At 45.6% G+C, this 144,179-nt stretch overlaps 2 protein-coding genes and 1 long non-coding RNA gene across 6 annotated transcripts in view; 1 reads left to right on the top strand and 2 right to left on the bottom strand.

Moving 5' to 3' along the window:
• The window catches only part of BARX1 (BARX homeobox 1), a 3,639-nt gene extending 1,762 nt beyond the window's left edge, over positions 1–1,877 (bottom strand). The window contains exon 1 of the mRNA XM_058565359.1: positions 1,507–1,877. Coding sequence (XP_058421342.1) covers positions 1,507–1,732 — 226 coding nt within the window. The 5' untranslated portion in view covers positions 1,733–1,877. The remainder of the gene's footprint in view (positions 1–1,506) is intronic.
• Positions 1,878–32,878: 31,001 nt separating this feature from the next.
• On the bottom strand, positions 32,879–41,404 carry LOC131420217 (uncharacterized). 2 transcript variants are annotated; one of them, XR_009223505.1, is made up of 3 exons: positions 40,566–41,404; positions 39,119–39,271; positions 32,879–34,045 (listed from the first exon to the last, which is right to left on the bottom strand). It is a non-coding gene; the product is annotated as an uncharacterized LOC131420217 (long non-coding RNA). The 2 variants fall into 2 exon arrangements; XR_009223504.1 differs by having other exon boundaries at positions 32,879–33,647.
• Positions 41,405–52,211: 10,807 nt separating this feature from the next.
• PTPDC1 (protein tyrosine phosphatase domain containing 1) lies at positions 52,212–119,422 on the top strand. 3 transcript variants are annotated; one of them, XM_058566073.1, is made up of 10 exons: positions 52,212–52,250; positions 78,272–78,359; positions 104,089–104,260; positions 106,395–106,475; positions 106,718–106,836; positions 107,772–107,909; positions 110,240–111,495; positions 114,774–114,888; positions 116,802–116,912; positions 118,850–118,934. In XM_058566073.1, exons 2-9 carry the CDS (start codon positions 78,278–78,280, stop codon positions 116,909–116,911), a joined length of 2,073 nt encoding a protein of 690 aa, XP_058422056.1. In that variant the 5' UTR covers positions 52,212–52,250; positions 78,272–78,277; the 3' UTR covers position 116,912; positions 118,850–118,934. The 3 variants fall into 3 exon arrangements, with proteins under 3 accessions (XP_058422056.1, XP_058422053.1, XP_058422055.1); XM_058566070.1 differs by having other exon boundaries at positions 52,213–52,250; positions 114,703–114,888; positions 118,850–119,422; XM_058566072.1 differs by lacking the exon at positions 114,774–114,888 and having other exon boundaries at positions 52,213–52,250; positions 118,850–119,422.
• The last annotated feature ends 24,757 nt before the right edge of the window (positions 119,423–144,179 follow it).

Below are 144,179 nucleotides of genomic sequence, written 5' to 3'. Positions count from 1 at the left end.
ACCAGTGTCCCCGGAGTCGGGAAGGGGAGACTTCCCCCACCCCAGGCTCTTTCCGGCGTTCCCCAGGCCCCAGCGCCTCTGGGATTTCGGGATTCTCAATGAACAAAGTGTCAGTTCCCAGACGCACAGAGTGTGTCTTTCACAGAAAAGGGAAATCAAGAAGAAATGGCAGCAAGTTAGGAAAACGAGGGTTTGCCCCAACCAAATCGGCATTGTGCGTCCCGAAGAAAGAATATGCGTGGAGCGCGCCCAACACTCTTCGGCGCCGGCACAGCAGCCACGCGGCGGCCCGGCGTCAGCGGTAGTGGAGTAGGGGCTTCCCGGAAATTCCAGAGCACCCCGAATTGGGAAAATGCGCTTCCTGTTTTCTCTGTTTAGACTCTTCCCCGAGAACATGTTTCCATTTTCACTGATCCTAAAATGATTTTTTTTTTTGCCCGCTTCAAACGAATTATTAACCACAGTGCAGCTGGAAGAAAAAGAGAGCGGAGAGGCTGCATCAGACCTGGACTTAAAAGGAACCAACTGGCCCTGCTGCCCCCCCGGGCGGGCAGAGCACCGGCTGGAAGGTCCCGGGGCGGAGGAAGGCAGCTTGCAGGGCTGAGGTCCGGTCGAACGTCGGAGGCCTCCCTTCCCGGCCAGACATGTCACTGCGGGCGGGCGCTGGGGTCGGCAAGGCCGGCAAGATGCGGGTAAATGTGAAGAGGGCGCCGGGAGCGGTGAAGGGATCCTTGGTGGGAGATGGGACAGGGACGGCAGACCGACGCCACCGACAGATGAGAGAGACCGAAAGGCCAGAAGATGGAGGGTGGAGAGGGCACCGGTAGGGCAGACAGACCCCACCACGGAAGGAAGAGAACCGGCGGGGGCAGAAAGGGCCAGAGTCGCGGCCCAGCTCCCCCGAAGCGCAGCCGACCTGGAGCAGGAGGGCCAGTTGGGCAGCGGCTCACGGCCAGGCCTCCTGTCCCCAGGCAAGGCCCAGAGGACGGCACTGCGGCAGAGGCTGGACGGGCGCCTGCCTGAGACCCCGGGGTCCCGGGGACTCTGAGCCGGCTTGGGCGACCATCAGCCCCCAGCACAGCGCTCCGGAGACACGGGCCTCTTCCCCAAAGATCCGGCTTCTTCGCCTCGGGCGGCCGCGGCCACTCCCGGCCAGCCCTCTGCGGTGAAGGCCCAGGCGCCCGCGGCCTGAGGTCCTTTTGCCGCAGTCTGACTTGAGCGGTCTGCTCCTGCGCCGCGTCGGGGATGCGGCTCGGGTCCCCGGGCCCGGACTCCTCCAGGCTGGAGGCCACAGGGCCGCAGTGAGGGAGAGAAGAACGCCCTCCCGGCCTCCCGGCCCGCGGGCACGAGGCCTGGTTTCTGCGCGGCCCACGCCTGCCCCTCGGCTCCCGGCCGGAGCGCGCGGAGGGGACGGCCCGGGGCCTGCGCGCCCGGAGCTGCGTCCTCGAGGCGCCGCGGCTCGCTCCCTCCCGCCGAGCCCGGCCCGCGCCCCGGCCCCGCACGTACCCAGGTGGCTGTGGAAGGGCCGCGCCGCCAGCAGCGCCTGCACGCCGAACTTGAGCAACTCGCCCGCGGCGGCGGCGGCGGCGGCGGCGGGCGCGGCGCCCTTGGGCCCGGGCGGCTCGGTAAGGATCTCCTCGATCATGAAGCTGCGGTAGCGGTGCGGCCGGTGGTCGGCGCAGCCCTCGGGCGGCCCGAAGCGCGCGGCGCCTGGCTCCCCCGGCCGCTGCATCGCGGCGCCCGCGGCTCGGCGGCGGCGGCGACTCGGGCGCGGGGCCCGCGCGGGGCTCTAGGCCGGCCCGCAGCTCCGGGCGGCGCGCGGGCGCCGGCTCATGCCCCCTCCCCCGCCGGCCGGCCGGGCGGAGGCGCAGGGCGCGGGCGGGGCGCGCGGGGCTCGGCCGGTCGGACCCGGGACTGCGCCCCCGCCCCGCGCCGCCGCGCCTCTTGCCCGGCCAGCCCCGCGTCACCGCCCCGCCCCGCCCCGCCCGGCCGCCCCGCCCCGCGCCGCCGCCCCCCACCCCCAGGCCGAGCCCGAGGGAGGGACCAAGAAGGGAGGGAGGCGGGAGGGAGGGGGCCGCGAGAGGGGCTGGCCGACCCAGACCGAGGGAGACCCGGCGGAGCGCACGCCCAGGAAGGAGAGAGCCGCAGAGCTCGGAGACGAGACCCCCAGAGCTGGGAGCAGAGGGATCGAGAGAGAGGTGAGAAAGGGACCGGAGCGAGACAGTGAGGACCAAACCAGATGCGAGACAGAGAGGTGACGGTGCCAGGACGCCGAGACGTTCGCGGAGAGACCGCCAGAGGCACGGGAGCCAGCGTGCCGCGAGGTGCCGTGCCAGAGGGCACAGAGGCAGGCAAACAGAGAGAGGGGACAGCCAGGAAAGCGAGCGGCCTGGGCGGGTGTTAGGGAGCCCCGAAGAGGTGAGGAGGGGGAGAGGCAGAGGAAAGGGGTGGCGTGCGCAGCCTCCGGGCCAGGGCGCAAGGCCCACACGGGCAGGGGTGCAGCTCCGAGAGCAGTGGCCACACCTGTGCACTCACTCCCACCTCAGTTTACCAAGCACGGCCTCGTTTCTCCCGAGTTGCGCTGGGAGAAAATGTTCTCCGGCCGGGATTTGCTACTATTGCCAAGTGATACGTGGACACATCCTCCTTGGCAATCGCGGAGGCTGTGGGGTGGGTTGTCTCTCTAGTTAGGGGAAGAGATGGATGACGAGAAAGAAATGCTGGGGCTTCACAGCATCAGAGAAAACCTGTACTGGGCGGAGCTGGACGAGGGGCCACAGGGTGCCCTAGGAGTCTGGGGACAAACTCTGGCGTGACCTGGCTCCTCTCTGAGCCTTAAAGGCCCCCATGTGATTGAGGAAGGCCTGGGCCTTTGCCAGATCCTTCTCTTCATTGTTGAGGCGGTGGGGTGAACAGTCCCAAACCTCAACTGCCGGCTGTCTCTCCCTGCCCGGCTACTGCCCCTTTCTGGACTTCCATCTCTGACCCATCCCTAGGAGATGTGGACACTTGGTCCGGGGAAGCTGTGAGGACTGAGTGGGGGTCCTGCCCCCACCCCCCTGCAGGGTCTGTAGGGGAGGGGCACAGGGTTCATCCAGGCAAGGAGGGGGAGTGACCATGGAGGTGGATGGGTGTCCTCAGGAGGCTGCGGAGGGTGCCTGCCCCACCCCTCAGGTGTCCCCTACCTGGGGTCCTGGACCACTTCTTCCTGTGAGAGCTCTGCCCCGGGGCCTCAGTGGTCAGATCTGGGAAACAAGGCCAACCACACCCACGGCCCTGCCCTGCCTCAGGTCGCTGCAGTTTCTCTAGATCCAGCTGCTGGCGGTGAGGCATGGAGGCCCCCTAGGCCCTGGCACCTGCCCCAGAGCTGGTGCAGACTAGGAGATGGCCCAGACTCTGTCCACAGGGACCAGGAGAATGTTTTACCGGAGGCTCTGGCAAGACCCTGGCCCTAAGAACCCAGCTGCCTCTCCCCTCAGGTGTTGAGTGACTTTCTGCCCCTTCTGAAGCTCCCAGCCATCATCAGACCTGAAAGGTGGCCTCCAGGTGCTCCAGGTGTGGGTGGTCCTGTGAGTGACAGGCTCTTCGGAAGGGGACAGTGTGGGACGCACTAAAGTGATAGTGTCCCACACAGAGGAGGCCTCCCTCCCAGTGAGAGGTGGAGAGATGGGTGGGTGGTGCCATGCCCCCTTGGTTGGCCCAGCAGCCACCAGGCCAACAGAGAAACGCCAGTGTCTCTTGGGGCCCTGGGCAGCCCAGCTGGGACCCCTCCGGACTTGCAGGTGAAGAAAACCCCTCCCTACATGGGTGCTTGGGTGTCACCCAGGCCAGCCACCTGCCGCCTCAGATGGGGAAACTGAGACCCAGCAAGAGGAAGGCACAGGCCCAGGGACCACAGTGAACACAGTTGGTTTTCTGTTGCTCCCTGTCCACAAGGCATGGGGCCCATCTTCTCTCACCTCCCCTCAACCCCAGTAGGGCCCACCAGCTTCCTCCTCCTCCTTGCTGCCACATCTTCCCAAGGGCACAGCCTGGGGTGGTTTCCTTGGCGGGTGTGGCCCAGCCCCCGGCACACCATCCCTGGCACACCATCCCTGCACCGCCTGTTTGGGGCCCTGACTAACCCACCCCCTTCAAACCATCTCTGTCTGGTGCAACTGCTGCCCTGAGGGTCTCAGGTCCTCTAGATGGGAGCTAGCCTTGATCAGAAGACTTGGGATCACACGGATCAGCCCTCACCAAACCCATTTTGCCCCCAGTCTGCCCTGGGGGATAAGAGGTCGGTTCAGGATGGAGGGCTCACCTCTAGGTTTGGGGGAGTCAGTAGACTGGCGCAATTCAGCCCCCACCCCACTTCACAGGTGCTGAGGCAGCAGAGTGCCCCCCAGCTCCGTGGACACCCGCCGGGGCTGTCTCCCGACGCCTGAGCGCTGTCGGCCGCGGGAAGGAGGCCCCGGGCTCTTTGGGGAATGCCCTGTGCCGCGGGAGTATTCCGATGCTTTGGCTGGCTCGAAGGGCCCAGAAAGCCCGACCCCTGCCCTGTCACCCCCCAAGGCCCTCTCCTTGGTGGGTAGGCCTCTGATCTCCCCCCTGCGGGCGCGGTCTCCCCGGGGCGCGGTCCCAAAGCAGATGTGCAGATAAACCCCTTTTAGGCGAAAAAATGCGCACAGACAGCGGCGGGGCCTCCTCTGCCGGGAAATGCGGCGTCGTTGGCCGGCAAAGGGTCCCCAGAGAGTGGGTTCCTCCTCCCCGTCGGGAACGGAGGCCCTGGGAGGGGAAGCGCCCTGGGCGGAGGGGCGTCCGGGCGCCAGCGCCCCAGCCCCCAGCCCCTACCCCAGGGGCGCAGCCGCCCGGCGACGCCTCAGACCCGCGGGGCCTCCCGCCGCCGCCGCCGCGCAAATCCCGGAAACGGCCCGCTCGCGGCGGGCGCAGTGGAAAAGGTGACCTCACGCCCCGGGCCAGCCGCCCTCTCCCGCGGCCGGGCGTCGGGGGGCTTCGGGCGGCAGGGGGTCCCGGCGCCGCCCCGACGCTAGTGGCGCCCCCCCAGCGCTGCTCTGCCCCTCAGACCCCACAGCCGCAGTGGCGGAGCGAAGCTGGGGAGGGGGTCACTTCCCTTCCTAACTGAGCCCCCTCAGCCCTCCCGGGCGCGCAGGTCCAGACCCCTTTCCCTCCAGCCCAACTCTTCTCCTCCCCCCGCGTCTCCGGGAGGGGGCATCTGGAGCTGGTTAGGCGATGGGGTCCCGACCATTGTGCAGGTGGGGAAGCTGAGTCTGAAATGGGCAGGCCTGGCCAAGGTCTGCGGCCAGGGTCTAGGTGCTTCTGCATTGCCGGGAGGGCCCTGGGCCCGGCTCCCCGACCACCCCCACCGACCCCAGCCCGTTTCCGTGCGTCTCGACGTCTCCCACCTGCAGTGGATATGTATCCTACTCCGCAAAATGGAGTCCGGGGCGGGAATGGAGGGGAGGCTTATTCTGAGCCGGTCAGCTCACCTCCGAGTGCTACGGTCCTGCCTGCGGAGCGTCCCACACCCTCCCCGCAGTCTACAGAACGGGAAACCGCGCCCGGACGGGCCGGCCGGCCTCCTCCCCAGGACGCGCGGCGGCGACAGCGCCCGGAACCAAGCGCATCCTCCCTCTCTTTCTTAAGCCTTCGGTCCCGATCCACCCCAGCCCCGGGCCGCCTGGCGGTGGGGCGCCGGCTCGGTCTCGGGTGGGCAGCGCCGGGCGGAGGCTGCCGGGACCCGGCCAGGAACGACCGTCCGGCCTGCGCCCGCGCCCTCTCGTGCTTCTGGTGCGCGGATCCGAGACTGGTGACGTCTGTCCTTCTTCAAAACAGAAAGTTTTGGGGTTAAACTACCCGTCTTCAGGGCCGCAGCCACGTCGCCGGGGACCGCGCAGGCACTTTCTCGTTGGAGAAGCGGGTCTCCGTGCGCTTTGTTCATGAAAATTTCCAAGTCAAGTGTGGGCTTTTCGTTTTGAATCATTTCAAACCCTGTGAGCTCAGGGGTCAAATCGGGTTTCGGGACAGCGCCTTAAGACACACTCTCCCCTCTGCCCTTCAAATCCCCCTCCTCCGGTAATTTACAGACTTGTTCCTTTGGGATTGACTTTATTTTTGTTTTGTAGCTACTTTTATAATGTGTGATTTTCTTGAGAAGTGAGTTTTAAAAGGCAGATTCGTAGGCAGGTAGTAACTCCGTGACCTAGCGAGGACTTGGTTCTCGGTGGCCGGGGGACCAGGGCGACTCTGCTGGACGTGGCGCAGACCCCAGCGCTCCGGGCGGCGCTCCGGGCACCCCTCCGGCCCCTGGGCGGCCCGGCCTCCACTTCACGCCCACCCTCGGCCGGAGGCGGCTCTGCAGCGACCTTGGGTCCGAGTCCTGCGAACCAGCGGCGCTCGAGGCCACACCCAGGGCCGGGGCTTGCGGCCGCCGGTATCTCAACTCCACAGGGCCCGCGGCTCGCGGACGGCGAGGCCGGGTGTGGGCGGCCCGGGGGACCCCGCGGAGCCGTCGAGAACGTGCCCTGCGCCAGGGACACGCGCGCCAGGCCCGGAGGTGGGTGTGACCCCAGTCCGGCTCGGGGCGCTGCAGCCTTTGGGGACAGCGGGGTGCGTGCTGGCCGCCCATCCCGGCAGGTGCCAGGTCGCCCCGTCACCCCCCCCCCACCCCCCGCCCCGAAGCCGCGGGACTGTAAGGAGAAGTCCCAGGCGAGCCGGTCCCTCCAGCCCGGCGCTAGGCGCCTGGAAACCGCTGCGTGTTGTTTTTCTCTCTTTTTTCTTTTCTTCCGTCTTTGCTCTCCTTTCTCGCTTGCCTTCCTCCCTCCTTCTCTCCCTCCATTTACCCTCTTTCTTTCTTCCTCTATTTCTTAAGTCGTCCTCCTCCTTCCCCGCTCCTCCTTGCTCTGTGGCTCTCTGGTCTCCTCTCTCCTTCCCTGCTGCGCCCTCTCGCCCTTTCCCGCTACCTTTAGTCAGAGGACCCCCAAGCCAGTCTGTCCTCCGGATAATAAGGGGAGGGGGCGCGCGCTCACCGGGGCCCCCAGGTGCCAGTGCAGAGCCCTTGGAGGTTCTGTGGCCTGTGTAGTGGGCCAGGGTCTCCTCCCAGCCCTGCCCGCCAGCCGGGTGAGGGAAGCGCAGTGCCGCCTCCAGGAAGTCTTCCAGCAGCAGGTGGAGGCCAGGTCGCGCGCCACGGTCAGACAGGGACCCAAGCTTGCGTCTGTGCTCCCTGACTCTGAAGCCCCTTCTCCTCCTGAGCATGTGAGGGAGAGGGAGGGACCTGCAGGGGACAGAGGGAGGCCACAGCCGCCCCACTTCTCAGACGCCAGGCGGGGACCAGCCTCTGGTCCCCCGGCTCCAGGCCAGACCTCCTCCTCCCGCTGGTCTGAGTAGAGGATGGTGGCCAGAGCCTGGTGACTGTCCACGGGCACTGGGCTTTCCCGCCCCCCCATCACACTATGCTCCTGCACCCTTGTGTCCCTGTGCCCAGATGCCATGCAGAGCCCACAGGGGACCCCGTGATGAGACCAGGACCCCTGGCTACTGCCCTTGAGCAAGCCCATTCTCTGCCCCAGGCCTGTTTCCCCAGATGAGAAAACAGTAGGGCGTGGACTGGGTGAATCCTTCTCCTTGCCAGTTTTAACAGCCTAGATCAGGGGTCACAAAACTTTTTCTGTAAAAGGCCAGATAAGTAGATATTTTAGGCATTGCCGGCTGTACAGGTCTGTTGCAGCCACTCCACTCTGCTGACAGATGTGAGAGCAGCCAGAGATACCGTGTCATGACGCGTGTGGCTGTGTTCCCATCACACTTGTGTGTGCACACGAAAACGTACATTTCATATAATTCTCACGTCACGAAATATTCTTATTTCTATTTGTTTCAACCATTTAAAAATGTAAAAGCCATTCTCGGTTTAGAGGCTGTACAAAATCAGTCAGTGGCTGTAGTTTGCCAATTCCTAGTCTAGATTCAGTTCTTCTGATTGCACAAATGTATGCACATCCATATTAAAGGTGTTACTTTATCTAAAAAAAATTGTTTTAGTTTTTTTCCCACAAAAGCAACCATTAATTTTACAGTATTGGGGCCTTAGAAACATAAACCATCTACTCCCATTTCTGAATTCTTAGCAGTTTAAAATCTCCCAGATGCTAGCATTACACCCAGACACTGGCCTGGATGCTTTACAATTGTTGTCTCATTTAATCCCACACTAGTCTTTGGAGTAGGGATTGTTCACCCCACTTTCCAGCTCCTTGCACACCTTTGATGATGGGGCACTCACTCCCTTCAGTGGCAGCCCTAACAGACTCTGAGGGCTGACTCCTCTGGAGAACCCTGGCTGCTGAGAGCCCAGTGACCTGGCCGGCAGCCCCGGAAGGATGAAGGCCACTGTGGGTGTGAGTGCTCCATCCAGGGCCCGTCCTTTCCCATCTCCCCTCAATTCCATCTAAATCCCCTCCAGCTGTTGAAATGAGGACGGACAAGGGGGCCATGGCGTTGACTTTCTGGGACTTTCCCAAGCCCTGAGCCTTTGCAGGCCTGTGCAGCTGCCATGTGACAAATCTTGCAAGGAATAAGGGAAGGGGAAGAGTATGACAGAAAAATAGCTATTATAAATGTGTTACTTGCTAAAAGTGTTTCCAGGAAATCTTGCTCTTGTGGAGGCCTCACCCCTGCATCTGCATCTCCAATGGCTCTTGCGCCCTCTGCTGGTCAGATTGAGTGCTAAACCAGCTCACTGGGATGGTCTTTTCTCTTTAAAAGGAAAAGCAGCCCAGAACTTTCTCTCCCCTTTGTGTACCAGACACTTGCTGGATGCTGAGAAAATAAAGAAAAAGGCATTTTATCTGTCCTCAAGGAGTGTGGTTTAACCGTGGGGAGAGACAGACAGACGTGCTCACAACTGATAGCAAGGATGGTGGGGGGGCGGTGTGTGGACGGCTTCCCAGACCTGCTGACCCAACCTCGAGGGATAAGGAGCTTCCAGAGGCAGACATGGTGAGCTCACGGCTTCTGGAGGGTGTTAATGTTCCCATCAGCGGGCTGGCAGCGCCCAGATGGTTTTGCATTCGATAGTTCCCACAGCAACTTGTCCTCAGCCAGGGAGTTACAATCATAGGCTCTCCTGGTGCCTAGGGACAGCTATTGGAGACCCTGGGGAAGGGCTGGAGACCTCTCTTGTGCCCACATAACCAGAACTGTGATTTACAGACTTCATAATTCCCAGGGGTGTCATCGACTGTGCTGTGAATGGCACTTGTTGCTTGTGCAGCGCACAACCCACACGACTGTGTCCAGCAGCCCTGCCAATTATTTGTTTCCTTCTGTTCTCATAGAACCAAATGGGGTTGAAGAGGCTGTCATTACGTTCTATCGCATTCTGTGTGCCCCCTTCCCAGATGATAAGCTACATATAGAAACAAGGGAAGAAAACCTATCATATCTGCACACTTCATGTTAAAAGTCTACCTTACTGAGAAATTTACTGCCTTGCTGTTTTATGCGTCTGTTACAGATTACAGCAAAATTCACCTCTGGAAGTTTTGAGTGAAGGCAGTGTGGCAGGCTGAATTCTAAGATCGCCCCCTGGTGGACGTGTCCTGTATGACCCCTCCCCTTGAAAGTGGGTGGACTGGTAGTGTGATAGGCTATCACTGCCCTGATCCTGTCACCTTATATGGCAAAAGGGATCTTGCTAATGTAATTAAGGTCCCCCACTGGTTGGTGTGGAGTTGACCAAAAGGGAGATTATCCCAGATCTGACCTAACTAGACTAGCCCTTTCAGAGGGACTGGGGTTCTCCTGCAGGCCTCAAAGTCGGCTGCCACGTTGGGAGGGGGCCTATGGAGGGGCCACGGGGCCAGGACCCTGGGGCGGCCTCAAGGAGCTGAGAGCAAGAAAATAGATTCTGCCGACAGCCTGAGTGGGCTCCAGAGTGGATCCATCCTCAGCTGGGCCTCCTGATGAGACTGCAGCCCAGCCAATGCCCTGACTGCCACTTTGTGAGACCCCACGCAGGGGACCCAGCTGAGAAAGGAGGGTGACCTTGTGAGGCCCAGCTGCGTGCGTATTCGCAAAGCCCTCAGACGTGCTTCACCCCGAGAGCTAGGCCAGGGTGTTGTGAAGCAGACTAGACTGGAGTCTGGGAGCCCTCTGAGACGCTGGGCCTTCCCGACACCGCCAACAGCCCTGCCTTCAGGGACTTTCTGACCTGCGTGCGTCCCAGTGGGGCTGCCCAGCTCTGAGACCCGAAGCCCCCCTGCCCTCTGCCACTTGCTTCTCTCATCCCCCCGGCAGGAGGAAGTGACCGGCCCAGCGGGTGGGTGTGAGTGAAAGAAGTGAGCAACTGAAGCACGGGAAGGCTCTGACTGCGCCGGGGCCTGCCGCTCTCTCGGTGCCACAGCTGCTTGCCACGGAAAGAGCCCTGAGCCTCCAGGGGTGGGAAGCACCAGGCCAGCCTCCCGCAGAGATTCACCAAGATCCCTCCTGGCTGACCGACTGCCTGCCCTGGGCAGGCGCCCTGTACAAGGTGGGGACAGCGGCTCCCAAGCCACATGCCAGGAGTCGTGTCCGACAGTCAGGGCCCAGCTCAGCGCCCGCTTCCCCACCAGGCAACCCAGTGAATGGGGCCACCAGGCCCCAGCCCGACAGCTGAGGGCCAGCCGAGCGCCTGGGTGGGCACGGTGGGCAAGGGCTTCCAGGCCTCTGTGCTCTGCAGGGAGCCCACGGGCAGCCTGGGAAGGCCGAGGGCGGTGCCCAGGAGAGACAGAGGCAGGAGGAAGCCCTGGTGGTTCTTCTGGAAGTTTACAGTTCCAGAGCCGGAAGCTGGGCGAGCCGTCCCAGGATTGGAGACGACAGCCTAATCCCCTCTCCAGGCGCTGCCGCCCTCCCAGTGCAGCCCAGCTGGGGGCCCGACCCAGGCTCCTGACCCAAGACGCCCTCGCCCTTGAGCTGGGCAGGGGCTTTGTTCCAGAAAAATGCTCCCGCAGGGTGGAGGTCAAGCCGGATGTCCTTCCTCAGGCCTGTGTCGCTGGGGCAGTGCCGGTTCCTGTGATCTCCAGCATCTGGTGAGATCGCTGGTTGGGAGGGCCTCAGATGCCACCTCTGTCCCGGCCCCAGGGATCCCGCACCCCTCCTCAGTGTCCAGCCCCGTCCCCTCCGCGGAGCCCTGCCCTCCAGCCCTGTGGTCTCCAGTCAGTCCGCTTGCTCCCCCCTGCCCTGAGGGAGAAGGTTCCAGGGCCGGACTCTCCAGGCTGCACCCCCGCCCAGCCGGGCGCCCTCTCTCCTGGGGCCCCTCTGTCTCCAGGCAGAACCTCCTGTAAGTGCCATGCGGTTTGGCGAGCAGCGCCCCTGTCACTTGAGAGGCGGCTCCGTGATGTCAGTGCAGTCACTCTGCCCCGGGGCCTCTGTTCCTGGCATAACAGAAGCTCGCGGCCTTCCTCAGGGGGTGTGGGGCGAGAAGGGGCGCCTGGCCCAGAGCAGGGGCGGCATCAACGGAGTCCCTGCCGCCCCGCGCAGGGCTGTCTCGTGTCAGCACGCAGCCATGGGGACCTCTCCACCGCAGCCTCTGTACAGTGTCCTTCCACTCGGGCTCTAGCCCCCCTGGACCCTCGGTCCAGTCTCCATCCCTCCTGGAGCCTTCGTGGACCTCCCCACCCTCACGCCTCATACTCCCCCATCCTCTGTCTCTTTCCAGACTCCACTCTCCAGCCTCATCACTGGCGGAGCCACTGCTACATGTTCCCCACTTTCCTGATGGGGAAACTGAGGCCCAGGCAGGAGGGCCTCACTCCAGGCCACACAAGTGGTGGCAGAGTTGGAGGACAAATCCGTCAAGACAGTGGCCGTAACGAAAGCCTCCCTCACCTTGGAGGCCAGCGCGGCTGGGGTTCGTCCCGCCTCCTGCTGCGAGTCCGTCACTCAGCGTCCAGCCCACAGAGCAGCTCCCCGGGGGACCCCCGGCCATGGCGCAGTGGGAAGAGGGGGCTCCCAAGAGTCTCGCATTGGTCACTTCCCTAACAACTCGGCTGAAGCCAGGACAGTCCTGCACACACCCAGAAGTGCCCCAGAAGTGGGGCCAGCACAGCGCAAAGCCCGGGGTCCCCCTCCAGGCTGCCCGCCTCTGCGGGACCCCAGGCCTGGCTCCCCCTGTGAGTTGGGGCGCGGCATGGGAGGGGTCTCCAGGCGCCTCCTAGCCTGACGTTCCGTGACAAAACCAACTCACGCCGTGTGGCTCTTCCGCTCACAGCTCCCTGATGGCACCGGCTCCGGCCCTCCTGGCCACAGGACTGTGGGCAAGCGGCCTGGCTTTCCTGGGTGTCCTTCGGGGATGGCAGCCGCCTCCCGCTCAGGGGGTCCTGTGAGGATGAAAGGGGGCGCTGTCAAGATGCTGAGCAGAGGCCGGGTCAGAGTAAGTCGAGTAAGCTCACAGAGTCGGGTGCCCAGGGAGTCCTTGCTGGCGGTAACTGTTTGAGTGTCTGCCACCACACGCACCAGCCCCAAGGGGTTAGGTGGTATTGTCCCCATTTTTCTGTTGGGGAAACTGAGGCTCAGAGGCATCGCAGAAATTGCTCAAGGCAGCCAGTAAAGGCACAGCCAAGATTGGAACGCTGTGCTGGAAGGTCTGCAGGCGTCTGCCCTGGCTGGAGGCACTCGGTGGCCAGGCGGTTCTCTATGCCAATGCCCAGAGTGAGGGATGGAGCGTGCAGCCCTGAGAGGCCCGGGCAGAGGCCGGGAGGACACACTGGAGCTGCATGTGCATCTCAGAGCAGCCTTAGAGGCCCGAGTGCAGAGGCGCTGCGGGCGGTTCTAGGGGACCGTGGGGGCCCGGCCTCCTCCCGCCCCGCGGCCTCTCCACACGGGCGTTCACTCTTCTTGTAGAAGTGCAGTCCAGGCCGCAGCCGTGCAGCAGGCCGCAGGCAGAGCCGCCACTGGATCCCGGCTGTAGGAGGCCCTCCCCCGCTGCCTGGAGTCCCTGCCCACCTCCCTCTCACGGCCCCCCGCCCCCAGCTGCCCTGCGCAGGCCCAGCCTTGAGTTTCAGATCTTGGGGTGAAGCCAGGCGCCTTCCCAGGACAGGCAGGGAGAGGAGATGCAGATGCCCCTACTGGACCGATGACTCAGGGTGACCCTCTACCCCCCCTCGGGCTCAGCTTTCTCCCAGGACTTCGGGCAGTTTCATTTGCTGAGAGGCCAGGGAGCCGCGGGGCAGGCGCCTTCCCAGAGGGTGTGATGAGCCCAGGGTGGCCCGGGACAGCCGCGCTGGGTGTGGAAGTTCCAAGGAGAGGAAGAGGGGGCTGTGGGAGGCGCCCCCGGCTCCAGCCCAGCCTCACGCTGACCCAGCGGTGCTTACGGAAGGCCTTCGAGGCGCCGAGCCTGTGCTGAGCGCCAGTGCGCGTGCGATGACCACACGGGATGACCACGCGGGCTGCCGCCCTCTGCTGGGTCCTCCTGGAGCAACGACTTAGCTCCCACCGGTCGCTTCCCGAGCCGGTCCTCTGGGGGGACAGAACTCCAGGGAAGGGGGTGTTTGTCTGTGTGTTGCGCGTTTGTTTGGTTTATCTCTGCCATCAGGCCTTTGAGATCCTTGAGCATAAGACTCACCACCCCCCCACCCCCCGACCCCAGCTGAGAACTTTGTGTTTTCTAGGGAGACTGGAGAAAGTTCTGATGTTTAAAAATGCTGAAGAGGAGGATTCTAGAACACTGCCTGCGAGTTTCCTGTGGCTGCCGGGAGACAGCACTTCGGGCCGGGTGGCTCAGAACAGGCACCTGTGCTCTCACAGTTCTGGAGGCTCGAAGTCCAAAATCAAGGTATGGGCGGGGCCGGGCTCCCTCTGCAGGCCCCAGGGAGGGTCCTTCCTCCTCTCCTCCAGCTTCTGGTAGCTGCCAGCCATCTTTGGCCTGTGGCTGCATTGCTCCCATCTCTGCCTATGTGGGCGTGGTGGTCTTCCCCGCGTGTCTGTGTCTCCAAGTCTCCTTCATTACAAGGCCCCCGGTCATTGGATCAGGGTCCACCCTAATCCACCTGACCTCACCTAATTACATCTGCAAAGACCCTATTTCCCAATAAAGTGATATTCACAGGTTCCAGGAAGTTAGGACTTTAACACATCTCTTTGGGGGACACAAGTCACCCTACAACACTGCCCACGTAGCATCTGTACAAACTACATAAAGACACCCCCTCGTGCAGGTTGGCACGGCCGCAGCAGCAGAGGACAGGCTGGGTTTGAGCCCCTCACTTGCCCTTGTGCAGTGAACAACCTGCACAACTGTAAGCAGCAGCCCTGTGCTGGGGCCTCTCATTTCCAACCCAGGGAAAAGGTCCAGACTGGAATCTCAACTCCAACCTGGGCCGAAGGTGCTGTGAAGCCCAGGGAGGGGCCGAGGCAGGGTCTGCAGCGGGCAAGGCTATAAGAGGAACATTATCTGCAGAGAATTTAAGAATAATAACAAAGCCGACTAAAAGTCCATCTGCTTTTTATCATCACCATGCACCCACTATTCTGAACAATGTCAGTCGTGAAACACTCCTGCCGCCACGTCTCCTGCTGGTGTAGGTTCTAAACAGCTGCTGTTATCACCAAGTTTTCTTAACAGACGTGGGAGCTCAGGTTAGCATACGCAGCTCACCTTCTCACAGACACTGGTCTACACGGAGGTCGTTCAGAGACTGGGGCATGCACTGGGCCTGACGTGAGCATCTGTCCTGCGTTTGCGAGGTTTTGGGACCATGGGCCGTCAGGGCCCCGTGGGGTCACACACCGCTGAGACCCACAGAAGAGCTGGTATCCGTCCTGAAAGCTGAGCAACTGTGAAGATGAGGACCGGCCCAGAGACCCCCAGATCTGCGGTTCTCCCAGACCCCCGGGACTTTTATTGGGGTTTACGCCTTACTACAGTGGACAGAAAGCCCGTGTAAGGAGTGACAGGCCTGTCACCGTCCTGAATGCGGTGACGGTCACCCACGTGTGGTAAAATGGTGACGAACAGCCTAGACGTACCAACATCAGCCTCTTGCTTTTTGTGTGTGTGTGTGTGTGTGTGTGTGTGAGAGGAAGATCGGCCCTGAGCTAACATCTGCCAATCCTCCTCTTTTTTCTTGAGGAAGACTGGCCCTGAGCTAACATCTGGGCCCATCTTCCTCCACTTTATATGGGACGCCCCCACAGCATGGCTTGCCAAGCGGTGCGTCGGTGCGCACCTGGGATCTGAAACTGCGAACCCCGGGCCGCCGCAGCGGAGCGCGCGCACTTAACCGCTAAGCCACCGGGCCGGCCCCTGCCTCCTGCTTTTGATCTTGATAAACTCTAGTTAATTAACCTGAGATGTCACGACGGGGGCGGGGCAGGGGTACAGGCGGATCTCTCTACTGCCTTTCTCCTTCCTTTGAATCTATAATATAGTTCAAAATAAAAAGTTAAAAAGATAACAGTGGGCAAGAATCATCCCAGAAACCAAACACAGAAAAGAGGGACACGGTGCAAGTCGTGAGGTGTGGGTTCTCTGTGAGCACCAAGTTATTTTGTACGTGAAATGTTTTACTGAATGTGAATATCCTTGAAATACACATTTAATATTCTTTTAAGATTATGCCACTTATTTAATTTTTATTTAATTGTTAAGCCATAGCAGACCAATATGTAGGTTGCAAGTTGTCCCCCTTCAAAAAGTACACTAATGTAAGTTAAAAGTGTTAATCCATTAGTGTTTCCTATTTTGTACCATAACAATTTTTTTTTTACTGGCATGAAGTTCAATGAAAGTTTGCTGTCTGAGTTGCTTTTTTGCTGCTGTGATGATCATGATTCATGTCACTTCATGATTATGATTCATGTCACTTCGTGATTATGACTGGAGGGTACCAAATGACGATCCACTCCGCTGGGCCCACCGCCCCTGCCAACGGGCAGCATCGTCTTCTCCCAGCCCCGGGGGCTGAGCGAGGCTGTGCCAGGGCCCTCCGCTCGGACCTGTCTGCACGTGTCAGGCTCAGTCGCTGTGGGGTTGACACAGGTGCTCCTGTGGTCCTGAATCAAGGGCAGGCCAACTCTGCGTTTGGTTCTTAGGAGGGAAACACGTTTTAGGAAGCTGTGCCCCCAAAGACTAAAATTGCACAGTCCAGGTGTGATTATAAACACCCTTTAGGGGTACCTCTTGGTCCTTTGGGACCCACAACACATGGGTGCCTGGGGAGAAGCCACAGCAGCCCCAGAAAGGCCTTGCCGCCTGGGTCAGGCCGGTGGGTGGGGTCCCTGGAGCTGGCGGGCAGGTGCCGGGCTCTTGGTGTTCCCTTCGTGGCCTCACGTGTCAAGGGGCCACTGACACCCGTCCCCGAGCTGCTGTGAGGAGCTGGCACTTCGTGGGTGGGCGTGCCCGTCTCCCTGTGTTGTCACCACCGCACAGGTCGCTGCTCTCTGCCACCCTCACACAGCCCTCGGGCGCTGGCCTTGTAGACACAGCAGTGCCACTTTGCCTGTTGGCCTCGGTTTCCCCATCTGTGACGAGAAGGCTGGAGTCGATGGTTCTCTAGTCTCCTGTCAGCTCTGACGTCATTTTCATCTCAGCTCTTTGTTGTCGAGGACCTATTTCTCCATGTGGCTGCTCCATCATGAGCTCACTTGCCCCCCAGCCATCCTAGGGGTAGGCACGGTCATCTCCTCTTTATGGTGAGGGAACGGAGGCTCAGCGAGTCTGCTCACTTGCCTGGTTGACTCGGTAGTGAGCAGCGGAGCTGGAATTTGAACCAGAATGCTTTCTCAAAGCCCGCTAACCGCTAAGCCACACTGCCTCCATTGCAGGCAGGGACAAACCTGAAGGTCCCAGGACCCCTCCGCCCCTCTGGACAATTGTCCACTGGTGAAACGGAATGCCTCCTGTGGTGGTGAGCTCCCTGTCACGGGAGGTGTGCAAGCAGAGACAAGTTGATTTGTGAGGAAAGTTGTAGAGGGTCAGACAGAGGATTGGTTCAGACCTGCAGGTCTCAGAGGCAGCATCTTATTAGTATGTTGTTTCCAGTTTTGAGAGGTGCCCCAAATAATTTGTTCTTAGTGATTTGTGAATAATTTATGTAATTAAATTTATAGTTTGTATTTTAATATGAATGAGGGAAAATTCAAGGTTACCCCTGGAACACCATCCTCAATCCCTTGCCTTCCGATATGCTTTCCTGAGTGGGAGGGGAGGGTGGAGTCACAGCCCTGAGCTCCTTAGAGTCACAGGAGCAGGTCCACTGGGAACCTCATCTCCGCCGTGTGCCCAACCAACACCATTACCCTCAGGCGGCCCTAAGTGTCCCTCCAGTCTGGATAGGCCAGCTCCCTGATCCCACACGAGCTTCCCCCAGCACCACAGCCTGGGGCGGCAATCGCCAGGAACACTGGCCAGACGCCCAGTCAGTCTCCGGCGTCCTGACAGCCCTGGGAAGCCCCTGGCAGAGGCTCCCCTTGGCCCCTTCTCTCTGGGGTGTCTCATCACCCCGGGCCTGGTGTTCTCCGGCAAAGATCTTACCTGGGTCCACCACCTTTCCTCAGCCCCTTCCCACGTTTCCCGGCCAGTGTCCTTCCCCTCCTGCGTCTAATCCTACACGCCTTGCCTTAGCAGTAGTTTTGAATGTATGACCTGTCTCTAATGGTCACAGTGTGGACGCTTGCTTTAACAGATAAACCCCAAGTGTTCTGTGGCTTAGCCCACCAGCAGTTTCTGTTTCATTCACGTGCTTGTCCGACGTGGATGGTCCTGGTGTGTGGATGGTGTTTCTCCACGCAGTGACACAGGATCCAGGCTCCTTCCATCTCGCAGCTCCCTCATCCTCTGGGGCCTCGGGGGCCTCTATGTCTAGGTGGGCTGAATTGTGTCCCTTGTGACACTTGATGTCTCTGGCCAGCCTTTAGTCTGTTTCAATGAGTGTTCCGTGCGCCCCTGAACACAATGTATGTAATGCTGTAGGGTGAGTGTGTCAGCTTAGTCAAGCTGGTCCGCAGTGCTGTTCAAGCGTTCAATATCCCTACTGATTGTTTTGGTCAATTTGTTCTGTCAATTACTCTCAGAGACAAATGTTTAAATCTCCAACTGTGGATGAGGATTTGTTTATTCTCCTTTTTGTTCTATCAGTTTTGTGTCATGTATTTTGAAGCTCTGCTATTAAATGCACACCCATTTAAGATTGAGTCTTTTTGAAGAATCAACTCCCTTATCATTGTGGATCGTCCTTCATTATCTCTGTTCATGTTCCTTGTTCTGATTGTAATTAGTCTTTGGGTCATGAACATGATATAGTCTACACAGAAATCGAAATATAATGATGTACACCCCCCCAAAAATATTTCTTGTTCTGAAATCTACTTTGTCTGATATCAACATAGCCACTCTAGATTTCGTTTGATTAGAGTTTGCATTGTATGTCTTTTACATTTTAAAACTTTCAGCCTATCTTTATTTTTTTAATTGAGATATAATTGACATATAACATTATATTAGTTTTAGGTGTACAACATAATGATTCGATATTTTGTTTATATTGCAAAATAATCACCACAATGAGTTTAGTTAACATCATTCCCCACACATAGTTATAAATTATTTTTCCTTGTGATGAGAACTTATAAGATTTACTTTCTTAGCAACTTGCAAATATACAGTAGAGTATTGTTAACTGTAGTCACCTTGCTGTACATTGCATCCCCGGGACTTCTTTATCTTATAACTGGAGGTTTGTATCTTTTGACCCCTTCATTCCTTTTGCCCACCCCTCACCCCATGCCTCTGGCAACCACCAATCTGTTCTCTATATCTATGAGTTCAGGGTTTTTTTTGTTTTGTTTTGTTTGATTCCACATATAAGTGAGATCATACATATTTGTCTTTCTCTATTTGACTTATTTCACTCAGCATAATGCCCTCAACGTCCATCCTTGTTGTCACAAATGGCAAGATTTCATTCTTTTTTATGGCTGGATAATAGTCCATTGTATGCATACCACATTTTCTTTGTCCATTTATCCATCAATGGACGCTTAGGTTGTTTCCATATCTTGGCTATTGTAAATAATGCTGCAATGATCATGGGGGTGCACATATCTTTTTGAATTAGTGTTTTTGTTTTCTTCAGATAAATACCCAGAGTGGAATTGCTGGATCTTATGGTAGTTTTATTTTTAATTCTTTTAGAAACTTCCATACTGTTTTCCATAGTGGCTGCACCAATTTACACTCCCACCAACAGTGCACAAGGGTTCCCTTTTCTCCACATCCTCACCAACACTTGTTATTTCTTGTCTTTTTGATGACAGCCATCCTGACAAGTGTGAGGTGATATCTCATTGTGGTTTTGATTTGTCTTTCCCTGATGATTAGTGATGTTGAGCACCTTTTCATATACCTGTTGGCCATCTGTAGGTTTTCTCTGGAAAAATGTCTGTTCAGATTGTCTGCCCATTTTTTAATCTGATTATTTGTTTTTCTGCTGAGTTGTATGAGTTCTTTACATATTTTGGATATTATCCTCTTATCAGATATATGATCTGCAAATATTTTCTCCCCTTGAGTAGGTTGCCTTTTCATTTTGTTGATAGTTTCCTTTGTTATACAGCGGCTTTTTAGTTTGATGTAGTCCCACTTATTTATTTTTGCTTTTGTTGATTTTGCTTTTGGTATCAAATCCAAAAAAATCATTGCCAAGACCAGTGTCAAGGAGCTTACCACTTATGTTTTCTTCTAGGAGTTTTACGGTTTCGGGTCGTGGCGTTGAAGTCTTTAATCCGTTTTGAGTTGATTTTGTGTGTGGTGTAAGATCATGTCCACTTTCATTCTTTTGCATGTGGCTGTCCAGTTTGTCCAACACAATTTATTGAAGGGACTGTCCTTTCCCCATTGTATGTTCTTGGCTCCTTTGTCGTAAATTAATTGACCACATATGCGTGGGTTTATTTCTGGGCTCTCTGTTCTGTTCGATTGATCTATATGTCTGTTTTTATGCCACTACCATACTGTTTTGATTACTATAGCTTTGTAATGTAGTTTGAAATCAGGAAGCATGATGCCTCCAGCTTTGTTCTTTCTCAAGATTGCTTTGGCTCTTTGGGGTCTTTTGTGGTTTCATACAAATTTTAGGATTGTTTGTTCTATTTCTGTGAAAAATACCATTGTGATTTTGATAGGAATTGCATTGAATTTGTAGATTGCTTTGGGGAGTATGGACAGTTTAACAATATTGATTCTTCCAATCCATGAGCACGGAATATCTTTCTGTTTGTATCATCTTCACTTTCTTTCATCAATATCCTATAGTTTTCAGTGTACAGATCTTCCATCTCCTTGGTTAAATTTATTCCTAAATATTTTATTCTTTTTGATGCTATTGTAAATGGGATTTTCTTAATTTCTCTTTCTGACAGTTCATTATTAGTGTATAGAAATGCAACTGATTTTTGTATGTTGATTTTATATCCTGCAACTTTACTGAATTTATTAGTTCTAACAGTTTTTGAGTGGAGTCTTTAGGGTTTTCTATATATAATATCATGTCATCTGCAAATAGTGACAGTTTTACTTTTTCCTTTCCAGTTTGGATGTTTTTATTTCCTTACTTGCCTGATTGCTCTAGCTTGGAGCCTATCTGTATGTTTATATTTAAACCAACTTCTTATAGACCTTATGGGTCTTGCTTTTTTGTCTGACTATCTATGCCTTTTAATATGAGTGTTTAAATAATTTACATTTAATGTAATTATCCATATGGCTGGATTTGAGTCTACCGTATTGATAATTTTTTGTTTGTTCTTTGTTGCTTTTTTTACCTCTTTTAGGGTGAATACTTCTTATGATTTCATTTTGTCTCTATGCTTGTCTTATTAGCTAAATCTTTTTTATTTGTTTTATTAGTTGCTCTAGGGTTTACACTGATCACAAACTGTATCAAATATTATTATATTATTTCATATGTAAAAATATGAATCCTACAATAGTAAACTTTCATTTCCTTCCCCACCACACTTTGTGCTATTGTTGTCACACATTTTAATTCTATGTATGTTATAAACTCCAAAATACATTCTTGTTTTTTGCTTTAAAAAGTCAATTATCTTTTTAAAGGATTTAAAAAATGGAAAATGTATTTCAAATTCATCCACATGTTTACCATTTTAGATGCTCTTCATTTCTTTTATGTAGAAACACAATTTCCCCTTGGCACCATTGTCTTTATTCTTGAAGCATGTCCTTCAACATTTCTTTTAGTACAGGTCTGCTAGTGATAAATTACCTCAGCTTTTGTTTATCGTCTTTTTTGAAAGATGTTTTCACTGAGTGTAGAATTCTGGGTTGATGTCTTTTTCTTTCAGCCCTTAAACTGTTGTTTTCTTGTCTTCTGGCCTCTGCACTGTTTCTGAACAGAAGTCTAGTGTCATTTGTACCTTTGTTCCTGTAATGTGCCTCTTCTTCTCTAGCTGCTGTATAAGATTTTCTCTTTAGCGTTGGTTTTCAGAAATTTGATTATGAGGTACCTTGGTGTGGTTTTCTTTACATTTCTTCTATTTGGGGTTTGTTGAGCTTCATAGATATTTGGGTTTGCAATTTTCCTCAAATTTCAAAATTTTCAAGTATCAGTTCTTCAAATATTTTTCTTCCTTTCCTCTCCTTCTGGGACTCCAGTTACAAGTCTATCAGACCACTTTATATTGTCGCTTGGCTCACTAAAATTCTGTTCTTTGTTTCAGTATTTTTTTCTCTGTATGTTTTATTTTGGATGGTTTCTACTGCTATAGTTACCAGTTCACTGATCTTTTTTTCTGCAGAATCTAATTTGCTTTTGATCCCATCCAATGTATTTTTCATTTCAGTATCACATTTTTCATCTCTATAACTTCCATTTGAGTCTTTTTTATATCTTCCATTTCTTTCCTCATTATGGTCACATTTTCTTTTATAGCCTTGAGCATAGTTATAAGTTATGGTTATAAGATTTTTAATGGTTGTTTTAATATCTTTGTCTATTAACTCCATTATCTCTGTCATTTCTCAGTCTGTTTCTATTGATTGACTTTTCTCTTGATCGTGGGTCATGTTTTCTTGCTTCTCTGCATGCCTGGTAATTTTGATTGAGTGCTGGATATTCTAAGTTTTACAGGCTGTTCAGTGCTGGATACGGTTATATTATTTTACAGAGCGTTGCATTTTGTTCTGGCTCAGTTAAGTTACTTGCAGATCAATTTGATCTTTTTGAGGTTTGATCTTAAGATTTATTATAAGGATTTCAGGACAGCTCTTATTCTGGGGATAATTTAGCCCTACTATTTGGCATGGTCCTTGCGAACACGCTACCCAATGCCCCAGGCGTTACAAGGCCTGTGGGGACACAAACTATTCCCAGCCCTATCTAAACTCCAGGAACTGTCCTGTCTACTGCCTTCTGGGATTTCTTCCCTTGGTCTGAAAGAGTTTCCTCCCAATATGCACAAGTACTCTGACAAAGATTCAGTGGGATTCCTCTGTGGATGTCTGTAACAGCAGCATTCTCTTCTATCTTCTGTCCTGAAATTTCTAACCCTCTTGACATCCCAGAACCCAGTGCGGGTCTGCTGAACTCAGCGAGACTTCCCAGTGCTGTTAGGTTTCCCCGTCCTGTTCCGCACTGCTCCTCCGCAGTTGACTCCAAGCGGTAAGTGGGGGTAATTCACATTCCCTTCAGCTTCTCAGTCCTGTGCTGCCTGTTTTCCGTTGCCTGAAATTGCTGTTTGAGATATCTTGTCTCATTTTCTATTTTTTTATGGCCAGAAGGCAATTCCCACAGCATTTAATCCTTCATGGACAGAAGTAGAAGTCATCCATAGAGTTCTTGATTTCAGTTATTATAGTTTTCAATTCTAGGATTTCCATTTGATTGTTTTTAATAGTTTCCAGTTCTCTGAAAAAAAACCTCTATTTTCTCACTGGACGTATTGAAGATATGAAATCCAAAATGTAATTATTTTAAAGTCCCTGTCTGATAATCCCAGTATCTTGGCCCTCTGTGGATCTGTCTTTGGACTTACTTTTTTCTCTTAATTTTTGGTCAATGATTGTCTTTTTGTATGCCTGCCTATATTTAGTTGGGTGCCAGACACTTGTGGTTTAAAAGTTATGGAGATAATTTGAAACTTAGGATTCCTTCTCATACAGAGAGATTTACTTCCGCTTCTGGCAGGCCGTTAGTGAGGGACAAACCACCTCACTCAGACAAGAGACTGAGCTGCCTTAAGCTGGCTTTTGGTCCTTGTGAGAGCTGATCTGCTTCCTCTCTGCCCTTTCTCTTAGGGTGTAACTCTTCATGGAGCCCACTCAGAGCCCAGGCGTTGGCCAGGCCTCTCCTCCTTGGCCAGCTTTGAATGACGATTGCTGTCCCCAGGCCCACGGAACCACCGATAGTCTCGAGGAGCCTCCCAGCCTCTCTGCAGCAGCAGCGTTTGTTACTGGCACATATCTTGAGGAGAAAATGTACCGGATGGCAGGGCTTCCTGTCTCTCTGCAATGCTGTCGAAAGACGTGTACTTAGATTTTGTCCAGCTTTTCTAGTTGTTCTTGGTGTGAGGGTCAGTGTGAAACAAGCTGGTTCACCGTTATGGGAAATAAAACTCAGCCCTAATTTCTTTTTAGTAATATTTTTGAGGCCAAGAGGGCAGAGGTTCTGTCCAATGATGAAATCTACTCAGCTGAAAACTTCCCTGTAGTCAAGACTAACTCTAATTCCCTGAACACTGAGAGAGTAAAGATAGACAGAACTCTCCCCAGACAGCTAGGCTAGATATACCCCTAATGAAGCCAGGCCATGGGATCCTTGAACTAAAACGATTTCAAGCAGAAGATATTTACCACGAGACATGTGCAAATACCTTATTGAAAAAGGGTGTGGTCCACTATGGAGTTCCTAAGCTTGGGAACAATGGTTTTCATATTAACATCCAAGAAAGATCACTATCATGGCAGTTGCTGGCATATCCAGGCTCCAGAAATGGACTTTTCTAAGGATATATCACAATAGTCTTCCGCCCAGATCCTTCTGTAAACTCCAGACCCCTCTTCTCCATTGCCTCCAGCATCGTACGCCTGGATGGCACCTCAGACTCAAGGGTCCAACTTACCATCTTTCCCCCAACTCCCTGTTTTTTAGAGGAGAATTTCTGGAAGGACACAGATGAAACTATTGTAATAGGGGCAACACCTGGGGAGTCTGGCAGTGGACTTGGAGAGGAACAGAAGATAGACAGCTTGTGCTTTTTATCTTTTATTCTACGCTCTTGAAAAAAATTTAAACTATGAATGGGTATCACCCTTAAAATAAAACAAACCTGCCTCTCCCGGCTCCTTCTCACGGCCATTATGGCGGCCCCCTGAGCCCTCCCAGGTGCCTGTTCCCACCGCATCTGATCCACTTGACACCAGACCCTCTTCTCAACATCCCCCCAATCATGCACAAACCCCTTTCATGCTGCAGGCAAAGACCCCACTCTTCCTGTGGGGGGCAGATACACGGGTGGGGCTGGCGAGGTACCATGTGATGCACATGCCGAAACAAGATGAGAAGTTCACTCCGTATTCAGAACTGGGGAAACATTTCTCCGAAAAAGGAAGATGAATCTGGGCCAAGGGAGAGCCAGCTTCCACGCAGGGGGATGTTCCAGGCCCAGGGCACTGACTGGGCAATCCCAAAGAGGGCAGTAGGTCATGCAATGGCTGCTTTCCTAACAAAATCTATACCCAGAATATGTGTCTACTCCAGTGAGGTCAAACCTCTACCATATCTCCATATTAGAACAGGTCCAACATAATTGATTACAATCAATTAACCAACCCTGTGACTATGGAGCCTTATCAGGGCCTTAGTCTTGGTTTCTTCTGCTGGCAGATTAGTCACTCAGCAATGGCATCAGCCAGTTCAGCCTTTGGACGGGTAGTCCATGTTGCTGAGCCCATGCATAGCCTCCATCCCTGCCACATCCCCTCCAGGCCTCCATCCCCGCCACATTCCCTCCAGGCCTCCGTCCCCATCACAATCCCCTCCAGGCCTCTGTCCCTGACACATCCCCTCCAGGCCTCCGTCCCTGACACATCCCCTCCAGGCCTCCATCCCCATCACAATCCCCTCCAGGCCTCCGTCCCCGCCACATCCCCTCCAGACCTCCATCCCTGCCACCATGACAACTTTGTTTGTGGACCCATTGGTTGAGCACTGAGGTAGCTTGGGAGAGAGCAGTTTAGATCTGTGCTTCTGGCATTCTCTCTCTCTGCCTTTCTTTCTTTTTCTTTCTTTTTTTTTTTTTTTTTTTTTTTTTTTTTTGTGAGGAGATCAGCCCTGTGCTAACATCCGCCAATCCTCCTCTTTTTTTTTTTGCTGAGGAAGACGGCCCTGGGCTAACATCTGTGCGCATCTTCCTCCACTTTATATGGGACGCCGCCACAGCATGGCCTGCCAAGCAGTGCGTCGGTGCGCGCCCGGGATCCGAACCAGCGAACCCCGGGCCGCCGCAGCGGAGCGCGCGCACTTAACCGCTTGCGCCACCGGGCGGGCCCTCTTTCTTTTTTTTTTGTGAGGAGGACTAGCCCTGAGCTAACATCCGATGCCAATCCTCCTCTTTTTTTTTTTTTTTTTGCTGAGGAAGATTGGCCCTGGGCTAACATCCATGCCCATCTTCCTCTACTTTATATGGGATGCCACCACAGCATGGCCTGATGAGCGGTGCATCAGTGCACACCCAGGATCCGAACCTGCAAACCCTGGGCTGCCAAAACGGAGCACGCACACTTAACCACTGCACCACTGTGCCAGCCTCTGCTCTCCCTTTCTGATAATAAAATTTACTGATCAAATTTCTTCCCACTGGGATAATTTTCCTTTACACTGTCCTTCAGGGTCACCCTTGAGTGGGGTTACAGAGTGCAGCTGTTCATTTTTGGGTGGTAACCAGACTCAAGTTCTTCCTTAGTCAATGGGTTGTAAGGAACACTATGGGACGTCGTAAGGAACACCATGGGACGTTGTAAGGAACATTATGGGAGTTCAAAGGCATATATTGAGGAGAGGAGGCAATGCAATATCAGTTGATGTTGAAGGAGTCTGAGCCATCTGCTCATGCCACTTACTTGTACCTTCCAGACCTGCCCAAGCTGGGTTTCTTATCTACTATCTCCACTGATGACAGATTGCTGCTGTGTGTGCTAAGTCCCATGACTAGGTGGGTCAGACAACACCAAGTTCATGATGGAAAGCTCAAGCTACATGGTCACCTGATGCTCCATGGTTAGGCATTCAGCTATAAAAGAGAATAATTATCTGCAGAAGAGGGCACAGATTTACTCCCAAATCCTAGAATTCAAACCAATGGGATTCTCCTTGCCAGAGGCTCCTACAGCAATTGTATTTTCCACAGATGCTTCCACTCTCACGGGTCATTGGATCATGAGGACCAAGTAGAGAGCAGCTTGCCCTACAGCCTGAACTTACTGGAGAGCCTTCTCTTATTCTGGTCCCCACTCAAAACTAGCAGCCTGTCGTGTGGCTGTGTAGATAGGTCCAAGTAGCATACTCAAATGTGACATATATTGCCTCCAAAAATCCCAAAAGACCTACCAAGCGTGGTGCCTCATTTTGGGGGTAGCTAGTGAAGGTGCAGCAACTTGTCTTACCAGGGAAGGGATGTCTCACCATGCTTCAGACCACTGAATTCCCAGAAATTTCACTGAGGTGGTGGGCCCCTCTCAGCACCCGAATTTTTGTGGCATTTCTCTCTCACCCTCTGGTTTGTATCTAAAGCACTTGCTACTTCCATAGTGTCACCAACAGAGCAAGTGTGACGTTTTGTGGAATGTTGAGACCATCAAGCTGGCTTCAGACCACATTACGACAGAGGGCAGGAGAATTAACGGGGCTCTGCGCCAACACTGTGAAGGCTCACTGCTGCCTGCCAGGGAACAGCAAGCCGCTTCTGGCTCTCTCACAAATCAGTATAGAGGGAAATGCATTGACCGGGTCAGTAGCTGCAACCAAGTGCTGGAGGCCACGTTGCTTTGCCCAGTAAAGGCAAAAAAAAAGCTGGGACAGCTGAAATTGGATCACCACCTGATCAAGTTTACGACAGCCCACAGCCATTCTTCAAGGTGCACCTGGCTTCTCACAGGCTAACCTGGTGGGCTAAATGGGAGGTATTAGGCATTACTGCCCCTGCCTCTTTCAAGGTTTGAAGGTGGCTTTGGTTCTTGAGTTCCCCAGGGATGCAGCACGGCTTCTAGTTGACTGTCCTGGTCGGGAGGGGAGGGCCAGTGCTACCACTTAGCCTTTGCTACCAGAATGGCCTTCATACCGTGGGTCGGAGAACCCATGTGGGGAATGGACCAGGGTGGGTCTGTGCACCAGCCAGGCCCAGGTGAGACGTAGACGCCAATGATTGCCTTTCCAGTCTTACTCGTTGGCCACAGTGGCATTTTGAGTCCCTAGGAATTAGTGTCAATTTAGAGCCAGCTCCCAGTCACTTCAGTCAGCGGCCCCAGGTCCCTTAGGAGCAGTGTGTGTGAGCTTGCAGCAGTGGTGCACAGTCTTTCTCACGGGAACCCAGCCTGCCCTTCCCTCACGGGGTTTGGAGCCTGTGAGCTGACAGGTCTGGAAACTGGATAGAGGCCATGATTCCACTGTGGCACCTCAAGCCAGGGTTTCAGCTACCAGACCTAGAATCTTTCCTTTTGTATAGATGAGGCACCACTCCAGTAGGCTGCCTTCTGTTCCATACCCAGGCCACTCATGTTCCTCGATGTCTTAGTGAAGGGAGCGTCTCTCATGTTCCTCGATGTCTTAGTGAAGGGAGCGTCTCCTGGGTCCACTCGTGGAGTGTAGTTGGGGGTAGGTGTGCGGGTTGCACGTGATAAACCCAGTCCTGCATTTCTGTCTCCCTCAGCCTTGGATTCCCTCCTTCACGTCACACCAGGACGCACTGACATGTCAGTCTCATTAAGCGTAGGCCCCTGCTGGGTCCACATTTGGTCAACAAACCAGGTAAGTTGTTAAAGCCGCCTCCAGTTAATACGTTAAATCCAGACTCTCTAGAAAGTGCAGCCATATCAACAGATTCAGTCTGATCTGGGGTTCTGTTCTATCCTCCTTGGTCTAACACCCTTAGAGTCCATCTCCACGTGGTCCCCAGGTTTTGGATGTATATCAGTGAAGTCCTGAAAACCTGTCGGTGTCTGAGCTCTCACAGACAGCCCTGGGGTCACAGCGTGTATGTGTCCCAGAGGCCGTGCTGAGATCTGACCTTTCTTGTGGGTCTAGAGGCAACAGGAAGTGGTTCTAGACTCCCTTTTTGAGGCGTCTGCCCCAGGTGAAGTGATCACGGGGTTTAAAGCAGAAGCTGTTTCCTCAGACACCAGAAGGCCAGCCACCTCCCCAGTGAGGGAGGCTCAGAGTGATTTGGGGGTTCAATAGTGTTGTTTTCACCTTGGTCCAACCAGACTTCTCTGTTTGGAGTTTCCAGATCCCATTCTTTCCTGATCAGTACCCTAAGGTTCACGTGAGAAACTTGACAACACCGTGAATTCAACCGTTGCAATTCAGCAGCCTGCACAACTCAGTTTGTGCTTGATTTCCATCGGCATCAGCCCTGTAGCTGCAAGAACTGAGGCTCTGCGGGGGCTGCCATGGACGTTCTCTGGTTCTCAGAGATGGCTTGAGCTGAGAGTCAACACATCTGAGCTGCTCATTTTCTCTCTGTAAGAGCTTCAGTGCCCCCAAAAGGACCCGCCCCGCCCACAGCCTTTGCAGGCACCATTGCTGCCCTAATGGTCACACACAGCAGCCACTTGGTTTACCATCCAGGCTGTGATGCCGCGGGGTCATGGTTACCAGCCACCTGCCTCCCATGGGCAGGAGCTCAGCGTCGTACGTGAGCCCGAGGGTGTGACTACACCAAGCCCCAGATTCCATTTTGACACGTCTGTTTCCTGGGACCAGTCCCAGAACCAATTCTATATCAGTTTGGATCCAAGCAAGAGACAGAAAGCACACACTAATTTAAACAGGGGAAGTTGAGTATAATGAATTACTAAGCTTGATCAGGGAGTAACTCTAAAGATGTAGAGAACTCTAAAGGGAACCCTGGGGCTCGACAAACAAGCTGTGGGACATCGCAGGGAAAACACATGTGACACATATGTTCTTGCAAGAACATACAAAGAAGAACAAACTTGGAAGGGGCCCCACTTCCCCAAGCGTGCCGTTCAGACGTCATTGTTGGAGGTGTGGTCGCAGCCCACTGGGCAGCACAGGATTCTCCTGGTTGCCCGGTCAGAGCTGGTCTGGGGTCCCTGGGACACGACATTCTGAGGTTGCCTGCTCACTGACGGGACAGCACACATCTCAGGTACACGGGGTCCCTGTTGGGAGGGTGTAGCCATGTGGCCACCGGGTCTGTGCCAGCGCAGTGAGGTTACGAGGGACACGCACTCTGGGGGTGTGGCTGGGACGGAGCCTCACTGGGTGTTTCCAAGGGTGCAGCAGAAGCAAGAAAAAGAGGACACAGCACGTGGGTGCCCAAGGGGGGCCTCCTCCTATGCTGGCCCTCTAGTGCCGTCTGCTGACAGTGCCGGGCCCGGGCTCCCCGCAGAGGAGGAATGCTGATGGAAACTAGGCCGTCATCACAGGGGAGGTGCTCTGGGGCACGTCTGGAGCTCAGAGGCGATAAACTGATCCGGCACGTGCCCCAGCGTGGAGATGACCCCAGTGTTTATCAGCAGGTGAATGAATCAACAAACCAGTGCATTTGGACGATGGAAACCACCACTCAGCAGTAAAAAGTAAGGAACTGCTGACACACAACGTGGGTGCATCGCAAAGGCATTTTGCTGCCAAAGCAGCGAGACACCAAAAGGCACTCACCACGTGACTCTGTTACGGGAAAGACTCACAGGCCAACAGGCAGTGGCTCCAGCAAGGAGGCTTCACTGCAATGGGGCCTGCAGAACTTTGAGGGCTGATGGGAATGCTCTCTGCTTTGATCGTCCTGGTGGTCACATGGATGTGTGTTTTCCAAAACTCATAGAGCTCTACACTAAAATGAGAGCATATTATTCATGTAAATTATGCCACAAGAAAGCTAATTTTTAAAAGTTAATGGAAAACCATGGCCTCTCAATAGATGCAGGACCATTAAGAATTCAAACATTCAAATATTGAAGGTCTGGGTCACCACTGGGGCTAGGATCCAAGCAGTGGAGGGCCTGGCTGATGGCAAAGACGGGCAGTGAAGGAACACTGCAAGTAGGGACTGCGGCTTCAAGACCAGTGGTTAAATGAGAACTGGACAAGCTGTGCACGTGTTCTTGTTGGCTGTCCTTCTGGGATGTGTGTGTGTGTGTGTGTGTGTGTGTGTGTGTGTGCAAACCAGGTTTCCCTCCTCCTCTTCCCAACTGTTTACTCAGCAGCTTTGGCAGTGTGGGGGATCAGAACTGGCCATCCCAAAATGTGTCTCTTTGGCTTGATTATTAAAAACAGAAGACTCTGAAAGAAACTTTAACCTCCTGCCTCCACTGCCTGAAAGAATTTACAATAGAAGGGCCTGTTCCAGGAAGGAGCTAATACCATAGGATAACTGTAATGTAATGTAAAATGAGTCTCTCGGTCACATTGTCTATAGTTGGCCCATGTGCATTTCCAACTCCACGTGAAGTGCCTTCCTCCCACTTGAACCACTTCCACCCCCAAACCACTACCCCAACACCCTCCTTTGTCTTGAGCTAAAAATAGTATTTAAGGTGGCGACCTCAGCCATTGTGGCGAGTTGCTCAGTTTTCCTGGGTCTCTCCCATGTATAAATGTTATAAAGCTGTGTTTGATTTTCTCCTGTTATTCTGTCTCATGTCAATTTAATTCTTAGGCCAACCAGAAGGACCTAGAGTGGGTAGAGGACTTGCCTTCCTTCCCTACAGTAGTGATTCATCTCCATCACGTTCTGGGTCACAGAATTTCCAGGTAGGACTAATTGAGTCAGAAAAGGAATGATCATCCAGACATAGTTACAGGGAGCAATGGGACTTTGTGTGTCCCCTTTTGGGGATGAAAATGAAAGCGTCCCCCACTAAAGTACAGTTGCATCATGTTGCAAAAGCACGAAGTTTCTGTCATCTTTGCTGAGCATGATTTTAGCTCTAGGGAGGGAGGTGGGGAGCGATGCTGAGCACTACAGGGGCAGGCTGCGCAGGTTACTTCTATTGCCGCTGAGCTCCACACCTGCCTTTTTGTCCTTTACTTTCTGCTGCTGGAGCCGAGCGTCTGAAATCTGCATTTCCTAGATTCGCTGGACAGCTGGCTTCTGGTCCCCATAAGGGAGGCAGTGGCGGGAGATAGGAACTTAGGGAGAGAAGCTTCATGCTCTTTCTCTGACAGCACGTGGTTGCTCTGTGGGTGGGTGGGGCATCACTGCTCCCCAGGGTGGCTCCATACCCCAGCACCCCAGCACTGGCAGCACCAGAGCCAGTGGTGGCTTGTGGGCTCCTGGGCATCACACCTTCCTGTCTGCACTTCCAGCCCTTCTAACTCATTTGTAACCAATTCCCTGTATAAAGTCTTCTCTGTTTAAATACCTAGCTTGGTTTCCATTTTCTTAACTGGGCTGTGACCAATACGGTGATCTACAGCATCAAAACTCCTGGTCTGACATAGCATAGTAAGCACAACAGCCGTTCCCAGGGCCAGGGGGAGACAGGGAAGAATTTGACACTGTTTAAAATATTTGTTTGACATTTACTTAGAGGAAAGGCTGAGTGCTCTAAACAAATACAGGAAGGGCCCAGCAGGAGGAAAGGCTCTGGGGGCAGTCTCAGCCTCTCCCCCACCTCCAGAGAATTCATTTCTGGCCCCAAATTTGCAGCTCCCTCTCAGCAAAACAAAAGGCCTGCAATTAGGGCCCCCGCCTGTCTCAGAAGGCTGCATCCTGGTGCAGGCGCTGGAACCCTCTTTCCAGGCTCTTTTTACGTGTTCCTTCCCTTTTCCCGCTATTCCCCTGAGGGCAGGTCTGGAAAAGACTATTGTCTGTCCGACCTGCTACTGTTTTCAGTGATGTTCAGCTGGCCCGCCTGGCTAAAAGGAAGCTTGGTTTCTTTCCAAAAGCACTGGGAGGCCTGAGCGCTCTGGTGGTCCTGTAGGGGGTGGCTTGTGCCTGCATGTCCCCTGCCCACCACTCCTGGCCCCCAAGGACCCCACATATCTGTCAGGCCATGACATAGGAGGTGCCCAGAAGTCAGGAGTGACTGTTCACCAGGTCTTTACAACCTGAATTCTGGCTTCTACCTGACCCCCGTCCCGTGCCCTTGGCCATCTCTCCCAGGCTCACAGTGCAGCTCATGATGCCCATCACAACTGCAGAAGGCTTCCACTGTCCCCTGTGCTCCCTGAACTTCACCCTCGGCTTCCTCCACCATTTCCTTGAGCTGCCTGGAGACTGGCTTCCTGACATCCAGCGTAACAGCCTTCCTTTGTCTCTTTGCAGCAAGTCCAGAATGATCACTCCAACACCTTCTACCCAAACGATGGGTTAAAATGGTTCCCTAGAATGTGAAGTAAGTGGCAGAGAAAAGGCCAAAGCAGAGTAAGCAGTGTGTTTTCCAGAACACATGTAACTCCAGATGGCACTGAGAATACTCGTTAGCCAAGAGCATTTATAGTGCAGCGCACTGAGCCGAAGGCCCCAGGGTGGATGGGCAGCCTCCCTCCCCAGCTCTCATCAGCCGAGAGCACAGAGTGCTCTGTGTGTGTGCATTTGTGTGCATGCGTGTGTGTGTGTGTGTATAGTAATTATATACAAGTTTTAGGAAAAGCGTTTCCCAGACCAATGGTATCAATGAATCAGCACATTGAAACAGGAAATGTGTATGTCCCATTTATAAAAAAATACTGATCTGGTCAAGATGGCAGATTGAAAACGTACATGTTCAATTTCCTTATCTCCCAGAATTTCAACCAAAATAGAGGTGTCGACGTTTATAAACACTTACAACCCAAACAGCAGAGAGAACAGGAGGGAGAAACATCAGAGGAGAGAGTTCAGCACGTTCACTGCAGATCAAGTGAGGAGAGAAATCTGTCCACGTTGCGAACAGGGGAGAAAGTCCCAGGCCAGACCCAGCGGCTGCCGGCAGGTGGACCACACAAAACGCGCTCTACTCCCTCCTCCTGACGCTCCTGCATTGCACCAGGGTGGTGTTGGCATCTCAGTGTTAGTGAATGTAGTTTGTTGTTGGGCCCAGGCTTTAGTCATTCAGGCAAACAGACTATTGCTGGAGCTGAGCGTTTAATCCAGGATCTCAGGTCCCGGCATGCCACATCGATACGATTTTCTCAATTCAACATTATATTACATCCTCCTTGGACTAACATCTTTAGAATCTTTCCCCACACAGATGTTCCTGGTCCCTGCTGATATAAATTAGCAAACTTCTTCTGTTCTCTTCACGTATCTGCTATGTCCATCTGGGTCAGATTTAGCGCTTATCCCACTGGGGTCGGCCTCTAGTTGTGGGTCTGGAAGCAATGAGGGTGGTGGGGTGGGTCTTGAGGAGATAAGCATCACTCTGCAGGTAAGGTTATTACACAGCCTCCAGGCAAGGGAAGGGTCTTCTCCTCAGACCACATCAGCTGAAACACAGGTAAAGAGTTAGCCTCGTGCCTGGTGCACAGCAAGTGTTGTGCGTATTTACTCTACTGTTTTATTAGTTGAATCAGCCGTGGTGAGTAATGGGTTGCTGGGAACTGCACCAGTCCGTCCTCCCCTCCAGCCTAGTATGAGCGCAGAAGGAGGCGGAGCTGTGATGCCCAGCTCCTCAAGGCTGGGGAAGGGACTGTGGGAGGTGGCGAGGGGGGTAGGGAGATAGGACGCAACAACCGTGTCCAAGCCTTCTGTGCATCGGAATCACCCGGGGAAATGAGAGCAGACTTGGACTTCCTCCGCAGACCTCTAAATCAGAATTGTCAAGAGGAGAGGGCGCAATATTGGTACTTCTATAAACTCTCCGCATGAGTGATACAGCAGGTCCCTAGACAGAGGAAGTGAAGCCCATTAGCAAGAGGACTGAACACAGGGTGCGAGTCCTCATGGAAAGCCTTTGGCGTGGCTGCCCACCACAAGCCAGTGTGACAGAGCTGCTGCTGAGATGTAGGAGACGAGAAGGTGGAGGCCCCAACTGCATTTGCTGAGGGATTTGACAGAGAGAGGCAGGAGGGGACAGCACTGAGGCTTACAGGAAGGCAGGGTCAGAGGACAATGATTCTAAGAGGGCAGAGCCCTGCACATTTTTGTAGTGTAAGGAGAAGAAGCCAGAGGAAGAGACTGACAACGCAGGAGAGAGGTAAGAAGTTAGAAAGTGGGGTCCTGAGGAGGGGGAGTGAGATTTGGAGCAGGTGGAGGTAGCTTTTGGAGAGAAAGACCAGCACTTCTTTCTCCGGGAGTGAAGGTAAGAGTTAGAGATGCAGGTAAACCAGGAAGCAGGCTGTGGAAAATTGTGTGTGATGGCTTATTTTGCTCAAAGCACTTCTGAGAGAGGAAAAGATGGAAGTAAGGCAGTTCATCTTTTGGCTTTCTTATGTAAAACAAGGGACACTCAGGTTTCACCCTCCTCCTTAACCTTAAACTCAGTTTTCTCTTCTGTTAAATGAGTATAACAGTCCCTACCTCAGAGGGCTGCTGTGAGGGTTACATAGGATCAGACATATGAAGAACTAGTGTCTAGTCACCTCAGAACTGCTACTGCAACTGTCCTCTCCATTAAGACCTGTTTAAGATGACAGGAATATATCTTCTAAGATCTTCTTCAAAAGTCTACAGAAAGGACTTCTGGTTCTGGACAAGACGGAGTAGACTCACTTCTCCCTATGCCTCCCACTAAGCACAGCTAAAAATCCTGGACATTACGTATAAAACAAACATGAGAATAATCTGAAAGGTGGAGAAGGAGGATCGACTAGGTACCTTGAGACCTGAGGAACAACATGATGGTGAGTTTCCTGGGTCTTCTTTTCGCCTCCCACATCCAAGACTTGGAGTGAAGAAGCTGGAAATTCACAAATGCCAATGGGCACAGACAACAAAGCCCGACAAAAGCCTGTTCTCTCCAGCCAAAGGACCTGGAAAAGGACAGCCTAGCAAGAAAGGAAACTTTTAGACTATAAAGAAGAACGAAATAGAAATCTTAGAACTAGAAGATACAAATAAAAAGACTCCACTCAAACATCATAGAAAAGACTGAAGCTCTATCCCCACCTACAAAGAGGTAGAGGGGAGCCCCGACTCCCACCCTCACCCACCTGGCTGTAACAAGGCAGCCCCTCCCACCCACTGGGATGGTGTCAGAGAAGCAGAATAGGGAGCTGGGGCTTTTACCCCCATCCAGTGGTAATGAGCCACTCCCATACCACGTCAGTGCGGGCCAAATGGGAGCATAGACTCCACACCTGCACTGAAGTAATGAGGACCCCCTCCCTGGGGGCTCAGTGGAGCCAAGTGGGGAACCTAGACTTTCACCCCCACTTGGCAGTACCAAGGTGGTGCCTTCCTTCCCTCATCAGTGCAGTGACAGAGGAGCCTGCTGGAACAAAGGATTTAAATCAGAACAGGGTCTCGTAACATAATACTCAACATGTTCAGAATGTAACAGAAAATCACTAGTTAAAGCAAGAACCAGGAAAATCTCAACTTGATTGAGAAAAGACAATAGAAGCCAACACTGAGAGGACAGAGATGCTGAAATTATCTGGTAAGGATTTTAAAACAGCCATCATAAAAATGCTTTGATGAGCAAATATGAACACGCTTGAAACAAACGAAAAAATAGAAAGTCTCAGCGAAGAAACAGCAGATGTAAAGAAGAGTCAGATGAAAATTTAAGAACTGAAAAACACAAACAAAAAACTCAACGGATGGGCACCATGTAAAATGGGAGGAGAGGACAGCGAAGAGTCAATGAGGTTGAAGGCAGGAGGGAAATGAGCCAATCTGAGCAACAGAGGGAAAACAGACTGAAAGAAACAAACAGAGCTCCTGGGGGCTGTGGAGCTATAACAGAAACCTCACATGTGTCATCGGAGTCTCAAAAGGAGAGGAGAAAGAAGGTGGGGCTGAAACGTTTTCAAAGAAATAATGACTGAATATTTCCCAAACTTAGCAAGACACATAAACCTACAGATTCAAGAAGTTGAGTGAACTTCACGCGGGCTGAACCCAGTGACACCCATACCAAGACACATCACAGTCAAAGTCCTGAAAACTAAAGAAGAAATCTCAGAAGCAGCGAGAGAAATGACACCTTATCTGTAGAGGAAACAATTCAAATGACCAGATTTCTCATCAGAAACCATGGTGGCCAGATGGAAGTGACACAGCACACTTCATGTAGTGAAAGAAAAGAACTTTGAACCCAGAATTCTACATCCAGTGAAAATATCCCTTAGGAATAAAGGGAAAATCAAGACACTCTTAGAGGAAGGAAAACTAAAATTGGTCATCAGCAGACATACCCTAAAAGAGGTTCTTGAGACTGAAATGCTAGTAGGAACTTTAGAACATCAGGAAGGAAGAAAGAAAAATAGAGTAGAGTGTGGGTAGACCCGTAGATCTCTTCTCAAGTTCTCTAATCACGTTGACAGCTGAAGCAGATGCATGTTTCCTGGAGTCTGCATGGAACAAGGAGCATGAGTGAGACGCATGCCCCATCCTTGAGGAGGTCAGAGGATCAATGGAATAGTTTTTGTTTGTAAGATGCTTAGGGCAGCACCTCATATATTATCAAGCAATGTATAATTGTTTGTTAACTAAATACAATAAATGTAAGAAGACACAGCAAAAGTCACAGAAGGACACCCACTAGCAAAGAAGACCTTAAACCCTCCTTTCTTCTCGCATAAACGTGGCAGCAAAGCAGAGGGAGGCAGAGATCCACCAGCTCTTCTACTCGAGTCCTAGGCTGAACCGTCTGCTTAGTGTCCCCGAGTTAAGGTGATCACAGAGACCTTGGGCGGCGATGAGTCCGTCCTGGTCTCCATTGCCCCATAGGCTTCTGCGTGGCCCACTCAGTCAGAACTCTAAGATCTGTTTTCAGAGAAAAATTCTCTCCCCATGTTCTGTTCTGAACACACACTTTGACCCAAGCTCCCAGCCACAGGACCTGGGACATGGGGGAAAAGGCTCTCCTCACACTGCCCTTACCAACCTCTTTCATCTGACTATTAACATTAATTAGGTAATGAATTAATCAACAAAGGCACTGGTTAATTGGCTTTCATTTCTTCCAGAAATGTCAGGAGAAATGATTTTTCAGAGCTTAAAATGCATTCCCCAGCCAGAAATGCTGGGCTTCATCAGCATCTGTCCTGCTAGGCCAGATCAGAGTGACCCAGGGCAGGGGGCAGGCAGGAAGGAAGACTGTTCTTACGGACTTTGCTGGCAGCAGTCTGTCACATTCTCCGCTGTCTCTGATTCTGTTTCGCAGGGTACAGGGGAAAGAGCCCTGCACCAGAAGACCTGGTTATGGTCCCAGTTCTGTCACTTATTAGCTGTGTGACCTTGGACAAGTGAACTCCCTGAGCCTTGTCTATAAAATGGGTACAAATCTACCTGATCTAGCCTTTGAAAAGAATTAAATGAGTATGTATGTAAAAACACGGTAAACAGCAACGTACTGCAATCACACATTCCTTTTCCTAGGATGGGCACCTGCCTCAGGCTGGAGCATAGGGAGAAGTGTAGGAAGAAATAACTGAGCTGAATCACGAAGGAGGACAGGAGGGGACACATCCAGGCCAAGAGGCAGCATGGCACAGGGGAGGGAGGACTGGGCGTATCTGAAAAACAGCCCCAAATTTGCTCAGCCGGATTTAAGGATGAGGGAATGGTTGGGAGGAGAGTGATGCTGACAATGTGTAGGCAGGGAAGGTTGGGAGCATGGTGCATATCACCCTAAGGAGTCTGGACGTTTGAAGGATGAGGGAAACACACGGGTCTTTGAAGAGTGGTGGAATGACCGGATGTGTGGTGTAGAAAGCTCCCTGGGAGGGCAGAACTGAGGCGGGACTGGAAGCCGTCAGACTAGGCTGAGTGGTCACTCAGGAGGCAGGTACAGCAGCCCCGGCCAGGAACGTCGAGGATCCCAGTGAGGGCAGTCCCACCTCCCGTGGAGAGAGCATATTGACCAAGTGGTCCTGAGGAGGTGGAGTCCACACGACAACAGCCGTGAGCAGGGAGGTAAAGGAAGGCTGGCGGATGCCTCCTGCTCTCTGCTCTGAGCCGGTGGATGAAAGGCGGCTCCACTCACTCAGCCAGAAGGAGGAGCAGTTTGGGGGAAAGAGAGAGGATCCAGCTTCAGGATGCTGAGTTGGAGGTCCCTGTGGGATAAGCAGGTAGAAGTGTCTAATAGACTGTTAAGCATAGGTTCTGGAACACTGGAGGAAGAGTGGGATGGAGATAAACGAAAGACACTCCTCGTGCGTTGCTGGGGTCACTGACTTACCTGGTATGGAAGATAGTCTGGGTCCAGTGCTCCTCAAACTCCCCACCCTCATTCCTCTTTTAAAAAAAAAACCAAACTGAGAACCCCAATATTAAAAACACATTTTAAAGGTTCTTTAGACAGAGTAAATCTTTATCCTGTATGGTTCAATTTGAGAATTCTTAGATGCATAGTGATCTGTCCACAGAATACTGGGGCCAAGGCATGTGTTTCGGGATGGGGAATCCTCAGTGGCCTGGCTGGTGTCACAACACTCACAGTCAGGGGTTTCCGTCCACATCAACCTACACCTGGCTTGTCTGGTTAAGCCCATTGCTTTTGGTTCTTGTCTGCATTAGAAACAGATTCATTTCTTGTCATCAGCTTACACGATAATACTTTATAACTTTAAATCGGTGATTTGACTATTCCAGACATATAGATGAAAAATAAAAAATGCAGTTGTCGAGATATTTCCAAATCTCAACCAAAAATTGACATCCTTTATTGGTTTTCCAAGCCCCTACACTAGAGACCAAGATACTTAAAATGGCCCAGAAGGCCCTGCCTGATGCTGCCCACCTGCTTTTCAGCCCCAGCACATGCCCTCTTCCCCCCGCCCCTCCTCACCTGCCATGCTGCCTTCTTTCCATTTCTGGGAGGCACCAGGCCTTATTTTCACTAACTGCTTCTTTATAACAACTGCAAATAAACTGACATCCAATTCAAGATCAAGGGCAGAAATGGGGTCACTTCCTTTCTCTTGGGTCTTGGTTTCATCATCTGTAAAACAAGAAGGTTGAACTTGATTGGGGTTACACACCAAGAATGGGATCACTGGAGTCCCAGGAGCCATTGGTGATGTGAACGGGGATCAGCAAACTAATAAAATGGAACTTTTGCCCACGAAAAGTCTACAAAAGGAATACACATGTACTGACTACGTGCTGGGCTCGTGTCTCCTCGCGGCCACTTGATGAAAGAGGTGCTGTCATATCGACTTCATCACTCCCATTTCCAGAGGAGGAAACAGTCCATGGAGAAGTGAGATGGCTTTCCTAAGGCAGAGCTGGGGTTTTCAGGCTAAATAACACCAAAACCGAGTTTCTTTGCTTTTAAATGGAATTATATCAACTTAATAATGTAACCAGGTTATCCAGTTAACGGGGGAGGAAAAGGAGAAAGAAGTGTATTCTTGTTTGACAGACACCTTTTGAGACATGACTCATAAGGGGAGGCAGATAATCATATGTATCCTTCTCGATAAAGTTGGGAACCAATAGAATAATTGTTTTCTAAAGCAGGGACCTTTCAGCTTAAAAAAAATACTAGGATTCTAAGAAAACCTGTTGACACACAGTGTATGCATTGATAATTAGCTGCCACAAGGTGGCACAATTCTCAGTAAACGCAATGAGCTTGGTTGAAGTCTGAAATCTCAGTTTTCCACCTACAGCATCCCTTTTCTTTTAGAAATTCAGCCTTGATTTTTCTACTTAATAAAGACTAGCTTACATGAATGTGTTTATTCCTTTGGCCTGGAATCCCTCCCACCCTTCTCTCTCTCCTTCTCCTTGATAACTCACATTCACCTTTAGTTATCACCTAAAATATTATTTCCCTAGAGAATCTCACCTCCCTGGACTAGGTTAGTCCCCTGAGAACAGACTCCCGGAGCATCCTGCCCTTGGCTATCATAATACTTAAGCTCTTGAAATCAAGGAACCACATTGATCTTGTTTGTAGCTCAAACCTAGAAGCCAGCCCAGTGTCTGAGTCATAGTAGGCACTCAAGAGTTAACATTTGTTCAGTGAGTAAGTTAATGTAGACTAAATAGTAGAGAAATAGATAAGCTCTAAGGTTCCCTCCAGACTGCAACTTAAAAGATTTCAGGGGAAAAAATCTTCCCACCAAAAGAAACAAAAGATTAACCAACCAAATTTCCATCTTGTCTGGTCTTTTAGCTCTGTACAATGGTGGGAGGAGATTAGCTGTGCCTAGAAACTACTTTAATAAATCTTCAGTTACTGTCACACTATTATCCATAACCATTGTGGAATTTCACCACCAACTCACAAAGCAGTCATCCAGGGTAGTAACAACGGAGTCTGCGTGCTGACGAGAACAGCTCGCGTAGAGGGGCCTTCCTCCGAGCTGTCTTCTGGTGGCTGAACGACTTTCTTCAGGAACAAGGGCTGGCGATGTGTCTTCTCCTGGGGAAGTGCTCTCCCCCTTGGCTCTGGGCTTTGAGGCTTCTCTGGTTTCGTGTGTGCAGAAAGCCTGAGCACAATCCATCAGGGAGGTTTCAATACTATCTCTGCTCCTTGTTTATTTGTGTGCGAATTCAATTTATCTCAAGTTAAATTTAACTCAGCGCTGAGCATCTGGTGTGTGCAAGAAACTGTGCTGAACGCTTTAGGGGATGTTAAGATGTGAAAGTTAGGACTCCTGTCCTCGAGGCGTCTACAGGTCAGTGATTCTGTTTTCAGCACAGTCATTTTATAACCCACCAGTAAGTTTATATTTTGGACAAATGATTCTTAATCCTCAGGAAAGCCTAATGGGATCTTGTGTCGGGTGGGAGCAGGGGGAGGTGGTGAGGTCATTGAAAAGGGCAGATTCAATATGTGCTATTGATTTGATAATTCTAACTATGGAAAGTAAAACTCAACAGAACTATCCTTCGTAGGGGATGTGCACAAGATTAAAGGATGAATAAGTATTGCCTATGTGGATTTAAAATTAGAGGTGATATCAGACCCGGAATGCTTAACAGGTTGAGCACAGGAGTGTCCTAACCCCCTCTACCTTCCCCACGACGGAATGCCCACCTGGGCTTTAGGATCAGCAAGCGCGATCCTCACTTCCACATGGGCTGTAGCCTCTATTTGTGATACTCCAGCCCCGCTGGCCTGCGAAACCCCTCACCTTCAAACCCCAGCCTGAGCTCACAGATGCATCTGATGAAGCCTCCCTCCCCCTCTGGAAATTCAGATCACTTTGTCGTCACGGCTTGTTCATGTGGACACCACCCTCAGACTGTCGGGCAGGAGCCGAGCCTTGTTCCTACAGCACCTGCGGCCCCTGGCTCGGTGCTCCAGGTCACTGGAGGGCACCCATCCCTCCTTGTGCCCTGGATGTCTGCCGCAGAGGAGAGGGGCCTCAGGAGTCAGATGTGCTTTCTCGTCCCTCCACGTCCACAGCTGTGGCCCTAAAATATAGATTCCTTTTCATGGGAAACTGTCCTAGAAGATCCCAAGAGGCCATCAGATGCCTAGAAACATTATTAATTGTATACTATTTTCAATTTGTATATTTTCTCAAGATTCAGGTGCTTTCCCGTGCATTGTTTCCTTTCGGTACTTGGAAAAGTACCATTTTAAGAATCGTAGAATCATCTGGAAGGACCTTAAAGATCACATCTAACTCTCTTTCAAACAAAAATTAAGAGCAGAAAAGTTAAGGGGCCGTCCTGGTGACGCAAGCGGTTAACAGCACGCGCTCTGCTGCGGCGGCCTGGGGTTCGCCGGTTCTGATCCGGGGTGTGCACTGACGCACTGCTTGTCAAGCCATGCTGTGGCGGCATCCCATATAAAGTGGAGGAAGATGGGCATGGATGTTAGCCCAGGGCCAGTCTTCCTCAGCAAAAAAAGAGGAGGATTGGCAGATGTTAGCTCAGGGCCGATCTTCCTCACACACACACACAAAAAAAAGACCAGAGAAGTTAAAATTTGCTCCAAGTCCCAAGATTTAGCAAGAAAAGCAAGATATATTAGTTTTCTGTTGCTGCAAAACAAATTACCACAAACTGAGTGGCTTAAGATAACACCCATTTATTAGCTCACAGTTCTGCGGGTCAGAGGCCTAGCCAGGCACGGCTGGCTCCCGCTCATGGTCTCACAGGGCTGGAAGGAAAGTGTCCATCGGGCTGAGTCTCCATCTGGAGGCTCTTGGGAGGGACCCCTCCCCAGCTCATCTTGTTGGCAGGACTCAGTGGCTTTCAGGTACAGGACCCAAGGCCCCGCCTCCCTGCTGGCTGCTGGCTCTCGGCTCCCAGAAGCCACTCTCAGGTCCTTTCCATGTGACTGCCTCCACCTTCAGGACAAAAACAGTGCGTCAAATCTTTCTCACACTTCAAATCTCTGACCGCTGCTGCTGCTACCTGCTACAGAAAATTCTCTGCTTTTAAAGGTCTCGGTGACCAGGTGAGGCCCACCAAGATCCTCTCTCTTTTTCTTAACATCAGCTGTGCCAGGTAACATAAGCTAATTAGGGAAGTAAAACCCGGCAGAGTCCTCCCGAGGATTGTATAGGATGTGTACATGGAGGTGCGGGGGTGGGAAATCTTGAAGACAAGTAGGACCCTGCCTACACACCAGGGTCTGGGAATCAGAGACACAGGTTTGATACTAGCTTCACCATCTTTGCAATTGGGCACATCATGCAACGTGACTGAGCCCCGGTTCCTTCATCTGTAGGATGAGGATAATAAATGCCCCACAGGGTTTTTACTGTAAGGGCTAATGAAAGATGGATATGAAATTGGTTTTAAGGTATAAGGCGCTACCTGGCAGGGTCTAGTTGAAGTATGTCCAGGTGTGTGGGACCACTAGCATCAAAGCTCCTTAAAATTAGGAGAGGTTGTCTCTTCTGACCTGCCACAGCGCAGGTGAGTGTGACTTTTAATCAAATGAGACGGAAGTGTAGAGCACCAAGAAACGGAGAGGAGCTACAGGGTTTGAAACGGAGAGGAGCTACAGGGTTTGAAACGGCCGTTTCTTCCTCCTCGAGACAACGCTAAGCTGCATGTGGATGTATCTGGACTGGTCTAGCCCTCGGCTGAAGCTGGGCCTCCTTCAAGCGACTGGACAGTCCGGGACCCCAGGTTGGCACGGCCCACCTGGTAGAGTCGGGTCTAACTCAGAAGGATCGTCTATAGACTGGAGCGAGGCACTGGGGACACAACCAGGCAAGTATTTCGGCAGGCAAGACAGCCTGTCTACTCCTCCCAGCCCTAGAACATTCCTTAGGGCAGAAATTGTGAGTTACGATAACATCTAATCATAACTCTCTTAATACAGAACACCGGGGGGCAAGACTCTTGTCTGAAAGAAACGCTGAAAGCCAGCCAGCACCCACCTCTGCAGGAGCCCTACTTTCTCCTCCTTTAGTGTGGCTTATTTTCTGAGAAAGTGTGCCCAGACTGTGAGGTAACTTGCTGAGGAATGATGGTTACACATATGAACCCTGTTTCCCCTTCAGCAGAAGAAATCACTATAGGATGGTCTCCCTCAACCCTTTCCACTAAATACACAGACCAGAGCACAAACTCTGCACATAACACATATTGCAAAAAGTATTTGCTGAATGAATGAACAAATAACAATAATACTAGCAAACAGGAAGCTGGAACCCAGATTTCCTATCCCCCATCCACCACTCTTTCTAGTACATGCTGTTTCCCACTGTTTTGGCCTGGTGGCTGCCTTTCGAGCAGAGTTAATAAGCAGGTGTCAAGGCTCTAGCTCAATCTGAATGTGCCAGCTCCCAGAGCCACTGGAACTTCCCAGCCAGCCTGTCCAGTTAAAGCCGTCCCTAGAAATAGCCATGCAGCTGAAGAAGTGAGCAGCACGTGGGCCATCTGTTGTCTGCCTTCTCTGGGGAGCTGAGCTGAAGGAATTTGGATGGTTAATGAGCTCTCTGGCTCCTGTGGTCTTGGACAATCCGTGGGTGTGGGCCTTGTCCACTGGGGAAGATAGACACCCATATGAAATGCCTTGGGTGTGCACAGGCCTTCTCCATGCTTAGAGCTGTCTTGCCACAGTGATGTGTGAACTTTTTAGAGGCCATGAAAGGACAGTGGAAAACTACCTGGGCTTTGTAATCAGACAGTTGAGGATTTAAACCTTGATTCTTCCGCTTAATCGGATAACTTTGGTTCCTCTCTGAGCTTCTGTTTCTTCACGTGGAAAATGGGAACAATGATAACATTTATGCCTTATGGGGCTATCATGAAGATTAAATGATCAAGTTTGCAGAGAAACCACTTAGTATAGAAATTGGCAGCCCATAATGGGCAGCTGTGATTGGTGGTGTGAAACTAAACTCCCTCTGGAACACCTTTACATTTATTTCTTCAAATCATCCAACTATCATTCCAGGAACATTCACTAAGGGGCTAACAACACGCGGTCACTGTGCTAAGAGAAGGGGGAAGGGTCAGGGAAGGGGACAGGGAGAGGAGGAACATTACCGAGAACCCACACTGAGCAGGCCCTGTGCTAAGTGCTCAGAACCACAGGCTAGTCGGCCACAGCATTTGAGTTGACTACCTGCTTTCGCGTCTTCCTCTCACACATTCATTCACCTAAGAGACATCAAGGCTCCTGTGGCTTTCTAGTCACCAGGATTTCTTTTTGAACTAGTCTTCTCTGCATCTCCCTGGGGCAGAAGAGTGGACCTGAGAGACTTGCTTTACCCTCTACCAGCCGGAGCTCAGTCCCAGCCCCCACTGCTCCCTGACCATCTGGTTTTCCACTTGCAGTGACAAATAACTCCACTCTCTCAACAGAAGCCTCAGCGTCTTGGCCTCAACATTATTGCTTTTCAAAGTAATTGTGCTGTGGCAAGACCACCCGTCCTCTTAATTAAGGGCTTTTGCAGTTTGGTCCTTGTCCCAGGTCCTCCTGGTCACTCATGTTAACTTATTCCCTGTTGTCAATTTCATCACTAAGTATGTCCTCTTATATAATGTTATTACAGCACAAGTAATACTTCCATAAAATTTCAGGGAAAAGTGGATACTATTGGAAATAAAAGTACTCAGAGAAGCACATGGTGAAGAAAACATTCCACAGAGCTGATGTGTTCTCTATTTCCCACAAATCTACAGCCACAACTGACTCATTTTTAAAACTGCTCTAGAGTTGTCCATCTAGAACAACTCAAGAAAAAACAAACACTTGTCATGGTCATGGTTGTCACTAAACCAATCAATCAATCTCATAGCACAATAATTCCAGAACAATTAAAATTTGAATGTAAGATGAAACCATAAGAATTTTAGAACCAAAAATGCATGAACATTTTTGCACTTCTGAGGTGGGAAAGGCATTTTTAAGCATAACAGCAAAGGCAAAAAAGCATTAAGAGAATGACCAACAGAAAAAAGTTTAAAACTTTTATATGGCCAACAATTCCCCAAAAGATTAACAAACATAAATAAATTAGGAAAGAGATTTTCAGTCCACAAACAAAGAGCACTTAACATACAAAATTCTTTCACAACTGCAAAATGGGCAAAAGTCATGAAATTCACAAAAGAAAATGTCCAATAAATATACAAAAGTGTTTGACCTTGCCAAAGTAATACAAATTAAAACAATGAGATATAAATTTTCACCATTAGATTGGCAAAGATTACATTTATGGATAATACAAGTATGTGCACAAACCAACACTCTCACACATTCTTAGTGCAAGTATATAATGGGCTTTGTGTTCTGGATGGTTATTTTTAATATGTAAAAAAAAAAAAAGATTTAAAAAGTGCATACCATTTGACTCAGAGATTCCACTTCTGGGCATTATCCTAAGGAAGTAACTGGAGAAGTCACAAAGGTGTATTGTAGCATTGTTTATAATAAAGAACAATTTGAAACAACCTCATATTTACAGAGGATAGTTTAATTGTGTTATATCCATACAGTGGGATATTATGCTACCATTAAAAATAATTATCTCTCCTTTGGTGGCTTTGAAGAAGCTGCCACGTTGTGAGAGGATCTATGGAGAGGACCATGTGGCAAAGAATTGAGGGTGGCCTCCAGGAGCTGAGAGCAGCCCACTGCTGACACTCAGCAAGAAAACAGGAACCTCCATCTAGAGCTGCAAGGAGATGAATCCTGCCAATAACCTGAGTGAGCTTGGAAGCAGACCTACCCCAGTCAAGCCTCTGATGAGACTGCAGCCTGGCCAACACCTGGATCGCAGCCTGGCAACCAAAACTGAGATGATACATATGTGTTGTTTTAAGCCCCTAAGTTTGTGGTAATTTGTTAGCTATGTTAAGCAAAAAATAGGTTATGAAATAGTATGTGATATGATCTTATTTAAAATTACACTTATGTTTGAATAAATATTCATAGAAAAATGTCTTCGGCAATATAAACCACTGTGCATTCCTCATACTTTTCTGCTTTTCTCAAAATTTACTTTTTTTAATGAACATGTATTTTATAATTGAAGATAGATGTATTCCCATTTTTAAAGGAAAAAATCCATATTCTAAACCTTGGGAGGAGAGTTTATCTGTCCTGGTGTCACTTCTGTGTCATGATGATGCAACTTTTTTTTTTTTTTTGTGAGGAAGATTGGCCCTGGGCTCACATCCATGCCCATCTCCCTCTACTTTATATGTGGGACACCTGCCACAGCATGGCTTGATAAGCAGTACATAAGTCCACACCAGGGACCCAAACCTGTGAACCCTGGGCCTCCAAAGTGGAACGCAAGAACTTAACCACTATGCCACTGGGCCAGCCCCCCAGTATTTCTTTTTTTGCCTGGAAACATATTGACATTCATTTATTTAAAGATAATGTAACACATTTGTGTTAATTAAACTAATCTGCAGATATGATTAAACACGGATGCCCGTCTTATACTAAGGGATAACATGAAAAAAATTGCAATCAGAGCTTTTGCACTGCTAAAAATGGCTCATATTAAATTGAGAAAATTGCATTATGGCTTATTTCAAACACAATTGCAAATGATTATAAGGAAACAAAATCACCACTTGGATAACTGCTATGCCAGAGCATTCATTCTACCCAATAATGGGACATTGGAGCTAGACTAACAGGGCAAATGCTTCAATGAGAGCATCACCGACTGTTCAAGAGATTGTCCATTTTTCTCCATTATAGTAGATGGATACAGAGAGATGGTCAAGCAGTCAGTGGCTAAGCCATATTACTGAGGAGAACATATTTGGAGATGATGCCATGGGATAAACTGTTTTAATATTAACTAAAGAATGCATTTGGTGGAAGCTTAGAAATATGGCTTAAAGATTCATAATTATATCAAGATTTTCTCTTGATAAGGCTCTAACTCATAAAGCAATCTACTGAGTTAGGTCTAATCAATCGTTAATATTCAGAAATTCAAATCTGGGAAGCAAAAAAGAGTGGGGATTAAAATACACAGAAATGCTAAAAAACTATCATTTTAATGTAACCTAACTTGCAACCTTTTTATGCTTTAAGAAAAAACATTATTTTAAAAGTATCACCAGAAACACAATATCACTCATCAAAAATAAGTTGAAAAGAGTTTTCTTGGAAGTGGCCCTCCTGGAACTCAAGAACAAAGCTCTGTTTTTATTCTATACCACCACGATGTTGTCTTCTCTCAACATAATTGTTCTTTATTGTGAGCACATTAGAGATCCCTTGTTCCAAAGTTAATATCAATTCTTCTAGGGCAGGTTTCCTATAGCAGGAATAATTAAGAAGCTTCACTGATTGATCAAAGAAGTCATTTTCAGATAAACTATGAAGCTGCTAGAGAGATGAAAAATCACATTTCATCTGTATTAAGTAGTTTGGAAAGTATTCCATACGTGGGAGTCTTTCCACAAAGATACTGTTACTCTGGGGTGGCAGTGAAAGGAGAGAAATTATATGTTAGCATGTGAGTTCCATTCAACTTTCACCATCAGAAAAGGTGTGTACTCTAAAGTTCACAATTTTATTCACTAAGAAGGAATGTCACAGACTCAAAGGAATAAACTTAATTGATATCTAATTTCTCCAATCATTTTTTCTTCCCTTATCAGTATTTTGATTAGAAAGCCAGTATTATTTGGTGAGAGACATAAAAGTGCTTAGAATCAGGGTTTATATGTAGTAACTTACTCTTTCATTTTTTAAAATTACACACCTCTGATTTCAAGGGATCAAAAATGAAGTGCGCCAACTCTAGGCTAGCTTCTGCACACACATCAGAGTATCCCTGGGGGGGTGGAGGATAAAGTGAGATCTGACCATCCCTCCCTCACCAGGCCATTGAATGGCTTCTCTGAGTGGTAGATAATGTGAGCCGGTATTCACCATTTCTGTTCCCTTCTCTTTCTGGCTGGAGATGTGGAGACTACACTGCCCACACTCTCCTGAAGCTACGCTCTTAGTGTAAATTAGAATTATGAGATTTGGAGGTGGAAGTGAGGCAAGGGTCCTCTGCTTTCCCCTTCAGCTCTTTCTACTAGGAAGCAAAGTCTCGGAAATGCTAGGTTTTCCTGTCCAGATCTCCAGTATCCCTTCTCCATCCTCTGGGATTAGAGGCTACTTCAGCAGCTGCAGCATCAGCACCTACTATCAGTTCTGGCTTCCCATCCCTGGATCACAGCTACCGGGTGTGTCTTGAAATCACAATGCTAGTGGAGGTCTTAAAGGTAGAAGCTCTCCTAGGCAGTCAGTTCTGTTTCGACTGGATGGGAGGATGCAACAGTTTAATTTTTTTAATTTTTTTTTATTTGTGAGGTAGATTAGCCCTGAGCTAACACCCGATGCTGATCCTCCTCTTTTTGCCGAGGAAGATGGGTCCTGGGCTAACAGCCATGCCCATCTTCCTCTATTTTATATGGGACGCTGCCACAGCATGGCTTGACAAGCAGTGCATCGGTGCATGCCCGGGATCCAAACCTGTGAACCCCGGGCTGCCAAAGCAGAACGTGTGCACTTAACCACTACGCCACCGGGCCAGCCCTGATGCAACAGTTTTAAGCCCTTAGAAATTCAGAAATCTAAACAATTCATGTATAATATAAATAACACTAGTCATTTTTCCACTGGGGAACCTTGTTGTTATTGAGTTAGCATTCCAAGAAAGTTAAATGAACATGGAATCAGAGTAAAACTGGATAGGGTTTTGCACATAATACTCAAAAAAATTTTTGGTGGAATATCCCATCCAAGTTGTCATAGAGAAATTATGTCTACATAGTCCAGATTATCCATAACAGTGCTGATTTAAAATACTAGGTATTTAAGTTTTGGTTAGAAAATACGATCACAATAACCACAGACTACATCCTTCCAATGACTAAAATACAGTCTTTATACCCAGTTCTGCCATGTGAAAATGAACTAACGGGACTCCAGGTTATTGGGTTTGCTAAAGAAAACATCACACACATAACCTCTATCCTTAGCTGTGCTCTCCATCTGATCTCCTCATCTCTTCACGGATCCAAAGGCAACCCTCTCATCCACTCTCCAGTGGGAATGTTTAAACACTCGTAACTCATCTACTACTTTCCCTCTCACTTTTGGTAGATGATCCGATCGGCTTAGCTTGAGTCAATTGCCCATCCCTTGGCTGGGGGAGCAGAGGGTGTCTAAATCAAGAATGCCACCAAGACTGCAGATAAAGCAGCTCCCCCCAACGCAAGGAGGGCAACGCAAGGAGGGAATGGATACTGGTGGCCACAGGACGCAAACTCCTCAGCATGCGTATATGACCCATGGTGACAAGGCACTGCCTGACTCATCAGTCTGCTCTCCTATCCCCTCTCTTCACACCCAGCAGTCACATATGCTATACCCTTTTTATCATCTACATGTTTGTACAACCATTCCCTACATTTAGCTTGGTCCTCTCTGGCTCAATTTTCAAGACCCTGTTCAGTTACCATCTCTTTAAAACGTCTTCTCTGACAACCCCCTTTCTCCCTCGCCTCCCCTCCAGGTTGCGTGCCCTTCTCATGTGTTTCCACACCACCTGTAGTTATCTTGATGTGTTCAAATTGTCTGTGTTCTTGTCTTTCTCTCCACTGACTGTGGGCTCCCTAAAGGCAGGGCAATGTCTAACTTAACTCACTAATCATTGATGTTTAATGCAGCAGCAAGTACTCAACAGGCACTAAAGCTAATTGAATGCATAAAACTAGTCCCATTACTTATTAATAAACCCTAGTATGGGCACTCTTCTCCCTTGGACAGTACTGAGAAATAGCAAGTTCAACCTTTCCAATTCTTAGACTCTACTGTTTACCAAAAACATTTGTTTTTACAATATCACTAGACTGGTGGTTTGACATGACAATATTTTTACATTGGTATATTACGTGAGGCCTGCTTCCAGAGCTGCAGGGAAGTGGCCTTATCATCTTGTTTGTGGATTCTTGTCAGCTTTAGACAGAGTGGCCCTTGCTGACTTAGTAAACACAAAATTATAGTCCTTAGGCCACATGCTTATAATACTGTGTAGTAACTTGTACCAGACCATTGGGTCTAGCCAAGAACCCCTCTGCATCCTAGTTTGTCACCACTTATCTTCCAGTATCCATCAGCATCATGAGGCTGGTAATGCCTGCCTTGCAGGGTTGTTGAGAACATGAAAAATGTGTGTAAAGCGTCTGGCTCAGGGTCAGCCACAGAGTATGTCTTTATCTACTAAGTTGTTCATCACACCCAGGGAAAAGGACTTATTTCTACGGAGCTGTGTGATTCAGGACTACTTGCAAAGGTTAAAACAAAAAAAACAACAAAAACAGGATGTAGCAGAGACCGCTAGTTGTCTATCCAAAGGCATTCTTCCCTTCTTTTCTGGAAGAGGATCTTATTGAGGGCAAAAATGTGCTTTGACGACATTTCTCAGCTCCGTGAGCCACGTTCCTAAGTCCACAAGCTGTGGGTAGAAACTGTTGGGTGGGGCTCGTGGAAACGCCTCTCCTAAAATAAGGACCTGAGGGCTGGAGCTCCAACAATCATTTTGGCCCAAGTGTGTGGATGGAAGCCAAGCTGTAAGGATAAAACCAAGTTTGCATCCTTGTAGTACCCATTCAACACTTTAAGCAAGAAAAGACTTAACGGGTTTAGGATGCTAGAATTCGGGGGTTTCCATTGCATGCAGGCGAACCCTGCCAGCCCACGTGTTAACGGAGCAGGCGTGGGGCTGCTGCCGGGCCTGCTCTGAGCCCCGCATTCCGTCCCTGAGAGTCCTTGGCCACCCTGGAACCAGCTGGGGCCGGGTGGCCAGGAGGAGCGCGATGTCAGCACCAGGAGAGCGGGCGGGGAACAGGCACCAGCGCCTGCCCTGGGGGCGACGCTGGCCACACCCCGCGACGGTCGGCCTCCCTCCCACTGAATTCTGGGCGCCCCGGGAGCGAAGCCGGAGTCAGAGCCCGACGTGGGTTCCCCGCAGTCGGGTGGAAGCGGGCCCGCGAGCCCCTGAGCACGCGGTCCCTCACTGCTCCGCCGCCCCCTCGTCACACACCACCCCCCGCAGCCCCGCCGCCCCCTCAACACGCGGCCCCTCACTGCTCCGCCGCCCCCTCAACACGCGGCCCCTCACTGCTCCGCCGCCCCCTCAGCACGAGGCCCTTCCCTGCTCCCCCACCCCTCAGCACGCACCACCCCCGCGGCGCCGCCGCCCCCTCAGCACGCACCACCCCCGCGGCCCCGCCGCCCCCTCAGCACGCACCGCCCTCGCGGCCCCGCCGCCCCCTCAGCACGCACCACCCTCGCGGCCCTGCGGCCCCCTCACCCGCGCCCGCCGTCGGCTTTGAAAGCCTCGGGAGCCGCCATCGGCGTCACGGGCCGCCTCGGGCTGCCATTGGCCGGAGCGCGTCACGTGCTGTGGCGCGCGGCGGCGATTGGAGCGGCACGGCCGCCGGGGGGCGTGGCGGGGCGTGGCGGGGGCGCGCCGCAGGCAGCCGAGGGAGCGGCGCCGCAGCCAGGAGCGGCGGGTGGGGTGAGTGAAGGGTGAGCGTGGCGGCGTAGGCGGGTGGCGGCTAGGCCGTGAGGGGCGGCGGGCGTCCGTCCTGAGGGGTGTGCTGGAACCCGGGGCCTTCGGGGCGCCCCGGCGAAGCTGGGTCTGTGGGGTCCGCCGGGACGGGCGGGGGCGCGCGGCCCGCCGTTGATGCCGCCGCGCCTTGGGGTGTGGTTCTGCCGCGGCGGGCGGGGCGCGGCCGGGTCCTCTGGAGAAGGGGCTGTCGGCGTTGTGGTGCGGGGGCTCCTGTCCTTGGACGTGGGACCTGGTTCACAGTGAAGGCTGCACGCGGGGACCGGGCGGGACGGGACCGCCGGCCGGACGGCGGCGTGTGGCTCTGACGTGGAACCGAGTCTGCCCCAGTTTGGTGTGACCGTGACCTCGTCACCTGTGTCAGGACGTGCGACCTCAACGCGGGCGACCGCTCTGCTCGTGGGGGCGAGAGGCCGTAGTAGGACGGCGGCGGCCGTGCCGCGGGCGCCGGACGTGAGCGGAGGCCGTGTCTGTGGCTGCACAGCGTCGTGGGGCGGCGGTGAGGACGGAAGAGTAGAGGTCGGCTCCTGGGGGAGCGGGGAGGAGAAGGTGAGAAGACGGGCGAGGGAGGCGCGCGTTCCCGGGGGCGCCGTCTGCGGTAGAGGCCCGCACGGACGGCGTTCACAGACCCACAGCTCGGAGGACCCGAGAGGTCATCCCGCTGGTGTAAAAGATTGGTGACAACACATATACACAAATAACTTTACTTGGGCTCCACAGCAAGTAAGTGTCATCCTTTTTCCATAGGAGAAAATCGAGGCGCAGAGGGTTTGGGGCACTTGCAGTCACAACTGTGGAATGGAAGAGCTGGGATTAAACCCAAATCCGTGTGGCTCCACCACCAGGCGCTCATCCTGTCGTCTGTCAGCCTCCAGTCCAGTCGTGTCCAAACCTCTTTGTGCACAACAATTCCACCTTGTGACTTTTTTAAAATGCAGATTCCCAGCCCCCCCACTCCAGAAATGTAGATTCAGGATCTGGGACCCGGCCTGGGAATCCACACTGTAACAACTTTCTAGGTGGTTCCATTTTGGTGATTCAGGAACATTTTGAAAACAACTATTCTAGTGTAATTTCCCACCCCGTCCCCCTGTCTTCATTGGGTTGTACTCAAAATTTCTCTTTCTGAGCAGAGATTCCATCTCCTCTCTCAGACAGGTGACCGACCAAGCTTTGGGAGGAAACCCTTTGTTGGGAGAAGCCAAGGTTTATGAGATAGCACCTTGCACTGTTGACCAGCTCTCAGTTTGAAAAAGTGCTGACAATTTTGCTTTGCCTTTTTTTTTTGTAGCGCTTCCTTCAGTGCTATTCTGGCCCTCCTAAAAAACCAGGCTCAAGGCATTTACTTTAAAGTTAATAATAAACAAATTTGAAAACACCATGGAAAAAAAGTTTAAAAACCACAGTTCACCCATAACGCCGCCAGTCTAACAGAATTATTTTCATGTTCTGTTGTATTGTTCTACTATTAATGATCTCTTTGTTGTTAATCACATAGGTTGTTCAGGTTCACAAAATGTAGAAAATTTTTCCGAGAGATGGGCTGCAACTTCAGAATTCCAATTGGAAATCTGAAAATTATCCTGAAGATGAACCTTTAATCACAGTTTTGTTAAAGGCATATCTCATTCTTTTTCAAAACTAAAAATACCTCAAAAGCTGAAGATTTTCTTTAGTTCTAAAATAAGTGGTATAGTGGGTGTGAAAATGTATACATTGAAATGTTTTTTTTAGTGGCTTTATCTATTCTTTCCTATGTCATTTCAACCACACCAAAAGATACATTTAATTTACTTTTATTTCTTGTTCTAAAAATTATGTTGGATAATCAAAACATTTCTTTGCTAATATTAACTGTATCATTTAATGCACTTAATGTGTTGTTACTGAAAAATTATAATTATTTTTTCTGTCCTGTGGAGGCAACATGAGGTAGAGGAAATAAAGTGGGTTTTGATTTAAGGAAGAACTGGTGTTCAAATCCCAGTTCCAAGACTTTCTTGACCTTGGGCCAGTGACTTCCTCTCTGATTCTCATTTGCTCATCTTTAAGATGGGAACAGTGCCTCCAGGGTTTTATCTAAGCAGATATAAAGCCCTAGTTGAGTACTAAGTACAACTGTTTTTCTACTTTTAGTTCTCTTTTTCTTCACTGTTTTTAGAGCAAATTTGTTAGTTCCAATCATGCTGTAATATTCAAGGTCATTTTCATTTCCAAAAAAGATGCAATTTTTTTTGGAGTATCTATGTGTGAGGCATAAAAAAAATCCGTAAAAATAATGAGCCACCTTTATAATTTTTTTGAGAAATCTAAGGACACAGACTATCTAGCGCTTTATCATGTTTTGCTCTCTATGACCAGAATCATCCATTTGTTAATTCAGTAAATATTTATGAACACTTACTAGTGCCAGGCACTATGTTAGATGTAGGGGATATACCAGTGAAGACAACAGACAGGGTCCCTGGTCTTACAGAAATTATACAGGAAAAAGACAATAAGCAAAGAAAACAAGGTAATTACAGATTGTGATAAATGATTGAACAATAAAGCTATAAAGTCTCTGAATGTTAACATGGTGAGGAAATGTGTTCCTCACTGAGTAATTTGTAACAAAATATTGGTTAGAAGATTCTCTTAAATTCTTAAGTCTCAAGATTGTCAAAGTACTTAGTGTATCAGAAAATGGGGAACTTAAGGAAAATGAATGAGCACAGTTAAAGATTCAGGTCTGAAATACTTTTTGCAACAGATCCAAGAGATGTAATTTACATTTGTTCCATAAAAAGGTCAATGCTGTGATAGTTCTTTGGCTTAACTTCTAAGAAGTCATAATCTTATTTTTCTTGGAAATCATTCCTTTCAATAGCAATTAGTCTGGGCACCTAGTTTGGTAGAGAATTGTGTCCAAAAAAAATCTTTCTCTGTGGTTTCTGTAAAATTTATTGTTCCTTAAGTCCATGGAAATTTTAACACAAACAATAAGTATGGACTGACCATTAAAATAGGTGTCTGAGGGAACAATTGGCCAAGTAACCTTAAACGTAACTTAGAAGTTACCTATCTTTTTTTTTTCTAGTTGGTCAAACAGGATCAATCTGATCATAGCAAATTGAACAGATTGGATTGTTAAAGAAACTGAATTTTGCAAGTGACTAGTTGCAATGATGAAAATTTGGTACTCCCTAAGTACTTACACTTGCATGAAAAAAATAACTTAAAAATGTGAACAGGGATTCTGCTTCAGCATTTTCTCAGTTTGTTATTAATCGTCTTTTCTGGGCCATCTAGTTAAGTGTTTGGACATTACTTTTTTGTCGTGGTTTAAAACCTAACATTTGTCCTCTTGGTTGGTAAACCTTATGATTTTAATCCATAACATTTTGAGCAGCAGGTTCTATCACAAGACCATCCCCTAGCCTCGTTCTAGCTGCTACGAAAGACGACTACTTCTTTTTGTTCTTTTTCTGTGGGCATGAATAAGGATCCATCTCTGGATCAGACTTTCCTGTCTGGATGCTGCAGTGTTTATAGCACAAGGAACTGGACATTGCCGGAGGAGAGTGGTTAGGAGAAGACCCACAAATAGTTACTTGAGGGAAACAAAGGCATGTGTTTTTGGTCTCTGAGTCACTTCTATTCACTACAGTTCAAGCAGCATCATTTCTTCTTCTGCACATTTGATCTGGTAATTTGTGGCATTTTATCTTTCAAAAAGAAAGTTCACTGGCCCTATATATGAACTCAGGACTTTATTTCATCAAAAAATTTTGAGCACTTAACTGTGTGCCAGCCATTGTAATGGTTTAAATGGATCTATTATAATAGATTCAGTGGTGAATTCCTGTATGTTAAGAAGGGCCATGTGATCTTAGCTGCTCATGGAAACATTTTCTCGTTTAGAATCATGCCTTTGCAAAGTCAATCTTGATATGTTACTTTTATAGCTTATGAAGACTAATTCAACTCTAGGTGGAAAAAGTTCTAGAGAATTTACATTTTCTCCATTTTTAAAAATCTTTTTTAGGAATTAAATTGCCCACTGGTTTAATTAGAGTTGACTGTGTTTTTATTTTATTCTATTCCCAATACTCTTTCCCAAGAAGTATACCTATATATATTGTCTTGTTAAAATAACTTTTTCTTACAAAGGTAATATGTATTCAGTGTCAAACTTGGAAAATATTGATAATCAGGAAATAAAATATACCGTGTTAATATTTTGGCATATAGTCTTCCAATCTTATGTCTATGTACATGTTTTACTTATGTATTTCTTTTATAAAAATGAAATCATACTCTGCATTCTATTTTATAGCTTGTATTTTTTTTATCTAGTATTATATGGTAAATAAATTTGCTTTTTACTCACATGATTCCAATTCTGATGTTTTATTGCTAGAATAGGGACCAGAAGAATCCATGTATTAAATTACTCTACAGGATAAATTCAGAAACCCAAACCACCAACCCGGGAAAAAAATCCACTTCTCTGCTCCTTTCCTTCCTTAATTCTGGTCCTTGTTCTCATCCGCTGCCCATCGTCCCACCCCCACCCACAGGAGGGTCTTGTTGAGGGAGTCTCTGAAGGAAGATTTATCTAGTTATGTTACACATAGTTAACACTTTAAGTTCTCTTCTTTTCAAACCTTTTCAGCCAGTCCTTCAAAGTTTTTGTTTACTTTTTTTTGCTAGAGGCAAAGCATCGAGAGCGGAATTGGGAGGATTTCCAGTAATATGGGAAAATAAAATCATATGCTGTAACTCTTTCTCAGAATTATAAGGCAGGAGGTACCTAAATAAAAATATGTTTAAAGTTGAGTAATATTCAAGTTTTAAATTTTTGAGTTCCAAAGAAAATAGCCTAATTTTTTATTTTATTTTATTGAGGTCATAATAGTTTATAACATTGTGACAATTTCAGTTGTCAGTCCACCATATATATGTGCTCCTTTACCCCTTATGCCCACCTCCCAACCTCCTTCCCCTCTGGTAACCACTAATCTGTTCTGTTTGTCCATGTGTTTGTTTATCTTCCACATACGAGCGAAATCATACGGTCTTTGTCTTTCTCTGTCTGGCTTATTTTGCTTAACGTAATAACCTCAAGGTCCATCCATGTTGTTGCAAATGGGGTGATTTTGTCTTTTTTATGGCTGAGTAGTATATATGCACCACGTCGTCTTTATCCATTCATCAGGCGATGGGCACTTGGGTTGCTTCCCCGACTTGGCTATTGTAAATAATGCTGCAATGAACATAGGGGTGCATAAGTGTCTTTGAATTGTTGATTTCACGTTTTTTGGATAAATACCCAGTAGTGGGATACCTGGGTCGTATGGTATTTCGATTTTTGATTTTTTGAGAAATCTCCGTACTGCTTTCCGTAGAGGCTGCACCAGTTTGCATTCCCACCAGCAGTGATTGAGGGTTCCCTTTTCTCCACATCCTCTCCAACATTTGTTGTTTTTTGTCTTGGTGATTATAGCCATTCTAACAGGAGTAAGGAGATATCTCATTGTAGTTTTGGTTTGTGTTTCCCTGATGATTAGTGATGTTGAACATCTTTTCATGTGCCTGTTGGCTATCTGTATATCTTCCTTGGAAAACTGTCTGTTCATATCCTCTGCCCATTTTTTGATTGAGTTGTTTGTTTGTTGTTGAGTTGTATAAGTTCTTTATATATTTTGGAGATTAACCTGTTGTCAGATACATGATTTGGAAATATTTTCTCCCAGTTGGTGGGTTGTCTTTTCTTTTTGTTGCTGGTTTCCTTTGCCTTGCAAAAGCTCTTTAGTCTGATGATGTCCCACTTGTTTATTTTTTCTTTTGTTTCCCTTGCTTAGTAGACATGGTATTCCAAAAGATCCTTCTAAGACCACTGTAAAAGAGTGTACTGCCTATATTTTCTTCTAGGATTTTTATGAAAACAGCCCAATTTTTAAATTCCATTTTGCCTTTTGTATATTACCTCAAACTTTCTAGCACTTTTGTTATATCTACTGCTAATGTGCGAATACATTTTGACTATAAAATTATCCCTGTTTTGAAATACACAATATTTTTATTTTCATTCTCAATGTCTTTATAGTCTATGAGAAATTATATATAAAAATGACTCGGCACAGATTAAATTTATATTAGATATTAAAAACAATGATAAGAATGTGTTTTAAAATGTAGCATGAAAGTAAATATTTAAAAATGTATGTAATGGTAACCAGTGCAACTATAGAATCTTTCGAAAATAGCATTCTTATTCCTATAAAAGTAAAACATTAAGTATAAAAATTTAGAAAATAAGAAACAAAAGAAAAAAGAACATTTTCAGTCCCACCACTGTTAATATTCCATTAGTTTACTAATCTGATTTGCCTTTTTTCTTTCTTAATCTGTGGTGGATTCTGTTCATAGTGGTCATGTAAAATGATAGCTCTCCTGTGAGTGCTTTGACCCTCTTTATTTGAATTGAATATGTATACATTATCTATTTTGAGCCTGTTCTGTGAATGGATGGGCTTATTCCTATTTTAAGGTCAAAATCTTTTATCTACCCTGTTTATAAACCACAGCAGATTTTGACTTCCTTGGATGTCTGCAGACATCTGGCCCATCGTGTGTCTTTAGGGAAAGGTATGAGTACACTAACTTTTTAAGTTTGTTTTAGTCATCTGAGTAATAACAAAATAAGAAATAATATAAGTAATAATGGAAAATATAGAAATGTATAAAGGAAAAAGTTAACCATACTTCTGTTATCAGCCTTGTGTACAGTTTTTCTGTTTGACTTATTTTAATAGAAATTTTTTACCATTCTAAGTCAATTTTTAGTATTTTAATATGTTGCTGAAATAACGTGCTGCAGCTAATGCCAGCCCCTGTCTTTCGCAGCTCCTCCACCTGTAGTCTCCTGCAGGCCAGGTTCTTCCTAGATGCTGACCATCCTGACTTGAATACTTTATTATAATATTCACTGACATCGTTTCTCTTATTTCTTGACGACTTCTTACATTTTTGTCCTTGTGTCGGTGGTCTGCCTGAACAAGTTCACCTTCACCATGTCGAGCGAACGTTATTATTGAACTGCTTTCTCTTCCTTTCTTCCCCGTAGCTGAGTTCATTTTCTCAGCCCCCATGCTGACTAATCTCCACATTTCCTCCATTCTATAAGCCTGTTTCGCAGAGGTCCTAGCGTGCGTCTGGCTTAGCCTGCTGAATTTTGTCTGTAAAAGGCTGTACATAATCAATTGACTAGTTCATTGTTTTCTTTCCTTTGAGCAAAAGCCCACTGAAAACAGAGATGATAAGCAGGGCCACAGGGGAGGTTTTCTTCTGTCTGTGGTTCGTTGCGTGTGTTTCCTGGTGCACGTGGGAAAAGTATTGTCATTTAGATAATTTTCTTCCCTTCCGTCTTATGCAAATGATTAGATATTTCAAAATAGGGAAAACAGAATTCTAATGATACGTGGATTTTTAAAGTGTGAATGCCCTTAATGGTCTAAATTGGAAAAGAGATTGTGGAATAATTATGCTTTTGGCTTATACCTTCCAAAATCTTGTTTTCTAATTGGTTATTATCTGGATTAGTGGTAGACCTCCTTGATTGACAAATCAAGCTTCCATGTTCCTCACATTCATGAAGACAGAAATAAAATTGAATTACTTTTCTTTATATTAAATTTTAGACTTTTAAGTTTTATACAGTTTAAAACTAACTTTTCTAGGTGATTATAACAATAGAATATAAGTAATATCTTTTTGTCACATAAATGGTGAAATTGGTAGGTTTCAGCAGTGTGAATCCTGCTGTATTGGGCATTTGGGGAAGAGATCTTAATATATATTAATGACTTACTCTGTGCCAGACGTTGAGCCCAAGTCAGCCTGTATCTGCCCCTCATTCCTAAGCCTGTCCCTCGGGTCGTACTGAACGACTCTGACTCCTTGTCCACACAACAGTCCTTTCAGTATTTGGATTCCTTGCTCTCTGGGTGTATGCTTTCATCCTTTTCCCAGACGACTACCTTTTAAAGGTCAGGGACTCTTATTTGTGCTTGTGTTCTCCCATGCCTCTCATCATTTTTGGTACCTAGTAGGGGCTCAGATATTTATTATATTGAATTGGGCTGTTGTTCATCTGAGTCCCTAACCATCCTGGCCTCTTCCCCTCTGGGCAAACTCCAGTTTGTCCCTTTTAAGCTATGTTCCTGGTATATTCTGTCCTCCTACTTTGAAAAAAATAGAGCTGCACAGTAACACAATTTTATATGATTGAAAGTTGGAAAAATAAGAGATGACCTAATTTTATTATTATTGAGCATGTCAAAGTGTTCTGTTGCCAGACTTTTATCTCTGAAAATTGCATTACTTATTTTGTTGCTCACTTTCTTCCAGCTTTTGCCATTGGGAGCTCTTTCAGTTAGCTTTTGTATCCTTTTGACATCTTCCCAGCGGTCTGTGTTTTGAGCACTTCCCTACTTCCTGGCACTACAGGATGCTCCAGGCTCATCTGGTATATTCCGTACTCCAGCCCTAAAGTCAGCCATTTCAACAAGGATCCCTGGATCCTTTTACTGGAGAATGGTATTAGAAATCAGCATTTGCTCTGATGTGCTCATCACTACTGGAGTGTCATTGCTTTTAGGCCCTGTCAGTGACCAGAGCGAGGAAATAAATGTATATGTATTAACCTGTGTATGCATACATATTTATTATTTCTGCTTTTACTTACCAGTTTCTATGTTAAGCTAAACAAGAGTTCCTACTGATGTCTCAGACTCTAATTCAGAACTACAAGATTCCTTCTAGCCTTTCACCCTTACCTGTCTGCAACTTCCCATTCCAGCAGTGAGAAACCTTGCTCCTGCCATTCACCATCTTTTTACTTATTTTTTCACTCGCAGTATGCATGTACAGCAGTATCAGAATTGTTAACTGCTACCTCCATGAGAAACAACGTTACTAACTACAGTGCTTATGTACAGTTCCTTTTATTTTGTCTCACAGTTTCCAGTCATTTCCAAAGTTACTTGGATCCCTTTCTTCCCATTCCCTCCAGTGAGGTTATGTCATACATTTGTAATACAATTAAATTCTTTTGTCATAGTCTGCATTCCGTGCTGGGAGCCCCCCTCCACTCTCCTAGTTGATTTTTTAAAATTTTCTTTTTAAAATATTACATTAAGTTTCCTTCTTTGTGCTATAAAGTACCTGAGGTTTTGATAGATGGATAACATCATGTTTCTGTCACTGTAGGACTAGACAAAATAGTTTCATGGCCCTAAAAAATTGTGCTTTACCTAGTCACCCCTCTGCCCTTTCCAAACCTCTTGCCAAAACTGATCTGTTTTCTGTCTTTTCCAGAAAGTCTCATAAATGGAATCCTACAGTATGTAGCCTTCTCAGACTGGATTCTTTCACTTAACGTAATGCATTTAAGATTTATCCATGTCGTTGCGTAGATTAATGACTCTTTCCGTTTGATCACAGAACGGTATTCATAGTATGATTGTAACATCTTGGCTGTTTCTGGGTATTGGCAATTACGAATAAAGCTGCTGTAAAGATTCACATACACATGTTGTGTGCACATAAGTTTTCAGATCAGTTGGGTAAATACCTGGGAACGCAATTTCTGGGTCCGATGCTAAGACTGTGTTTAGCTAAGAAACTGCCAAACTGTCTTCTAAAGTGTCCATACCATTTTGTATTCATTCCCACCAGCAATGAAGGAGAGTTCCTGTTGCTCCCCATCCTTGTCAGCGCTTGATATTACTAAAGTTTTTTTTTTTTTTTTTAGCCATGCTAATAGATGTGTAACGGTATATCATTGTGGTTTTAATTTCCATTTCCCTATACTGAGCATCTTTTCATGTACTTATTTGCATCTGTATATCTTCAGTGAGGTGTCTGTTCAGATCTTTTGCCCTTTTTTTTTTTTATTTCAGTAGAAACTAAAAAATATAGTATCGAGATTTTATTTTTTTAAATTATTTTTGTGTGTGTGAGGAAGATTAGCCGTGAGCTAACATCTGATGCCAATCTTCCTCTTTTTTGCTGAGGAAGATTGGCCCTGTGCTAACATCTGTGCCCATCTTCCTCTACTTCATATGGGACGCCGCCACAGCATGGCTTGACAAGCGGTGTGTCAGTGCATGCCCGGGATCCGAGTCTGTGAACCTTGGGCCACCGACATGAAGTGCGCGAACTTAACCACTACGCCACCGGGCCTCCCCTTTCTGGGTCCATTTTTATTAAGCCTTTATTTATTTATTTTTTTAGTTGTTATTTTAATAGTTTATAACATTGTGAAATTTTGGGTTGTACATTTTTGTTTGTCCATCACCACATGGACTTTATTTTTTTAGAGCAGTTTTAAGTTCACAACAAAATTGAGAGGAAGGTACAGAGATTTCCCGTATATACCCTGCCCCCACACATGTCTAGTCTCCCCCATTATCAACATCACTCACCAGAATCATACTTTTTTTTTTTACCAAGGATGAACCTACATTGATGTATCATAATCACCTAAAGTCTATAGTTTACGTTAGGGTTCACTCTTGGTGTTGTACTATCTATAGATTTGGACAAATTTATAATGATGTATATCCATCATTATAATATCACACAGGGTGTCTTCACTGCCCTGAAAATCCTCTGTGCTCTGCCTATTCATTCCTCCCTCCCTCCCCCAGCCCCAGCAACCACTGATCTTTTTATTGTCTCTGTAGTTTTGCCTTTTCCGGAATGTCATCTAGTTGGAATCATGCTTTTCAGATTGGCTTCTTTCACTTAGTGATATGTGTTTAAGATTCATCCATATTTTTTCATGGCTTGATAGCTCATATCTTTTTAGTGCTGAATAAATTCCATTATCTGAATGTACCACAGTTTATCAGTTCACCTATTGAAGGGCATCTTAGTTGCTTCCAAGTTTTATGAATAAAGCTGCACATCTGTGTGTAGTTTTTGTGTGGAAATAGTTTTCAGCTCCTTTGGGAAAATACCAAGGAATGCAATTGCTGGATCGTATAGTAAGAGTATGTTCAGTTTTGCAAAAAACCACCAAACTACCTTCCAAAGTGACTGTACTATTTTGCATTCCCACCAGCAACTCATGAGAGTTTCTGTTGTTCCACATCCTCACCAGCAGTTGGTGTTGTCAGTGTTTCAGATTTTTGCCATTCTAATAAGTGTGTAGTGGTATCTCATTGTTTTAATTTGCATTTCCCTGATGCTAAGTGATGTGGAGCATCTTTTCATGTGGTTATTTACCATCTGTATGTAGTCTTTGGTAAGGTGTCTGTTAAGGTCTTTGGCTGATTTTTAAATTAGATTGTTTATTCTCTTATTGTTGAATTTTAAGAGTTTTTTGTATATTTTGAATAACAGTTCATTGTCAGATGTGTGTTTTGCAAATATTTTCTCCCAGTGTGTGGCTTGTCTTCTGATTCTCTTGACATTGTTTTTTGCAGAGCAGAAGTTTTTAATTTTAATTAAGTCCAGCTTATTATTTCTTTCATGGATCCTGTCTTTGGTGTAATATCTAAAAAGGCATGACCATACCCAAGGTCATTTAGGTTTCTGTCTATGTTATCCGGTAGGAATTTTATAATTTAGCATTTTACATTTAGGTCTATCATTTATTTTGACTTAATTTTTGTGCAAGTGTAAGGTATGTGTCTAGATTCTTTTTTTTTTTGCACATGGATTTCCAGTTGTACCAGCACCACTTGTTGAAGAGATTGTCTTTTCTCCATTGTATTGCCTTTGCTCTTTTGTCAAAGATCAGTTGACTATATTTATGTAAGTTTATTTCTGGGCTCTCTATTCTGTTCCATTGATCTACATGTCTGTTCTTTGGCCAATACCACACTGTCTTGATCACTGTAGCTTTATAGTAAGCTTTGAAGTCAGGTAGTGTCAGTCCTCCAGCTGTTCCTCTCCTTCAATATCATATTGGCTATTCTTGGTCTTTTGCCTCTCCATGTAATCTTTAGAATCAGTTTGTTGATGTCCGTAAAATAACTTGCTGGTATTTTGGCTGGGATTGTGTTGAATCTGTAGATCAAATTGGGAAGAACTGACATCTTGACAGTATTGAATCTTCCTATCCATGAACATAGAATATCTCTCCATTTATTTAGTTCTTCTTTGATTTTGTTCTTCGGAGTTTTGTAGTTTTCCTCATATAGATCTTATGTATATTTTGTTGTTCTTATCATTTTTTAATCCATTCTGCCAGTCTCTGATTTTTGATTGGAGCATGTAATCCATTTACATTTAATGTAATTACTGATAAATTAGGATTTATGCCTGCCATTTTCCTACTTGTTTTTATGTGTCTTATGTCTTCTGCGTTCCTTTATTCCTTGATTCTTGCCTTTTTTTGTTAGAGATTTTTCATTATGCCTTTTCAGTTCTCTTTTCTTTTCTATATATTTGGAGGGTTTTTTTAGTGCTTACCCTGGGATTACAGTTAGCATCTTAACTTAAAACAGTCTTGTTCACATTAATACTAGTTTAATTTCAGTAGGATACAAAAAATTTTCTCCAATATACCTCCATTCCCTTCTCCCTCTTTTGCACTATTATTGTCATACAATTCAAATTACATCTTTATACATCATATCAACTCATTTTTAAAATTATTGCTTTATGCAGGTGTCTTTTAAAGTGAGTCAAGAAAAAATTATATTTATATGTATTTTCATAATACCGATTTAGTTAGCTTTAGTTAGCTTTGTTTTTTTTTCGTGCTATTTTTGTGTGTTGATTCTAGTTACCCTTTGGTGTCTTTTATTTCAGTCTGCATGACTCCCTTTTGATATTTCTTGTAGGGCAGGTCTGCTAGCAACAAATTCTATCGGGTTTTTTTTTTTTTCCTGATTGTTTTAAATCTGGAGATGTCTTAATTTCTCCTTTATTTTTCAAGGAGAGGTTAGCTGGATGTAGAATTCTTGGTTGACCATCTGTTTCTTTCAACACTTTGAAGATGGTTGGATCTTTGGATCTCATTGCCTTCCATCTTTTCTGATGAGAGTCAACTATCTGTTCTGTAGGAGAGGTACATACCTCCCCTGTAGTACCCTCTTCATGGTCATATTCTGGGCTACAACTTCCTAAGCTCAGTTTTAGTTGCCTGTTCTATATGCTTTCTTTCTTCCAAAAGCTTACTGAGGTAACTAGTCCACTGATAGCCTCCACATGCTCCTTGCTCTGTGGGCTTATTCTTTTTAAAATTTCTTTTCACCAGGGCCTTAGGAGGGAAGGGGAAGCTACAATATGAGCTTAGTCCACTACTTAAACCAGTCGTTCTGTGAATCTTGCTATAGAAGGTCTGATCTAAGCCTGTGAAGTTCCAGGAGCCACACACCTGCCTATGTTTTAAGTCACCCAAGTGCTTGAAATATGTTTCACAGAATAGCTTTTTCTTAGAGAAATAGTTCAGGAATTAAAGAGGTAGAAAATCTTGTTATTCTTTCTAGTCTATAAATAAATGGGAATAATGAAGTGAGTAACAAACTGCTTTACCCAGTATTTTAAGGTTTTCATGTTGAACTAGCTGAAATTGATTGAAAAAAATTTCTGAACCGTATGTCACAAAATATGTATTTAAAGGTGAACGTAATTATATATCCACAATATTTATATATTTATTGAAAGGAATATTTAGATAATGAACATCTGTTGGTTAGGAATCCAAATTATGGTGTCCAAAATGATGTGGTATCTGGTGCTTGACCAAAAGTGGGTGATGTGGCAAGTCTTTCTTCTTGGTGCTACCACCTGCATAGCAGTGCTCTGATTCCAGGTTATGTGTTTTGAGTTAGAATTTTGGTAGGAACATTAGTACCCAGGTCTCACCCAGGAATATGAGGCTCTTTCTAGATCTGGGCGACGAGGTGGGCCTTCTTAATGTATTTCGAGATTTTGTGAAGATTGCCTCAGGAGCTGTAAAAAGAAGCATTTATTGTTTGACAGCTAAACAGAACCCAGGAGACACACCTTCACAATAACCTATATGAATACCTGCTGTTGAGTAAATGCAGACTGCTTACATAATGCAATGCAGTGGTTCTCAAAGTGTCAGCATCACTGGAAACTAAAATGCAGATTCTCAGCCCCACCCAGACCTACTGAGTGAAAATTCTGGGGGTGGGGCCCAGTAGTCTGGGTTTTTAAGAAGGCCGTCTAGGTGGTTCTCATGAGTGTTGAATTAGGAATTGTTGACCTCTTGATGAGTTTGGAAGTATTTGTGGTGGTGACTTGAATGTGAGGTTGGTTCAGACCTGTAGGAATAATTAGCCAGGTGTGGCTGATTGTGGGAAAATGTTAGGGAATATGGAAACCTTGCTTGTGAAAACCAGCTTCACCTTTTGTTGACATTTTACCCATCTGTCTTATCATAATGTGTTTTCTGAAGAATCTGAACCTAACAGCCTATTTCTTTAAATGATGAAATAACGAAGATCCTGCTGTAGTGTTTTTCTCTGATCTGTGACAAGTCTCCTGAGAGCCAGGGACCCTCCCTAAGGTGTATTTAAGGTGTGAGATCACAGAAGCCAGTGAAGTTCATAGCAAACTGCTAGACATAACGTATATTCAAGGCAGCCTTAGTTCTTTCTCTGAGGACTTACCTTGTTAGAAAGGCTGGAGGAGTCTGAAAAAAAGAAAAAATGTTTTCTAAATGTTGCCTACCTGCGGGCAGGGGTGATTAGAGGAGACAAGACATTTTATATAGTTCTGTCTGTCTTTTTTTTTGAGGTTGCAGATTCAGAGGTGAGGACATTTTCTGTTTAAAAGAAGCCTGTTCTGTTTACATAAGGAGTGCTTTAATTCTTTGAGGATAAAATACTACTGTGGTTTTAGGAAGCTATGTTTTATAGCATCTGAGCCACTAGATAAATCTTCAGTCAGCAGTAGGTGATGAGAGCATGTGAATAAAATGTGTAATTGGTGTTAGGGAAGGTATCCTAAAGGAGAGAAGTTATTGAGGGTTGAAGTTATTGTCCTCATGCATATTTGGCTGAAAAGAAAACAGATGCACCCCTCAGGGAATTAGAAGGAATACAGATTTGTCAGGTTGAAGATTGACAGAAGTTGGAGGTATAAATGGGATCAGGAAAACTAAGACGAGGAAAATGCCATTGCTTGCGTTTGCACGGTGGTGCTGTCACGTAATTTATGTGCTCTTGGCAATGCCTTGAGATAGGTGAGACGGTACTGTTCCTCCTTTACAGATGAAAAAGCTGGGGTTCAGAGATGAAATGATAATGGTGGTGGAGGCAGCCCGCCACCTTTTATTGACATTTACTCATGTGTTCATTCAGTGAGTCTTCACTGAGCAGCTGCCGTGTGCCAGGCCCTGTTGTGGGCTTCCTACAACAGTTGACAAAGCAGACAAATGTATGCCTCCATGGATCTTCCATTCTAATAGGGAAAGGCCGACAATAAATAAGTAAATTACATATGTGTTGGCTGTGTTTTCTTCATAAGTCCTGAGAAGAAAAGTGAAACAGGGAAGGGGAGCTGGTTTAAATTGCAAATAGGGTGGCTAGATGGGTTTTGAAAAGAGGGGTCACATGACCCAGCTAAAGTTAACAAGATCACTCTGGCTGCTGTGTTGAGAACAGATTGAATTATGGACCAGGCACAGAAGCAGGTCTGTATACAGGCCCTTGGGTTATCTTTACAACCACTGCAGGGCAGATAGTGAGGCTCAGAGATGTTAGTAGATGCGCCTACTCACAAAGCTAGTAAGTGCCAACAACTCTATTGAAAATGTGTTTGGGTTTTATAACCTTATGCTCAGACCAGCTGCATTTCTGTTTCTGTTAGGAGAGAGGAGGCCAAAATGTGTAAAGGGGCTGTGTTCTTGATGTTTGTCTTTGGGACAGCAGTGAAGGAACATTTGGATGAAGGATCAGCATGTTGTCTGCACAAAGCAAAACAAATTTGAAAATCCTGCTGTAGATAGGGAGATCTGTAAAGTTTCTTACAAGTGAAGGAATTATAAATGGTGCAGAATCCAGTGTAGCTGAGTTAAAGCACATAGAGTAACAATGAAGTTCCTTTTATTTACTTTGTGGTCATTTTTGTTGAAAAGCTGTGTATGTGGTACTTAAGAGCACAAACTCTGGAGCTGAACTGTGTGAATTCAGGTTCCTGCTCTGCTACTTAATTGCTCTGTGACTTCTGGCAAATTATTTGACTTCTCTTTGCCTTAGTTTCCTAATCTGTAAAATGGGAATAATATACAAAACTAAATATGTTCTTACCATGTGGTCCAGCAGTCATGCTCCTTGGCATTTACCCAAAGGAGCTGAAAACTTGTGTCCACACAAAAGCCTGCACATGGATGTTTATAGCAGCTTTATTCATAATTGCCAAAATTTGGAAGCAACTAAGATGCCCTTCAGTAGGTAAATGGATAAATAACTGTGGTACATCCAGATAATAGTTTTTCAGCACTAAAAAGAAATGAGTTATCAAGTCGTAAAAAGACATGGAGGAACCTTAAATGCACATCACTGAGTGCGAGAAGCCAATCTGAAAAGGCTAATACTGTCTGATTGCAACTATGTGGCATCCTGGAAAAGGCAAAGCTGTGGAGACAGTAAAAGGATCAGTGGTTGCTGGGGTGGAGTGGGGGTGAGATGGGAAGATAACTGAGCGGAGCACAGAGGATTTTTAGAGCAGTATAAATACTCTGCATGATACTATAATGGTGGATACACGTCATTATGCATTTGTCCAGATCCATAGAATGTACAACACCAAGAATGAACCCTAAGGTAAACTGTGGTCTCTGGGTGATGATGATGTGTCAGTGTAGGTTCATCAGTTGTAACAAACATACCCTCCAGTGGGGGATGTTGATAGTGGAGGAGGCTGTGCGTGGGGGTTGGGGCAGGGGGTAAATGAGAACTCTCCATACCTTCCCCTCAGTTTTGCTGTGAACCTAAAACTGCTCTGAAAAATAAACTATATTTTTTTTAATGAGAATAATAGAGTACTCACTTAATAGTGTTGTGTTGAGAATTATGTGTTAAGATATATAAAACACTTGGAACAGTGCCTGGCATGGAATAAGCTTATGTGTTTTAGTTGTTATTGTATTATTCATGAACATAAAAATATTTATGTAGCTTTCATAGGTTTGCTCATATCCTTGGGCGTCCATCTCTCTTTCCCCCTACAAATAAGTTTTTCAACCTCAGATTCTTCTACTGTGATTGCAGTGTAGAATCTAATCATACTGACAGTATTTCTTTAAGTGTGGGCAAAGGGCCTCCTACATCATTAGCTTGTTGATAATCTAAATTGTTAACGCTCCTCAGCAGGCTTACCAACTCAGCCGTTTTGAGGGTGGCACAAGGGAATTTGCATTTTCCGTGAGCACCCAAGATGATTCTGATGCAAAGCGGAGTGCTAGTGCTGTGAGAGTCTGGGTGGGATTCTCCCACATCTCTGACTTCCCAGGCACTTCTTAATGCAGTCCCCACAAATTCTGTCCATAAAATACACATGTAGATTTTGGCAGAACACCGTGTGTCTGGAAGATGGAAGGCAAAGTAGTGACCTAAGAACACCTCAGTCCATCTCAGAGCCCAGTCTCTTGTGTGAAATGACTTTTTTATGAAGTAGAACATTCTTTATGTCAAACTCTTACTTATGACGACTCTTCTTAACAGTATGAGTAATAGTTCATTGGTGTTTTAAGTATTAGGTACTTATTAGAGAGTGTGTGATTAATCCTGGACAGTAGAGTCATTTTGGAGGGAGTTTCTGGGATAAAAGCAAACTGTAGGATAGAGTGAGCAAAATATTTGTCATGAGCAACAGGAGATGAGCTTAAATAATACGTGATTGTGCAGTGAAATGACAGAATTACTATTCAGACCCTTTTTCTCCTGACTACAACCAGGCACATGGAATAAATTCAGTTGTGAATGGAGGTAATGTTTTCATTAATTTTGAGAAGCTCAGCGGTCACTAACTATAGGCAGGACTGATCTACAATCTACAAGTAATGAAGAGAATACTTTACAAATTGTTACAAAAATAAGAGGGAAATGAAGTGAATATAGACTAAGAAGGCAAAGAAACAAAAAGATATTACAGATATTGGTTTGCAGATTAAAATAACAAGCATTTATTGAATACCTATATGCCAGACGTTGTGCTAGAAACACATACAATCTCTCTTGATCCTCCCAGTGACCTAAGAAAGTAGATATAATAATCCTCATTTTACAGAAGAGGAAATTGAAGCTCGAAATAGTTCATATAGCTGGCAATGAATAGACAAGATTTAAACATTGAACTTCTGACTGTACAGTATAGTTTAACTAACTTAGTTGAGCTGTATATAATTGATTGAGGGATTTCTGCATCCAACCAAGATGAAATAACAGAGACCAGAATTACTCTCCTGCCTTAAACAACTACAAAACCAGACAAAATACATAAAAAATGGGTTTGGGACATTTGGAAAGCAGGCAGCTCGGGACCATGACCTCTGAGAGAAGAGAAACAAACATGGTGAGCCTGAGGTTGCACCAGCTGCCTCCCTGGAAGCAGTTTCCAGGCTGCAGCGCAGGGAGGAGGACCTAAACGGAGCCTTCTCAGAGAGGCACAGAGAGCCAAGATGGCTAGAGTTCGCAGCGTAGGGTCCTGGAGAGAAGGGAGCAGCACAGAGAGAGCTCTGGAGACGTGCAGAGGGTCCACAGGTCTTTGCTGGCCTAAGGTGTGTGGCTGAGCACTGATCTGTGCAAACTACCCAAGGCCAGGGAAAGATACAAGAAGGAGTAGACAGAGCAATTTCCAGGGCTCTCAGAGGGCTGGAAATAGTTCCTATTCCCATCAACCAGAGAAGAAAGGCCTCATGACACCCAGAGCAGCAGTTGGGAGCCTCAGAAAGATGTCACCTTAGCAATAGGGCTAAATTAGCCCGATATGAAGGCTGCTCTAGAGCTTCCAGACTGATTCCAAATAACTAGTCTAATAAGATAAGGAGAGGAAGTCAGTAATTGAGACCTGTTGAATAAGTAATGGAGATTTCCTTGAGGAAAACAGGATTAAGTAAGGTAAAACAGGATAAAAGTGGCTGGTGTTTGGCCAAAGAGGAAGGCTGTTCAGTTTGTAAAGCAGTGGAACTGAGGCTCTTCAACTTTTAGATGAAGGCAAGTGATCAGCCCATAGGAGGAATGAAAAGGAACCTGGGCTACATGCTTTTGAGGGCCCTACAGTTACAGGTAGAGCTGGTTTCCTGTTTTAACTCTCAGACTTTGAAAGGTCTTGAAATTTTCTGTTTCTCAAACTAATATTTATTATATATTTCAGATCTTTGAAAATGGGTAATTTAACTCTAAGCATATATAAAAACTTGGGTAACTGGACCACTAAAGAAAACTTTCCATTCTTCCACTATTTTTCCTTTAGGTTAGAAGAATTACTTTTTCATGAAAAGCATGTATTCGTGTTGTTTGGTAAAAACATAGTATTTAAGCTTTACAAGTATAATTTACAAATAGGGTTTTCTTACTTTACTATTTTTAAAGATGACTTTTATAGTCACATTAGGATATATATGATATTCTTTGGAGATGGACCATCTTTAATCCTGTAGATTAACTATTACGTTTTGACAATAGTACTGTCAACCTGCAATAAAGGGACAACATTTATCACCCCAAACTGGGAGACATTAAAATTGGGATTTATATCTTGTATTGGAGAAAGGCTTTCTTATTGTAGCACTAGAGCCAGAAAAGTCAAAGGAAAAATCTTACAGGTTGAATTACACAAAAAAGTAAGATTGCTAGGCAAAACACACCATTAATGTATTTAAGACATGATAAACTGTTTAAAAAAAGATGTGCGACATATATGATGAAGACTTGATTTTTTTTTTTTTGTGAGGAAGATCAGCCCTGAGCTAACATCCATGCCAATCCTCCTCTTTTTGCTGAGGAAGACTGGCCCTGAGCTAACATTTATTGCCAATCTTCCTCCTTTTTTTCCCCAAAGCCCCAGTAGATAGTTGTATGTCATAGTTGCACATCCTTCTAGTTGCTGTATGTGGGATTCCGCCTCAGCGTGACCTGACAAGCGGTGCGTTGGTGTGTGCCTGGGATCCGAACCCGGGCCACCAGTAGTGGAGCGCGCACACTTAACTGCTAAGCCAGGGGGCTGGCTCAAGACTTGATGTTTTTTATTTATGTTTGTGTATGTGTGATGAAGATTAGCCCTGAGCTGACATCTGTTGTCAATCCTCCTCTTTTTGCTGAGGAAGACCGGCCCTGGGCTAACATCCGGGCCCCCATCTTCCTCTACTTTATATGGGACGCCACCACAGCATGGTTTGACAAGTGGTGCATAGGTCCGCGCCCAGGATCCAAACCTGCAAACCCAGGGCCTCGGAAGCGGAGCGTGCAAACTTAACCAGTACGCCACTGGGCCAGCCCCAAGACTTGGTATTCTTAATTTAGAAAAACATCTTGTAAGTCAGTAAGAAGGGGGCACGTGTCCCAGTTGGGAAAAGGGCTAAGCTTTGAAGCAGGCAGTTTATTAATAAGAAACTCAATTTTTTAAAAAAACCTCTCAAGAACTACTCTGCTTCACTAAATAGAGAAATGCAAAGTAAAACAGTAATGAGATGACTCTTTTAAAAAGATTTAAAATGCCTAGCATTAATGAGGAAAAGAGAAAAGATGTGCCTTTTAATAAATCGTGTGAGTTGGGCTGATCTTTCTGTAGGCACACTGTGTTGGTATTAGGAGTGAAGGGGAGAAAGATTACCCTATACCCACTCTGGGTCCTTCCTGGCTGGGCTACAAATTAAATTGACATGAGACCAAATAGCAGGAGAAAAGCAAACAAAGTTTAATAACATGTATATGTGGGAGAAACTCAGAAAATAGAAACTGAGCAACTCGTGGTTCTGACTAAGCTGCTCACTTCAGTATTTTCAGCTAAAGGCCAGGAGGTTGTTGGGGGGTAGTGGTTTGGGATTTCAGAAGGGAAGAAGACAATTCACATGGAGATGGAAATGCAAATGTTTGTCAGACAACTCTTTATAGGGCCACCTATAGAGAATGTGGCTGGAGAGACAGAATTTTTGATAAGATGGGCTTGTTGGTGCCTTTCTTATCGCATCTGTTTTACATTATATTATAGCCATCATATGGTAGTGGCTCCTTCCTGTAACAGGACTTCTGTGTTAAATTCTTTAGGCAGTTAGTGGGGGAGGTCAAATGTCCGTCAGAGAAAATAATCAAGGTAAAGAGACATATTTTGAGGTGGCCAATTTTGATCTCCCACAGGAGCATGCAGGCTGGGTCTCTGTCCCAGTTCTGCCACTAGAAATATGTGGTCTCAGACAAGGTTTCCATCTGAGAAAAGGGAGATAATAATAGTACATAACTCAGAGAGTGATTCTATGAAAATCACATGGATTTTATAAAGTAAAGTACCTAATATAAATTATGGTACTGGTGCACAGGCAATGTTAGCTGCTGAAGGAGACATCAGTCTGCATATTGAAAGGCCCCAGCAGGAACTAATTAGGTGAATGAAAGGGCTGCTTCCAATAAACATCCTTGTGAAATTCAGAACACCAAACATAAAGATCCTATAGCTTACCTCTTACAAGTCACAGATTGGCATCTGACTTCTCATCAGCAATATTATTTGCTAGAACACAGAACAATACCTTCAAAATTCTGGCATGGCATGGCTTTCAACCTAGAATTCTGTAAGTAGCCAAATTATCAGCTGAGTACAAGGATAAAATAAAGATACTTTCAGAAATGAAAAGACTTAGAAAGTTTACCTTCTGTTCACTCTTTATGGAAAAATTACTTGAGGATAAATCAAAGGCAAAGCAGAATCTAAGGAACAGTGGCCTCAACTCAGGGCTGCAGTTGAAAGACATCCCAGGTAGATAACTGTGTAGTAGGACTAGGAAGCTTTTCGTCCACATTAGAGTAGGAATCCAAAGGGCTTGGAAAAAATTATAGTGTGATTATGATAGTATGATTAAGAAATCGAAAGATCTTAGGGGTATGATGAAGGATGTATGTTTCTTTTGTCATTAATAAAAAGGCAATTAAAAACCAGGGGGAAGTCTATATAAGAAATGCATGGTCTAAATTTGGAGCAAGACAAAATTTGCCCTTGTTTTAAGCAACTGATGAAATGAAAGATAATCCATTGGACACCGATGCTTGGAATGTTTTACTTTGAACAAGTGTAGATTCCGTGACACAAGATTATACTTCTATATGGGTCCAAGCATCGTACTCAGTAAAAATTTTTTTCAAAGGTATGTATATACAGATTATATATATGCATATACAGAGATATATATAATATCTAATACACACACAAAATAATTATATTGCATTTTGTCTCACATTTTAGAATAAATTATAGACAAAGCATGGGAAACTTAATTACAGATATAACTAAAACTTAAAAGTTAAAAATCTTAGTATAAAAGAAATGAGGGGGCCGGCCCCGTGCCTTGGCGATTGAGTGCGGGCGCTCTGCTACTGGCGGCCCGGGTTCAGATCCAGGCGCGCACCGACACACTGCTTGTCCGGCCATGCTGAGGCCATGTCCCACGTACAGCAACTAGAAGGATGTGCAACTATGACATACAGCTGTCTACTGGGGCTTTGAGGAGAAAAAGGGGGAAAAAAAAAAAAGGAGGAGGATTGGCAATAGATGTTAGCTCAGGGCTGGTCTTCCTCAGTAAAAAGAGGAGGATTGCATGGATGTTAGCTCAGGGCTGATCTTCCTCACAAAAAAAAAAAAAAATGATATGGTTAGCAGAACTTGAAAGTAGAGGGGAAAGGAGAAATGGACAGTAGTACAGATAAACTAATGTACTTATTTTACATAGTAGGGAATCAAGATACTGTTTAAAGTTGATAGAATAAGAAATGGTTAAAGGATATTATTTAAAATTACGAAGATAATCAGAGGGATTAAAAATATCGTGATGTATTAAATGGGGAGAGGTTTGGCATGATGGGAGGTAGGTAGGGTAAATGAGCCAATTTTCTTATCTTTTATACCAGGAATTCAATACTGTGGCTTAAAGATGATAAAATAATAACCAGAGGTATAAGTATAGTGACTACCCCCTAGAAGAACTGAAGCCAATGTTGACATTGTTTACCTCAGGGCAGTAAAACATGGCCTGGGAGATCGCAGTGGAGACTTTCCTTTTCATTCTGTACCATTTATTTCACTTTAAGCTTTTATATATGTGTAATTATCTGTACTGAATGTCTGTTTTTTAACCTCAAAATGTATTAAATCATTTTTATCCAGTTTTTTTTCTTTGATTGTTGGTGTGTCTTGAGACTGCTGAAACACCTGTGTGATGGTAAGCCACAAACACTGTCCAGACAAGGGAGCTGACTGCTTTTGTTCTATTTTTTGATGATCGCACCCCATCCAGGGGGATGGACTTCAGCTCCAAGGACTAGGATATGAATAACTATGGAGAGTAAGTAGAAGAGGGCATCCAGGGTGGTGAGATCTAGAAGCATTACACATGAAGATTGGTGAGGGGAGCTGCTGGTGTGTGGTCGGGAAGATGTAATTCGGGAGTAAGGGGAACATAATCACCAGCTTGAGATGTGTGGAAGAAAGGGCTTGTTATTCTGTGTGGTCTCAAAGGGCAGAAATTACAGGGCAACCGCATTATAAAGAGCATTCTAACTATCAGAGCTGTGCGATGATGTCACTGTCACTGTTCAAACAAAGACATTGTGGAGAGCATGCTCGCGTTGGTTAGGATGCTGCTAGAGGACTTCTGAGGCTCCTTACAACTCTAGACAGTTAACAATCATACTGGTACCCTTTGCTACCCAAAAGGGTACCATTAATTCAATACTCTTAATAGTCATGTTTTCCTTGGGCTTTAGGTTTTGGGGACACAGAAATAAGACATGAATAGACCCAAGAAACTCAGTCTAGTATGTCCATTTCAGCTCATCAGATGTGCTGTGAGTGTGTCCCACACACCAGCCTCTCCTCTTCTCCAGAGACAGAGATGAGCAAATTATGGATTCTCCTCTCTTTGGTGTGCAGGGGAGCCAGTCCAGTAGCCGTGTTTCATTACATTATGGCTGAAGAGTGCAGGGTGGCGTCAGAGAAGGCTTCACAGAGAAAGTGATGTCTGGTCCTAGCTTGTCACCACATGCCGGATCACCTGGGACATACTTTATGACTCTTCATCTACAAAACAACCAAGGCCAGAAACCTGACTGCTCTAAAATTCTGTGGTTCTAAAATGGGAATAATTGTTTTTTTGTCAAAATATGTTTTAAGAAAGTAGTCCAAGTTCGTAAAAAGTAATATGGTAAAAATATTTACTGTAAATCTAATCTTAATGGATATCCTTTCAAGTTAAGTTTTTGCTAATGAGTTTCCTGGAACAACTTGCTCCATTAGTTGTTTGTCTTCTTGTCTTCATGTAACATTTCATTTGAAATGTTATTCACGTTATAAAATTTTGCATTAATTAGTATATCAGATTTGTGATATTAATATTGCAGGAATCATTCTGTTTTCTTTCATTTTAGAATACTCTATGATTTTAATTTTGTATTTGCTTTGAAGGGAGACAGCTTCATTAAGTAGGACTTTAGATTTTAAATTTTATACCTTTTGAGCATATAAAATTTGATTTTAGAAATAAAATTTTAGTGAACTTGAAATTCTCAGGCTTGTGTCCCCATGGGGTTGGGGTGCGTCACCCTCCTGGCATGTGGATGTGTTCACCAGCCTGGAAGCACTCCCAACCCTGTACTATTGGGATTTTTTGGAGGCTTCCTCATGTAGGCTTGATCAATTATCGTTTCCATTTCTAGCCCCTCCTCTCTAGAGAAGTGGAGGGGAGGGGGCAGAAAATTCCAAGCTTCTCATCGTGGCTTGGTCTTTCTGGTGACCAGCTCCCATCCAGGAGCCATCCAGGAGCCCACCCAGAGTCACTCATTAGGACAAAAGATACTCCTAGTGCTCTTATCACCTAGGAATTTACAAGGGTTTCAGGAGCTCTGTGCCAGGAACGGGGGCGCAGAGAACAATATATGTATTTCTTATTTCACAGTCCAACACATAAAATGAGCTTAGAAAAGGTGACGGTTTTTTCTTTTTTGACGTATAAAAAGATTTACTTAACTTTCCTCAGTGGAAACTATAGCGACACAGCTATCACTTAGCCATATGACTTGGCATGGGCTGGATGACGACTGTTAACTACAGAATAAAGTCATATAAATTCAGTAAATCCTCACTTAATTAAGTTAGTAAAGAATGAGGGGTTCTGTTCGATTGCCTAGTATACTGTCAGGTCCACAATAAATGTTCCGCTTGAGCCCCGTTCAAATGCCAGTTCCTCCTTGAAGCCTTGTGCCTACCCTCAAGTTGGACAGCCCTCCTGCTTGTCCAAGCCTGTCTTGTGACACTTATATTAGCATTATTGTATCTACATCTTATCTTTTCAACAGACTATAAATGCATAAGGGAGAGTATGTCTTATTTTTTCTTTTTAATGTCCTTCCTGTCTAGCACAGCACTGTGCAATAGAATATCATGTGGACCACATACTCAATTTTAGATTTTCTAGTAGCAACATTAAAAATAGAGATTAGAGAAAATTAATTTTAATAATGTATTTTAACCCAGTATATCAAAAATATTTCAATGTAGAGTCAGTGTAAAAAATTATTAGATGTTTTACATTTTTTTGTACTGTCTTCAAAATCTTGTATTTTACACCTACATCACGTCTCAAATCTATACAAGCCACATTTCAAGTGCTCATAACCACTTAGCGAATGACAACTGTATTAGACAGCAGAAGTATAGTATATTATAGGTGATTCGTAAATGAGTATCTCATAGGCAAACTTTCAAAAAACAATCTTTTTTTCCCCCAACAGACTACCATGGCTACGGGAGTCTTGCCGCAAAATGAACAACCATATGCCACTTTGGTGAATAACAGGGGGTATGCTGCAAACATGAAAGGTAACAGTTCTTTAATACACTTTTTGTCTCTGTACAAACTAGAATTTAATAAAACTGAATGGACGTGAAAGAAAGGGCTTGGCTCTTCATATTGGAACCCCACAGTGCAGGTACTGCTTATGGCCTTTTGTTTATTTCTGCCTGACCCTTTTGACCTGTTAAAATTCCTTTTCAAAATCCTGAATAGTGACTTTGGCCTTTTAAGAAGGAATGTTGAAAAACAATGTTTGTCTCCTGCATTATCTAATTTCTTAGCCTGAAATTCTCTGTTCCTGTCATCAAACGCCTTGGGAATCAGCCTTTCATTTCTCTCGTTTCCTTGCAATTGTCCCTTACAGAGCATGTTCAGAAGCTCGCTAGCCCTGCTTCTCCCAGTTTTTTCCTCCCCTCTGTCGCCTTCCCACAGTTTTGATTTTTACATGGTGCCCAGGAAAGGAAGGGTACTGTGACTTGTTCTTCCTGCCACACTTGCCCTCACCTTTTCTTACTGTCGCAGGTGTTAAGCTGGGAGCATAACACCTGATTTCCGCCACTTTGGCACGGCTAGTCTTGCTGCCTCCACCAGCAGTTAGCCAAGAGAGATGTTGAGTAATCTTTCTTGGCAGTACCCCTCGCATGATTTTTTTACTACCTGCTCTGGGTTCACTTTAGTGCCTCTGTATGGGAAATTTTGAAGGGGTTTTTCCCTATAAGTATAGATTAAATAATATAAGGGAAAGTAAAGGAGTAAGAGTGTAAAGGTCTTGGAGTTCAGCGCTTGTTGGAAATAATTGGTTCTCAGTTGATTGTGCTCTTGTTGGAATCGAACCACTCCACCAGGGGGAGGTCTCTTTCATCAAGAAAACCAGTGTTTCCCCACTTCTGACTTTGTCTAAATTCCAGATACTTGTAGATCTGTCTGTGCTGTGTCTGACTCTAGAGGGACTAACAAAACTGGTAACTACTATTTGTGGACAGCTTCTGTTTGCCACACTTACTATATGTTAGTTTCCCTGGTTTTAGAAAGAAGTGCTGTCTAAAGCAAATGCAATAATGGTATCTCCTTGCTGCTTGCCTTGTAGAATAATGGGTTTTTTTTCCCCTAAGTAACTCTCCAGCTAACAAGTGTTAAGAGTCAGATGAACCTTTTTCCTTATCATTTCTTCTGTTGGAATGTTACCTCTTAGTTAGTGTTTCTTATTAGGGATTCTCTTGGATTTTGAGGTGGGGCAACTCTTCGTTATACAGGAGAGCTCCCAGCACTGCAGACATTTAGTATCGCTGGCCCCCCTACTGAATTCAGTAATGTCCCTAGATTATAGTGACAACGAAAAAGACCCTACACACTTCCAAATACCCCCAGGAGGGTTGTAACGCCCTTATTGTGGTCTAGTAGGTAAGCTGATTTTTACATTTCCAAAAACCGTCTTTTTATTAAAATTTTCGTTCTATATAAATGTGACTAATTTTTAATTAGGAAAAAATCTGGAAAAATAAAAAACTTACTTTTTATCTAACTTTCTTAAAGTTCATCTTATCTATAAGGGTAGTTAGTTATACTTTATTGGGTTAACATTGCAATGGGAAGTATGTTTTTAAATGTTGGCTAATGAATCAAGGGAAAATTTATTTAGTGGATACATAAATACAGTATTTAAATTATTTTTAAAGGAAAATAGAAAACTCAACAAGAACTAGCTTTGGAATGAGACAGACCTGGATTTAGATGTTGGTTCTACTCCTTTTTGGGGAAAAAAAAAAAACACCTCATTTTGGAAAATTTCAAACATTCTCAAAAGTATACAGAATACAATAAAGATCCCCATGGAGGTACCACCCCCTCGCCTCATAGAGGTACCACCCCCTCATGGAGGTACAACTCCCCCATGGAGGCACACACCCCTCATGGAGGTACCACCCCCCTCCATGGAGGTACTACCCCCTCCCTTGGAGGCACAACCCCCTCGTGGAGGTACTGCCCCCTGATGCAGGTACCACAGCCCACATGGGAGTATCACCACACCCTCCATGGAGGTACACTAAAAAAATTTACTTAATTGCTTAGTATCATCAAAAATCTAAACATTGCTGAAATTTTTAATTGTCTCATAGATGGTATGTATTTTTGTTTGAATCAGGATCCAACAAAGGTCAGTATATTGTAGTTTGTTGTTATGGATCTTACATCTCTTTTTACTTGGGTTTCCCCCTATCTCTTTTTCCTTATATTTTATTTGTTGAGGAAACAGTTTTTTTGCCCTACAGAGTTTGCCACAGTCTTTATTTTTCTGATTATATCCATATGGTATTTCCTATAAATTGAATTGGTAGAGGGATGTAGAGTCTAGTAGGTTGTTTTTTTATTGGCAACAATATTTCATGGATGGTGCTATATTCTTCCATCAGGTTGCCCATGATGTCTGGTTGTCTCTCTTGTGGTGTTAGATTTTTTTATCTTGAAATAATTTCAAGCTTACAGAAAAGCACAAAAAAATTCCTGAATCTATTGACCTAGACACCCCCCATTCAAGTTGTGTCAACTGTCCTAATAATATCCTTTAATAGCAAAAAGATATTTGTCATGTTTTTTCAATATCGTTCAATGACCATAGTTAGTCCTTTCGTGACCTTTATGAAGATTACAGGCCACGTGTTTTGTGGCATGTTCCTCAATTTGGATTTGTCTGCCATTCATCATGATAAGATTGAGATTAAGCATTTTTGGCAGAAACATCAACAGAAGTGATTCTGTGCTTTTCTCACTGCATCCCATCAGGTGACACAAGATGTCATTTTTCCCTGTCACTAGAAGTGTTATGTTTGATCACGTCAGTAAAGTTGTGTCTGCCAAGATTTATCCATTATAAATTATTCTTTATCTCTTCATAATTAATGCTTTATGGAGAGATGCTTTGAGACTATGTAAATATCCTGGTCCTCATCCAACTTTTACCCAGTAGTTTGAACATCTATTGATATTTCTTGCCTGAATTAATTATTACTATGATAGATAACTAAATGGAGGTTTTCTAATTCCGTCCTTCCTTCTGCATTTCTTAGTTGGCATTCTACTATAAGAAAGAACTTTCTTTTCCCAGTTATTTGTTCAATTTTTTTCTTTATTTCAATGTAGATTCCTGATTTATTCAATGGAATATAACTTTTTACTATCATTTGTTTTGATGCTCAAGTTGTCTGATATTTGGCCAGTAAGAGCCCCTTCAAGCTGTGAGCTATATCCTTTTGACATGTCCCTACTGTTCCTGCATTTCTTGCTTTCTGGCACAGCAAGATATTCCAGTCTCATCTTCTACTTTCCCTGACTCAGCCCTGAAATCAGCCCTGGTTCCTTTTAGTGGGGAATGGTGTTTAGAAACCAAGATGTGCCCACTACTGGATGTGCTTGCCAATATTGGAATGTCGCATTTCCCAAGCTCCCTACAAGACAAAGCTTGGAAATATATGTTAAATATATATACACATATATCTACACTTTTACATGTATATTTATTTCTGTTTCTGTCTGTATATACTGAAAACCATGATTTCGTATTGGTACTTCCTGTTCTAATCCAACACTATACGATAATTCTAGCTTTTCTCTTTTTTTTTTTTTTTGGTGAGGAGGATTGGCCCTGAGCTAAATCTGTTGCCAATCTTCCTCTTTTTTGCTGAGGAAGATTGGCTCTGAGCTAACATCCGTGCCCATCTTCCTCTATTTTATATGTGGGATGCCTACCCCAGCATGGCTTGATGAGCGGTATCTTGGTCAGTGCCCAGGATTTGAACCTGTGAACCCTGGGCCGCCGAAGCAGAGTGTGCCAACTTAACCACTACACCATCGGGCCGGCCCCTAGCTTTTCTCATTTTTATATTTATAATTTCCTTTTCCAAAAATGAGAAACCTGGCTATTACTATCCCCAATTTGTTTACGTACTTACTCAGTCCTCCTTTTCATAATCATTCTCCCAGCCCTGCCCATTCATTGCCCAGCTCAGCTCTCTTTTCCACCCAGGGCCCACACCCTGCTAGGTCGAGTACGCTGTACTAGTTGCCTTCCTTGTGTTGATCCTGACCTCTGCTAACAGAGGCTCCTCGTGGCTGTTTTTTCTTTGATTACATATACATTTCTAATTAAAATATTGAGATAATTGTATAGTTACATGCAATTGTAAGAAATAATACAGAAGATTCCATTTACCTGTTACTCAATTTTCACCAATAGTAACATCTTGCAAAACTGTAGTACAGTATCACAGCCAGGATATCGACATTATTACAGTCAAGATACAGGGCAGCTCCCATCACTACAAGGATCCCTCCTGTTGCCCTTTTATAGCGAGACTCACTTCCGCTCATGACCTGGCCCCTGATGACCACTAATTTCTTCTTCATTTCTATAATTTTGTCATTGCAAGAGTGTTATATAAATGAAATCATACAGCATGTTACCTTTACATTTGGCTGTTTTCACTTGGCAAAATTCGCTTGAATTTCATCCAGGTTGTTGCGTGTATCTACAGGGTATTTTTATTGCTGAGTAGCATTCCCTGGTATGGATGTACCACAGGGTGTTGTTTATCCGTTGACTCATTGAAGGACATCTGAGTTGTTTCCAGTTTGGGGCTATTATGAATAAAGCTGTTCTGAAGATGCCCGTACAGGTTTTTGTATGAGCATGAGTTTTCATTACTCTGTGATAAAGGCCAAAAGTCTACTTTTAGATCATATGATAGTTGCCTGTTTAGTTTTATATGAAACAGCCAAAATATTTTCCAGAATGTCTGTACCATTTTACATCCCCATCAGCAATGTATGAGTGATCAAATTTCTCTGCAGCCTCACCAGCATTAGGTGTTGTCATTATTTATTTTAGCTGTTCTAGTAGGTTTGTAGTGATATCTCATTGTGGTTGCTGAACTCACTTATTAGATATAGGAGGTTTTTGGAGATTCTTTGGGATTTTCTGTATAAACAATCACATCTACAAACAAGGAGAGTTTTATTTCTTTCATTTACAATCTATATGCCATTATTTCTTTTTCTTGCCTTATTGTAGTGGCCTAGAACTTCTACTAAGCAGAATAAGGGTCATGAGAGGAGACATCCTTGCCTTCTTTCTGATCTTAGGGGGAAAGTATTCAGTCTTTCACCTGTCAGTATGATGTTAAAAGTTTTCAGTAGATGCTCTATAACAAGTTGAATTAGTTGACTTCTATTGTTAACTTGCTGAGATTTTTTTTGTCATGAATGGGTGTTGGAATTTGTCACATGCTTTTTCTGTGTCAATGGATGTAGTCATATGATTTTTGTTCTTTAGCCTGCTGATATGGTGGATTGTATTGATTGGTTTTTGAATGTTTAACTATCCTTACATATCTGCAATAAATCCCATTTGGTAATGGTATATAATTCTTTTTATGCATTGTTGGATTTGGCTTGGTAATATTTTGTTGAGGGTTTTGTGCTTAAGTTCTAGAGAGACATTGGACTATACCTTCTTTTTTTTTTTTTGGACTTTGCTTTTGGCAAAAGAGTAATCCTCGCCTCATAAAAGGGATTGGAAATGTTACCTCCTCTTCTGTTTTCTGGAAGATATTGTGTAAAATTGGCGTTCATTCTTCTTTAAATGTTTGGTAGCATTTTCCAGTGTCTCAGCAGTAGTGTTTTGCCCCAGGAGGCAGCATGTTTTTGTTCATCACACAGTATTTTCCAGTAATATCCATCACTTTTCTGCCCTGGATGAGCACCTTGCATTAGTCCTTCAAGTATCCCCCAGATAGGTCAGGACAAACACACACAATAATTTGCCAACAAGGTCTACTCTGCTTCCCCTGGAACCAGGGTCCCACACTGGGAATGTTGGGCTACCGTTTTCAGGACTGCCTCCAAGCTGGGGAGAGGGTGGGGCAAGGACAAATAAAAATATCACAGAGCTTTCCTACCATTTTTAAGTTGCCTTTTTCTTGATTCAGCATTTGCTTGGTTGCTGTACATCTTTGAATATTTCCTAGAGATCTGACAGAGTTGGTTCTGACAGCCTTTGCTTGTATTTTGATGTTTCTGTGGTGGGATAAGTGTTTGGAGCTGCCTCCTCCTGTGTTTGTTGATATCACTCCTATCTTTTATTCTTGAAGAATATTTTTGCCTGATATAAAATTTGCATTTGACAGTCATTTTCTCTCAAAAAGCTTGAAAAATGTTGTGCCACTTCCTTCTAGCCTTAATTCTTCTACGTGAGAAATCTATTGTCATTCAGATTGGTCTTTACCTATAAATGTATTATTTCTCTTTGGTTGCTTTTAAGATTTTTTGTTTTCAAACAAAAATCTTTGTTTGAAAACAAAAAAAATCTTTGTTTCAAACAAAAAAAATCTTTTGTTTTCAGAAGTTTTATTGTAATCAGTCTTGGCATGGATTTCTTTGGAACCTATTTAAGGTTCATTTAGCTTCTTGATCGTGTAGATTTAAGCCTTTCTTCAAATTTGGGAGATTTTCAGCCATTATTTCTTTGAATATTTTTTCAGTCCTGCTCTCTTTCTGCTCTCCCTGTGGGACTCAATGATATGAATGTTAGCTCTTTTGTTAATATCCTACAGGCGACTGAGAATCTGTTCATTTTTATTAGTCTCTTTTCTCTCTGTTGTTCAGATTGTATAATTTTTGTTTATCTGTCCTCAAGGTCAATAATTATATTCTGTCATCTCCACTATACTATTGAGTCCCTCCAGAGAGTTTTAAAATTTTGGTTATGTATTTTTCAGTTCTGTAATTTCTATTTGGTTCTTTTTTAATAACCTCTACTTTTGTGCTGAGAATTTCTATTTATACATTTGTTTAAGAGATTTATAATTACTTGTTGAATTATTTTTAGGATAGCTTCTTTAAAATCCTTATTAGGTAACTTCAACATATCATTTATCTCCATTTTGATGTCTCTTGATTGTCTCTTCTCATTTGAGTTGTGATTTTCTTGGGTCTTGATATAAGTGATTTTTGATTGTATTGTAGACATTTTGGATCCTATTTTTTCTTATTTTAGTAGGTGTTCTCCCTGTTGAAGTTTAGCTCGAGAACCAGGTGGGTGTGTATGCTCAGCTTCCTGTTCAGCCTTGTTGACACCATCCCAATAAAAGTGGAGCACTTAGGAGTGACGTCAGCATCATGGCAGAGTGAGCTTTCCCTGTAGACTCTCCTCCACAAGATATAACAAAAAGGACATTCATATACCAACAGAGGACATTCACACAACACAAAAGACGTCTGAGAGACCCACACAGCCTTACATCTGAAGGTGGAGGTGTGGGAACCCCTGGAGGAACTGGAAGGAGCTAAGGAGAACTCTTCTTCCACAATGACAGCGACCCTGGGACAGGGTCCCCGTGGCTTTCAGAGAGGTGGGTAGGGGCGACCCTCTATGGGAAAACTGTCGCTCTCCAAGTTCTCTCACAGCCTGTGGGAAATTCTCAGATGGAGGGGACTGAACTGTTGCTGGGGTATCTTCATCAAGCTAGCACCCCAGGAGAGCAGATAGCGAGGGAAGAGAGAGAAGCCCCCGGGATCAGGCAGGTGAGAGAAAGAGCCTCTCCCTCCGCCTGGCATTCCAGCACAGCTGGTTGGCCAGAGGGCCTGCAGATCACAGCAGGCTCAGAATACACAGCTCTTGACCCACACCCACTGGCAGCAGGTGGAAACTGCGACCACATATTTTCAGCATGAGGAAAAATAAGCCCACACCCTCAAGTAGTGTGCAAAAATATATTAAATCTCCAGACTAGAACGAAAATGACAAGCACCCAGAAATCAATCCTGAAGGCACAGAAGTTTATAACATAAACAAAAGAGAATTCAAAATAGCTATCATAAAAAAGCTCAATGAATTACAAGAAAATACAGATAGACAGTTCAATGAAATCAGGAACTTCTTCGCAAAAGAGCTTGCAACTATAAAGAAAAACCAATCAGAAATGTTGGAGATGAAAAACACAATGGAGGAGATAAAGAAAAATCTGGAATCTTTAAAGAACAGAGCTGACAACATAGAGGAAAGAATTAGCAATATTGAGGATAGGAATGCAAAAATGCTCCAGAAGGAGGGGGAGAGAGAATTAAGACTAAAAAGAAATGAAGAAATTCTCTGAGAAATATCTGACTCACTTAGGAAATGCAACATAAGGATTATAAGTATTCCAGAGGGAGAAGAGAGGGAAAAAGGAGCAGAGAGCTTGTTCAAAGAAATAATAGCTGAGAACTTCCCAAACCTAGGGAAGAAGCTGGAAACACAAGTGAATGAAGTCAATAGATCTCCTAAATATATCAACATAAAAAGCCCTCTCCAAGGCATATAGTAGTAAATGGGGCTAAAGTCAATGAGAAAGAAAAATATTAAGGACAAGAAGACAAAAAAAAATAACGTACAAAGGAATTCCTATCTGGCTCTCAGCTGATTTCTTGGCAGAAACTTTATAGGCTAGGATAGAGTGGAATGATATATTCAAAAATCTGAAAGACAAAAACTTTCAGCTAAGAATACTCTCTTCAGCAAAAATATCCTTCAGATGTGATGGAGAAATAACATCTTTCCCAGAAAAACAAAAGCTAAGGGAGTTCATGGCCACAAGACCCCCACTATGAGAAATGCTCAAGAAGGCCCTCATGCCTGGAAAAAAAAAAAAAAGAGAGAAAGGGGATACAAAGTTTTGAGCAAGGAGACAAATAGGTAGACAAAGTGAGAAAAATTGCAGCTCTCTATCGGAATAGGTTAGCAAACACTTAATTATTAACATCAAAGATTAAGGGATGGAAAACACCAAAAATAAATATACCCTCATCGCTTTAAACACAAACTCACAACACAAGATGGAATAAGTTGTGACAATAATAACTTAGAAGGGGAAGAGGAAAGGGATGTATTTGAATTAGTCTAAGGAAATAAGAGACCATCAGAAAAGGGACTATCTCATCTATGAGATTCTTTATACAAAGCTCATGGTAACCACTAAACAAATAATCAAAACAGAAACACATAGGATAAAGAGAAAGCTAAGAACCATCATATAGAACTACCAAACTGAATTGGTAGTCTGAAACACATGGGATTAGAAGCAAAGGAAATGCAAAAGAACCGGAAAATGAGCGCTAAAATAGCAACGTTAAGCCTCATATATCGATAATCACTGTAAATGTAAATGGATTGAATTCTCCAATCAAAAGACACAGAGTGGCGGGATGGATTAAAAAACAAGATTCAACAATATGCTGCTTCCAGGACATACATCTCAGCTCTAAAGACAAACACAGACTCAGAGTGAAAGGATGGAAGGCAATACTCCAAGCTAATGGCAAACAAAAGAAAGCATGTGTTGCCATACTTGTATCAGACAAAACAGACTTCAACATAAAACAGGTAATGAGAGACAAAGAAGGGCAGTATATAATGACAAAAGGGACACTCTACCAAGAAGACATATCACTTATAAATATATATGCACCCAACACAGGAGCACCAAAGGACATAAAGCAACTATTAACAAACGTAAAAGGAGATATTAACAACAATGCAATAATAGTAGGGGATCTTAACACCCCACTTACATTAGTGGATAGATCATCTAGACAGAAAGTCAATAAGGAAATAGTGGACTTAAATGAAAAACTGGATGAGATGGACCTAGTAGATATATATAGAGCACTCCATCCAAACACAGCAGATTACACATTCTTCTCAAGCACGCATGGAACATTCTCAAGGATAGACTATATATTGGGAAACAAGGCATGCCTCTATAAATTTAAGAAGATTGAAATCATAACAAGCATCTTCTCCTATGAAATTAGAAATCAACTACAAGAAAAAAACTGGGAAAGTGGCAAAGATGTGGAGACTAAACAACATGCAACTGAACAACCAATGGATCATTGAAGAAATTAAAGGAGAAATCAAAAAATATCTGGAGCCAAATGAAAATGAAAATACACCATACCAACTCACATGTGATACAGCAAAAGCAGTCCTGAGAGGAAATTAATAGCACTACAGGCCCAACTTAACAAACAAGAAAAATACCAAATAAGCAACCTTAAATCACACCTAACAGAATTAGAAAAAGAAGAATGAACAAAGCCCAAAGTCAGCAGAAGGAGGTAAATAATAAAAATTACAGCAGAAATAAATGGAATTGAAACAAAAAAAAAAAACAGTAGAAAGGATCAATGAAACAAAGAGCTGGTTGTTTGAGAAGATAAACAAAATTGACAAACCCTCAGCCACACTCACTAAGAAAAAGAGAGAAGGCTCAAATCAATAAAATTAGAAATGAAAGAGGAGAAATTACAATGGATACCACAGAAATACAACGGATTATAAGCGAATACTATGAAAAACTATATGCCAACAAATTGGACAATCCAGAAGAAATGGATAAATTCTTAGACTCATACAACCTCCCAAACTGAATCAAGAAGAAATAGAGAATCTGAATAGACTAATCACAAGTAAAGAGATTGAAACAGTAATCAAAAACCTCCCCAAATATAAAAGTTCAGGACCAGGTGGCTTCTCTGGAGAATTTTACCAAACATTCAAAGAAGATTTAATACCTGTCTTTCTCAAACTATTCCAAAAAATTGAGGAAGATGGAACACTTCCTAACACATTCTACGATGCCACCATCACCCTGATACCAAAGCCAGTCAAGGACAATACAAAGAAGGAAAATTACAGGCCAGTATTGCTGATAAACATAGATGCAAAAATCCTTAACAAAAAATTGGCAAACCAAATACAGCAATACATTAAAAAGATCATACACCATGATGAAGTGGGATTTATACCAGAGACACAGGGATTGTTCAACATCCACAGATCAATCAGTGTGATACACCACATTAACAAAATGAGGAATAAAAACCACATGATCATCTCAATAGACGCAGAGGAAGCATTTGACAAGATCCAGCAACCATTTATGGTAAAAGCTCTCAACAAAATGGGTATAGAAAGAAAGTACCTCAACATAATAAAGGCCATGTATGACAAACCCACAGCCAACATCACACTCAATGGGGAAAAACTGAAAGCCATTCCTCTGAGAACAGGGACAAGACAAGGGTGCCCACCCTGGCCACTCTGATTCAACATAGTACTGGAGGTTCTGGCCACAGCAATAGGCAAGAAAAGGAATAAAAGGAATCTGAATAGGCAACAAAGAAATGAAACTCGCGCTGTTTGCAGACGACATGATTTTGTATAGAGAAAATCCTACAGAATCCATTGGAAATCTATTAGAAATAATCAACAACTACAGCAAAGTTGCAGGGTACAAAATCAACTTAGAAAAATCTGTTGCACTTCTGCATTCTAATAACGAACTAACAGAAAGAGAACTCAAGAAGACAGTCCCATTTACAGTCGCAACAAAAAGAATAAAATAATCTAGGAATAAATTTAACCAAGGAGATTAAAGACCTATACAATGAAAACTGTAAAACATTATTGAAAGAAATCGATGATGACATAAATGGAAAGCTATCCCATGCACATGGATTGGAAGAAGAAACATAGTTTAAATGTCCATACTACCTAAAGCAATCTACGGATTCAGTGCAATCCCAATCAGAATCCCAATGACATTCTTCACAGAAATAGAACAAAGAATCCTAAAATTCATATGGGGCAACAAAAGACCCCGAATAGCTAACACAATCCTGAAACTAAAGAACAAAGCTGGAGACATCACAATCCCTGACCTCAAAATATACTACAAAGCTACAGTAGTCAAAACAGCATGGTACTGGCCCAAAAACAGACACACAGATCAGTGGAATAGAATTGAAAGACCAGAAATAAAACCCCACAGCTAATCTTCAACAGAGGAGCTAAGAACATACAATGGAGAAAGGAAAGTCTCTTTATTAAATGGTTCTGGGAAAATTGGATAGCCACATGCAAAAGAATGCAAGTAGACCATTTTCTTTCACCATACACAAAAATTAACTCCAAGCGGATCAAAGACTTGAAGGTAAGACCTGAAACTATAAAACTGGAAGAAAATGTAGGCAGTACCCTCAGACATTGGTCATAGAGGGATCTTTTTGAATTCCGTGTCTACTCAGACAAGGGAAACAAAAGTAAAATAATCAAGTGGGACTTCATCAGACTAAAGAGCTTCTGCGAGGCAAGTGAAACTTGGATCAAAGTGAAGACAACCCACCAGCTAGGAGAAAATATTTGCAAATCATATATCTGACAAGAAGTTAATCTCCATAATATATAAAAACAATCACACAATTGAACAACAAAAAAACAACCCGATCAAAAAATGGGCAGAGGATATGAACGTTTTTCCAGGGAAGATATACAGATGGCCAGTAGGCACATGAAAAGATGTTCAACATCACTAATCATCAGGGAAATGCAAATCAAAACTACACTAAGATATCACCTTACACCTGTTAGAATGGCTTTGATCACCAAGACAAAAAATAACAAATGTTGGAGAGGTTGTGGAGAAACAGGAACCCTCATTCACTGCTGGTGAGAATGCTAACTGGTGCAGCCTCTATGGAAAACAGTATGACGATTCCTCAAAAAATTAAAAATAGAAATACTTTATGATCCAGCTATCCCACTACTGTGTATTTATGCCAAGAACCTGAAATCCACTATCCAAAGAGGCATATGCACCCCTATGTTCATTGCATCATTATTCACTATAGCCAAGAAGTGGAAGCAACCTGAGTGTCCCTCGACTGGTGACTGGATAAAGAAGATGTGGTATATATATATATACAATGGAATACTACTCAGCCATAAAAAAAAAGACAAAATCGTCCAATTTGCAACAACACGGATGGACCTGGAGGGTATAATGTTAAGCAAAATAAGCCAGACAGAGCAAGACAAACACCATATGATTTCACTCATATGTGGAAGATTAACACACGGACAGAGAGAACAGTTTGGTGGTTATCAGGGGGAAGGAGGTTGGGAGGTAGCACAAGGGGTGAAGGGACACATTTATATGGTGACTGAAAAACAATGTACAACTGGAATTTCAAAAAGAAAAAGTGGAGCACTTACTTTCACTGCCTCCTTGCGGATGACTGAGGTGGAGTTTCAGCTCCCCCATCAGCTCCCTTGACACCTTTGCAGCAAAAATGGGGTGCTGCCCTGCACTGTCATGTTGCCTGTGAGTAGGGGTGTAAGATCGGCTCCTAGGGGAGAATAAAGGATGATCAGCTCCCTCCTGGGCCCCACTGCCATCTGGGAAGGGGAAGTGAAGGGTGATTCATCCCATTTTGTTGCTATAGGGTGCAGCTGAACCTCATTTCCCTGCAGGGCCCTGTGAACATCAAGGAAAGGGGACGTGGGGAGCATAGTGCCAACTATCCCACCTCCCACCATTTCTTTCTTCCTTGTGGGGACCAGGTGGGGTTGGAGGCTCAGCTCCCTACTGGGTCCCACTGACACAAGGATTGGGGAAAGGGAGTGTCCGCTACCCTGCTTCACTGCCTCATTCTGCCTTGTTAATGGCAGCTGGAATTGGAGGCTCAGCTCCTCACTGGGCCCCACTGGGGGGAAGACAGGAGTGCCAACTAGCCTGCTTCACACCACATTTTTTTATACGTTGATCAGTTGATGGACATTTGTGTTGTTTGCACTTTTTGGCTATTATGGGTAACACAGTAGTCCCCCCTCATTCATGGGAGATACGTTCAAAGACCCCCAGCAGATGCCTGAAACTGTGGATAGTACCAAACCGTATATGTACTGTGCTTTTTCCTATACATACACATCTATGAGACAGTGTAATTTATAAATTAGGCACAGTAAGAGATTAACAACAATAATAATAAAACAGAACAATTATAACAATATACTGTAATAAAAGTTATGTAAACGTGGTCTCTCTGTCTCAAAATACCTTATTGTATTATACTCACCCTTCTTCTTGTGATGATGTGAAATGATACAGTGCCTACACAATGAGATGAAGTGAGACAAATGACGTAGGCATTATGATGCAGCGAATTTTCCATTTAATATTTTCAAGCTGCAGGTGACCATGGGTAACTGAAACCGTGGAAAGCAAAACCGCAGATAAGGGGGGACTACTACTGCTTTGAATATGTGTGTACAAGTTTTTGTGTAGACATGTTTTCATTTTTCTTGAGTATGTACCGAGGAGTAGAATTTTGGGGTCATATGCTAACTCTGTTTATTCATTTGAGGAACTGCCAGATTGTTTCCCAGAGTGGTTTTACCATTTTACATTCCCACCAGCAGTTTATGAGGGCTCTCATTTCTTCACATCCTTGTCAACACTTGTTATTATCTGACATTTTGATCATAGTCATCCTAGTGGGTATGAGGTGGTATTTCATTGTGGTTTTGATTTGCATTTCCCTAATAACTAGTGATGCTGAGCATCTTTTAATATGCTTGTTGGCCATTTCTATATCTTCTTTGGAGAAATGCCCATTCAAATCTCTTGCCCATTTTTTTTATTGTTGAGATAAAATTCACATACCGTAAAATTTACCCTTTTAAAATATTCAGTGGTTTTTAGTGTATGTACAAGGCTGTGCAATTATCAACACTATCTAAATCCAGAACATTTTCATCAGATCAAAAATAAATCCTATACCAATTTGCAGTCAATCCCCATTCCACCTTCTCCCTAGTCCCTGGAAACCATTAATCTACTTTCTGTCCCTATGGATTTGCCTATTCAGGACGTTTCCTATAAATGGAGTAATACAACGTGTGATGTTTTGTGTTTGCCTTCTTTCACTTAGCATGTTTTATTTTCAAGGTTCATCCTTGTTGTAGCATGTATCAGTACTTCATCCTTTTTATTGCTGAATAATATTCCATTGTATGGATATACCACACTTTGTTTATCCATTCGGGTTGAGGGACGTTTGGGTTGTTTCTGCTTTTGGCTATATAAATAATGCTCTTATGAATTTTTGTGTACCTGTTTTTGTGTGGACATATATTTAATTGCTCTTGGGTCTATACCTAGGAGTGAAATTGCTGGATCACGTGGTGACTCCATGTTTAACATTTTGAGGAACTGCCAAACTGTGGTTTTGATTTGCATTTCCCTGCTGACTAATAATATTGAACATCTTTTCATGCTTATTGCCATTTGTATATCTGGGGAGAAATGCCTTTTCAAGTCCTTTGCTCATTTTTTAATTGGGTTATTTGTCTTTTTATTGTTGAGTTGTAAGAGTTCTTTTTATACTCTGGATACTAGTTTGTTATATTCACTTTTTTTTTTTTTTTGCTCTTTCTGGTTTTCTTCATTTGTTCTTGTGGAATTATCTTGTGAATTATCATCTTGTGTCATATCCTTACTGTAATACAACTCTTCCCCTCCCACACTTCTTAGTGCTGTTATTGTTACATATATTACATTTATATATATATATAGGCCCAACAATATAAATTATATATGTATTGTTTTGTACAATCCTTTTTAAATTACATATTAGGAGAAGAAAAATACATTTTTAGTCTTATATTGTTATGTAATTACACTCTTTTATATTATACTCTTTTGTAATTTACCAGTATCCTTTCTTTTTTCATGTGGATTCATATTAACATCTTAGGTCACTTGCTTTCAACCTAAAGAACTTCCTTTAATATTTCTTGTAAGCTGGATCTGCTAGCAAGAAATTCTCTGGGGTTTTTTGTTTATCTAGGAATGCCTTTATTTCCTTTTCTGTTTTGAAAGATAATCTTGCTGGATTAAGATTTTTGGTTGACAATATTTAATTTTCAGTACTTTGAATATGTCGTCCCTTTGCTTTTTGGTCTCCATAGTTTCTGATAAGAAATCAGCTATAAATCTTATTGAGATTCCCTCGTATGTGAGGAATCATTTTTCTTTTTGTGTTTTTGGCTTTCAGTGTTTTTACTATGACCTATCTTGGTGTGGATCTCTTTCTGTTTGTCCTACTTGGAGTTTGTTGAACTTCTTGGATATGTAGATTAATGTTTTTCATCAAATATGAGAAGTTTTAAGCCATTATTTCTTCTAACATTTTTTTCTGCTGTTTTCTCACCTCTCCTTCTGGTACATCCATTATGTATATGTTGGAACTTTTAGTGGTGTCCCACATTTCTCTGTATCTCTGTTGATTTTTCTTCGTTCCTTATTCTCTCTGTTCTTCCAAGTGCATAATCTCCATCAGTCTGTCTTCCAGTTATCTAATTCTTTCTTCTGCCACATCAAATGTTCTGGTAATCCCCTCTAGTGAATTTTTATTATTTTTGTACTTTTCACCTTCTGAATTTCCATTTGTTTCTTTTTTATAATTTCTGTCTCTTTATTTGATGAGACGTCATCACAGCTTCCTTTAATTCTTTAAGCATGGTTTCCTTTAATTCTTTGAACATATTTATAATGGCCGCTTTGAAGTCTATCTGTAAATCTGCTATCTGGGCCCTCTCACAGGAAGTCCTAATGACATCTCTAGATGCTGATTCTCCTCTCCCTTTTCCAGGCTTGTTTTGTTGTTTTTGCTTGTCTATTTGTTTGGGGACTTGACTAGACATTTTAGTCAAGTCTGTTTTCTCCACAGTCTAAAGCTTAGGCATGCAAACACAGTCACCCTGGGAGGACAGTGGTTGTGGCAAGGCTGTCTTGCTCGCTCTCTCTCTCTCACTAATCTTTCTGTTAAGCAGTCTCCCTCAATTGTTATTACATCCAGCTGTTAGGTTCCACTAATTGCCTGCTGGTCACCCTATTGTTTTTTACAAAGCCCTGGAGCATATATTGCTCTGTAGTTTGATCCAGTTAAGTTCTGATAATTTTTGAGGCCAGTCTTTGAAGTTTGTTCCTACCCTATGAGGGATCTTCTTAGTTGTCTCTTTCTCTGGTTCTTTCTGGTAAGCTAGCTGATTTACAGTTTAGTTTGTTGCTTTCATGAATCTGCCAGCTTCCTCTTAATTGCTTAACACCAAAACCTTCATTGTTTTTGAGAACACTGTTAGGCTTGAACTTTCCCACACTGTGTTTCAAATAAAGACAGTTTCTTTGGGAAGAGCTTCAGAGTTCTCTGTTTTTAAGGTCAGCCTTTTCCCTCTGGGCAGAATCTCCAAGGCATGGCTCTGGAGCTTGGGACAAGGACAGCAGCGCCCTTCTCTAAGTGATACTTCTACTGTGCAAGCTGAGTGGGGTGGTAGCTTCTGGTCTTCTTGGCTTGCCTTTATCAGCGTGGAACCTCTGATGTATAAACGAGGTGGAGTGAGGGCAATCAGGGCCCCAGTATTCTCAGCTTGCCTCACTGAAAACTACAAAACATTGCTGAAAGAAATTAAAGAAGATCAAAATAAATGGAAAGACATCTTGCATTCAAGGGTTGGAAGACTTTATTGTGAAGATGTCAGTACAACCCAACAGGATCTACAGATTCAATGGAATCCCTATCAAAATCCCAATGACTTTTTTTGCAGAAGTAGAAAAATCCACCCAATTCATGTGGAACCCTGAAGGACCCCCAAATAGCCAAAATAATCTTGAAAAAGAAGAGCAAAGTTGGAGGACTTGCTTCCTGATTTCAAACTTACTACAAAGCTACAGTAATCAAAACAGCGTGGTACTGGCATAAAGACAGACATATAAACCAATGGAATAGAATAGAGATCCCAGAAAAAAACCCTTGCATATATAGTCAAATGATTTTTGACCAGGATGCCAAGACTATTCAATGGGGGAAAGACAATCTTTTCATCAGTTGGTGGTGGGAAAACTGGGTGTGCATATGCAAAAGAATGATGTTGGACCCTTACCTTATGCCATGTACAAAAATTAAAATGGATCTAAAACCTAAACATAAGAGCTAAAAGTATAAAACTCTTAGAACATAGGGGAAAAGCTTCATAGCATTGGATTTGGCAGTGATTTCTTGGATTGACACCAAAAGCACAGACAACAAAAGAAAAACTAGATAAATTGGACTTCATCAAAGTTTAAAACTTTTGTGCATAAAATGACAATATCAACAGAATGAAAAGTCAACCTACAGAGTAGGAAAAACTATTTGCAATCATATATCTAATAAGGGACTAATATCCAGATTATACATAGAACTCCTAAAACTCAACAACCAAAAACAACCCAATTAAAAAATGGACAAAGGATTTAGATAGACATTTATCTAGAAAAGATACACAAATGTCCAATAAGCACATGAAAAGATGCTCAACATTATTAACCATTAGGGAAATGCAAATCAAAACCACAATGAGATACCACTGCATATGCATTAAGATGGTTATTATCAAAAAAACGGAAATGTGTTGGTGAGAATGTGGAGAAATTGGAACTCTAGTGTATTACTGGTGGTGTAAATAGTACAGCCACTATGGAAAACACTATGGCAGTTCCCCCAAAAATTAAAAACAGAATTACCATATGATCCAGCAAATCTACTTCTGGGTATATACTAAAAGAATTGAAAGCAAGGACTTGAGAAGATACTTGTACACTCATATTCATAGCAGTATTCGCAAGAGCCAACAGTTGGAAACAACTTGAACGACCATCAACAGATAAAGGGATAAGCACAATGTGGCATATACATACCACAGGATATTATCCAGCATTAGAAAGGAAAGAAATTTTGATACACGCTACGACATGGATGAACCTTGAAGACATTATGCTGAGTGGGAATGTCAGTCACAAAAAGACAAAAATAATTATATGATTCCACTTACAAGAGGTACCTAGAGTAGTCAAATTCAGAGACAGAAAGTAGCATGATGGGTGCCAGGCACTGAGATGAGGGAGAAATGGGGAGTCAGTGTTTAATGGAGACAGAGTCTCAGTTTGGGAAGATGAAAAAGTTCTGGAGATGGATGGTGGTGATGGTTGCACAACGGTGTGAATGTACTTAATGGCACTGCACTGTACACTTAACAGTGGTTAAAATGGTAAATTTTGTGTCACGTGTCTTTTACCATAATTAACAAAGGAAAAAGGAAGGAGCTCCTCTTCTTCCTCTTTTCCCTTCCCCTCCTGAACAGTTCAGTCCAAAAGCCACTGGGCAGGGCCATGAAAAGGAGGCATCCACACCAGAGGGTGGGTAAGGCTGCAGTGCTGGAGGCCAGGCAGGGTGAGGGGATCTGTATGGGGGCAACCTGGCAGTCATGATGCGTGAGCGGGATGGTGTGTGCGAGAGAGGCTGACCTGCCTCAGAGTGTTGGATGTCTCCATCAGTCAGAGCTCGGGTGAGGTGAGGAGGCTCCTGCATGGCAGGGTGGCCCTGCACACAGTATGAGAACACCGGCCGGTGAGGAGGGTCCGCAGAGGGGTGGCAACAGCAGCCTGGCCCAGGTGCTAGGGTCTACACTGGGGGAGGGTAGCATTCGCTTAGAGGACGGGCAATGGCAGTGAGGGGAGATTGGTCACATAGAGGGGCCTGGTCAGATAAGTCAATCCGTTAAGGATAATGGTAACAGAGTTCTCACCATCAGAGAAGAGTTATAGTTCGAGAAAGGGGGGAAATTAGGAGGAACCCTGTTAGATTGGAATTGGTAATATCAGGGAGAACTCTTGGTTTTCAATATATATGCATACATACAGAAATAAATATGGATGTAAATGTATGGGGTGTGTGTGTGCTTGTATATAACGCACACATTCTTTGGCTGTGTCCGCTGAGAGGGCCTGCTGGCAACAACACTCTAATAGCAGTGAGCATACCTAGCACCTGGACTGGGATTCTAAATACAGTCCATTCTTCACCAGTAAACACAGGGCTTCTTGAATCTAATCATGAGGAAACAGACACACCCAAATTGAGAGATGTCCCACAAAATAACTGGCCTGTACTCTTCAGAAGTCAGGGGCATCAAAGGAAAGACTGAGGAACTTGTTCTAGAGTGAAACAGAAGAGACAGGACAACTAAATATAGCATGTGAGTCTGAACATTGTATGGTATGACTTTATATAAGGAACATTAAGATAACCAGTGAAGCTTGAGTGGGGTCTGAGGAATAGAGGGCAAATAGTAATGTATCCATCGTAATTTTCAGGTTTTGGGAAATTGTAGAAAATGTCTTTGTTTATGGGAAAAACACGCTAAGTTATTTGAAGTAATGGGGCAGCATGTCTGCAGCTTGTTCTCAAACGGTTCAAGAAAAAATATTCTTTGTATTATACTTACACTCTTTCTGTAAATTTAAGATTGCCTCAAAATAAAAAATAAAATTCTCTCCAAAAAAAAATTAAAACTAAATTGTTCCACTATGTTGCATGCTGCTGAGCAATCAAATAAGATGAAAACTATAAAAGAGGCCATTGGAGACCTTAGCAAGAACAATTTTCAGTGGACGGTGGAAGCAGAGATCCGAGTCAGGTAGGTTGAGGATGAGACAAGTGACAAATGGAAATGACAAATGCAGTCAACTTTATTTAGAAATTTAGCTGTGAAGGGGGAGGAAAGGTCCTCAGAAGAAGGGGAATTGTAGTAAAGGGTCTGGGAACAATGACATATATTAGGAATATTTGAAAAATTAAGAAGATTTAGCCCAAATAGAGGCTAATAGGGGAGAGCTGATTTGGGTTGGGGAGGTCTTGGAGAAGTTCTGTCTTTAGATATTTGAAAAACTTGCAAGTGAGAGATGCTTTGTTTTTTATTTTCAGAGGGAAGAACTAGAACCAGTGTTTACAGAGAAATGGATTTTGACTCAACATTAGAAAATTCTTGGGCCATCCAACAGTTGAATAGTTAGTTGCCTTGTGAGAAGTGAGCCTCCTGTCACAAAAAGTGGAAAACAGGAGGCTGAAAAGTCAGCGTTCCAGCCCAGTTCCTGGAAGTGACTCCTTTATTGACTTAGGAATGAGGCTAGATGGACCTCCAGTTCCCACTCCATTCTCGGGCCTAGTGTTGCACGAGTTTGTTTAAATAGGAAGTTATTAGCCCTTTCTGAAATCTTGAGTATAAAAGGAAATTACCAGTTCTTGGGATTCCAGATCTGCTTAGACTCTTTAGTGCTTTAACCACCCACGTGTAGAAATAAAGAGGAAAAGGCTGAGGGCTCATAGGTACCTTTAGGTGGGTTTCTTTGTTGTTTATTGTGCTTATCACAAGTGTAGATAATTTTACATTAGCAGTGATCAGTATCGCATTTGGTTCCTTCAGTATTATTCTGAATTTGGGTAGGTCTGATTGTCCACCTGCAAGTAGGTCATTGGCCACAAAGGTATTATGGTATGGAGCCTGGAGTGCACCACCTGTATTCTTTATGCTTGGAGAGGGGCCTTTCATGCTTTGTTGGTTACAGCAGCTCAGGGAGGGAGGATATAGGCTTGCTCATGGGGATTCTCTTTGGTATTGTTTTCCTACTTTTTCTTGAAGCCTGATTTTCTTTTAGAGACAGCATATTTGGAAGCGGGAAGAAGGATGAGAACAGTAACGAGGCAGGGTCCCCTATGAGTTTATATTCATGGAATAGAGAAAACTGACATTTTTTATGTATTTGGAAAAATACTTTGTCAGAGGAGGAAAAAATAGATCAGTTGTTAGCAGATAAGTGGGAAAACAACAGTAGTGTTGGTTCTTGTGCAAATAAGTTATAACTGGGGAGGAAGGAAGAGAGGCGAGTGCAGCTTAGGATAATGAGGTTCCACAGACACTCTCTGTGGCCTCCAGAAAAAAAGGCCTTTACCTTGTAAGTGTCTGTTGAAAGCATGACCCTTCTTAAATTACTCTTACTCTAAAAAATTTCCATTTTATATAAAACACAAAATAGAAATTAAAATAGTCTTGCTGCTCCTGTTTATTTAAAGATAAGCCTTCTATTTTTTTCCTAATGGTAATTTAAATAAAAATTAAAATATTATTTCTAAGACTGTGAACAATTCATTATTAGCAATCTATAATTTATCCCAGTTTAAATTTTTTATTTGATTTTTAGGTTGTGGTACGAATATGCTTTCTTATACATGTGTGAAACCAAAAGTGTGGGTATATATAACTAAATTGACCCACACGATTAATAAAACAAATATTTTCAAAAAGAATACAAAAAGACCAGTTTGGTACATGTATAATATCTTTTATTCCAAGAATTAGAAAAGAATCCCTTTAAAGTCATTGCCTGGTTGTTTTTTGGCAACATTCTGTGAACAAAGACGCAGTTCAAAGGCCACGAGTAAAGGGCGTGAGGTTTCTCAGGTCAAGGAGGCTGGCACAACCACCTGTCAGAGATGGCATCTCCCGACCCTTATTTTAATGCTCTATTTCTCTCTGGCCTCAGAAAAAACCTGTGTTGAGTTGCTAAAAATATTCCCTCTTTCAGCTGCTTCATACTTGGTTGTTGAAACATGTAAAGACTCAACTAAATAAAAATATGAGCTTTGAAAATTAATTTTGCTCACCAGTCATATCATCTTTGGGCGTTTACTGAAGGAAAAACAGAAATAAAAGGTTCCAGTCCTGAAAATGTTTGTCTTATTTTTAAGTAAAATCATTGGTAATAACCTAAATATCCAACCACTAAGGAATGATTAGGTAAATTATGATGGGTCATCTTGATGTGTCATAATCCTTGTGCATCCATTAAATGAAAATTATGAGAAGAGTAAAGCAACACAGGAAGATGTTGCTATGCTGCTTAGAAAAAGCAGGAAAAATGTATTTGCAATATGATTATAAATAGGCAGAAAATCCCTATGTCTGTGGACAAAGACGGGAAGGGAGACGAGTCTAGAGTGTTAGGGTGGGACTGAAGATAGACTTCCCTACTGTAAAGCCATTTGGCATAAATCAAAACTAGTTTTAAAAAATGGATTTGGCTGTGAATTGGGCTTTTTGCCAAGGAATAGTTTGGAGCATGAGGCGCTGGGGATGGTGGTTCTCATGTGTCTAGGGGAAGTGGAGGCCTCCGCCTGTCTGTTGTGCCCAGAGGTGGGCAGAGCTCCACTCCAGTGCCAGACCAGCGCCAGGCGCTTCCCAGGAGCAGTGGGAGCCCCAGGCCAGCATGCCGAGAACATGCTGAGAAGGAGGGCTGCAGCCAGCTTTCAGACTGCCATTTGCCTTCAGCTCCACTTCCCTAAAGACCCGGACTCAGGGTCCCTGACTGTCTAGTAACTGAGTCTCCTCAATGGTTACATGTTTATTTGAGGTCAGCCCAGTTCTTAAGACTTCACAGCAGAAATTATTCTTGAGATAATACATAAACCATACCTTTGTTAGCTTCGCCCAGACAAGTCCTACCCTCATCAAATTCATTTTCATTTTGAGACCCATTGGGAGCAGAGTCCCTGGGACTCTCCTCTGTGGTTGTCCTTAGAGCTGCGGACATCAGGCATCTCCCGCTCACTGCCCAAGACCTAGTTGCCGCCTCACATGCCTTTCATCTCAAGTGGAGCTCGCCTGCTGGGTTTTCTCTTGAGCCTTCTTCTTACGGACTCCTGTGTTAACAGCTTCTGTGTCTCGCTGCTGTTCACTTAGGCTCCAAGTTCCGGCACCTGTCTGTCCGCCCCTGCACTGTCTCGCACCCATACAGGCACCCAGTCCTTGGCTTCCAGCCCTGTCTCTGCGGGGCGGCGTGAACCTCCTCATGGAGAATTGCTCAGATAATGAGTCAGACACCGGTTCCCCAGATAGCAGACTCAGGCCAACCCCTTAGTTTGAGCACTTCAGGCCTTATGCCATCACGTTCCAAATTACCTGCTTTGCCGCATCTACTCCTTCCTCTCCTGTAAAGCTCTGTGGAAGCTGTGCTTTCTGGATTGTTTACATTAAAAAAAATTCTTTTTCATTGCTGCGTATGAAATAACAAGGGCATAGTGCTACACTCAGAGTAAGACTCCGGGCACCAAATTGAGCTTCTCTGTCTTATTTGACAAAGTACATCCAGTTGGGGAGATGGGGGATGCATTTTAAAAGGAGCTTGCTTAAAGCATTATTAATCGTTAAAACAGACAAAACGAAAAAGAGCCCTATGTATGGCAGTAGGTTTCCATCTGCACATGGCTGAAATACCATTTGGAGAGACAGAGACAGAGACAGAGACTGGGGTAGCGGGGCAGGGTGCAGCCTGACATTAATGGAGGGGGCGGACAATCCCCACTTGTTAGCGTTTCTGTTCTTTGTATCCTTTATCCTCAAGTTGCTACCTCCCCCTCATCCAGTTCCTTAAAAAAATGTGATACTTAGTGAATTTTCTTCGTATGACTCCACCAAGACATTACTAAAGCTTCTTTTCTCCCCCATAGTCATCTACAAAAGGCACAGAATTGTGTCTTTGACTTTTTGAGAGGCACGGCTACTGTAACTATCCAATAAAGGCGTAACCAGGAATTGGGTTTCTACATTCTGAAAATACAAATATGAAAGTAAATGTCTTCTGATTAATGTATCAACCCTACAGGTGACTTTATTTGTTCTATCCATGTATTTTAATAGTTCTATAGAGAAAATATATGGAGGTTTTTTTGGTTATGAAAAATTGAATAGTGTTTTAATGTTATAAGACATCCAGCATATCCCACTTCATTACAGTTAACTTTTTATCTGCCCTGTTCTAGAGAGGAGTAGAAAGAGAATTTTTTTCAAAGTATGCAGAGAATAGATATGAAAGGAATAACAGAATTTAAACCTTTTAGTAAATGTGTAAGAGGCAGTGTTTGTGTCATAAAGACATTTTTCTAAATTCATTACAATATTTTAGATGTAATTCTTTGAGCAGTGAGATCTTTTAAATGTGTTTGAGAAACAAAATAGAGTAGTCGCAATTTACATATAATCTATGTAAAATACATGTTGTTACTCCCTGTATTTGAGCAATCTATCCAAAATGCAATCTATTCATATGGGATTTTGCCTGTACAGATCTGAGTGGGAATCAGTAGTTTCTTTGTTTGTCACTATGGAAACAAGTCAGCCTATCCTGAATGGCTGTTAGATCACGCACAGCGATGCTCATATCTCAGTGTAACTTCATCACGGAGCAGCCTGGCGCTGACATCTCCTTGCCTCCAGCTGTTACCTCTTGGGAGCCCAGCGCCATGCAGGACCCGCCCCGGCGGCTCTCCGCCGTGCCCTTCCTCAGCTCCTTCTTCCAGGGCCGCCGGCACTCCGCCTCGGACCCCGTCCTGCGGCTGCAGCAGGGGCGGCGCAGCTCTGCCGCCAAGATGCTCTCCTCTTCCTCTCTCCAGGTGATGGTGGCCGTGTCCTCCGTCAGCGGTGCTGAGAGAAGCCCTGCTTGCCCCGAGAGGAAAAGTAAAACGCTTTTTTTCTTTTTAAAGATTGCCACACCTTTGAGTTTAAATTTAAGGAATGTGAAGAGGCTGAGCTGTGTTTATTCCTTGTTAATTTTGACAGTCAGTTCTACATTATACTTTTTACTGTCTGTTGTGCCAAGAGTTTCAGTGGACATGCAATAGGAGATAAAATGATTGAATGTTTTCTATTTTTTCATTAAAAATATAGTTTTTGAACAAAACTCATCCCTTGTAGAAGATCTGCTTTTACGATTTCTTCCTCTTCATTGCCAGTGTGACATGTGAAGATTACTTGGTGCAAAAGCCTTTTCTATCTTTTCATATAGGAGATGCACTGAGGTGAAAAGGAAATAGTTGTATTTCTGTCAAAATGAAGGGGGGTTGGCATCGGCTCGTCGTGTGCAATCCTGAGATAAAATGGAGGCTGTTTCCCACGTTACTACTCCATTTGGAGAGTGGAATTTTTAATCTTCCCTTCCTTGTATGTTCTAGGAAATTCAGGGCGTCCAACACCAAAGTATACAAAAGTTGGAGAGCGTTTACGGCATGTCATTCCTGGACACGTGGCCTGCTCCATGGCATGTGGTGGCAGAGCATGCAAGTATGAAAATCCAGCCCGCTGGAGTGAGCAGGAGCAAGCCATTAAGGGGGTCTACTCATCCTGGTAAGTGATTCTATCCCTTCAGTAGCTCCCACCTACTGCTCAGTAGGAAAGGAAATGAAGATGTATGTGATGCCAGAAGGCAGTGGGCTGTAGAAGGAGTATGGGGTTTTAAAGTCATAGGATCTCACCTCCCTTCCTTGGGCTTGCCACTTAACGAGCTGTGTGATCTTGGCCTACTCACACAGGCACTCTGAACCTCGGTTTCCTCATCTGTAAAATGGAAATAATAAAACCAACCCCATAGGGTTTTTTTTAATTAAGTGAAATGATGTATGTAAAGTATCTTAAAGCAGTGGTAACTAGATACTTCAAGAAATGGTATCTGTGTTAAGCTGTAGATATTGCTCTTAAACTTCAGAAGTTGCTAGAAATAGTTAAAATGTTCAGCTTTAAATTTGAGAAATTATGAGGTACATGTATAGTTTTGCAGTTTCATATGTGTAAGCTTTAGCCTCCTCATTTTTATTTTGTTCCTGTGTTCTGTATTAAAGTACACATTTTTCATGCAAATACACTTCCAGTCTGCCTCAGTAGAAGTAGTACAGTTGTCAATTCAGTAGACAATGTGAGATACTTGCATTGTTTATATAAATGCAATTCATTCATTATTGAATCATACGGCTTTTTATTATTAATGGTAAATGGTCAAGTATACTTTTTTGTTGTAGTGGTGTCTCTGAAAAATTCTGATAATCAAACCAAATCACATTTGAAACACGCTAAGAGGAATTTACTGTTTAAAGAACTCTAGTGGTGAATTACCGTATACAGCAAGAATCCATTTACAAATTAGATTTTTGTCGACCAGCTTATCTAACTTGCAACCTGTGCTTTTTCATATTGGATTTGCTGGGTGCATGTGTAGTGATACAGTTGGGGATCCACTGTCACTATTGCTCTCCACAGATCACATTCTAGTCTGTCACTGTCTCTCTTAAAGAACGTTGTGAAAAAGCAAACACTTTTCCTGAGGTGTGGTCAGACAAGTAAATTTCTAATAATGCAGCTTAAGGTCACGTTAATATTTTTGGTTTATTATTGACTAAACCATTCGACTCTTTCACCTCTGCTGCTTTCATGTTACATCTCTCCTCATCTTATACTAAGTACTATTAAATTGTGGGGATCCACCTTTGGGGAGGTCCCTGTTCAATTTCAGGTATTGCCCCGGGGAGAATGGGTGGTAACTTTCTGAGTCCTGCCCTGCACATCCAATGTCTCTGTTACTCCTCTCAGGTTCATGTGAACCACAACTTCTGATAGACCACCTGCTGTATCATTTACCAGGTTCTGGTGAGAAATTCAAGCAGAATAGAGTGAAGCCAGAGCCCAGAGTCCTAATAAGAGTGACAGCCATTTATTAGGCCTCTGTCCATTCGTACACTCAAGAAACATCCATTTAGCTACCGGCCAGGCACTGTGCTAGACACTTTCAAATTATTATCTCATCTTCATAAAATTCTTGTGAAGTAGGCATTGTTAATATCATTTTATTGATGAAGGAATTGAGGTCCAGAGAAACTAAGTAATTTACTACATAGCTAGAAAGTAGAAAATCCAGCATTTGAAACCAGGCCCCACTGACTCCAAAGCCCATATTTTTATGCTAAATTAACAATAACTCAGCATTTATTTGTAACCACATGCCAGGATTTGTGCTCAAGACTTTGCATCCACGTTGTATTGAATTCCCACACCAACCTGCGAGACAGGCGTTGTTATCCCCACTTAACACATTAGGTAACAGGTGCAGAGAGTGGGGTAACTAAGATTGCCTCCCTGCTGGCCCTCCTCGTTTAGTGAGGAACCTTTGGATAACTAGTCCAGGGGGTTACTTTTGCTGCCAGCTGAGGTTTCTCCATCATGTCCATTAGAATCTCACGCGAGTCCTTGAAAACACTTTGCCAGAGTTCATAAATACTTTATGTCCTGGAATTTTTTCCAGGCATTTAAGAAGCTACAGTTTCTTAGAGATCTAATCGTGATGCAAAATTGAAACCAGATTTGTCTAAAAAGATTCTTACCTTGTAGAGTTGTTGAACTCTTAGAAAAAGTAGGGGCTTGATATCTCAGTCCTTAGAGCTGGGACGTTCTAGGCTTTGTGCATCTCACCAGTCCCTCCTCCCCTCTGTAGGGTCACTGATAAAATCCTGGCCATGGCTCGCCCATCCACGGAACTCCTCGAGAAGTACTGCATCATCGAGCAGTTCCGGAGGTGAGTGCGCTTTAATAAGCCCACTTTACTTTAGTACGTCCACTCGTGTTTTCTCTTCCAGTGCTTTTGATTGCAAATGGAAAAGTGCTTTCATTTTAACCATAGGCAGCAAAGAGCTTATTTCAAATAAGAAATGAAGGTTTTGAGAGAAATTAATAATGTTTATTAATATCAAAAATAGTTAACTTTTTTTAAAACGCTAGCTCCAAATGTGACTAATTTTTTTTTCTTTTTCCCTTAAGCCGTGGTATAAAAACAGTGATCAACCTGCAGCGCCCTGGTGAGCATGCCAGCTGTGGGAACCCTCTGGAACAAGAAAGTGGCTTCACGTACCTTCCCGAAGCTTTCATGGAGGCTGGCAGTAAGTCCTTCCACCCTCCTCTCCACGAGTTACCAAGGACAGCACTCAGAGACTTTGTCTGCTCAGCTCTTAGGTTAAAAAGGTGATGGAAATAAACGCTTACTGCATAGTAGTAGGGCTTCTGAAAAGTGAAGATGAGCTAACTTTGACCTTCAGTAGTGCTGCCATTCTTCTTTGGTATTGCTGTTGAAAGTACAGGATTTCTTTTTTCTGTGAGAGGGATCTTGGGAGGAGACCCTGTGGAAATAATGCCTGCATTAATTAACGTTAACGGTATGCCAGACCTGTCGTCTCATTTAATCCTTAAAGCAGTCATGTAACATAGTTGTTACTGTTTCTGTTTCACACATGAGGCCAGGCAGGCTTAGTGAGTTCTGACTTGCCCAAGATCACACAGCTCAAACGTGGCAGCAGGATTGGAACCCAGAACTCACTCATGCTTTTAGTGCTGCACCGCTCTACTCTTGGGTAGGATGCAGAGATTCTTTACAATACGATCCCAGAAGCTCTTCAGTCACAGGAGCTATGGGATGGAATCCACTGATCACATGTCATTCACACCAGGCTGGAAAGGATCAACCTGTGCCGTTTTTGGAACTTGTTTTTAAGAAGCTTGTGTCTACCTTTTTTCCCCACTAGGTGGAAAATCAGTCTGTACTACTTTATACCATTTATCAGTCGTTTAGACATGTTTCCATGCTTAAACAAGATTGCATGCTTTCCCTCCATAGCTGAGTAATTTTGGCATAGATCATTGACTTTATTAATTTGCAGTCCTGCTTTTCCTTCATACTTTCTGGCTAAGTTTCAGCAGGAAATGTCTTTAAGTAATAGCTTTATACTTTTCATGAATTCACTCACTTTGTTCAAATGTTTGCAAGTATTTTTCCTGTATGTTGATTTTTTTTTTTCTTGTTCTCTTTTTCATTGTCCAGTTTATTTCTACAATTTCGGATGGAAAGATTATGGTGTAGCGTCCCTTACCACCATCTTAGATATGGTGAAGGTGATGACATTTGCCTTACAAGAAGGAAAAGTAGCTATCCATTGTCATGCAGGGCTTGGTCGAACAGGTAAATTCTAGGAGGTGGTTTTATTGTCTTGTAGCATATTTAAACATATAAGGAATAATATTTCCTAATTCTAGAGGATAAATAATTTTCAGAATCCTATCAAAGCTTTGGAATCAAATGGAAGAAGTTAATAAAAGATATTTGAAATATCTGAAACAGATAATTTCAGTGAGCATATATTTGTGAGTCTTTTTGAATGACTTAGGGCTGAAAACTCATCATATTTAGTAAACAGGTAGGTTTCCACAGCTAGCTAACTGACTGCTCTGATTTTCTTCTTTAAAGGAAAAAAAATCAACACTGTAATATGTAGTGTCTTTAAAAAATGTAATTTTCCTTAACCAAAATAATAATGACAATAGCAAGAATTGTTTCCCCTCTTATATTTATGCATTTTACATCTGCTGTCTTTTTAAGTCTTTAGCAACAACCTGCGTTTTGAAGGAGGTTAAGTAATTTGCTACATTGGGTAACCGGCAGCACCAAGATTCAAATACATGGCTGTAAGGATTTTGTTTGTGAAGGAGAGTCTACCTGTGCCTGAATTCTATATAAAAATCCATGATTTAACTTAAAAATACAGCATAATCTCAGTGCAATGCTGATATTGGGGCAAAAATAAATATGGTAGGGTTGGAATCTTCATTGTCATCTGGTCCAACCAGACACCTGAGCTCAACTCTGTCTGTTGTCTTACCTGTGTATCTGCCACGGGGTCTTCCACCTGCTTGGGAGTGTCTTCAGGGCGGGGACTCAGTTCAGCTTGAGATTGTCAGCTCTTAGGTTCAAGCCAAAATCTTGTGGTGCCTGGCAATGCCACACAATAGCTCTGCAGATATTTCATGCTTACACTAAAGACCTGCATGTCCTAGTGAAAAAGATATGTTGGACCCTACCACATACTGGGAAAACATGCAATTTTCAGAGGTTCTGATTTTCATATGTAACGAGATTCGCAAACTTGGTGAATCACACAGATGTCTTTTTATTTGCCTTTTACTTTGATCTTAATTAACTATTATATTTGAATTAATTAATTACTGCCTTTTTATTTAACTTGATATTAATTAACAAGAATACATAATGTTTACACTGTTAAGGCTGTTTTCCTTAATATTAAGTTCTACTAGAAAAATAGAGTTACGCCGTGGTCTGAAGAAAAACATATTAGTCTAGAAACAAGTGTGGGAGAAGAATTGTCTGGAAAACAAACAGATGTGAATGTGAATAATCTCCATAGAAAAAAATGCCCAAGTGGGAGAATGCCAGGCTGGAATGTGCCAACAATTGATGGCTAAGATGGCAGGGGTGGGAAGTTCCAAACAGAGTGTATGGATCGATTGGATGGAAATTTTTAAGAGCTGTTGAGAACAGAAAGTAGAAGCAGGATTTGCTTTCTCCCATATTGGAGTTGGGCATAAGGAGGAAAAACAGACCAGGTCATCAGTTCACTCAGTCATCCCCCCTCACTCCACACTCACTCACCCCCTTTTAGCCGCACTCACCTAGTCATCCCCCCTTACTGCACACTCGCTCAGTCATCCCCCCTCACTCCACACTCATCTAGTCATCCCTCCTCACTCCACACTCACCTAGTCATCCCTCCTCACTCCACACTCACCTAGTCATCCCTCCTCACTCACCTAGTCATTCCTCCTCACTCCACACTCACCTAGTCATCCCTCCTCACTCCACACTCACTCAGTCATCCTCCCTCACTCCACACTCACCTAGTCATCCCTCCTCACTCCACACTCACCTAGTCATCCCTCCTCACTCCACACTCACCTAGTCAACCCTCCACACTCACCTTGTCATCCCTCCTCACTCCACACTCACCTAGTCATCCCTCCTCACTCCACACTCACTCAGTCATCCTCCCTCACTCCACACTCACCTAGTCATCCCTCCTCACTCCACACTCACCTAGTCATCCCTCCTGACTCCACACTCACCTAGTCATCCCCCCTCACTCCACACTCACCTAGTCATCCCCCCTCACTCCACACTCACCTAGTCATCCCCCCTCACTCCACACTCACCTAGTCATCCCCCCTCACTCCACACTCACTCAGCTTTACTGTGACGGTTCCTGTACTTGCCCCAGGGTACAGAGGCATCTGAGGGTTCTCAATCAAGGGGTTGGTGCCATATAGACTAGTAAATAGATAAACACCCATACAAAAAGTTAAAAAGTTATAATTGTCCTTAAAATATTCCTGTATTTATATGGTTTCATAACACATATTCAAATTTTAAATCATCAAAGAATGTAAATAAATTAAAATATAAGCTTTTCTCATGCCAATCTTCTCTTCTTCACTGTCTAGGTGTTTTAATAGCATGTTATTTAGTTTTTGCAACAAGAATGACTGCTGACCAAGCAATTATTTTTGTTCGGGCAAAGCGACCCAATTCCATACAAACTCGAGGACAGCTACTATGTGTAAGGGAATTTACTCAGTTTCTGATTCCTCTTCACAATGTATTCTCTTGCTGTGACCCCAAAGCACATGCTGTCACCTTAGCACAGTATCTCATTCGCCAGCGGCATCTGCTTCATGGTTATGAGGCACGACTCCTGAAACACGTGCCAAAAATTATCCACCTAGTTTGCCAATTGCTGGTGGACTTAGCTGAGAACAGGCCAATGGTGACAGAAGAAGTGGCAGAAGTCCCCGGCCTCTCTGCTGAAATTAAGACCGTTTCTGAGATGGTCACAATGCAGCTGGGTAAAGAGTTACTGAGGCACGACAGTGACGCATCGGACTCGCTCACCCCCACTGCAGTGATGGCCAGTTTTGAGAATCAGGAGGTGATTCTTTCCAGTGAACAAGAGTTTGACCCTCTTTGGAAGAGGCGGAATGTTGAGTGCCTTCAGCCCCTGACTTGTCTGAAAAGGCGGCTCAGCTACAGTGACTCAGATTTAAAGAGGGCTGAGTCACTGCTGGAGCAAGGAGGGACTCCATGGACGGTGCCTGCCCAGGTCTTGCTCTGCCATAACCCCAGGCAGCAGAAGCCCCTAAGCCATTGCCACGCCCCACAGTCGCCACAACCAGATTTAAATAAGGAAACACTGGTCCGCAATACATTTTCTTTCTGGAATCAGGCTAAATTTGAAGGCCTGGAAGGACTCAAAGATGACAGGTCACCAGTTTTCCATAGGACGAATATTCCGAAGGAAGTACAGCGGAGTAGAACCTTCTCTTCAGGTGTTTCAGGTTCATACAGCCTTGGGGAACCAGTTTCACCCAGCTTTGCAAATATCCCTAAGGAACTAAACCGCTCTCCCCAGCAGGTGCCCCACTGTGGATGTGCAAGTCCTGGTGGTTGCCACCCAGGCTCCGTCACGGAAGATGGTGAGACTCGCTGCAGCCCTGTGGACTGTGGCTCCCATCCCAAAGCACAGGCCTCGGTTGGACCTGAAACCCAGGACAGCAAAGATCTGTTTGAAGTCGCTCCACACACTGCTTTGCAGTCTGAATTGAGTGTCGAAGCAAGGAGAATACTGGCAGCCAAAGCCCTGGCAAATTTAAATGAGTTTGCAGAAAAGGAGGAAGTGACAAGGAAGGTAGAAATGTGGCAGGTATTTGTATTTCATTTAATTATATACACGTGGGAAATATCTATGTCAGAGCAAAAACAGAATACATCTTCCCAAATTCGTTATAGGAATTTGAAGACATATTTGTATAATACTTAACTTCTGAACTTCAGGTTTCTCTGCTATAATACGAGCCTGCTGTCCTAGAAACCACAGACACAGGGCTGTTGTGTGGGTTCCTTTCAATCTCCGTGTGAAAGAAAGTACTTAGTGCTTAGCACTTAGCAGGGTGCTTGACTGAGCAAGCCTTTGATGTTGATTGATGTCAGTAGCTTCCTTCTTTCTTGCTGGGTTTGTGGGACTGACAGACAGATGGACGGCCCACAGCAGACAGCTTTAGAACTGACCTGCAGGTTCTCTAACCTGAGGCCTGGTGGGGAGCCATACTTTGAGAACCACTGACCAAGAAACATGCATGAAATCAGAGAAAATTCTTTTCCAAAGCTCATCGACCCAAGTGTTGAGTGAGGTCAGAGGGGCTTGTGATGGACCCTGGCTGCTCAGCGTTCCCTCCTGCGGACTTCCCAGTCCACCCCAGTAAGGCGGCTGTGGCATTCCGGAAGGCAAACAGGAGCAGCCCCGGAGCACCTTTGTGCTCTTAGTTTTACCTAAGAATGGGATCTTTGCGGTCCACTTCTTGGCTTTTACTTAAATTAGAATGTGAAATTTTAAATTTTAACCCCTTTTTGTGTTGTACTTTTACTAGAAAGGCAATCTTAAATCAGCCACACTCTGCCCTGAGTGAGCAGCTGGTCTAGAGAAGAGGCAGGCCTTATACACCTAGTTATCGAAGCAGGTAACCTGTCCAAATGTGGGGCTGACCTGGGGAGGCCTGGCTCAGTGAAATCTTGACTTGTTGGCTCACACCTACCACAAATTATTTGCAAAGCTGCTCTTCTGGATTCTACCATTAATTAAGCAAGGTGTGTACACGTTCTATGAGGGCCAGAACCTTCCAGATGCAGAGGCAGGAAAACCAGGCATGGAGCTTCACACCCACTTACAGCTGTGTGACAGGAGGAAAGCACTTCCACACACGCTTTCTCCATCAGAATTGTACTCAGTTGTAAACTGTTTGTTTAACAGATAGTTAAATGTATTGCTTTCCTCCAACATGAAGTGTTTTCTTTATTTCCTACTCCAAACTGAACAAGCCTTCCACGCAGCAGGTCTTCCCTCTGCATCACTCTGAGCCGCGGTAGCGAGCAGTAGGACCTCCGATTTCAGGCGCCACAGCTCACACCCCGCTCCCCACTGCCAGTCCAGCCCCATGTGGGCCAGACGGCTTCAACGAGCAACACATACAAAAGCATTTTCTAGAGGTGAACACAACCCTTTCATTTGGATAGATTTGCCCTTTTTTTCTTTTCTAGATTTTATTGTGGGCCTTTCAGTAATAAATCAGTTGAATTCTGGAAAGAGTAAAATGAACAGATTTGAATAGCGTAATGCCACCTGTGCCTCTACTAGGCCCTTTCACATCTATTATTTCATGTGACTTGCACAGTAGTCCTGTGAGGCAGATGAATATTATTTACAGAATCTTTGTTAATCTTTACAGTCCTTATGAATTCAGTATCACGTATGGAGAAAGGGTCACAGCAGTCAAGTGATGTGCTCAAGGTCACGTGTTCTGAATGCGGCAGAGCCAGGATCCAGCTCGTGTGTTTAATACTTTCCGTCATTCCTGCCTTTCCTAACCTCACTGGTATCAGAAAACATCATGATGTGATGGTCATTTTACTAAGAGGGTCTTTGAGTTGTGTCCTTCCTGCCCAGCTTGTCTTCTCATTAGCTACCTAAAATTGAATAAAAAGCTACTCTGCTATACACATGATCTATGGGATATGAAGGACTATATGCAACTATAAGTATTGGCTTGTTTATGAGATAATAAAGAGGACCCTGGTGGCATGGCAGAAACATTGCAGACCGGGGTAGAGCAGAACTGGGTGGGAATGCTGCTTTTGCCCTGTTCTCACTTTGGGCTCCTGGGCAGGTTATTGGGCCTTGCTGGTGGGTTGCTGTAAGAACCAGAGAGAAGTTGAGTATTCTGGTTCCTGTCATATTGTAAGTAGTCTGTAAATATTGGATGGGTGAATGACTGAATGGTAGCACTTATTTTGCTTCTTACTGTTGCAAACATATTTTATTAAAACATAAATCTGAACCCTGTCAGAAATTAAAATTCTTCTCTCACTTTTCCCCTGCTCTCTGTGAAGTAAAGTTTTAAAATCTTCTGTTTAAATTATGTCCAGGCATTTGAAGTATTGGCAAGACTTCCTAGTTATTTCACCCTATCATATTTCAGGATGCGGGACTTTGTTAATTGTTAAATTCTACATAGGATTCTAAAAAGGAATTCGAAAGAAGTACATATACCATATTTACCAACGTTTAAGCACTTTTTTTTTTTGGCACACTTTGAAGTTTCAGTCAGAAGCTTTTTCTTATCCCAGGTCAGTTTGCAAATGTTCTCTTAGTTGTACTTTTTCATCTACCATTTTATTTCATTGCAATAAATATTTCTGTTTTGTTCCAAGGAGCCTAAAAAGGAAGGCTCCCTCTTCCTGAACTGTTTGAGTTTGTTTCTTTTTTTGGTAAGGAAGATTGGCCCTGAGCTAACATCTGTTGCCAGTCTTCCTCTACTTTGTATGTGGGATGCCGCTGCAGCATGGCTTGATGAGTGGTGCATAGGTCTGTGCCCAGGATCTGAACGTACCAAGCCCGGGCCACAGAAGCGGAGTGCGAGAACTTAACCACTGCGCTATTGGGCCCTCCCTCTTCTGGAACTATTTCTGTGGTTTCTGAATGAGGTGGAGAACTGGGTTAACTAAGCCCTTCTCTCCACCAGGGGCTTTAACAGACCTTTCAGTCAGTTAGCCTAACGCCTGTGGGCAGGAACGCACCTCACAGACAGAAACTGAGGCTTAGAGAAGTTCAGTGTCTTAGCCCAACGTGCCGCCTGGAAGTAGGGTGCTGGGAGGGGTCCCATTCCACACCCAGAGCCTGGGACTTACACTCTCCTGGACAGGCTAAGGGTCATCACATGTCAACTGGTGCCTGCCTCCGTCTCCCCTCTCTGTATCTCTCTCCCTCCCTCCCTCTCCTCCCCTCCCCCTCCTCTTGTCTCCTCTCCCCTGCTCTTCTCTCCTCCCTCTTTCTCTGTCTGTCTTCCTTTCTTTTTAGAAAGAACTAAATTCCCGAGATGCAGCTTGGGAAAGAATATGTGGCGAAAGGGATCCTTTCATCCTGTGCAGTCTGATGTGGTCTTGGGTGGAGCAGCTGAAGGAGCCTGTGATAAGCAAAGAGGACGTGGACATGTTGGTTGGCAGACACGCAGATGCCGCAGAAGCACTGTTGTTGTTGGAGAAGGTAAAGCAGCTCTTGGACAACTGATGAAGTTAACTAAGGCCTTCAGTACAAGTTTCACACACTAAAAAACCCATGATAAAAAAGGGAGTTCATACAGAATCCCATATCCGGGTCTCATTTAAGTTTTTCCAAGATGAGGGAAGAAATGCATACCCAGTGTAAACATTTAGAAGATACAAAAATAAGAAAGGAAAATACCCATAATCCCAGGAGAGCCACTTTGAACATTTTCAAGTCTTTCAGTCTTATCAGTGCGTATGTTAACTTGGTAAAAATCATTTCACATACAACTTTATGCTTCATTTTTGCTCAAAATTATAATATAGGTATTTTTCCATGTTTAGCGTTAAGTTTTTCATAAATGTTAACTTAAATGGGCAGGTAATGTTCTATCATGGGGATATGTCATAACTAACCACTTTTTTACTTTCAAATATTTGTTGCTACTTATTTACCTTGGGCATATAACGTGAGAACTATTAGGTGGGTTGGAATATGCACTCATTTGTATTTCTTAAAAAGGCATGTGTGTCACATATATACATTTATGTATATAATTTGTATATGTATAAAATATGGAAGAAAAACAAGAAACTGAGAATGGTGGTTGCCTTTAGGTAACAACAGTAGGAGACAATGGATCTAGGAAGGGAGGCAGACTTTTCATTGCAGATCCTTTTATACAATTTATTTTTAACCATATATAGATATTAAATTTTCATTTAAAAATAGGCTTTGTTTTATGAAACAATATTATCTCATCTACTCGAATTACCTGCTGTGCTGCAGTGTAAACATCTCCTCGTTGTTTCCAAATCAGGTGCTACTACTGCACACACAGACATGCAGACACGTGCACACGTACACACAGAGACGTGGACAGTTATGTGATGCACATCTTTAAAGATCAGGTTTTTCCTGCATCTGGAGTCCTTCTCTTAGGCTATATTCTCAGCAGTTAAATTGCAGAGAGGAAGCAGGAGGGAGGTGAGGGAGGCGGCTAACCTTTGTTGAGTGGCGATGAGCCCACGCCCTTGCTAGGTCATAATTTCTGTTTTCAGCTTTGTTCATCTCCATGGCCCACAGAGGTGGAGGCCTCGTTTTACAGAAAGGGAAGGTGAAGCAACTGTCAAAGGCACACAGCACGTGTCAGAGCAGGATTCAGACGCAGCTGGCTCTGACACAAAGCTCGTGCACTTGGTCACGCTGTGTTGCTTCACCCTCATTCACTCCCGCTCCCATGTGTAGGGCCTTTACATTATTTGGGTTTACTCCTACAGGTATCACTGTGATGATCACTTGTGCTGGCAGGTTTTTCTGCATTTCAGGTTATGCCCTTAGGGTAGCTTTCCAGACATGAGATTAGCGGCTGTCCGGGTGATGTGTGCTGGATGTGTGTTGCTCCAGTGGTAGAGCTTCTCTAAAGTCGAGTCGGGGACTGGTTCCTAGGGACCTTCCCTCTTAAGTTCTGGCGTGCTCCTGGGGGGCTGTGCTGTCTCTCTCCTCCCCTGCCTCCCTCTGTGGCGTGTGCACCGGGCAGGGCACAGTCCACGTGTTGCTGTGCCGTGTCAACATCTGCTAGCCGGACTGAAACAGTTGTGTCCGGAACAAGAGTGGATTGTCTCTTCAGTTCACGGCAAGGAAGACATTTGATTTGAAGTTGCCCTCGTCTTCAGATTCAGTTGTGCTTCATGTAATAACTAAACAACCTTGATTTGGTCTCCTGAAAGCTTTTCAAAGTATATTAACACAACACAGTAAATGCTCCTGGTGGAGCCTTGGGTAGATAGTTCAGTATCTGAGGTTATGAGTGCTTGGTCACAAACTGGTCCCTGGTTCTGCAGTTGCTTTGAGTTTATTCCCTGAGACATTTTTTCAAACAACTTATTCAATTTTGATTTCTACAAAAACAGAGCCAGCACCAGACTATCCTTTGCGTGTTGCATTGCGTAGTGAGCCTGCAGACGATTCCCGCGGACGTGGAGGAGGCCATCCTTGCCCGTGCCATCAAAGCTTTCACTAAGGTGGGCCCACTCTTTCCCCTTTCAGTCTGCAATCGGCATAATCTTTGTAAATGAGAATCCACAGGTCACCAGCCTCCTTTAAAATAAAACCTTTAGCTGTGTTTCCTCTTAATAGAAATATGTGTTTGACTTCTTGAAAGTAGTTGCAGACGTTTGGCCAGAAAAATATCAGTTTCCTAACAGCGATGTTAGAAAAAGCTGAACTGTGGGTTTTTTGAAGGAGAACATTGGAACAAAGAGCTTTTATAGAGAGAGAGAAACAGTTGGGTGTTGAGAACATATTTTTAAATCATGTGCCCAATAGGCGTCAGAGAGTCTTTTCTTGTTGAGCTACTTCTGCCCTGGGTCTAAACAAGAAACCATCTATTGAGAATTCAACATCCAGTGCTGACGATTCAGCACTGTGTCCTGATTGGCAAATCCTAAGCAAAAAGTAAAATAAAAAAGTATCCTTTCTCTGCATATCCTCTTGGCTCGCAGCAGTCTTTCTGGCTGAAGGAAGAAGCCAGGTTCATGCCAAGAGCAAGGTTCCCCTCACACCTTCAGCTGATTTATTTGGTATCTCTCATGTGTGATATGAAAATGTCATTAAACAAAGAACTCAGCTTTTCAATGACCGCCTCTGTGGTAAACTTGAATGATAATGGCAATTACTATTTGTACTCATTCACCAATTTCCTCCCCCCTCCTCTCTCCCCAAAGTGCCGTTCGTGCAGGCTTTCTTGTTCCTGGTCTGGAGCTTTATGGCACTAACCCACTCTGTATCCTCCCGGTCTCTTCTGACAGTCTCCAGAGTCAGTGGCTCAAGCCCAATCGTGATCCTTTACATCTATATTAACATTTTCATAGACTGAGAGGCTACCTGCCATGTGGGTAGGGTTGTGGTTTGATGTTTAACAAAGTAAACAATTCCTTACCATTATTAATGTTAATAAGAAGTTTTTTCAGATGGGATGGGCAATATAATGGCTAAGATAAAATTAAATTTCTGAATTTAACTGAAAAAACAATCCTTAGTATTGTTCTTTCCGAAAGCAGTGGGAATTGTTTACAACATCCATTGGCGTTTTAGGGGGATACTAATGAATAGTTAAAAATACCAGTTGTTCCAAATCTATCTGTACGAATGCGAGGATATGGTTCTTGAGTCTCTCCCCATGCGTGCAGTCTTGTGAGCAGAGGCCCTGACAGTCCTTGGTCTGGCTGGCTCTTGAGGAAGTCTGTGTAGCGTCTGCTTCCCGTGTAATAAAGACCATGGTTCCCTTCAGGGCAAAGCTTGGCAGGCTTGCCGCAGCCCCTCGTCAAACGTCGCGCTTGCCTAAGCTCGGGGCTCCTCAGCTGTGAGGCAGACCCCTGCTTGTGCAGCCTCCACCTCTGCCCATCCTTGTCACCCCCGTGGGACGTAGAGGGCAAGGGAACCCATGCGATTATGAAGCACATGCTGCCTTGAATCATGAAGTTGTATGTCTCTGACCCAGCAGTCTCGCATCTTCTGCCTATGTCCACAAAGCTGGCAGACGAACTTGTTAGTGTGAGCAGGGTGAAATCTCACACGCTTCGCTCACTCCCCTCTAGGAGGAGGCTCCTAGCTGGCCAAGTGATCCTGACCCTTTCCTGAGGAATCACACATTTCTTTGGGGATGGGAGTTGGGGGAGGTGTGGTAATTGCTCTGGTTCTCTGTCCTGCCGTCACTCCTAACCCTGCAGTACAGTGAACTTGGGCAAACAATCCAAATATGTACCCACGGTGCCTTCCCACCAGGGGGAGAGGACACTGACTTTGTGGAGGTTTTTCTATGTGCCTAACATATGTTAGACTCTCGGGTGTAGTGCTCACAGAAGTCCTAAGGAGACGGCTAGTGTGATCTCTCTTTTGTAGAGAGGTTAGGTGTGCTTCTTGTTACAGTGTCCTGAATATAGATTTTCCTTGTCACCAGGTTAATTTAGATTCTGAAAACGGGCCTGTAGTTTACAACACCCTGAAGAAAATATTTAAGCACACACTGGAAGAAAAAAGAAAAATGACTGAAGACAACCCTAAGCCTGATGTTTAGTGAAGCTGGCTTTCCCTTGTGGTGAATGTTTCAGACCTGGAGATCCAGACGGCATTTCTGCGCATAGGTGAACAGGTTGACGTGTGGAGCTGCTTCGTCTCGTAGCACTTTATTTCAGATGCTCTTGGTTTGTGCTGAGAATGCATGTTCCTGTTTAGAGGAATTATTTATTTAAAAATATCCTTGAGTTACATTTTTGTGTTGAAAAATTGCCATCAAGTTGGTGCCATTTTTCTTTTATTTATTTACCTGAATTAATATTGTTGTATTAATGTTTTAAGTATGTGGTGTTTACATCCTTATTCTTTCTGACATTTTGGAGAAAATTGTAGCTCTTCTTTCCAAAACAGTTATTTTGTTGACTGAACTCTTCCTAGAGTTTTTACCAAATAGATAATTTTAGCAGTAAAGCTTCACTGTGTATCCATCCCCCTGATACATGACCTAAGGAAGTCACCAAGTGTCTTAAGCTGTTTTATATTTCTTAACAAGAAGGCTATTGATACAACATTTTAAAAGCGTTTTTTAAAAAATTAGTTTGAAGTTTTTGGTTTTTCTTTTCTTTTTATAAATGTGGCAAAAGGTTCCAAAGTGTATTTTTTTCAGAGTGATTTAGTTTTACGTTAAAGGGTTGACTGGGAGGTAGTTGGGACTTTTACTTGCAGAAAGTAGACTTGCTCTTCGTCAGGCTTCCAGACAACCTTGCCAACCTCTGCTGTTGCAGGAGGCAGGAGCGGTTCTCAACACATCGAGCCTTATTCCCACTCCCCTGGGCTGATGCTGAGCCAAATAGCATCTTTACAGAGGAAGTGAGATCAGTGGCAGGCAGTGTGAGGAGCTACCTTGAAGCAGGGCTCCACAGAAAGGACAGTCTCGCAGGGATGGGCTCCGTGCGGCCCTGCTGTCTCCAGGCACTGTAGCCACTCTCCGGAGACAGCTCCGTCCATGCTGACTGTGTGATAACCTGAGCGCTGGCCCACGCCTCCCCAGTCTGCTGTTCCGCAGACCCAGTGCCTCAGGGCCCTATCTTTGGCTGCTTTTTTACTGTAAAAATTAAGATTTTTAAATTGAATTTGACCAACGTAGGTTGCATTCACGCTGCTAGCTTTAGATAAGAAGTAACCACCTAAACTAGTTCCTTGCAGACCAAATTATCAGTCAGCAATTGAAGCCATAACCATTATCTAAATGAACATGTGGTATCAGAGGCCAAGCCACAGAGAGGATAGTTTTTCCCAATAAAGATGATATTAAACCAATTTCAAACTAAAGAACCTACTACTTAAAGACAGAATTTCATGGGAAACAAGACTAATGTATAGCAAATGAAATGGGTCCAACTCTTGCGTTTCCGAACGAGGCTCTGGCACATCAAATACATATTAGTTATTATCAGTCTTACTAATTCCGGTGGCCAACACTAAATGCCATTTTCTCCCACACTGTTTGAATTTTCTTAGGAAATAAAATCCATTGCAGTTTAATGAACTGGCTTGCCCATTTCTGAAATTTCTCATTTTCAAGTGCCTGACCTGGGAAAGAAGAGGAGAAAATAATTATGTTTTTATCCCAAAGTACATTGTAAAAATATGTTTTTTACCCAAAAAGATGTTCATCCTCTTCTCAGTCATTCTCACATGGGCAGGTGCCCCCATGGCTCATTTGACAAGTGGCTCTTGCCCTGTGCATCTGAAACAATCATTTCAAATTAGAGGATAGAGATGGTGGGAGAGATTAATAAGGCTGTATAGAAGTATTGTATTTATTTGAATAAAAGTGAGAAGAAGAACCCATAACCCTCGTCTTGTACTTATTTAGCTTGGTGTTCTTGAGATCCTGATGAGAAAAATGCAGTTTTGTGATTAAGTTTTCCTGATGAGCCAACTGAGTTGTGGGCTGAATAGTCAGCTAGCCAGACTCTAGTCAGTGCCAACTCTGTTGGTTCAGCATGACCAAGCTGGGGGGCCAGGATAGGAGAGTTCTAAGACAGAATGGGTGAGGAAAGTCTCCAGGCTGACAAGATTCCTGCCTTCCTATATTTAAATGGATGAGAAGTTCTTTGTAGCTCAGAGGATAGAAATCCACTTACTGGAAGAAGTCACGGGGTTGCAAAATTGTGCTCAACAGAAGCGGGAAGGGCCAAGCGCACACACGGTCAGAACTTACTACCATGCCCAAGCATGTGTGTCGTCTTGCTTTCCTTCCCTTACCAGGCTGAGAGCAGGATCATTCACACTTGCCTGATGAAGGAATCTCAATCTGACTGACCCTGAACCATGCTCTCCTCCCTCCTGAAGCCGCCTGCGGTGGAGCTCCTGACCAGGTGGAGCTGCCCAGCACAGAGCGCCCGCCAGGGACTCAGAAGCCCTTTCAGCACAAGACTCAGTGATGGCATCATAGAGTGTCACAGTGTTCGTACTTCAGCGAAAATGTCCCACGTTTTTTGTCCTCTGGAGAAGGTTGAGCTGGCTCTGTAACTATCATGTGATCTCTGGCATACCACTCTTTGGAAGTGCATGATTTCTTGCCTCTTTTGCTTTTTCCTATTTCGGAGCTTGCTGATGCTTTTTGAGATGCGGTGCTGCTGGTTTAGAGGTTGCTTCATCTATGTGCCTATGTCAGAAATACTGTGCTGATCTGCTTAGTCACATCTTCACCCAGCTTCCCGGATTTGTCTGAAAAAGAGTATGTGCTGTCATCACTCTGGATTCCGTGAAAATAACCATATGGTACTTCAATAGAGATAAGTTTCTCTGTTTTCTCTTAAATGGAGAACGCTTACTCATATGCTTGGGTGCTGTTTCAGGCTGTTCTCTCGATGTCTGAAAAAATTTCCAGAGACAGTGTGTTGTAGATAGAGTACACACCCCAAGGTCTTGTATCTGAAGGCCCCCAGATAATTTTGGAGATTGATTAAAAGTGACAGCTTACTCATAGGATCTTTGTTTTTGTTGTTGTTCAAAATTAACAAACATTGATGTCTTTTCAGTGCAAGCAAGTCAGGAATGACATTCCCTTTGGTGCTTTTTGTTTTCATGAATGTGGCCCATGATTAGCACCTTACTTACAGGATCCCTGCATGATGCTAGATGGCTGAAAATTGTTTACAGGTAAAATGGCAGGAGAAAAATTCCATAAATCCTGTCAGGCAGTGGTGCATGACTTTTCAGTTATGCTTTCAGGCATGAGCTGATCTCTCATCAGCCCAGCACTGACAATAAAACTGATTTATGAGTAGTCACAGTGGAGCCATTCAGTGGTGGAGCTGTGGTGAACCTTCATTGTAAGCCATCAATTAAAACATCCAGTCACTAAAAATAATGTCCCAATAAGATTTAATATCATAAAACATTTAGCACTGAAAATAAAAGTTTCATACATTCACCACAATTTATATCACAACAGAAGGCTGTGGGGCCCTTGCCTCCTGGCTTTCTTGATTAAAATGAAAAGATGTTTTACTCTTAAGATTGCTTGCTGGAGAGAAGCTACATTTTTGGAATTGGTTCCTACTTACGTGATCATTTGGTTACAATCTGCAAATAGTCTTTGGTTTTGAATTAGTGAATTGCTTTATCATTTTCTTTCTTCTCTTAAAAAAATACAAGCTACTCAGGGGGCTTCCCCAGTGGCGTAGTGATTAAGTTCACACGCTCTGCTTTGGTGGCGTGGGGTTCGCAGGTTCAGGTCCCGGGTGTGGATCTATGTATCACTTATCAAGCCATGCTGTGGCAGGCGTCCCACATATAGAGTAGAGGAAGATAGGCAGAGATGTTAGCCCAGGGCCAATCTTCCTCAGCAAAAAGAGGAGGATTGGCAACAGATGTTAGCTCAGGGCTGATCTTCCTCACCAAAAAAATTAAAAAAATGAAACAAGCTACTCAGACATTGACTTAGGTTGAACTATGTGGAATGGCCATTTCTGCAGGTGAAAAATGATCAAATATTGGCCATTCCAACGGTTCGACCTAATATTAAATTTAATGTTCCTGGGACCGGTAGGTGACATTTCCTGAATTATTTTAGCAAAGTTTAGATTAGATGATCAATTACTTTCTATGAATAGCCTATATGCTCACAATAGAGTTCCAATACAAATGGAAGAGACCAATATGAAACTTACATTCCTTCAGCAGCAGGTTTGTGCCTGCTGTGTGCTTGGCCCCCTGCTGACACTGGGGGCACAGGAATCACTTATTCAGCCATTCATCCCTCCATCACGAGCCAAGTCTAGTGCGTGTCCACATCTCCCACGTCACGTCCATGCTGTCCTCTCCCTCCGTCAGCACCCTCGTTAGCTCTGCATTGGCTGCCACAGAGCTACCTCCTTCAGTCCACACTTCCGTTCTTTCTATACAGTGATATAAGACTCATTCTCAACACTTGCTCATTCAACTAATTCCAGATGTCCTTCAAAGCTCAGCTCTTGATTTCTTGGAACAGAATATGTGCTAATTAACTCTTTGTTAAATGTAATTAAATTCAACTACCTGATTACCCCACAGCCCAAGGAGGTGGGGAGGTGTTATGGGCTGAATTATGTCCTCCTAAAACTCATGTGCTGTAATCCTAACCCCCCACACCTCAGAATGTAACTGTTTGGAGATGGAGTCTTTACTGAGGTAATTAAGTTAAAATGAGGTCATATGGGTGGGCCCGAATCCAGTGTGACTGGTGTCCTTATAAGAGGAGATTAGGACACAGAGATGCACAGAGGAAAGACCATGTGAGGACACAGAAAAGACGACCATCTACAGGCCCAGGAGAGAGGCCTCAGGAGAAACCAGCCCTGCCAACACCTTCTTCTTGGACTTGCAGCCCCCAGAACTGTGGGAAGATAAGTGCCTGTCCTTTAAGCTGCCCAGTCTGATATTTGTTATGCAGCCCAAGCTGACTGATAGAGGGGGAGACAAAATTCCCTGCTCCTCCTCAGTGCTTCCACTGTACCTTGTGTGTTTCTCTTTAGTTTTACCTCAAACACCACATTGCTTGGTTTTGCCTATTTTTAAACTTTACATAAATTGAAGAATGCAGTGCATCTTCTCCTGCGACATCCTCTTCTTGTTCCACACGCTCCTCACATGTATCCGTGCTGATGTGTGATGCTGCATTCCTGTGCGCACTGCTGTGTGGATGCACCACGTTTGATCATTTGACTTGTGGTGAACACTTGGGTGGTGTATACATCTGTACGTAAATATAAACACGTGGATGCACACATGCGAAGGCTGTGTAGCTCAGACTGCCCTGGATGGGCTTTGGGGGATGCACATACCCAGTTTCCTAGCAATGACAATGTATTTCTAAACGTGGGTGTACCCATGTGCCCTCCCAGCAGCAGTGAAGGAGTGCCCATTGCTCCGCATCCTTGCCAACACTTAATACTGTCTGAGTTCTTGATTTTTGCGGATCTGGTTGGTGTGAGATAGTGTCCCAATGTGTTATCTTATTAGGTGTTTGGGGCCATTCGTGCATCCTCCTCTCTCGAGTTCTTGCTCACGTGCATGTCTGTTTCTCATAGGACTTGAACACGTGATGTTGTGTTTGTTGGTTTTCTTTCTTCTCATCCATGGACCTGCCATACCTAGTGTAATGCCGGGCTCATAGAAGGGACTCAACAAATGTGAGTAAACGAAAGGGGAGGAGGTGGAGGACGGGAGGGGAGAGCTCTGACATTGCACTCCCAGGTTGAAACCCCCCATGCAGACTTCAGCTCTGGTCGAGACGGAGGAGCCTCCTTCCTGTAGGTCCTCATTTTACAACTAAACAACCCCGGACATAACACCAGAAACACAAGCATAGAAGACCGACAAGTGGAAAGAAGGCGGCAGGCAGCCAAGGGGCCTGGGGGCTGGAGGAACACCACTGTGGAGTTCCTCGAGGTCCCTTATGCTCCCATGGTCAGACAGGGCACAGCAGAAGCTCTGAACTGGGACTGTCAACAGGCACAACAAGAAAGGGACACCTCTTCCCTGGGAAACAGGAAACAGGACCAGGAAAAGGGCATCCTGACACCAGAAGACCCTTCTGACAACACCTGCTCCAGCTAAATCCCAACAGGGAATCACCACCTCCTACAGCGCCCTCCTGTCCCCCCAGTAGAAGGAGGCAGTGACTCTGATTCCCACCCCATGGTGTTACGGGATGAGTGGGGGCAGATCTTCTATTCCCACTTGACAGAAGCAGGATGGGGAGCTCCAGTTCCCCCACTGTAATGTGGGGGGTCGATCAGCGAGTTGAGACCCCACCCCCACTGAGCAGCAACAAGACTTAAGGCAGTGGAGGCGAGCTGATCGCACTCAAGTAACTTTCCTTCCCACCCTGGTGTCAGCGCCCCAGAGGGAGCTGAGCCCCCACCCGCACCCCCACCGGGGACCAGGAGACTAACTGAAGTGGTGCAGAGCAGGCCTACTCAGCACTCCAGCCCCTCCCCTACACCCACCCCTATCCCTGGTCACTGGGGCCCAGTGGGGAGCTGGGCCTCCACACCCATCCAGCATCCATGCGATTGGGAGGGTGCAAGGGGAAGCTAGTTGGGACTCCACCTCCCTCACTTTGGGGTAAGCGGAGCATCAAGGAAGTGCAAGGCAGGACGTGGCAGGCTTTGTAGTTGGCATGGTGCCTCCCTACCTTCCTCTCCCTTGGCGTTAGCGGGGCCTAGTGGGCAGCTGAGCTTACACCACCTGGATACCACAGGTGCTGCGAAAGGTGTGAGGGAACTAGGGGGCTGAACTGCCCCCGTCTGCAAGGAGGAGGCAGTGTGAGCAGCACTGAGCAGATACCCCCGCCCGGTCCCCATGCTACACCCCAAGAGGGGCTGCTCATTACAGAGTGGCCGAAGGAAGTTCTCCAAACAAAAGCAAATGGTAGAGGAGGAGGCTTGGAACTTCAGAACAGAAAAAAGGACACTGGAGTGAGCCCAGGTAATCGAGTGTCCTCATAAGTGTATTAATTTATACGTAATGGTTGGAGCGAAACGTCCTCTGATGTAGTGTCCAGTGCGGACAGAGGAAACGAGCGGGGTGTGCAGGGATGTGATAGAAGCAGTGTTTCTCCACTTCATCCAAAGCAGTAAAACATCAGCGTCAATAGACGAGGCACAGCTAACGCCTGGAGCAGGCACGGAGGGTGCTGTGCCAGCGGCACACTCAGAAACTCCTCCATCCAGGCGGATTACGGTTGAAGTGGCCCACAGGAAAGTAAGGAGAGAACGGGAGTGAGACACAACACAGCAGAACACGGAGGAGGAGGCAGCCGGCTTACACTGTGGCATGCAACATCACCTTAAATCAAGCGGCCTGAACGCTCCAATGCACACAGATTGGCAGAGTGGGTAAAAACATGATTAATAATGCTGTCCCCAAGAAACTCACTAAAATACGATGTTATAGATAGGCTAAAAGTAAAAGGGTGGAGAAAGATATATCTCGCAAGCATTCGTTTTTTTAAAAGCAGGAATGGCTCTGTTAGATAAAGTAGACTTTAGAGCAAAGGAAATTACTGGAAACATTACATAATGAGAAAAGGATCAACCCACCAGGGACACATAGTCCCTAACATGTACACGCCAATCATCAGAGCCTCCAGGTGTATGAACCAAAACCTGATGGAGCTGAAAGGAGCAACAGACAAAGCCACAGGTAGGGGTGGGAATTTCAGCACCCCGCTCAGCAACTGAGCAACTGCTAGACAGAAAGTCAGCCAAGTGGTCGGAGCACTGAAACACGCCCACACACACCCCACGTGTGCACACGCACACACACATGACACTGGCTCCTACACACACGCATGACATGCACATACGCACACACGACCCTGGCTCCTGTGCAGCAGTTCTGACTGGTTTGTCTCGGGACCCCTTTGCTCTCCTAAGAATCTTTAAGTTCCTCAAAGAACTTTTGCTTATGTGTATTATATCTATTAATATTTATACATTAGAAATTGACAATTTTCTAAAATAATAGTTCATAGTAAAAGAACGTAAATCCATTCAGTACTTGTTAACATAAATGTCTTTGTGAAAAATAACTATATATTCCAAGCAAATAACGAGAAGAGTGGCACTGTCTTAAATTTTTGAAGCTTTAAGGTCTCACTTGATAGAACACAGCTGGCTTCTCATATCTGCCTCTGCACTCAATCAGTTATACTATCACACGTCTTGTGACCTCTGGAAAATTCCACTGCACATGCATGAGAGTGAGAAGGGCACAGAACATCTTAGTGTTCTATGAGAAGTTCGAAGCCTGCAGACACCCTGAAAGAGCCTCAGCCACCAGGTATCCCTGCAGTGTGTGGCCTCTGTCAGTGCTCAGACCTAACAACCCAAAGCTCCTTTCCAGGAAAGCACCCCACGAGAGAGATGCTGCAGGAGTAGGATCCCATTTGACGAGGAGGGAGGGATGAGGGGCAAAGGAAAGAGAAGGTCTAGTTAAGAGTAGGGAGAGGAACAGAAGGTACGAGGTCGTTTTCTTCATCTCACTTTTCAAAAACCACAGAGAAAGAAGTGCTAGAGCCGTGAAGCTGGGAGGGCAGCCGGGAGCCCGGCAGACACATGAGCAGCGATGGGAGACCGTAGTCGAGTCCTGCGTACAATGATTAAAAGAATGAAAAAGATTAATGGATTCAGTGCAGGATCAGATCCCTATAAATAATGAAAGTGTGCCAGAAATACATGCTTGTAAAACAAAGAAAGAGTCCCCTACGATCAGGACAGTTATAGATGAAAGATTGGCCATAAATTATTGTAAAAGCTGTGTGTTGAGCATATGGGGATTCATTATCCTATTTTCTCTATTTTTGTATACTTCCAAAATTTTCCATAATAAAAAGTTTAAGAAAGAAAAGCAATATATACAACATATTATTATTATTATTAATATTATTATTTGTGTGTGAGGAAAATCAGCCCTGAGCTAACATCCACGCCAATCCTCCTCTTTTTACTGAGGAAGACCGGCCCTGAGCTAACATCTATTGCCAATCCTCCTCTTTTTTTTTTCTCTTTTTCTCCCCAAAGCCCCAGTAGATAATTGTATGTCATAGCTGCACATCCTTCTAGTTGCTGTATGTGGGACGCCGCCTCAGCATGGCTGGGCAAGCAGTGCGTCGGTGTGCGCCCAGGATCCGAACCCAGGCCACCAGTAGCAGAGCGTGGGCACTTAACCGCTAAACCACGGGACTGGCCCCCAACATATTATTTTTTTAAAACTCTGTGTATGACCTCCCCTTCCAGCTAAGATGGAGTAACAAGGATCATACTTACCTCCCTCCTTAAACAACCGAACACACACCACCACCACCATCAGCACCACCGACAGTATTTAAGAAACTGGACCTCAGACAACGAAAGACAGTGATCCTTGCCACAGCTTACTGCCTCGAGGGAGTTTCCAGACTGTGGCAAAGGAGAGGGAATGGAGACAGCCCAGCAGTTTCCTGCTTGAGGAGATGGAGCTCAGAGTCAGGGGAGCCACAGGAGGGAGCCCAAAGATCTGCAGAGGGCCCCTCGAGTGCTTAGCTGTGGACTGACCACTTCATGCGTGAGGAAACTACCATAGAAACAAACTTGGAAAAGACAACACTATGATCACCTTCAGAGACACAGAAAAAGCATTTGACAAAATCCAACATCCATCCCTGACGGAAACTCTCAGCAAACATCATAGAACGGAACTTCCTCGACCTGGTAAAGGCTGTGTACAGGAAGCCAAGAGCTGAGGTCACATGTAGCGATGAAAGGCTGTCCCCGTAAGATGAGGGACAGATCAGGGAGGCCGCACTCGTCATCGTCCTGGAGGTTCTGGCTAGCGCAGTCAGGCCAGAAAAAGAAAGAAAGGGCATCGAGAGCAGGAAGTAAAACTGTTTTTATTCTCAGATACGTTTATCTAGGTAGAAAACCTGGTGGGATCCACAGAAAACGCTATGAGCACTAATAAGTGAGTTTAGCAAAGTGGGAGGATACAGTATCAATGTACAAAAATCAATTGTATTTCTATACACTAGCAATGAACAACCTGAACCCGAAATAGAAAGCATTGCCACTTAGCAGAGCATCCAAAAGATGAAATACTAAGGCACAAATCTGACAGAAAGTGTGAACAACCTGTTGTGTGAGTTTCCTGGGGCCACCAAAACAAATGATCACAAACTCGATGGCTTACAACAGCAGAAATTTCCTCTCACAGTTCTGGAGACCAGAAGTCTGAAATCAAGGTGTCACAAGGCTGCACTCCCTCTAAAGGCTCCAGGGGGGGACCCTTCCTGCCTCTTAAGGACACTTGTAGAAATTGACAAGCTGATTCTAAAATTCACATGGAAAGGCAGAGAACCTAGAACAGCCAAAACAACTTGAAAAAGAACAAAGTTGGAGGGCTAATGCTACTAGGTGTCAGGAATTAGTGTATTATAGTGTAAAGCTACACTAATCAAAACTGTGTGGTACTGGTGTAAAGGTAGACAAATAGATGAATGGAACAGAATAAAAAGTCCAGAAATAGACCCACACGTACATGGACACCTGATTTTTGACAAAGGTGCAAAGACAATGCAGTGGAGAAAGGATAGTCTTTCAACCAATGGTGCGTGGAACAATTGGGTATTTATATGCAAAAAAAAGTGACCTTGGATCCATATCTTGCATCATCTACAAAAATCAACCCAAAGTGTGTCATAGAATAATTGTAAAATCTAAAACTATAAAATTTCTAGGAGAAAATATGTGTGACCTTGGGTTGGCCAGGGATTTGTTAGATATGACACCAAAAGTATAGTCCATAAAAGAATAAGTTGATAAATTGGACTACATCGAAAGTAAAGACTCGGGCTCTTCAAAAGACACTGTTAAGAAAATGAAAAGACAAGCCACAGACTAGAAGAGTATCTTTGCAAAGTATTTATCTTATAAAAGACTGGTATCCACTCTATATAAAACCTGTCAAAACTCAACAATAAGAAAAAAGAAAAAACAGCGCAAACTTTAAAAAGTACCAAGGATTTGAATACACCACCAAAGATACAGAGCTGGCAAATAAGCACATGAAAAGATGCTAAGCATTACTAGTCATTAGAGAAATGCAAATGCCACCCACAATGAGACAGCACTGCACAGCTTTTAAAATGGTGACATGAAAAAGACTGACTACACCAAGTGTTGGTGAGGTTGCAGAGAAACGGGAACTCTTATCCACCACTAGTGGGGATGTAAAATGGTACACTTTGGAAAACAGTTTGGCAATACCTCAAAAAGTTAAACATGCACCTGCTAGGTGATCCAGCCTTTCTACTCCTAGGCATTTATCCAAGAGAAAAAAATGTGTACGTCCCTACAGAGACTTGTACATGAGTGTTCACAGCAGCTCTATTTGGAATAGCCAAAAGCTGGAAACAACCCACATGTCCATGAACAGGGAAATGGAGAACGAAACTGGGGTGCATCCACACGTGGAACGCTCTGCAGCAACAAAAAGGATGAACTCCTGACACGTACAACAGCAGAATGAAGCTCAGCCTCATTGTGCCGAGCGGAAGAAGCCAGACAGAAAAAGAGTACGTGCTGTATGATTCCACTTATATAACACTTTAGAAATGCACAGTAACCTGTTGTGACAGAAAGCAGATCTGTGGTTGCCTGGGGTCGGGGGAAGGAGGGGACGAAGGATCACAAAGGGGCACAAGGAAACTTTTGGGGATATGGTATGTTCACTGTGTTGGTTGCGGCATTGGCCTTGGGGGTGTATACCTGTCAGAACTTATCAAATTGTACACCTTAATTATTGTATGTCAGTGTTACCCCAGTAAAGCTGTTAAGGAAAATAAAAATATATTTGCAAATGAGGAAAAAACCGTTTTGGAAGGAGAAATGTTAAAATGGTCGCAGCATTCTCTGGGGAGGGTATTGAGGTGGGCCCTTACGTTCAAGGGGGACTTGAGCTTTAACTGTGTTATTTGAATCTTTATAACACAAACATGCCCATATATTAACTGTTATTTTTTAAAGTTAAGAAATGTCTAGCTTGCACCTGGGCCCTGATGCTTGTTGACTCGGAATCTTGAGAGAACATCTCTCTCTGAGTTGTAATATTTTTACAGTAGGAGCTTTGTATAATCTAAAATATCTTTAAATGAATTGAAATTTATTTCTCATTTAAAATGTTTTTTTCTGAGAATTTCTGAATGACTGAGTTTGGAAAAATCTGCTTTTTAACAGATGTCTTACATTCCCTCCTCAGTTCTGTCTCTAAATGTTACTTGGTAAAAGTAAAACGCTGTTTTTCTAGACTCTGACTAGCACATGACTTTTTTGGCCGCCGCCCATTCGGAACCTCTGTTAGCAGATGTTTGTCTTCCTGCTTTCTATATTTAAAGCTTTCAGAGGAGGTTTAGCCATTATAGCACAGAATGATTTTTTTCGACAATTAAAAATTTTGACAGCTGGCATTCACAAACTAATTCAAAGGCGCAAAGACCTCGATTTAATGAAAGAGCTTCAAAAAGGCTCCGTCGCCTCCCGCGGTGGCGCTGTTGGTGTGCCCAGAGTCGTCACCCCAAGAATCCTGACAGACAGAGCCTCCTGGCCGCCACCCAGGCCTGTGAGTCATGAGGAACCCGAGTGCAGAGTCAACTTCAGCAGATGAGAAATGGTTCATCAGAAAGGGCTGTGCGGGCCGCAGAGCAGACAGTTGAGTCAAGTGTGAGACCATCCGCGTTCTTTCCCCTCGCATCATTCACTCAGTCCTCACTCAAGTACCTCCAGAGTCCCCCGGCCTTAGGGACACGGGATGCACAACTGGCTCACCACTAAGGAGGCAGGTGGCACTGGGAGCACACTGCAGTCCGGCAGGACGGACTGTAACATGGAGCCGCCCTCGGGGCCAGATGCCTTTGGGAAGATGGGGAAGGCTTGCCAGCGGGGGTACACTTGGGCTTGGCCTGCGGACCCCAGAGGGATGGGAATTCTGGACAAAGAAATCCTGTGTGGAGGGGCTTCTGGCCTCTTGTTCTGAGAAGACCAAATCCTTCTTTGTCCCTGGACTGCAAGAAGAGGGTTGGGGTAGAAATAAAGTCAGGGGTTGTTCTGGTGCCAAATTTCAAAGAGCCTCACATCCAATATTTTAAACTTGGGCCAGAAAGACCACGTCTCTCTACTTTCTTTAAATCAACTCAGGGTTGACTCCCAGTCCCTAGTTCCCCGCAAGGCTGGTGAAGTATCTGCTCCCAGTCGTTCTGGGCCCCACGACTGTGCGGAGGCTCAGGACCATTTGGAGCCCGAGACGCCGCATATGCCCCTCGGGCCTGGTCCTCTGCTCCCCCTCCCAGGCACCACACTGGGCTCGCACCCTGGGGACCTTCAGCAAGGCTGGAACACGTGCATATTTTCTCCTTAAAATGTAGAATTGTGTCCTGGAGGCTGGCTCCTCTCAAGCAGGTCGAGGGCCTCTTTCCAGCCAGGCCAGAGGCGGATCCCTGTTCTGTGACGAACGGGTGGATGGCTGTGTTTGCTGTTTGCGCCACAGACATCCTGAGGAACAGGCTCCAGCAGTTCAGAGACCTGTCTTCTAGTTTGGGGTCCACTCTTGACCGTGGAGAAGTCACGTTTCTCTGGCACCTTGTCCGAGGCTGGCTCAGGAGATGGCTTGTGCAGGAGCTCTGGTAGCTCCTGGGAGGAGGTGAGGAGGAAGCAGCATGGGCTCCAGTGCGCCCATGGGGGCTGTCTTGGCCTCAGAACACTGACGGATGAGTAGGAAGAACGGGGACCTCCAGGATCTGTTCCCCATCAGCTCCAGGGACCAGGCTGGAGGAGCACCTTCCCACATTCTCCCCCAGTGCCCAGCCCTACGTTCCAGCCCCTCCTCAGCCGGCACAGCAGCACCAGCCACCACGGCTCAGCCACCTCCCGCAAGAAGGCAGGCACCCCTGTGGCCGCTTATTCTGAAGTCGGGTGTATTGAGATGTAACTAATATAGTCACATTCTCTGCCTTTCATGGTCCAGGTTTTGACGCACACGTCATGTAACTGCCACCACTGTGGAGTACAGAACCTCTTGTCAGCGCAGGAAGCAGCCTCGCCCCGGCCCTGCACCCACCCGGCTGTTGTCCGGTTTGGCCTTTTCCAGAATGTCCCCCAACACGCAGGTCTGGCTTCTCTCATGTTGCTCGTTTTTGTGGCTGAGGAAATTTCCATCTTGTGAGGGACCACAGTATGCTCATCCTCTCACCCAGGACACGCGGGCTGGGGCGAGTTGCTGACGACTGTGAATGAAGACGGGGTACAGTGCACCCCATGTTGGAAAGCCCAGGAGTGGGGTTGCTGGGCGGGGGGCGAGCAGCTTTACAAGAAGCGGCTGCTTTTCTGTTGCTTTTATTCTCCGCAGCTCCACAGAGCAGCCCTGGCTCCCCTCTCTCACCACCTCTGCCTCGTCCCTCCCCCAAGCCCCCCATTCAGTTTGTCCACAGATTCTTGGGCAGTTGTCTCTCAGCTGCATCCCCTTGTCTCCACCACTGGCCCATCTCTAGGTCTCTCTCCGCACTTCTCACCCCTTTCTCAAGATGCATCTCATCTCATCCGTCCCCTTCCAAGTCCCATGGTCTCTCGGGGCCTTGCCTGACAGGCACCAAACTGGCCCCAGCCAGAGCCCAGCCCCTGCACCATGCAGGACTCAGGGTCCCGGGACCCCCACACCTCTGAAGCCCCCTCCTGCTCTGTTTCTGCCCTTCCCCTCCTGACAGGCCCACCTCAGGGACACCTGCTCTGCGCTTTGGGCCAGTTCTCCCCCAGAACAGAGCTCCCCGCTCCCCGGCAGAGTCTGGGGTTGGGGTTGACTCCCCCACCAGACTGCAGTGTCCCGGAAGGAAGGCAGGGCAGCTTCTGATGGAAGTCTGACTCCCCAGACCCTGCAGGCCCCTGGCACAGAGGTGTGTCCAAGGGGACTCAGGTGGAGAGACTGCCACAGAAAGAGGGCAAACAGAGAGGTCAGGACAGAGAGGAAACCACCCACTCAAGCAGGAGCGCAGTGGGGACGGTGGGGGGTGACGAAGGGACAGAAAGGTGTGCACCCTCTGTCAGCCGGCGGCTGCCAGCCCCCCAGCCCAGCCCGCTTCTCCATCCTTACAGAAGGTCTAATCAGCAAAGCTGACGTTTGGGGAACTGTTCCTGGATTTGAGTGGGGAGGGTGGGAGGCTGCAGTCGCATCCCGCAGCCCCGTGGGACCGAGAACAAAGGGAGACTGAAGCCTGATGACATCATTTGAGCCTGGGACCCAGCAATGCCCGTGGCCAGTCAGACTCGGGGTGTTTCAGTTTGGGGCCAATTGCTTCATTTGCTTCCCTGTAGGCCAGTTGAATTAGAAACTTCCGACACATGTAACAGAAAGAGTCCTGGCTGAGACACTAACACTGCAGTTACGCTGAACTGCTCACAGTCTCCATCGTGTGCTCCCGTTTTCCGGCTCCACACCGTGCCTCCCAACGGTTCCTCTCCCGGAATACACCTCCTCTCCTTTGTATCTGCGCGTCCAAACGTGACCCAAACAGCCGTCCTCCAGAAAACCTGCACACCAGCTGAGAACGAACTACAAAACGCCCAACGGATAGGGCGCGAGCAACCAAGATGTCTACTCTTCACTTACAAGACGTCTGGAGGGAGGCGGTTCCCGGGCTCTTTCAGCAGCTCTCAGATGTCAGCGTCAGTGGCCTGGGTTGGTGTCTCTGCTGATCTTCAGGGATTTACTTCTTGATCATAAGATGGCTGCTGTAGCTCCAAGAACACGTCTTCACACAGCTGCACTCAAGGCAGGAAGAAAGGGGGCAGGAGATTTCCCCTTTTATTATGGAGGGAAAATTTCCCAGTAACCTCCTAGCAAAGCAGCCCTGACATCTCGGAGAGAGCTGGGCCAGGTGGCCAAGCGAGCCCTGAACGTCTGGTGCCTGGGATGGCATCCGGCCGGGGGGAGGGCATGGCCTTTACGGTCTGTCCAGTCGGGGCCCGTCTCAGGATGGGGCGCTCTGGAGCCCTGAGCGTAGCCGGGGGACTGTTTGCAAGACAGAATGTGATGGCTCCACAGAGTGAGCAACACAGCGGCTGCCGTGCCTTCCACAGTCCTTTGTGCCCAGTCACGAGTGATGTCGTATTCTCTAAATGCTTCCGGCTTCTTCCCTCTCATGGCTCGTGATTCTTCCTGCCTCGTTTCGTCAGTTAGGGTTGAAGCCCCGCTCACGGCGGCCTTGCTTTCTCACGGACAGCGAGCTGGAGGGAGGTGAGTACTGCCGTCGGTCAGGCCGCATGTCTGTGATCCTCATGGTTGCAAAGTGGCTGCTGCAACTCCAAGTTAGGAGTCTTCACACAAGGCAGAAAGATGAAGGGAAGCGTACCGAAACCCACATCTGTCTCTCTGATCAGGAAACAAGAAAGTTTCCCCCAAACCTCTCAGCAGACTTCAGCGCAACTCTCATTGGCCAACAGCATCTGACACCACCACTGCCCAACGTCAGATAGTCTGACAAGGGGGAGCCACGGTTTCTGGCCTCTGTCCTGGAAGACAGCCAGGGAAGGAATGGCTGGGGGGCCGGCTGGAACGTCTGCACCTCTCTGTACCTGTCTTCTCCTTTGGACTGAGAGCCCTCTGGGAGCAGGGATTTGCCGCATCTGTGCTCATGAATTAGAACCGATTCCCCGGAGCCACAGAGAGGCTGTCATTGTCACGAATAAGGAGCACATCTTAAGCCCCCACGTGGCCCATCATGTGTCTTGAACGTGTTCAGTGCTCCATCTGTGTTTGTGGAATGGAGGCAGAGAGCATGTCAGTGGCTTTTTTTGTGTGTGTGTGTGAGGAAGACCAGCCCTGAGCTAACATCTAATGGCAATCCTCCTCTTTTTTTTTTTTTTTTTTTTGCTGAGGAAGACTGGCCCTGGGCTAACATCCATGCCCATCTTCCTCTACTTTACATGGACGCCGCCACAGCATGGACTGCCAAGCGGTGCGTCGTGCGTGCCCAGGATCTGAGCCTCCGAACCCCGGGGCCGCCGAAGCGGAGGGTGCCCATTTAACCGCTGTGCCACTGGGCCGGCCCCACGTCGGTGGGTTTTTACTGCCTTCTCCCTGCTGCCCATGGTCTCAGAGCACAGGCAGCAGTGGGAGGAAGTTCGCGTCTCGTCGAGAAGCTTCTCATCTGCAGGGGCCTCATGTGTGAGGCAGCACAGCCTGTTAGAAGCAGGAAAGAGTCGGACGGGACACGACGCACCATCAGCTCTGCCGTTGTCATCAACTGCGGCCCTGGATGAGTCTTCTACCTCCCCGTGCCTCAGTGTCCCTGACTCGAGTGAAAGCTAATCACGTCAGCCCCTCAGGGTTGTGGAGATTAAATGAGAGAATGTGCCAACTGCCTGGCCCGGCCCATGAGCTCAGTGAATGCTCCTCGTCCAGACTGGTTGATCTTCCGAAGAACCACAAGCCAGGGAGACCTACCCCATGGTCCCCTTTCTGAGAGGGGTGAGGTTAGGAGAGGTCAAGTGATGTGCCAGAGACTGCGGATGCGCAGAACTTCAGAGCTGGAAGGGAGTGGAGACGACCCAGTTCAACACCTTGTGAATGAAGAAACAGATCGCTGGCCTACGATCTCCCAGCTGTGGACTGAGGCTACGGCTTCCTGCTCCTCGTCAGTCCTGCCAACAGCTAAGGCGTGAGCAAGTCGGGTGTGTGTGTGAGGTGGGCTGATTCCAGTTCTTTGTCTTCCAAATTAGAAGGGGTCAGTGAACTCTTTCAGTAAAGAGCTGGAAAGCAAATTCAGTATTTAAGACTTTGCAGGGGGCCGGCCCCGTGGCTTAGCGGTTTAGTGCGCGCACTCTGCTGCTGGCGACCCAGGTTCGGATCCCGGGCGCGCACCGACACACTGCTTGTCAGACCATGCTGAGGCGGCGTCCCACATACAGCAACTAGAAGGATGTGCAACTATGACATACAACTATCTACTGGGGCTTTGGGGAGAAAAAGGGCAAAAAAAAAGGAGGAGGATTGGCAATAGATGTTAGCTCAGGACTGATCTTCCTCACACACACAAAAAGGAGACTTTGCAGGCCATGTAAGGTCTCTGTTACATATTCTTGTGCTTTTGTGTTTTTGTTTGTTTGGTTTTGTTTTTTACAACCCCTTAAAAATGTAAAAACCACCTGTGGCTGGAAGGCTGTACAGAAAGGAGCCCGGGCTGCATTCGGCTGGGGGGGCCACAGTTTGCCACCCCCCCCAACACGTCCTGGTGCCCCTGGCATCTGTGGAGCATCCCTGGCTTCTTCCCTCCTCTGAGGAAGCCTGGCCAGGTCTATTGCGACCTGTCTCGTGGCCGCATCCGCGCCTGTCCCAGAAGCTGGCGGGCAGCTGGCCTGGGCAAGGCAGGCGCTGGGTGTGGGGCTGTCCTGTCCTGGGTGCCTGGAGCTGCTCTTGCCCCCCCCCATGCTGCTCCTCTCCAGCTCCCACAGCTTCTGCAGGTGGTGCCTGGAGCTGCTCTTGGTGTGCCAGAGCTGCAGCCACGTCACTGGACGGTTCTGCTGCCCCGTGTGCAGGAGGTAAGAGGTCTGGGCCCCTCTGCAGCAAGGCGGCAGATTTCTCTCTGTCAGCTTGCGTCGGCCCCTGCCCCATGGAAGAACTGGGGGTGTCTGGCCTGCAGGATGAAGGCTGGCTGGCCAGACCACACCTCTGAAGGGCCGTCAGGGTGGGTGGAGGAGGCTTAGAAGACATGGTGGGACTCGGGGTGGGGAGGTGTTATGAGAGGTTCAGGGGATTCGATCAGAGACACAAAAGAAACTTTCCACTCCAAACAAATGGACTGAAGGTATATTTTATTATATAGAGGAGAGTAAAGGCGATAGTCTGCAAACAGATCCAAATAGGTCAAATAATAAGAGGGAAAAACATCAGCTTGACTGGAAAAGGAAAACATCCACATTGACTGAGATAGCAGCAGATTCAAATAGATCATATAATGAGAGGGAAAAGCATCAGATCGACTGGAAAGGAACATCCACATCGATTGAAGATCGACTGGAAAGGAACATCCACATCGATTGAAGGGAAATGACACAAACCAACTGGAAAGAGAAACACCAGGTTGACCAAAAAGAGAACACAGCAGATTGGTTACTCACAACATCCATGCCCCACTGCTGGGGAGAATCCCTTCAATTGACACAGCTGGGCAGGAATCTGATCATCAGAGGTCCTGGGCAGGGCGTCCCCTCCACAGGTGAGACTCTCACCAGGCCTCGGTTTCCAGCAGTTTATATAAGCAGGTACAGAGTTTACAGAGCAAGCATTCAGTGTTTTGATGCACAAATGGTTGTCAGTGGCATACGTGCACTGAGCCTCCTGGCTATCATCCCAGCCCAGTTGTGTATGTGCATTGTTTTCCCTGGTTATCTTCCCAGCCCAGCACAGATGGCCAGTCTGCCCCAGGCTGCGGCGACCAAAGGGCCTTGAAATTTTTACACATTGCAACTATCTCCATGGGAGAAGGGTCAGTTCCCACCATGAGGAAAGCAGCATTTCTATTTCTTTTCGTGCTGGCGGCTGTAGGTCAATGGAGCGGCCAAACGTGGCTCACGTACTCATGTCAAGACAGGAGGGTACAGGAGGACACGCATTGTGGCTCAGTGTTAGAGAGATGGTTCCAACAACCGCCAAGGGAGAAAGAATGCTGGCTTTTCCCTATTTCAGGGCTCGGGGCAGGGGAGCACTGATTAGCACCTGTCAGGGGCCTTGTCACTCTGCAGAACCAGAGATTGAGAGACCAGGGAGGGCTCATCCCTGCAAGGGCAAGTGGCCCTGTGCACAGGGTGGGGTCCCCCAGTGGAGACACGGAAGCTTCAGAGGAGGTGGCAGCCGGGAGAGTCTGCAGAGCAGGATGGAGAGGGCATGGCGAGAAGAGAGGAGAGCAGACACGGGGGCCCAAGAAAGGGACCTGTGACTGGAGATGCTGTGGGCTGGTCAGGAGACAACCTTCACTGGAGGTTGGTGGGAGGCGCGAGGGCACTTAGGGGCCGCCAGAAGGGCAGGCTGGGACGTGCTGAAGGGGGTCTTACATGTCGTGCACAGGGCTTTGGATTTTGTCCTGTACGAAGCAGGGAGAAATGTTTCACCGGGAAGGGGTCATGATGGCATGTGAGCTTCGGGAGGGCACCGTGTCTGCATCTCATCCTCTCAGGGAACCTGCCTGTGCAGTGGCCTGTGCACTGTGTGCCCTCGCTGGACTGTAGGAACCATGATGGGCGTTTCTCCAGGTCCTCTGGAGACTTGTGGAAGGAAGGAAGGAAGAAAACACAGAATGAGTGGACTGCAGGAAGAAAGAGGTGTGTAGGGACCGGCGTCTGTAGGAACAGAGGGCAGCCGATCAGAGAGACAGGCGCCTGACTCTCCCCAACGGCAATTGATTGTGGGGCTGTGGGGGTGGCAGTTCACAAGCACCAGATGCTTGGATTTCTTTATGCTTTTCAGTTTTCATAGGAATTTTCGCTTATTTGTGTACTTATTTTAAAATCATATCAGAGTAACACACACAGGTTAGAAGGGTGAACCCTAGAGCAGAGTTGAGAGTGAAGAGCCATGCTCTCTGCACCACTTCCCACCCCAGGCCACTCCCCAGAGGCAGCTGCTTCTAACTTCTGGATAGTTCTTCCTGTGGTCACCTCCACAGCTCCAACAACATGCTCATTCTGCTGTCTCCTTACCCGTCAGTGTGGACATCACTGGCGCTCGCTCCTCTGATGGCTGCGTTTAGCTCACAGCCCCTCCCCGTCCCCCCCAGGGGCTCATTCCTACCTTCAGTCTCTCGAGCACGGTTTTAAGCAACACTCAAACCTCTGCTTCCACTCCAGCTGCTGGAGACGACAGAACCCTGTGACGGCTCGCTCCGGACAACGAGGCGCTCTGGGGCTTTCCCTCCCGAGGCAGGCGCGAGGCCCTGCAGACTGAGGAGATGTGCCTGTGGCGGGGTGGGGGGCTTCAGAGTGATGGAGTGGAGCCGGGAGCTGCCAGAGGGGAAGAGGACTGGCCGTCTGGGGCATTTCACACTCTTCAGTTCTGTTTGAAAACAAAGGCCCAGATCCCGGGGGCTGGTGGTGGGGGTCCGGCCAGTTCATTTTCCGTGGAGCGTCCATGGCCCTGAAGTCTGGAGGAGAGGAACACTCCCCTCGTGTTTTGTAGTGAATGCTGGCTGGGTCCAAACCCAGGTCGCCGGCTCTCAAGTCCCAGAGGGACCAGGAAATTCCATGCAGTGGGATCCCCTACGGAAAGGGCGCGCTGACCCTGGAGGAGCCCACTCCTCGGTCCAGAGAGAGGGACAATCCAGAAAACGACATGCTAACATTGACCACATTGGGGTTACGGGCAAGAAAATTCGTCTTTATTTGGCATTATGGGACCTCCATGAAAGCTTAAGTAGGCACTTTTTTCAAAGAAGTAACAGAAAATCCACTTTAAGAATAACGATAGTAAGCATTCCCAAACAGCAGTTTAAGCAGTTACAGAGAGAAGGGGCTGGATCCTCACTTCACAGAAAAGGAAGCCAAGGCTTAAAATTCCAGTCACAGCGTTCAGGTTCACCAGCTGCTTTTCCCTTGAAAATACTTACATACAGTAAGGTGTGTGAGGTGCACACATCTGAAGCAATCTTTATCCCAATAAATGATATGCGTGTATCTCCATATACGCCCCACCCAGTTCAAGATCTAGAACATTCCTTCACACATGTGCTTCCCAGTCAGCGGCACTTCCACACCCACACAGGAGACTATTGTGACCTCTTTCACTATGGGTTAGTTTTGCCTAAATTACATAAATGGAATCATATAGTATATATTATTTATGACAGATTTCTTCCACTCAACATAATTTCTCTGAGATTCATTCATGTTGTTATATGACCAGTAGTTCATCTTTTTATTACTGTGTGGTGTTCCACTGCACAAACACACACACACACGCATCTGTTTGTTTATCCATTCTCCTCCTAAGAGATATTGGATAGTTCCCAGTTTCACAAAGCTGGAGCTTGAGTCTGGATCTTTCCATTCAGATCTTTCCTTTCACTCCTGACTCACTCACCATGTGTTTTCTCCACACAGTAAGTAACAAACATGTACAGTTATTTACTCACCCTGACCCCAAAGTGGCACGGATGGAAAAGATACCTGGGTCCATGGTGGGCTTAGTGTAACTATCTGGCTGGAGATTGCCGATGCGGCTAGCATCTTGGTTGTTTGGCATCTATTTCCTTCTCTAGCAGATAAGCCCCTGAGGGCGGGCCAGGTGTGTTTGCGCTGTTCACTATCCCATCCCTAGCATGGTAGGTGCTTAATAAAAGTTTGTTCAACAAGTGGATTATAAGGTGGTTGCCAGATGGGTGGACTATGATGGTAACTCCAGGTGCCATCTGGTCTTGTCTATTTTTCTTGTGTTTTCAAATGCAGGTTTTATTATTATTTGGGTATGATGAGGCCAACAGATCAGGAGACGACTGCCAGTGAAAGACAGTTTCTCACAGATCCCAAGAGGAGGGGGCATGCCACGCCAGGGGGGCCACACGGGGAAGCTCTGGTGGGGATGAGGGTCAGGAGGTGGCAGGACTGTGGGTGGGAGCCTTTACTGTGGTTTCCTCAGGCAAGAATAGGCGAGGCAGAGTAAGTGGGCTTAAGATTGGCCAGTTTGAGTACTTTCAGTGGGCTCTGGGGAGAGGGGCTGTCCCAAGTTGTCTGGTGCCTGCCCTGGGGGTCAGGGCTCTGGATGGCTGCATTTGCACAGGAAAGGCATGTTCCCAGGTGAGTCCTTTACTCTCTCTAGCATTGGCTGGTCCTGGGAGGGGCTGTCCCTCCAGGGTCTGCAAGGTCCCGGATGCGAGCATCAGAAATATGGAAAATAGAAGACGTGGTTGGTACATTTGGTCTTCAGTGCCTAGGTCAGGCGGCTTCTTATTGAGACTCCAGCCCTGATCTCGTCCATCACCCCAAGGAGACTTAGCCCTTCCTTCTCTGGGCTCCCCTGCGCATCCAACCGCACAGTCGTCTGTGAGCGGCTGTCTTCCTGGTGGGCTGGGCTTCCCAGGAGACAGAGCAGGGGCCAACCACAACTCACCGAGAGCAAGAAGACAGGTTCCCGCTTCATCTGATGGAGTTAGTGGCGACTGTCCCCGCTGGGTGACAACGTGCACACTCTAGCCCAGGCCAGGCAGCGGGACGGGTTACTTTGCAGGGGTGAGGAGACTCTCACAGCTGTTCCCTTCTGCAAGCCCCGTCTGCACACCCTCTGGTGGGTACGTGTCCTCTCTTCTCCCTGGATGCTGTTTACGTGGGCAGGAAGTGAGGTGTCCCATCTTTCCCCCATGACGATGTCGCTGTTGGCCAAGGGAATTTGCCACCAGCTCGTGCCGTCTCTGTGTTTTAGGTCATTTATTTGAGGGGCAGGGGAATGAGTGGATTGCAGAGGAACATCCTTGCTGAAAACGTACTGGAGAAGTTTAAGGAGGAACTTGAGACACTTCATACCAAGGAGCAGAACCATCTCGCCCAAATGTGTGAAAAGTATGGAGAAATCATGAATCTGGTACTCAGCTCTACTTTTTATTTTATGTTATTCTTGCCTAGCTGCCCAACCTGCCAAATTAGTCAGCAACCTTATAGTTGAAACCAGGTATTTGCTCAGGAGTGTAGTGGAGGATTACTTTCCAAATAAATGCCCACACGAGTGTTGACTTCATTCTTCCTTCTTAGTGATGGAGCCCACGTGGGTGTGTGAGTGTGTGGGTGTGTGCATGTGTGTGTGTGGTATTCAGCCATGCAGTAAGGGACCATAGATAGAGGGGTGCAAACAGTTACAGCAAAGTAGCATCATATTCAGACTTATGAGAATTTAGCTTCCTTTGATCAACCCAGAGAGAGAGGGTAGGGTAAGATGGGACCAGCAACTCTGCCATTCCTCCTGTTGGTTCCATGTTCTTGTTAGGAGTGAATAGTCTGGAGACCTGAGTGTGATTCTGATGTTTCATCTTCAGCATGAGTTTTTCATGCAATACGTCACGTGATCCTTTATTGTGATTTGTATTTTGCTCTATACATTGTACACTTACACACACGTGTCTACAGCATGATCTGTGTAAAACCTTGTGTGCTCTAATCCCATATTCCTCTGCTAAGGGATCTTCAGAGGTAATTTGCTGTATGTAATCTCCCTCTTTGGCCCTGACTTGAGAATGACCCGTGTCAGATATAACTCAGCTGTGACTCAGATATGGCACCACTTTGGTTTAAGGCTTCGCTGTTGACAAAGCCCATTTGCAACCCTGAGCACAAGTGATTCCCCCGCCAACCCTGGAGTGGCGGGATGAGGCCAAGTTTTCCCTGTTTCACAGATCACGTAGCACCAACCAACAGGTTTAGGCTGCTTTGTTAACGGTCAGGTAGGAACTAAGTGGGGAATTTCTTTGAAGGAGGTCAAAGGTATTCTCAAGTCTTCATAATTTGGCTGTAGCCTGAAGCCACAGCCAGCTCCTGAAGCACAGACATGTCTCTGAGAAGGGTCTCATAGCTCCAGGGGCTCCTGGCTCTTCTGTGCAGAATATCAGGGGTCTGTCCGCGCAGGGCAGGGTCTCCCTGAGATTCTCCACCCTCAGCCAACCTCCTGGGCTGCCCCGAAGCTCCGCTGGCCTCTGCTCTGCTCTGCTCCTAGCTGCGCTTCTCCCACCGGGACGTAAGTGGCGTGCTCGGGGCACGCTAGCTCAGGCCACGAAGAGGACTCTGGAGAACAGGACGCGGTTCAGTATTCCTGTTTGCTCGCTGTCTTTAAAAATCGGTTTTGTTTGCCACAAATTCTCAGCAGTTCTGTCTCATCCTCAGCAGTTACCTCCCCTTCCAAGACACAACTGTTCATTCCAAGGCTCCCACCAGCCAAGTGGGGGAGGGAGGGGCCGGCAGGGCAGGGACGGTCCTCCTGATCCCTTCCATCTGGGATGAGCCCAGCTTATCTTGAGCCTGTAGTGGGGTCAGCTTTGTGGGGGTCCTTATGATATCACCAGTAGCTCCCGTGAGTGTGATGTTCGCTGACTGCCACGCAGCACACCAGGCATGTCACACACATCTCGGTATTCAGTCCTCACAGGAGCCCTATCAGGCGGTGGCTTGGCAAATCAGAAAAGGGTCTTGGAGCCAGAAAGCCCTGTCTTCCAATCACAATACTGT

This window comes from Diceros bicornis, chromosome 22 (genome assembly GCF_020826845.1).
Source record: "Diceros bicornis minor isolate mBicDic1 chromosome 22, mDicBic1.mat.cur, whole genome shotgun sequence".
In the NCBI taxonomy this organism is placed as follows: Eukaryota; Metazoa; Chordata; class Mammalia; order Perissodactyla; family Rhinocerotidae; genus Diceros; species Diceros bicornis.
This window is presented reverse-complemented; position numbering and strand designations above follow the sequence as displayed.

What these genes read in the sequence shown, in the direction of transcription:
- PTPDC1 (XM_058566070.1), top strand. Translation starts at nt 78,278, where the DNA reads ATGGCTACGGGAGTCTTGCCGCAAAATGAACAACCATATGCCACTTTG. An exon ending in AAGGGGGTCTACTCATCCTG is followed by an intron (nt 104,261 to 106,394) that starts GTAAGTGATTCT and finishes TCCCCTCTGTAG; the next exon opens with GGTCACTGATAAAATCCTGG. An exon ending in AGCTTTCATGGAGGCTGGCA is followed by an intron (nt 106,837 to 107,771) that starts GTAAGTCCTTCC and finishes TTCATTGTCCAG; the next exon opens with TTTATTTCTACAATTTCGGA.